Source organism: Syzygium oleosum, unplaced genomic scaffold (genome assembly GCF_021117445.2).
Source record: "Syzygium oleosum isolate NSW1041296 unplaced genomic scaffold, Sole_v2.1 Sole_v2.12, whole genome shotgun sequence".
NCBI classification, from domain to species: domain Eukaryota; kingdom Viridiplantae; phylum Streptophyta; class Magnoliopsida; order Myrtales; family Myrtaceae; genus Syzygium; species Syzygium oleosum.
The window spans coordinates 8,762,655-8,906,833 of NW_026607496.1; the positions used below are offsets into that span (position 1 = coordinate 8,762,655).

At 40.2% G+C, this 144,179-nt stretch overlaps 8 protein-coding genes, 2 long non-coding RNA genes and 1 pseudogene across 10 annotated transcripts; 4 read left to right on the top strand and 7 right to left on the bottom strand.

Annotated features, from left to right (window-relative positions):
- Nucleotides 1-14,458: 14,458 nt before the first annotated feature.
- Nucleotides 14,459-17,692, bottom strand: LOC115674163 (wall-associated receptor kinase-like 6). The gene is made up of 4 exons (XM_030596492.1): nucleotides 17,197-17,692; nucleotides 16,588-16,682; nucleotides 16,454-16,500; nucleotides 14,459-14,795 (listed from the first exon to the last, which is right to left on the bottom strand). The coding sequence occupies exons 1-4, from the start codon at nucleotides 17,690-17,692 to the stop codon at nucleotides 14,459-14,461; spliced, it is 975 nt and encodes a 324-aa protein (XP_030452352.1).
- Nucleotides 17,693-25,601: 7,909 nt separating this feature from the next.
- On the bottom strand, nucleotides 25,602-35,797 carry LOC115674162 (wall-associated receptor kinase-like 1). The gene is made up of 5 exons (XM_030596491.2): nucleotides 35,727-35,797; nucleotides 35,466-35,593; nucleotides 27,834-28,799; nucleotides 27,456-27,560; nucleotides 25,602-27,213 (listed from the first exon to the last, which is right to left on the bottom strand). Exons 1-5 carry the CDS (start codon nucleotides 35,795-35,797, stop codon nucleotides 26,009-26,011), a joined length of 2,475 nt encoding a protein of 824 aa, XP_030452351.2. The 3' UTR covers nucleotides 25,602-26,008.
- Nucleotides 35,798-36,994: 1,197 nt separating this feature from the next.
- On the bottom strand, nucleotides 36,995-85,818 carry LOC130139554 (uncharacterized). Its single transcript, XR_008817670.1, has 3 exons — nucleotides 85,728-85,818; nucleotides 85,181-85,317; nucleotides 36,995-37,156 (listed from the first exon to the last, which is right to left on the bottom strand). It is a non-coding gene; the product is annotated as an uncharacterized LOC130139554 (long non-coding RNA).
- Nucleotides 46,097-46,536, top strand: LOC130139552 (ubiquitin-like). The gene has a single exon (XM_056316764.1). The coding sequence runs from the start codon at nucleotides 46,125-46,127 to the stop codon at nucleotides 46,359-46,361; it is 237 nt and encodes a 78-aa protein (XP_056172739.1). The 5' UTR covers nucleotides 46,097-46,124; the 3' UTR covers nucleotides 46,362-46,536.
- On the bottom strand, nucleotides 68,128-71,087 carry LOC115674137 (wall-associated receptor kinase-like 8; annotated as a pseudogene).
- LOC115674138 (ubiquitin) lies at nucleotides 74,667-89,675 on the top strand. Its single transcript, XM_056316763.1, has 2 exons — nucleotides 74,667-74,675; nucleotides 89,258-89,675. The coding sequence occupies exon 2, from the start codon at nucleotides 89,261-89,263 to the stop codon at nucleotides 89,495-89,497; it is 237 nt and encodes a 78-aa protein (XP_056172738.1). The 5' UTR covers nucleotides 74,667-74,675; nucleotides 89,258-89,260; the 3' UTR covers nucleotides 89,498-89,675.
- On the bottom strand, nucleotides 77,100-78,442 carry LOC130139553 (uncharacterized). The gene is made up of 3 exons (XR_008817669.1): nucleotides 78,073-78,442; nucleotides 77,916-77,988; nucleotides 77,100-77,671 (listed from the first exon to the last, which is right to left on the bottom strand). It is a non-coding gene; the product is annotated as an uncharacterized LOC130139553 (long non-coding RNA).
- On the bottom strand, nucleotides 78,821-80,173 carry LOC130139551 (L10-interacting MYB domain-containing protein-like). The gene is made up of 2 exons (XM_056316762.1): nucleotides 79,564-80,173; nucleotides 78,821-79,465 (listed from the first exon to the last, which is right to left on the bottom strand). Exons 1-2 carry the CDS (start codon nucleotides 79,885-79,887, stop codon nucleotides 79,265-79,267), a joined length of 525 nt encoding a protein of 174 aa, XP_056172737.1. The 5' UTR covers nucleotides 79,888-80,173; the 3' UTR covers nucleotides 78,821-79,264.
- Nucleotides 89,676-94,717: 5,042 nt separating the features above from the next.
- Nucleotides 94,718-103,851, top strand: LOC115674136 (syntaxin-71-like). Its single transcript, XM_030596472.2, has 9 exons — nucleotides 94,718-95,010; nucleotides 95,408-95,533; nucleotides 100,855-101,014; nucleotides 101,143-101,228; nucleotides 101,355-101,423; nucleotides 101,496-101,540; nucleotides 101,628-101,690; nucleotides 101,806-101,882; nucleotides 103,616-103,851. Exons 1-9 carry the CDS (start codon nucleotides 94,855-94,857, stop codon nucleotides 103,629-103,631), a joined length of 798 nt encoding a protein of 265 aa, XP_030452332.1. The 5' UTR covers nucleotides 94,718-94,854; the 3' UTR covers nucleotides 103,632-103,851.
- Nucleotides 103,852-121,646: 17,795 nt separating this feature from the next.
- On the top strand, nucleotides 121,647-124,286 carry LOC115674225 (zinc finger protein JACKDAW-like). The gene is made up of 3 exons (XM_030596570.2): nucleotides 121,647-122,132; nucleotides 122,323-122,722; nucleotides 122,984-124,286. Exons 1-3 carry the CDS (start codon nucleotides 121,991-121,993, stop codon nucleotides 123,954-123,956), a joined length of 1,515 nt encoding a protein of 504 aa, XP_030452430.1. The 5' UTR covers nucleotides 121,647-121,990; the 3' UTR covers nucleotides 123,957-124,286.
- Nucleotides 124,287-128,798: 4,512 nt separating this feature from the next.
- LOC115674188 (fasciclin-like arabinogalactan protein 11) lies at nucleotides 128,799-129,842 on the bottom strand. The gene has a single exon (XM_030596531.2). The coding sequence runs from the start codon at nucleotides 129,684-129,686 to the stop codon at nucleotides 128,931-128,933; it is 756 nt and encodes a 251-aa protein (XP_030452391.1). The 5' UTR covers nucleotides 129,687-129,842; the 3' UTR covers nucleotides 128,799-128,930.
- Between the last annotated feature and the right edge of the window lie 14,337 nt (nucleotides 129,843-144,179).

The following is a 144,179-nucleotide window of genomic DNA, read 5'->3' on the forward strand; positions in this document are numbered from 1 at the left end:
TAAGGTCAGAGAGAGAGAGAGGCCCCCGGTCGGCCGAATTAGGAGAGAAACGGAGAGAGAGTCCGAGAGAGGCCGGAGAGAATCAGAGAGAAACCGAGAAGCCTCGGAGGGTCTTGCAGGTCCCAGCCGGCCTCGTCGTCACCAGCAAGCCGACCGGCAATCCCCGGAAGCAGCCCCGGTCGGCCGTTTTACAAAAAAAAAACAGAACAGAGAGATCGGGGGAGAGAAAGAGAGGATTGGAGAAAATTTTTTGTGATCTTTGGTTTGTAGGTGGAAGAATACAGCCGCAGGGGTTCCTCAAACGAGCCAGAGTCGCCGACGATCCACCGAACCGACGTCGCCGGCTGGTTGGTCATTCTCGGCCAAAACAGAGCACCGGAAGAGAGGGAGAGACAGAGAGAGAAATCAGAGAGAAAGAAGGCATACCGAGGTTCCGCCGGAGCAAAAGAAGAACCAGCAGCGTCGCCGTCGTCCCCCAATCAGTCGGAAACCTCCCAGACGCGCGCCGTCGATCGGTGAGTCGTCCCCCGGCCCGAATTGCTCTGTTCTCCCCTGTTTTTGCTCCCGGTTTGGCCGGGACCCGCGCCGGCCGTTTCGCGCGAGTCCCGGCCCATACCGCCGTCCCCCGCCGTCCGTGCATCATCGTTAAAGGTAAGAACAGGTTTTCCGAGGACGGCGGGGCCTCGAAACAGGTCGGAATCTCCTGTTTTTGGTCGCGCACGCCCGGTGTTCGACAAAATGCCTCAAAGAGGCCGGTTTTAATTCGGTCGCCGGCCGGCGCAGCGGTCAAACGGCGACCCAGGTGGACGAGCGAGGCTTGGCGGTGTTCCTAGAAGCCGATTTGGGGCGGCGCTGGCCTGGGTCGGCCGGCGGACGGCCAATTTTGGCCTCTCCGGCGCCCCCCTCCCCGCAGTACAGTGTGTTCGGGTCGGATTCGGACCCGAATCACGAATCCGGCCGATCAACGACCGGGTCGGATCCGTTGACTCGGGTCGGTTCCGAACGACCCGGGTCAACGCCCGGGTCGGATCCGTTGACCCGGGTCGGTTCCGACCCGATCCGGATTGACCGATCCGACCCGGGTCAATGCCCGGGTCGGATCCGTTGACCCGGGTCGGTTCCAACCCGGCCCGGATCCGCAACCCGACCCGGTTTAATATTATATTAATATTTTTATTTTATTTTATTTTATTTTAAAAAAAAAAAAAATTTAAAAAAAAATAAATTTTTTTTTCTCTTCTGTACTATTATTTATATATGTATATATATATATATATATATTTTTTTTTTTTCTCGAAAAAAAAAAAAAAATTCTTTTTAAAAAAAAAAAAGTTTTTTTTTAAATTATGTTATATCTAAGTGTTTTAATTTATTGTTGTATTATTATGCATGTTATTGTCTTGTTTAAATTAGACAATTCTGAGGTTGTGCGGTAGTATTTTGCATGTTAATTTTATTACTGTTATGCATGTTTTTAATACAATTCCATGAGCTGTTGTGTTTTTGAATGTCATCTGACTTAGTTAAGGTTAGAACCTTAGGCTGCATGAATTGTTGTGTTCCTGACTGCTAATCGTTTCTGATTATGCACTCGTTTGATCACCTCACATGTTAGGAGAAAGGTCCTAAAATCAATCCAAATTGCCTGACAAATGTTTTCAGAAATGAACAGGGTAAAATGGTACCGAAAGGGCATTAGTTATCCAACTAGTGTAACCAAGTCCCCAAACTCATTTAATCTCTGGTTCGTAGGAATAGGGTGATTCTCCCATCACCCTATTTGGGTTTCTAATCGACCCACCCCAAATCGATTAGTGGCGACTCCTTGATATAAACCACTTGCATGTTAAACACTTAAACCCTAAGTCGCGATATGGTATGGGCTTGGGAGAGCCCGAGTTAAGTCCCGAACCTAGACTTAGCACGTACCAGGCGAGCCCCCCTTTTTTGCATGTTGTTTAAAAAGGGCTCGGGAGTTCGGTCGCGACAGACTGGCGACTCCGCTGGGGACTTGTTTTTTTTTTAAAAGTGGACTTAGGCCAAAAAATTTTACCCTGTTCAAAATGATTTTTGTTTGGCAGCAAGGACTCCAGGTATGAACCTGGCATTAAGGTGTTATTTGTTCTTACAGGTTCAAATTGATTGTTTATAATTTGTTGTGCATGCTTTAATGATTTAGCACTACACCGTTGCACACACAACCACGCTGCCGGACCTGGGCCGCGATAGGGCATGTTAGGATGGTGTTAAGAAAGATACAACCTCGAACGCGAGCCCGCGATGTAGAGGTTGCCTTTCTTTTCCCCGAAATTTATTTCTAAAAATCGTAAAGAAGTATCTTTAGCCGCTATTCGCGTGACTATAAGATATTCCTTTCGATTTGGCCGAGGTTAAAAGGACTTGACACCAACGCGAGGCTGCGACGGTCAGGCACCCTTTTAATTTCATTTTGCTGAGCCAGTCTAGATAGAAATCGAACCTCACTCCTCATGTGCATGTTGTTGCGATTGCCATGGTTCAAGGAAAGGTATATATATTCTATCCCTTCTCATTTTTTATATATACGGTCTACTTATTCAATTGATTTGTTACTGTTAGGCCACCCGTTGATTGCAGTCTATATACCAGGGATGCGCTTATTGCGGAACTTGTCCGTAAAAATAAGCGCCTCCGAGAGACCGTGATTTCCCCATCGTTTATAAAATGAGTATCCGGGAAAGACACCCTTTTGTTAAAAACCCCGTCTTTTATATTTCCCTGTATTTATGTTCAGGGATTTTGGTTATCTCCTGTGAAAATGTTTTTGGGTTGTACTAATGTTAATATAACTCGGGCCATCTTTTATGCTTTAAATAAAATTTTTTGCCCCTTAATGACACCATCGCGGCCTTCGGCCCAGTGGTATCCGGGGATGTAGCGAAACGGTCCGAGGCGACCGGGGTTCGAACCCCGGGGACGCCGCCTGTAATGTTAATATTAATAAAAACCCTTTTTGCTTATTTTTTCTTTGCAAATAAAGAAAATATGCAATAATAATATGACTAAGTCATAGAATGATTCTTTATTGAGCATTATACTCATTCATATTAGCGTTTTCGCAGGTAGTTACAAAAAATGGCCGAAGAAAACGTCCGTCTCAACAACATGGAGGACGAGATGAAAATGGTCATCAATGCGATCCAAAATCTCACAAAGCAGGTGGAATCCATTCATGGCAAGCTCACACCTATGCCTGCAGCAGTTGAAGTGGTATTACCACCACCGTCTACTGGAAAAGACGAAGCCTCCGCCAGTGACAGTAAAATGCCCCTACTGGAGGACGATCCGCTTCCCCATCCTGTCAGGAAGCCTGAACTTGAAGCTGTGCCAATGACAGAACATGACAAACGCCTTGCAAAAGTCGAGGAGATGCTGAAACAGCTACAAGGCCCGCAGAATGCTGTCCCACTTGATCTGTCTATATACAAACGGGTCAAAGTACCAGAAAAATTCAAGATGCCGGAATTCGAGAAGTATGACGGTACCTCATGCCCCAGACATCATTTGCACATGTATCATGTGCGGATGACCCAGTACGTTGACAATGAACCCCTCATGATTCAGACCTTTCAAGCGAGTTTGATGGGGCCAGCCCTGACATGGTATATGTCGAAGGATGTGGATACTTTTAAGTCTTGGGATGATGCCGCTGATGCATTCCTCAAGCATTATCAATTCAACCTCGATGTCACCTTTACTCGTGACGATCTGGAACGCGCTGAGAAGAAGAAGAGTGAGTCCTTCAAAGAGTACGCCACTAGATGGAGAAACTTGGCCGCCCAGGTTACCCCACAACTCACTGATCATGAACAAGTGAAATTGTTCATAAAGTCTCTTCCATATGAATACAGACACCGCCTGGTTGGTGCCACTGCTGAATCCCTTAATCGTCTAGTTCCTGTGGGTGAACGAATCGAAATGGGATTGCGTGAGGGGTGGTTTACAGACCCCACTTCCACAAGCAAGAAACTCGATATGAAGAAGGAGAAAGAACCCCTGACAGATGCGGATGTTGCATACACCCAAACCGTTCGTCCTTTCCCAATGATTCAAATAAGCAGTGGACAGCAACCGGCCTCAGGCCGCAAGCCGCCCCAAAGGCGAAATAACAAAAAGCAGTTCACGCCACTCCCTTTGCCTATGTCTCAGATCCTGCCTATTCTCCTGGAAAAGAGGTTGCTTGCTAAAGAGCCAAAGCGTGAAAATCCTGAGCGTTTCCCCAACTACGACCCCTCCAAGGCATGTGACTATCATTTGGGCGAAATGGGACATTCCATCAATGACTGTGCTGTCTTGAAAAATAAGGTCCAGAAATTGCTGGATGCAAAGATGTTTTCATTCCGCAACGCACCACCCAATCAAGCAGGAGGCGCGGATGTCATCATTGAGTAAACTGAAGACTCAATTTTCCTCCTTTAGAATAGAGGCATATTTAATAGTTTGAATCCTCCTATGTAGGAGCTTTTCTTGCTTTCTAAAGTCTCAGCTGTTTTCTAGAATTCCCAGTTTTCTGAATTTGTAATTATGCTTGGAATTTTAGTATTGCAATTTCCATTCCAACAAATGTAATTCGCCTGAACTATTCAAAAGAATTACAAATGTTTTGTTTTGAGGGCCTGAGGAAGTATCCCAAACCGGCCCGTTGATGATATCCAGCCATGTAAAGGAAAGTGTTCTGAGGCCCGGGTTTCCTCATGCTCCCTCGTTTCTAAACTTTTGAAAATAAAACAAACGTTTTATCATTTTTCAAAAGGGCGAAAAAGAACGGTGGTGAAAAAGCATGCATGCTCATAGACCTGTCTGTCTTTCTAACTCGTTCACTTCGTTTCTCAGAGCATACTCCTTTTTGATTTATTATTACGAAAGGGACATTTGGAAATGACACAAACTGAAGAGCACATCAGCCCCTGGTAATGATCGCGGACCAACTCATCTGATAGGAGCAGTTCAAGCAAAGATCATCCAACCTTCAAATGAAACATGGGGCAAATTTCATTACTACCGGTGGGTGATATCAGCCCCAGAGAGTCAAAGAGAATGCTGAGCATTCCTTGACTCCATGATGAGCGGAACATCATTTCGTACAAAAGTCGGGGGCAGATCAAGAAAAGATTATCCCTTTTGAAAGAAAAGGTATGTCTTATTCCTTAACAAATTTTGGAAATGACATTCCATCCCTTTTCTTTTGCAGATAATGAACTGGGGAACATGCTTGACTCTGACGTGCTAGCGAGCCGGATAGAGCACCAATGTAGGGACCTCTCGAATGAAACATGACGAAGAAGTGCTTAATTGGAAGAGCAGACTAGGGGGCATGCAATCCCCCAGTCCATCAAAAAGAGTGTATTTCGTTCCTAAAGTCCATCCACTTTAGCATGGAAATGACATGTCTTTTCCTTTTACATAGGACAAAATTGAGTAAACAACACTCATGGTAGCAAGTCTAACCGGAAAGGGTTTCGCACATGACAAACTTGCGTCAAGGCCGATCCTGGCAACCACGGAAGTCTCAATGGTAGTTATGCCCATGTTCGTCAAAGACCTTTAGAGCAGAGATTAGCTTTGCTGCGAAGTTCTCCACGCAAGCAATTGCACATGTCTGTGCAGTCGAGAATCGGAGCATCCACAAGAAACTCCTCAACATGCTGGAACCGCATTGACACAGCATCCGCTGACAATAGAACCCTCTATTCGGGAGCACCCCTAATTATAGAGGATTTCATTCGAGCTTCGAGACCTAGAATATGGAAGAGCAGATTGAGACAAAGAAGGCTGAACAAAGTAAAGAGGAGAAAAGACTCTGCTAGCTTTGAAGGCAAAATGGAAGAAGGGTAATTTGTATCGTTCTCAATTTACCCTCAATCATCTCATTTCTAACATAAGCTCCTGTTTTTGTTAGGAGAGAATTATCGACATCCGAGGAAACTCAAGGAGTTGTCAATTTAATCTCAAATGAGGGGAATCACGAAGGGTAATGTTGTATCGTTCCCAATTCCTGTCCCTCAAAGAGCCGTTCATTAACACGGTCTTTTTTATTGCCTTACAGGTTTACCTCGTCGCTGCTGCAGCGTAGGTAAGTATCCCTTAAAACTTTAAGAGTTGAAAGAATCAAAAGAAAGAGGAAGCATGTTAAAGCAAATAAATGCTTAACCTTCCCCCAAGTGCATTACATATCTTTTGGAAAGAATTTCGCATGGTAATTTTACCTGTTTAATTCACCAATTCCCTGTGAAAATCTTGACAATTCGACGAATGGTGTCGAACTGCTCCGATGTATTGAACGAGGTGTCTCAGGATGATGAGAGGCAATCCTTAGTCTATACACATTCTCACGTACCAAACCCATGTAAGATGAGCGAAAAGATTCCACTTCTACAAGGTAAAGGGGTTTCTCGCATAAGGAACGGTAGCCAAAATGAAGAGAGGCAGTTCATTTCTCTGCCCCATACACTACCATTAATCCTTTGCTTGACCATTTGAGCCCATACACTTGGAGGTTCTTTTTAAATCACCCCTGTCAAGAACCACCCCACATTGGGGCAGCTTGAGGTAAATCAGCATCACAGGGAGAATTCAAATCCAGAGGGAGCAAGAAGAGCGTCCCTCCTTTTCGATCACCGCCCCTGTGACTTCGGCTTCGTCGTTTTCACGGATCCGGTGGTCCTCGACAGGGTCCTCCAAGACAAGCACACCATCGACGGCCGGACAGTCGAGGCTAAGAGGGCTTTGTCAAGAGAGGAGCAGCAAACTAAAGCCTGTCCAAAATGCCAATATCTTATTGATAACAGTGATGTTGTCACTGAGCAAGACAGGAAAGGATGAGGAGTTTGTAATATCTAAAATTTTCTATGATCATCAGCTGCAGTAGCTCTCACAAGGTGAAAAGATGAATAGAAATTTTCTTGCTCTCATTTGCATTAATCTTTGAGTGTTATTATTGCAGGTGAACTCTCACGATAATTTGAGTGCCCTAGGATGACGAAGAGCAGTTCTTCTTCTATCCCATACACTTATATCCCTTGCTAGCCCAATTGAGCCGGCGATTTCATTTCGTACCAACCCAGTTGGTGATCATCCCCTACACCGGGGCAAGGCAAAAGTCACTACAGCTTGAGCATCAGGGTCCAAAGTACCGAATCAAGATGAAGACTCCAAGAGCCTAATAACATTGTCTGCTCAAACTTGTTTAGGCTAGTCCTGACAACACCAAAAGAGCAGCAAAAAAAAAAAAAAAAAAAAAACAACAAATGCTGAAAACTTGGGGCATGAAAAAGCAGTGTGCCTGGTAAAAGCAAGGCCAATGCCCATGAATAAAAAACAAAGAAAAAGAAAAAGGAGAAGAAGAAAAACGATGAAAAGACGACCCTAAAGGGTTAAACTTGAGTTCTTCTTCGATACAAATTCCTACTTTAGGAACTCTGTCTTGACAAAGATCTGTCACAGAGATAGAATGGTATCCAGGAAAATGCTGGACGCAGAAGCTTCTCAAGAAAAAGTTGTCAAAGAAGCTAAAACAAGGGATTACCCAGGGAGTTTTCCAAAAGAGTCCCGACGGTGGAGAAAAAGGCTGGTGACAATGCCAAGATGATCACCAACTCTCACCCTTACACACATTTTTGAGCCTAACGATCCTTTCGTTTCTCAACCTGTGAACCGAGCCCACGTTACGTCCCTCAGGAAGTCTCTTCTGACTAGGACACTTGAATTAACGTGGAATTTCAAATGTTTATAAACAACGCTCGAGGAAATCCGAGCAAGACTATTTCTATCTCGTTTTGCAGGGTTCTTGACTTGTAAACCCGGAGATAATTGCAGAATATTTTCTTTCATGGCCTTGACTCGGACAGTCTCCTTTGTTAAGCCATTGACCAAGCCTACATTACGACCCTGAAGAAGACCTCTCAGATTGGCAGCGTCGTACCGCTTGCGAGAAAACTCAGACCCTTGTTGATGTGATAGTGGTCAGATTGAGTGCTTTCGATGCTCCCGCATTAATGGACGGGACAAACAACCCTTTTCAATGAGAGTGAGTGGAAAGTCCTTTCTGACCGAACATTCCTCGTTCAGCATCTCGAGAAGTCCACCTTGCGAGCGAATATTGTCTTGATTGATAATTACCCTCGGTGGATGATTGGTGATGCAAACATGGCAAAATCATCATGCATGAACTTTCAAATACACATTTTAGGATAGCCTAGCTTGTCTATCCTCGATGAATGCATGCATGTTTGTGCTAACCCTCTTTGACAGGTAAAATATCCTCAAAGACTCAAAGAACATATGACCTTTGGAGCGTCTCCAAAGATGTCACAGAAAATTTCTTCCGCTCCTCAAGTGGAATTGACACAGCATGCTTTTGCTGTTCAGAGTTCTAATCCCCAGTGATAGAACACGAAAATTCGGGCGCTGGAGAAGCCCTCATTATCATCACAGAAGAGATGCCCTGAAAAAGGTCGGGTATTCAGCAGATGATACATCAAACCTCCGGGTAAGAAATCCCAGGTATTTCATCAGATTTCTTTTCAAACTACCCAGAAGGTAAACGGGGTGTTTCTTTGAAAAAGAAAAGCATCTTGACTAGCTGGTCAAGATATTTCATACGATATTCAAGAATAGCCTCAGTTGTCTATCTCTCCAATGAATGCGTATATCTTTGCACAAGAAAACTTGTCTGACAGGAGACACGCCCTTAAGAGGCAGGAACGTGCCCAGGTAAGTACGTTTTACCCATGCCGGTTCCAAAAATCCAGGTACCTATAATTGTTATGGTACCCCCTCTGAACATCGGATTGACCCCGTTGTTCACTCTCTGAACATCGGATTGACCCCGTTGTTCACCCTCCTGAGCATGGGACTGACTCCCATGTTCACATCAAATCCTCGGGCGAGGACCCCTAGGTGCTCATCGTTTGAGCCTTTTCAAGCCCTGCTGGCGAGGACCCACCAGGCAAACCAACAAATCCTCGGGCGAGGACCCCCAGGTGCTCATCGTTTGAGCTTTTTCAAACCCTGCTGGCGAGGACCCACCAGGCAAACCAACAAATCCTCGGGTGAGGACCCCCAGGTGCTCATCGTTTGAGCTTTTTCAAGACCTGCTGGCGAGGACCCACCAGGCAAACAATCAAATCCTCGGGCGAGGACCCCCAGGTGCTCATCGTTTGAGCCTTTTCAAGACCTGCTGGCGAGGACCCACCAGGCAAACCATCAAATCCTCGGGCGAGGACCCCCAGGTACTTTGTCAAAACAAAATCCAGTCAGTCAAGGCGACCGAAGAAAGGTTCGGGTCCTAGACAGACAAAATCCAGTCAGTCAAGGCGACCGAAGAAAGGTTCGGGTCCTAGACAAAAGCAATCCCCGTCAAGGCGACCGAAGAAAGGTTCGGGTCCTAGACAAACCATTTTTCCCGTCAAGGCGACCGAAGACAGGTTCGGGTCCTCGACACACAATATCAATTATCTGGAATTACTCTACCCTTCGGCAAGGTAAGTAGCCCCAGGTATGTTTTTATTTGCTTTAGCATGCATCATCTTATTTTGCATCATAAAAATGGGACTCCGGTCTCGCCAAAAATAACATTCATTGAGCATGCATGGGCCAAATTTAGGTGTCATTTTATCTTTGAACGTAACCTCTGCGAGCTCAATCTCTGCGAGCTCACCTTCAAAGAGGGGCAGCTGTTGACACCTATTTTTAATTTGCCCAAAATTAACTACGCAAAATTTAGGAGTTAATTTCGTTAATTCCTAAAACAAAAAAATATTTCAATTTAAATACATTGCATATAGACATTAGGCATATGTGCATTAATAGGGCCTATTAGAGCATATTTTCTTAAATTTTAAACAAAAATTTAAAAAAAAAAAAAAAAACACCAAAAAAAAAAAAAATCGAGTCGGGCCGGGTTGGAGCTGGGCCGACCCGGCCCATTTCTTTTTTCCTTTTTTCCTTTTTTCCCCCGGGCCCCGGCCCTTTTTCTTTTCTTTTTTCCCTTCGCGCGGGCCCGGCCCGCTTTCCTTTCCTTCTTCTTTCCCCACGCCGCGCGGGCCCGGGCCCCGCCTGCCCTTCTTCCTTCCTTCCTTCCCCGCGCCGGCCGCTCTCTCCTCCCTCGTTCTCCCGCGTGCGCGACCGGGCGTGACGCACGGCGGCGCCGCTCCTTATCGTCGTCATCCGGCCGAGGAGGCCCAAAGGGCACGCCATGTGGACCGGCCATTAAGGCCGATCCCGTCTTCCTCATCTCCTGTGCTCTCTCTCCCTCTCTCGCACCTTCACCGAACCGGCCCCCTTTTGCTCGCTTCCGCACCGGCCGCAAATGGCCACGAAAGTCGTGGCGTGGCGTAGGCCGGTGCAGGCCGAGGTCACGCCGACGCAGAGAGGCAGAGAGACACGTCGATGCCGCCTTAAGGTCAGAGAGAGAGAGAGGCCCCCGGTCGGCCGAATTAGGAGAGAAACGGAGAGAGAGTCCGAGAGAGGCCGGAGAGAATCGGAGAGAAACCGAGAAGCCTCGGAGGGTCTTGCAGGTCCCAGCCGGCCTCGTCGTCACCAAGCAAGCCGACCGGCAATCCCCGGAAGCAGCCCCGGTCGGCCGTTTTACAAAAAAAAAACAGAACAGAGAGATCGGGGGAGAGAAAGAGAGGATTGGAGAAAATTTTTTGTGATCTTTGGTTTGTAGGTGGAAGAATACAGCCGCAGGGGTTCCTCAAACGAGCCAGAGTCGCCGACGATCCACCGAACCGACGTCGCCGGCTGGTTGGTCATTCTCGGCCAAAAACAGAGCACCGGAAGAGAGGGAGAGACAGAGAGAGAAATCAGAGAGAAAGAAGGCATACCGAGGTTCCGCCGGAGCAAAAGAAGAACCAGCAGCGTCGCCGTCGTCCCCCAATCAGTCGGAAACCTCCCAGACGCGCCGTCGACCGGTGAGTCGTCCCCCGGCCCGAACTGCTCTGTTCTCCCCTGTTTTTGCTCCCGGTTTGGCCGGGACCCGCGCCGGCCGTTTCGCGCGAGTCCCGGCCCATACCGCCGTCCCCCGCCGTCCGTGCATCATCGTTAAAGGTAAGAACAGGTTTTCCGAGGACGGCGGGGCCTCGAAACAGGTCGGAATCTCCTGTTTTTGGTCGCGCACGCCCGGTGTTCGACAAAATGCCTCAAAGAGGCCGGTTTTTAATTCGGTCGCCGGCCGGCGAGCGGCGGTCAAACGGCGACCCAGGTGGACGGCGAGGCTTGGCGGTGTTCCTAGAAGCCGATTTGGGGGATCGGCCGGGTCGGTCCGGCGGACGGCCAATTTTGGCCTCTCCGGCGCCCCTCCCCGCGGTCAGTGTGTTCGGGTCGGATTCGACCCGAATCAACAGATCCGACCCGGGTCAACGACCGGGTCGGATCCGTTGACTCGGGTCGGTTCCGAACGACCCGGGTCAACGCCCGGGTCGGATCCGTTGACCCGGGTCGGTTCCGACCCGATCCGGATTGACCGATCCGACCCGGGTCAACGCCCGGGTCGGATCCGTTGACCCGGGTCGGTTCCAACCCGGCCCGGATCCGCAACCCGACCCGGTTTAATATTATATTAATATTTTTATTTTATTTTATTTTATTTTTAAAAAAAAAAGAAAATTTTAAAAAAAATAAATTTTTTTTTCTCTTCTGTACTATTATTTATATATGTATATATATATATATATTTTTTTTTTCTCGAAAAAAAAAGAAATTTCTTTTAAAAAAAAAAAAAAGTTTTTTTTAAATTATGTTATATCTAAGTGTTTTAATTTATTGTTGTATTATTATGCATGTTATTGTCTTGTTTAAATTAGACAATTCTGAGGTTGTGCGGTAGTATTTTGCATGTTAATTTTATTACTGTTATGCATGTTTTTAATACAATTCCATGAGCTGTTGTGTTTTTGAATGTCATCTGACTTAGTTAAGGTTAGAACCTTAGGCTGCATGAATTGTTGTGTTCCTGACTGCTAATCGTTTCTGATTATGCACTCGTTTGATCACCTCACATGTTAGGAGAAAGGTCCTAAAATCAATCCAAATTGCCTGACAAATGTTTTCAGAAATGAACAGGGTAAAATGGTACCGAAAGGGCATTAGTTATCCAACTAGTGTAACCAAGTCCCCGAACTCATTTAATCTCTGGTTCGTAGGAATAGGGTGATTCTCCCATCACCCTATTTGGGTTTCTAATCGACCCACCCCAAATCGATTAGTGGCGACTCCTTGATATAAACCACTTGCATGTTAAACACTTAAACCCTAAGTCGCGATATGGTATGGGCTTGGGAGAGCCCGAGTTAAGTCCCGAACCTAGACTTAGCACGTACCAGGCGAGCCCCCCTTTTTTGCATGTTGTTTAAAAAGGGCTCGGGAGTTCGGTCGCGACACAAGTGTAGGGCTAGCTAAAGGGCCAACTCAAGGCCCAACTAAAGGAGATGTTGTAAGGCCAGGTGCAGGGCCAGCTTAAGGCCTATCTGAAGGGCCTGCTATAGCCCCAAGTGTAGGGCCAATCCCTGAGTCCACTGTTGCACAGATAAAGAGAAAATATCTAGTAAGTTGTGCAATTTGTGTTTGTGTTGTTTTGTGGGCTAATCTTGGCAAAGTTTAACTTTGTTATGTCTTTCTCAAGTGAAAATATCTAGTAAGTTGCTCAAGTTATTGAAAGTGGGGCACCATATCGAACAAGTGGGGCTCTTGGCAAAAGAATAAGACAATGGCCTTTATACAAACTTCAATATTAAAATGACTATTTTGAATGTAAGTTTTGTAGGTCTTGTGCATTTAATTTATGGTATTTGACATTGTTAACAATATGATTATGTTATTGTAGCCTGAGAGAAGTTCGGAAGTGCTCATCTCTCAAGATGACTGAAGTCAAGAGTCAACAGTTGCACCCAAAAGAAGAACCCAACCAAGGTCAAGTGGAGCACAATCTAGTAAGAATCAATCAAATGATGCTCCAAAACAGGCAACACAAGCGGCAGGTCCAAAGACAAGAGGGGTGGCTCCAAATAAGAGTGCTCCAAAATAGATGACATCGGGTGTAGCTCCAAAACAGCCTTGACAAAGAACCCATCACCAGGTTCATCTCAACCAAATGATGCTGGCAACTCCAAAACAACCACCAACTTCATTACCACAAAGTCAATATCATTTACGGAGCACTCTCATCAACCGTGTTCGAGTATATGAACGAAGATAGGACGTGAATGATGCCTTGTTCTTCTTGATAAGTCGCCAGAGTGATCTCCAGAACGTCCAAGCCCACATTAGCCAGGAAGTGGCCCTCAAAGTCGCATTCAATCTCAAACCATTTGTTGAGATAACAGTTTCTCCGATTCCAAAGGCGAAAGCAATTGCAACGCTTCTGCAGTATTGGGAGCAACCAGGCTTTGTTAGAGATGCCGTGGCTTGTGCCGATGCGTTGTGTAGTTGGGATGCCAGCAAGGGAATAGAGTGGAAAAGCAAATGGACCACCATTGCTAGAGGCACACACGAGTTAATTCTCCAGCACCATCATGTAGAAAGAAGGAACTCCATATAATACTTGCACAGTTATGAGCTCGAAGATGGGAGTCGGGCGGCAGGCGACAAAGTTACATTATGAGGTTGGGCTAATCAAATGGTTGTTTAACTTTCGCAGCTTGAGCCAAATGTTTCTTGCTGGACTGATGGAAGATTCACAAAGGAATTGCAAGTTGTGGCCGGACGCTGTAGAGTTTCCAGTAGCTGTTCTTCAATATATTATAAACTTCATGCTCCACTACAAGAGGAAGAGACTTGAATGGATGACTTCCATCGGGCAAGATATAAAATCACCGATATTCAAACTACTTAATTCTTTTCTAAAGAAATTTGAGAAAGTTCTAAGTAGATGAAGACTGTCGTTCTGTTAATGTATTTTATCTACTTAATGATGACAAAAAGAAAAAGGCTGAAGTGTTGGAAGAGTCAGAAGGAGAAGCCCATGAACTTCCATTTCAGATTCAATCTACTGTGTTATCGAAAACACCATGAATAACCCAGTGACAATGGCAATTGACCCCAAATTCTACCTTAAGAAGCTAGGGATAGAGTGCCATATCAGAGGGGAAAAACAAAAGACATGAGAAAACAGAAGTCCCGCAAGAAGGCAAATGCTAGGAATCAATTCTTAAAAATTTTAATTGACAAGAGGGAGAACTAAATAATTCCTCTGATCAAGTACAAGCTGGCCCTCACTTTACAGCACCTAAATTTCACCTTATTAGCCCCGTATAGGACATCCAACTAAAAGAAGATTCCGAATCAATGGAATACATGTGAATTTCTAATTTCGACCAATAATAGAACTTTATTTCTTCCTAAAGCTAACAATGACGACGTTAACGCTGGCAAAAGGACAATATAGGCACGCAGTCCGCGTGCACATTGGTGCGATGATTCCTCAACAAGATTCAATATCTGGAAGTGGATGAACGTCCGGAAATGATATTAGATCCACATCTAGATCTGACCTCATGGATGTCCAAACACCATCCCAACCGGTGTTGTTACTCGAAAAGTTAATGTCGCTGTAGACAGTTCCTTGACCACCTTGTCCAAGTATCCTCTTCTTACTAAAATTGTTGGTAGCCTTCTCTAATTCCTTAGAGTTGAACAGTTTTCCTTTTCCGACACGATTGCTGCCTTCACTGGAAGAAAGTTGCTGTTTCAGTAAAATACCACCATTTCGCTTGAAGAATCTTTCCTTTTGCTTTTGCCTCTTCCTCCTCTTCATCACTCTGCATAACCTCCATAGGAGAATGTTTCTCCGAAATTTAATCCGTAAGAAAACAAACACCGAAAATGGATCTTCGGCTTTTAATTGAAGGACGGGTTCTGTGGTGATTTGACAGAAAATATCCAAGCGATCATAAAAATCAACGTGGAATTGTACAAACCTAAACCAAACCGGAGTTTGACTCGACGGAAAAGTTTAGGAAGTACTATCGAAACAAACTTCGACGGAATTTGACTCGAGGACGAAGCTTGAAAGAGCGGCGGTACTACGCCGGGATTTGACTCGACGACGAAGCACCAAGGATGAAGATTCATATCGGAGGACGACTCGGCGACGTGAATCTGAGCATTAGAACTACTCCTAAAGAATTAAAGCTTGTAAATTGCAGGAAAATAATGGCCTTGGCCAAATGTAAAGGTACGAGTGCAGGAAATGTAAAGATAAAAGAAAGATAAACTGATAAAGAATGTGAGTTCTGTTGTTGATTTATTTTTTTTTGGGGGGGAGTCTTTTCAAAATACAAACTTGGGATATTTATAATCTGGTACAAGCGTTTACAACTTTTAAATTTTAAATAAAAAGTAACTTCCTAACGGTGGTTATTATCTTCCTATTTTCTAGGCACTCTCCACGTTCAAATAACCACCCTTGTCCATAAGCAGTTTTGTTATTGACACCTAACTATCGGTAAGTTGCTGATACCAATCCTCTGCTCACCCACTATCGGTAAGTTGCGAACTATCGGTAAGTTACTGACGCCAAAGCTCCCGATGCCTATTTCCATGATTTTTTTTTCACTTTTTTGTGTAAACAGAGAAAAAGCAAAGCTATCGCAACAAGGCCCACGCCAACGCCTTATTTTGGAGCAAAAAAACCGTTGGTCAGTCAAAGTCCTCACTCGCCCCAAATTTGGCGTGCATTCGCGATAGAAAAGCCTTCTACATTTCATTATTGTCAAAAGTTTCATGATTCACGGGAACGGTTCCTTTTGATCATTTTTTTTAGTGCTCAACTATTTTATCATTTTTAGTAATGCACGGAAATCACGAAAAATTTCATCTCTGTCTCAATTTAGTTAGGGTTGATACCACGAAAAACCTCAAACCGGTATACTTGTGACAAATTTGCCCAAAACTAATTTTTTGACCACCAAAAACTCCAAACCGGTACACCTGTGACAAATTTACCCTCAATTAGTTTTCTTTAAATTTTATCATCAAATTGCTAAGATGGATGACACGCGGTAATTAACGGGTGTATTAGTTTGGGGTTTTATCCTCCGTTTATCACATGTGTACCAATTTGTGGTTGTTTGTGGTATTAATCCAATTTAATTGAAACTAACGGAGGGTAAATTTGTCACAATTATACTAGTTTGGGGTTTTTGATGGTTAGAAACACTAATTTGTCATAGGTGTACCGGTTTGAGGTTTTTGATGGTCATAAATTAGTTTGGAGTAAATTTGTCACATGTATACCAATTTGAGATTTTTCGTGGTACTAACCTGTTTAGTTACAACTTGGAAAACTTTTTCCTATTATTTTTACATTTCTAGAATAACATTTCTTTATATTCTGAAGAGTAAACAATGAAAGAGCCCATGTTTTCCTTGATCTCCTGCTGTCCATTGCAGAGTGTCAGTACTATGTTCTATTTACATGACAAAATACAATGCACCTATTAAAGGACTACACAGAACATCCATCTGCATGATGCGCATGCTATTCATTCATCTAGCAGGATTTTAAAAGTTTGTAGTATGAGATGGAATACCGATAGCGACAAATCTAACCATCCAGTCGTGATCCACACATTCATAGGACCCTGGCCGATTCTCACATATCCAAGGGCAATTGTTCAGTGCTGGATCTTCACATTCGTCGACATCTGCACAGGAGACAATGAAAATTCTGGTCACTCATCGACATGCCTATCACTTAACAGGACGACATCATTTTTGCTACAAAAAGTTTACGCCGACAGAGGACCGTTTCTTCTTAAAGTTTAGTTGGCTTTAGCTTTTATTTCGATTCTCTGGCTGACTAATAATACCTTGTGCTGATAATCTATCCTTCTTGTTGTTTTAAGAATTAACGAAGATATCAACTCTTGAAAATGTGTATTGGTTGGGGCAAAAGGCTGACACAAAACATTAGTCAACACCATTCACACAGATTGTTGTTTGCACAACTTTTACACGGCAACCTCCATCCATTGTTTCCACCAGACCATCGAAAAGGACTAAGCTAATCGTTTTAGAAATCATGCAATATCATCACATGACAATTTGAATTTGCATATCTTCTATTTTCACTCGGTTGAAAGACTAAACTCTTCCGAATCCAAGCAAAATCAAAGTCTGGTGATGGAGTTATCGGTCAGATTGCGCGCCACCAGAGACATGTAGATTCAATGATGTGTGATGTATCAACAATCAAAGATGCTTTGCCTTGACAATCTGCAAGGTACGCATTCCCGACGTAACCAGACCTGCAATAACACCTGTATAATTTCGGCAACCGTTCATTCTCCAGTTTGCCATAATACTCGCAACCATACGAATCGCTTCCACTCAATCCGATCTCACTCGCCATCTCTTTCGGAAGCCCCCACTCCAGCACTCCAGGCAGGTGCTCCATCTCTCTCAGCACCCTCAGATCCTTCCATTCGTTAAACCCTAACCATTGCTTATCCGCCAGGAACGCGAACCTGCACTCCTCTCCAACGGCGACAACATTGTCATCGCTGATCCGTTTGAACTTGACATCGAACTCCCGGAGCCCCGACGGGATCGAGGTCCTGCAGCAGCCGACACCAGAGCAGTCGCTGGAGTTCCCAAGGACGCCTCCGTCACAGCGGGAGGTGCACCCAACGACGGCGGAGGCGGCCTCTGCCATCACAGCAAGGTTGTTGCATCCGACAACGGCAAAGAAGTTGCCGGGCTGGGAGAAGGAGTTCGGGGCTGAAGCGCAAGCTCACGTTAGGAGGAGATGACCCAGCGCCACTGCATTGGTGGCGGACGATCGGGAGGTTGACTTTGACCGTGCCTTGGTGTAGGCCGTAGGTGGTCTCCTACGCGGCCATGGAGTTGGCAGTGTAGGCTCTGTTTAGCGACGTTTATGTTCCTAGAAACAATTTCTGATCAGAAATAGTTTTTTCTATTTCTATTTCCTGGAACAATTTTTGAGCAAAAAAAACGCGTTTAGTAACTGTACAAAATTTCTGTTCCTGAAATAGAACAAGAATAGAAATGCGTTTAGGGCGCGAATAATCTATTTCTATTCCATGGACGAGTTTCTGAGTAAAAAAGCGCGTTTGATAACGACACAAAATTTCTATTTTCGAAATAGAAATTCGTTTGACAATGACATAAAATTTCTCCCTTCCAGACGACCGGCGGAGGACGGCGGGTGGCGGAGGACGGTGGCCGACGGTGGGAGGTGGCCGGCCGGCGGCAGCAGAGGATGGCAGCCGACGTCGGGCGGCGAAGCACGGCGGTTAGTGGCGGAGCACGGCGGCGGGAGGCGGCGGTCGGCGTCGGGCGGTAGAGCACGACAGTCAACGGCGGAGTACGGCAGCCAACGGCGGATCACGACCGCGTCGGGTGGCGGTGACCGGCAGTGGGGGACAACGGTGGGAGGTAGCCGGCGGCGGAGGGTGGCCAGCGTCGAGTAGTGGGGCACGGCGGCCGGCAGCGGAGGACGGGGGCCGGTGGTGGGTGGCCGGCGGTGGGAGGCGGCCGGTGCCAAGTGGCTCCCGGCGTTGGGCGATGGAGCACGGCAGTCGGCGACGGAGGACGGCAGCCGATGGAGGGCGGCGTCAGCGTCGGGCGGCGGAGGACAGCAGCCGGTGGTGGGTGGTGGCAGCGTTGGGTGGCGGAGGATAGTGGTCGGCGACAAGAGGTGGCCGACAGTGGACGGCGGTTGACAGGTAGGAGGCGGCTGACGGGCGGCGGCGGAAGTTGGCTGGTAGGTCGCGGCGAAGGACGGCGAGAGGCGGCAGTGGGTGGGTTGCGGCTGGCGGATTGTTTCTTGTTTTTGGAGAGTTCCAGAAAAAATTGTTTCTTGTTTTTTTTCCAGAAACAAAGAAGTAGATTTGTTTTACTTCTTGTTTTTGTTCCAAATCTATTCCAGGATCACCTTTTTTTTCCAGAAACAAAAAAAGTAAATTTTTTTTACTAACGGATTTCTGTTTTTTTTCTGTTCCGGGGAACAAAAGAACAAAAAAATAAAGAAACAGAAACGTTACTAAACAGGCCCGTAGTAGCCCGGGAGGGAAATGTTGAGGACCTACAAGTTGAGCTTCCCAAGGATCGGGACCGAGGCGTTCTGGCCGCAGATGATCTCGAACCACTCGCCTAGGAAGCAATGGGCCGGGCCGAGCCCAAAGGGGAAGGGTACGGTCACGTTGCGGCACTTGGGCTCGCATCCGGGCTTTGCGGTTTGAAATGTCGGCACGTCAATGGTAGATATCAAGGAGAGAAATAAACAAACGATGATGGGATGAATCCATCGACGACTCATGCTTTTTGTGTTCCTATGGAAACAAATGGTCAGCGAGTTATTCCTTCGTACACGAAACTTTGGATGTTGGTCGAAAGGTGAAAGTACTAGGTTTTAAGTTGGATTCCTACTTGGCGTATTCATCCGTGGTGATTTCATGAGTGTGTGCCTACGTTCGATCTGGTTTAGATTGATCAGTTTAATTTGATGCGCGAAACCTAACTTTAAATAATGCCATGCCCATGTCTAGAAGCTCAAGCCTAAGTAATTTCCACCATGAATAGGGATGTTCGTGGCAGGTGATTTTGCTTTTTTCTTTTTCTTTTTTCCCCTTCGGAGTGAATGGCAAGCTTGACGTTTAGACACAGATTGACAGAGACCCGATTGGAGTAATAATGGTCAGCATCTATTGAAGACCGCTACTCAATGGATTGATGTTGAAGACTTAAAAAATAATTATTATTAGCCATAGTCAAGCCAGCTTAGAATAGTCCTGCTCACTTCCAAAACTATTTGAGAAAAGGTGTTGAGAAAGAAAGTACCTAGCACTTGCATTCATATACGATGGATAGGCAGACAGATTGATAGATATATGTAAAGTAGAGGTTTCAATGAATCTTTTGTCGCGCCGACACGTGGCGAATCCTTGACCCGCCCGAGGGGCTTGGGTATGGTCCGTTGTTTCCGCACGTTTTGATCTTAATTTTTCAACACTACATGCCAATCTAGACATGTCTTCCTAGGGAAGTCGAGTTTTCCTGCGATCTACCTTGTCATTCTTGTTACATTTTGCACTTTAAAAAAAAAATTCATATGTGTCTGACTTGGAGATCTAATATGGAATTATAGTTCAAAAATTTTTAAAAAAAAGAACTTTTATCTGACACAATTTGCCCATGACGAGCTAATATGATAAGACAGATCGATTGTACTGCAAAGTGCGGACATTTTGCACTTAAATATTGTTGAGACCTAATATGAAACTTAAGTAGTCCAAAAATTTTGGAAGAAATTATCTTGGGGAAAATTGTCAAAAAAGTCATAAACCTATTGTACGGCGGCCTACTCAGTCCTAAACCTTTTAAGTTTGCCAATTCAGTCCTAAACCTTTTTAATTCTTGCCAATTGAGTCCTTCCGGCCAATTTTGGCCGACCGGCGCTGACGTGGCCGCCAGCCGGCGCCGGCCGTCCGGCTAACGCTGACATGGCAATTTTTAAATATTTTTTCTAATTTTTTAATCTTTTTTCCAATTTTTTAATCTTTTTTTTTTCTGATTTCTTCCCTCTGTCCGGTACGGCGACTAGCGGCCGGCCAAAGGGGAGGGTCGGCGAGGTCGACCTCACCGGCCTCTGGCGAAGCTCGCCCCGCTGGCCACCGGCGAGGCGACCTCACCCAGTAATGGCGAGGCCGACCTCGCCGTCGCCTAGGTCGCGACGGCGAGGTCGACCTCGCCGGATCTAGGCGAGGCTTGACCTCGCCGTCGCCTGGGTCGTGACGGCGAGGTCGACCTCGCCGGATCTGGGCGAGGCTTGACCTCGCCGTCGCCTGGGTCGCGACGGCAAGGTCGAGCCTCACTAGAGCAAAGGCGAGGCTGATCTCGCCGTCGCTTGGGTCGCGACTGCGAGGTCGAGCCTCGCCATTGCTGGGCGAGGTCGCCTCGCCCAACTAGGAACCGGCGAGGCTCGCCCTTGCCGGTGGCCGGTGGGGCAAGCTTCGCCAAAGGCTAGCGAGGTCGACCTCGCCGGCCCTCCCCTCTAGCCGGCTGCCAGACTGGCCAGAGGGAAGAAATCAGAAAAAAAAAAAGATTAAAAAATTGGAAAAAAGATTAAAAAATTAGAAAAAAATATTTAAAAATTGCCACGTCATCGTTGGCCGGACGGCCTGCGGCCACGTCAGCGCTGGCCGGCCAAAATTGGCCGGAAGGACTCAATTAACAAAAATTAAAAAGGTTTAGGACCGAATTGGCAAACTTAAAAGGTTTAGGACTGAATTGGCCGCTGTACAATAGATTTAGGACTTTTTTGACAATTTTCCCAATTATCTTGAATACAGTCTGTCCATGATGAATCTAATACGGATCAGGATTGATCTACTGTAATGCAAGGTACAAATACAATATTATGTCTCTTGGACTTGTATATAGTTCATGACCCAATATGAAGTAAGATAAATCATGAATGAGCCCATTAATATATATAGACACACACACACTTTGCCTTTTCTATGAACCCATTAAATATAACTGATATCTGATTGGCGTCTATAAAATTTAATCCCAAGCAAAAGAACTTAGGAAACCAATTCGATCTTATATCAGTGGGGGATAAAAAAAACTCGTAATAAACTTGTCTATTAATAAGCATAACATAATACATATTACAAGACGGATAGAATTGAGTTCGGGAGTGGCAAAATACAAGAAGTATACGAAAGAAATCAGTTGCACTAGTATGAAGTACAATTGTTCTAATAATCAAATTAATGTATTATTTTGTAAGAGCCGTATAAACAAATCTCATATGCTCATTGATTGTTATAGACCAGTAAAAGTGCACCCATTCGTTTATATGATAATCCACATTTAAAATAGTTTTTGTAAAACCTCCTTATTGCGAAAGATTTGGATTATTAATCAATGGAAAGTAATTATTGATATAAAGAAATTGCACAATGCAAACACGTATATGTGGAAAAGGAACAAAATTTCAAGATAGGAATTATTTTGGGTAAGGTTGTGTATACAAATTGGAAGAAAATTTCACTCGAAGCGATCTAATAAAATTTTACCACTTGTTATAAATTTTACCTGATGGACTTTAAAGGGCCAAAGCAGTTCTGTGAAGCGTTCCATCGCCTCGATAAGTATAACATAATGTGCAATAAAAAAGATCGGAACCGGAAAGTTAAGGTTTGTTTTGTAATGTTTCTGTTTTCGGAAATAATTTCTGTTCAGAAATAGTTTTTTCTATTTCTATTCCATGGACAAGTTTCTGAGCAGAAGAACGTGTTTGGTAACTGTACAGAAATGCGTTTAGTACGATCCTAAAAATTTCTACTCCCAATTTTTTCATTTAATTATAAAAATGTTAGTGGAGACTTAACAATTCATGTTTGGATAAAACTGGACTGGAAATAGAATCCGAATATATTACGATATAGAATCGAATGACCTTAATACAATCATAAAGAAAATTACTCCTTATAGACAAAACAAATACCGGATGGTGGTCGAGGAAATTACAGTATAGGGTTTAGGGTTAGGGTTTTAGGGTTTCGGGTTTGGGATTTAGGGTTTGGGGTTTTAGAGTTTTGGTTTTAGGATTTCGGGTTTGGGGTTTTAGGGATTCAAGTTTTGGGATTTGGGGTATAGGGTTTAGAGTTTAGGGTTTTAGGGTTTCGGGTTGGGGTTTATGGTTTAGGGTTTCGGGTTTTGCGGTTTAGGGTTTGATGTGGCATATGGAAAATTCCCATGTTTGTTAATATTATTTAGGACGAATTTCCGCGACCGAACTGCCACGAGTCTGAGGCGTTAGAATTAAGTTGATAGATTTCGATGTGCACGTTAGTGGTGTAGAATGATGATGCTTATTTTGCCGCCAATCTATTGGCAAAATAGGGCGATATGTTGTGAAAGTCATATTTGCTTTTCTTACTTTTGATATCTTTCATTTATAATTTTAGTTGGTTCAAAGTATTTTCAGACTTACCAAAGTTTAGAATCAAATGTTCAAAACGAAAATATTTTCAAATACACGAATGCTCAGAACCAGATGTTGAGAACAAAAATCAGCTTCTTAAATCTCTATTTCTCCTCAATTGACAAGCCACTTCTCTTTTCCTATCAAGATTTTTTTTTAAATCCATGCTTTAATGTGATACATTGAACTTGGGTGCTTGACATCATGCCTTACATCATATACTTTGGCTTAAGTTGTGATACATTTTACGGGTGATTAGTAGTACTCCTCGGGGTACAAGATTGTTCCTTTGGAGTTAAGGGAAAGTTTTACGTTTTGACATAGATTGACGGAGACCCGATTGGAGTACCAATGGTCAGCATCTTTCAAAGACCGGTACTCGATAGATTAATGCTGAAGACTTGTATTACTATAAGGCATAGTCAAGCCAGCTTAGAACAGTCCTAGGCACTTCAAAACCTATTTGAGGAAAGGTGCCGAGAAAGAAAGGACCTAACACTTGCATTCATATACGACAGGATAACCAGACAGATAGTTAAATTGACATGTAAATTAGAGGTTTCAATGTAGCTTTTGTCGAGCCGACACGTGACGAATCATTGACCCACCGAGGGATCGGTTATGGTCCGATCTTTCGACACGTTTTGATCTTTTTTTTCAACATAGTAAAATCTAGACAAGCCTTTTTGAGGGAAGTTGCGTTTTCCTGCAATCTACCTTTTTTCATTCTTGTTACATTTTGCACTTAAAAAAAATGCATACATATTTGTTTCGGAGATCTAATATGGAATTACAGTTTAAAATTTTTGAAAAACAAACTTTTATCGAACACAATCTGCCAATGACGAGCTAATATGATAACAATAGATCCGTTGTAATGCAAGGTACGGACATTTTGCACTTAAATAATGTTGAGACCTAATATGAAACAGTCCAGAATTTTTGAAAAAATTATGTTGAATACAATTTTTCCATGATGAATGTAATATGGATTAGGATCAATCTATTGCAATGCAGGGCAAAAATACAATATGTCTCTCAAACTTATTTATATAGTTCATGACCCAATATAAAGTAAGATAAATCATGAATGAGCCCATAAAGTATAATTAATATCTAATTGGCGTCTACAAAATTTAACCCCATGCAAAAGAATGTAGGAAACCAATTCGATCTTATACCAGCGGGGATCAGAAATTTGAAAGACACTTATGTGTTAATAAGCATAACATAATACATATTACAAGACCGATAGGATTGAGTTCGGCAGTGGAAAAATACAACAAGTATGCGAAAGAAATTAGTTGAAGTAGTATGAAGCACAAATTTTGTAATAATCAAATTAATGTATTTTTTCGTAAGAGCCATATAAACAAATCTCATATTGTCATTGATTTATATAGTCCAGTAATGCACACACTTTGTGATGCGAGAGCATCGGGTTTTGTCGATCGATTCAAGTTGAAGATGTCAATTATGCAAGAGAGTTGTCGATTCAGTAGATAAGTTGTCGATTTCATGATTGCCGATTGGTTACTGAAATATCGATATACAAGTTTATTGTCTATTTGGAGACTTCCTATCGACTACCTAATGACTAGAGTTTGTTCTCATCGATTTCTATCGCTGTTTGGAGATCTCCTACGATGACTATTCGGCTTCCATGGATGGTGCACGAATTTGAGAGAGTCAAGCTTCCATGTCTTTAAATGCATTTCTGGTTTCTAGGTGTTTTAATGCATTTCTGGTTTCTAGGTGTTTTAATGCATTTTCTATTTTATAGGACTTTATTGTGTTTTCTAGTTCCTATTACTTTAATTACTTAGGTAGTTCACATGTCTTTAATGTTTGTTTTAATTCCTATGTATTAGTTCCTCTATAAAGAGAGGTGAAATCTCAAATGTAAGACAGAAGATTTTGAATATTGAAAATATATGTGATTTGTCTCTATGTGATCAAATATCTATCCCCAATTTCTATATCCTTAGAAGGTGGATTCTTCCGTGGTGGTGAGCCAAGAAAAATTATATCCTCGGCTAGTGATTATCTATAGGCCTTGGTGATGAGTTTCTCCTTTGTCGAAGTCTTGAATCATTGGTGGGTGGTTCGTTATGTAAGCCTTAGTGGTGAACTTCCTAAAATCCCAATCTTGATCCTTGGTTGGTGGCTTGTCCTGTATGCTTTGGTTCTGATCGTAATCTATCCTCAAAACATATTGTATCCCCTTATCACTCAAAATGCATTCCCCCGCCCCCGCAACTGCATCACTTTGCGTTTATATAAAACTGACATTAAAAATATTCTTTTGTAAAACCGCCTTATTGCAAAAGACTTGGATTATTAATCAATGGAAAGTAATTATTGATACAATATAAAGAAAGTGCAAACGCATATGTGTGGAAAGGGTTTCAAGATTGGAATTTTTTCGGTAAAGTTGTTTGTACAAGTTGAAAAAAAAAATTACTCAAAGAGATATTTTAAAATTTTGCCACTCGTTATAACTTTTATCCAAGGGACTTTAATGGGCCAAAGCAACTCTGTGAAGCGTTCAGACACTTCGATAAGTATATCATAACATGAAATCAAAAAGATCGGAAATCGGAAAGTTACTTTTTCATCTCCTGTATGCGCAACAAAAGACAGGTAGTTGGCTAAAACTGATGAAATATCCCCAATAGTAAACCCCTGTGAAAAGCTAAAGCAGGCTAACAAGACCTCAAGAAGAGACACTATAGTCTTCAATGATACTCGACATACAAAGAGTATATCAACAGGGAGCGTGAATTTTTCTAAGCACTTCTTAGGGTTATCAACATTATTCTGCAACTGACGTGTAAAGGCACATAAAGAGATTGCGATGTCTCATATCACAGAAAGTTGGACAGAGAACCAAATGTATCTTCATCTCAGCAATAGGAGTGACTGATCCTCCTCCACACGTATAAAGGCAAATAAAGAGATTGCAATGTCTCATATCACAGAAAATTGGACAGAGACAACCAAAATGCATCTTCATCTCGGCAATAGGAGTGACTGATCCTCCTCCATTGAAGTCAGCTCCACTTCTGCTTCCAGTTGCATCAACGCAGGGATCGCACCCGAAGCACGAATAGATCCAGTTCTAATGCAATTGATCTCTTCATCATTTTTCCGGATGACCGTGAGATTTCGTAGTGATTGTACTCGCTCTAATTCCGTCGCCACTTCCTTCATCGTAGGCCTGTACCTCCCATTGAGGCTTAAGCATCTTTTCGCCAAACAAGACACCGCAATAGTTTCTTCTTTCTTGCCATGGTCTAATACCTCCTTATCAAGAACATCGAACAAGCGATCCTCCTCCATTGAAATGATGAAGTACGAGGCAAGATTTCTGCCCTCTTCTGCCCTTAGTTGAGAAATTGGCTTTTCTCCGGTTAGTAGCTCGACAAGGACAACCCCAAAACTATACACATCACTTTTGTCCGTGAATTGACTTGTTTGGTAATACTCCGGGTCCAAGTATCCAAAGGTTCCTTGCACTGTTGTGGTCAAGTGAGTTTGGTCTATGGTAATTGATCTAGAAGCTCCAAAATCTGCCACTTTGGCTTGATGTTTTTCGTCCAAAAGTATATTTGACGACTTGATATCCCGATGATAAACCGGTATGACTGCAGCAAAGTGCAAATACGAAAGAGCCCCAGCAACTTCATTGGCAATTCTTAACCGCGTCTCCCACGAGACAGGAAATTCTTTGTCTGGATCATGAAGATATTGGTAGAGAGTTCCATTGGCGATAAATTCATATACCAAAAGAGGGACTTCACTCTCCAGACAAAATCCTAATATCTTGACAACATTTCTGTGATTAATTTCAGAGAGAATAACGACTTCGTTGACGAACTGTTCGACTTGTCCTGCATCAACAACTTTTGATTTCTTGACCGCAATAATTGTTCCATCTATCAACATTCCTTTATAAACAGTGCCTTGACCACCTTGATCCAGTATTCGATTCTCGTTAAAGTGGTCTGTAGCCATGTCTAACTCCATGGAGGTAAACAACTTGCCTTTCTTCATGTGATTGTCTTCAATAGAAGATAGGCGTTGTTGCAACAGAAGTCCCCCATTACGTTTGAAGAATTTTTGCTTGAGCTTTGTCTCATGTCTTCTTTTGAAGAATTTATACAACCACCAAGATAGCAAAAGTAACAGTATGGCTCCGATACTCGTGCCCATACCTGTGTAAAAGAAAGTCAGACCACAATTGCTTTAGGAACAGAATACATATTTTTCTGAGAGTTTTTCTGCACTATTGGATTTAAGTTACAAGCATTGTTGAGTGCACTAATTACGAAAGTACATTTAAATTGAGCAGAAATGGTAGTTTTTTTTTTTTTAACTTCATGCAAATGAAATTGGTGTATTATATAGACGGTCACATTCTGTGATCACGGCAAAAAAGGAGCGGGGAGTAACGTACCTATCATGGCGATGATCTTATTGTCTACGCAGTCATATGATCCCGGTCGATTCACACACTTCCCTCTGCAGTTGAGGTTTGGATATTCTTTGCACTCATCGATATCTGATCGATATTAAATGATGAATGAGATAAAAGAAAGAATTAAAAAAGAAGAAGAAGCTGTTTCAATATATATGATATCAGATTGAATATTCAGCAGTCAAGTTCTCTTTGGATTCTCCTGTTTTACCAGTTTGGGAGCATCCATCTTCTTTATAATTGTTTCAGCTATATTTGCGGGCTTTTAATAGGTTTCTAGCTCGCATATTGTCTTACTTGGCTTTTAATAAAGAATAAGGGTAAGATACAAAATAAAAGTGGATGTTCTAATCTCACCTTGGCATCCATGAGGAAGATAAAAATTCCCTCTGTAACCGTTATTGCAAGAGCAATATGTTAGACTAGGAACCCCAGGCGTCGAGTACGTAGTGCAGGAGGCTGAGTTGTCATCCAGCAACTCATGCTCATAATTAGTGATCGCCCATTCGAGCACCACCGGAACATCTGGCGGTAAACTGTGCAAATTAGCTTGATACCAAGATGTTCTCTTGACCAAGAAGGCATACCTGCATTCTTCATCCCCTGGTGCTATGGTTTCACCATCGAGAGTTTTGAATTCCACATTGTATTCACTGATTCCATCGGGGATCGAAGTCATACAGCAACCACTACCACTAGAGCACTGGTTGAATCCGAGAGTCCCATTTTTGCGGCAGGAAGACTTGCATCCTACGACCGCCCATGGGGTATCGGAGCCAGCCATCAAGGCAAGGCTATCACAACCTCCGGCAACAAAAAAGTTATGAATCTGGGAGTACTTGAAAACGCTGTTACTGGCCCTTAAGTTCACTGGGGTGTCATTTTGTTGTGTACAATTAGGATGGGAGTACGATATCGGCTGCCTGACTGTAACGAGACCTGGAGTATTTGTATTACTTGGTAGAGAGATATCTAACACCACCACACTCAAATTCTTAAGTACCGGAGTAGAGATGCCGCGGGCTCTTTGGCAATCGATCTCGTACCGGGGATCCAAGAAGCAATTGTGTCCGATTCCGAAAGGATATGGAATGTCAGTGAGATCGCCACATGTATTTGGACAGCCTGGCCAGGCCAGACTCTGAGGAGATGATTCTGCTGCAGCTGCAAAAACAAACAAAAGAACAACGAAGGCCATATGAGATAACAGTGTCAGCATCGCCAGGATCATCTTCTCCCGATTCGTGGTCCGCAGTCTGCTACTCCAGTTTGCTATTGCTAGAAAAGAAGAGGCTGATGAATACGATTTGATGCGCGCCACCGCTATTTAATTGTCAAACACGTCTCCATGTAACGACAAACGATGACTTATGGTGGGACTTGGTAGAAGCCAAATTTTCCCTCTTCAACATTGGCAGCTCCCCCTTGAAGTTTGAGTCCAAGGTTCCCGAGTCTGCACTCTGCACGTGTTTTGAATGTAATATTTCTAATTGCAATACAAAGTTTTCTTCTGCCATCGATTATATTAAAAAACTGATTATATTTCATTTATTGATATATATACCCCGTGTATCCGGCCAAAATATATATACCATATGTGTGATTTTAGTCGACAAAGATATATTCAATTGCCATGTTTCTCTATAATTAATGACAAGCATGATTAATTTACTTACAATGACAAAGTTAATTAACTTATCAGAATATATATATAGTGTAAAGAAATGTTTCAAGCTCATAATCAACTTCCACGCACCAGTTGGGACTTATTTGATAGCCAATAAATAAACAACAAAGAGAATGAAAGGAATAAAAGAGAATCAACAGACAATGATAGTCTCTTCAAAACACAAAACTCAAATATAAATGGTCAAGAGGCATGTCCTTTCGCCAAAATAGAAATAATAAAAAGTTAACAGTTTATTACACTTATAAAATAATCCAACAAGTGATGTCTATATTGTAATTCACCAATCAAAATACTAGTTGAAGAAGTTTGCTCCAATCAAAATATTACATTCTAAATTGAAAATATTTAGGTACTTCCCTTCAAGACTTGGCTAGCATAACACCACCGTCAAAGGAAAGAAGGATCACGCATTCCAGGGCACACACATAAATCTTGTGGTGGGGCGCACATTCATGGGAAAATATGTGGTGCCGACTGCGGTGCATGCATCATGGGTCTTGAATTGACTTGACTGTGGATCAACCTGACTGGGTACATTTTATCCTAAAACTGAAATGATCAATGGTTCAAATGAATTTAATCTACCCGATTTATAAATTATGTAACAATTCTTGGTATAAGCCTAGCCACCTCTACATAGAAATTCCATATCACTCATCAAAATATTACCCCACTTAATTTTATTAGGAAAATTGGCCCAAAAGTCATAAACCTATTGCACTTTTTACTAATTCAATCTTAAACTTCTTAACTGTATTAATTGAGTGTTAAACATTTTCATGTTTCGCCAATTGAGTCTATTCGGCCAATTTTGGCCTGAAATCACTGGTGTGGATGCAAGCCATCTTACGTGACATGACGACGCTGACTTGAACAATTTTTAATATATTAAAAATAAAAAATTAATAAAAAAATTCGAAAAAATATTATTAAAAGTTATCCATGCAATCCAGAACCCATTGTAGCTATAGTTGTAGTTGTAGCTGTGGCTGTAATTGTAGTCGTTGCCATGGCAATGGCATCACAGCCCTCGAAGCTGCCATTGCGTGTCTGCCCACAACCCGCGTCTCTCTCTCTCTCTCTCTTTGATTAAAGCCCAAATCATCAATATATCAACTGAACTTGGTTTATATTAGTCTATAAATTATAAATATTATTGGTATGACTATTCCTTGCTAAATATGGTGGCAAATTTAGGTCATATTTTTCCATCGAACATACGTCAGGCATGAGATCATAGCCTATTTTACGAGTGATACAGATGAAATCATGGAAATTTCCCGATAACTTCATGAGCCCAAGAATAATTGCCGCCAAGATGTTTCTGGAAAGTCATCATCCTAAAAATGCCAAAGCTCTTGTATTATTGTACTTGTATCGATAAAATAATATCAAATCAGTTAAAAGTGATTGGACATATGGATGAATCACAATGTATTGGCCATTATGGGTGCGTTTGGTAATATTTTTGTTCCCGAAAATAACCTTTTTTTTCAAAAATAGTTTTTTCTATTTATATTCCTTAGATGATTTTTGAGCAGGAGAACGCGTTTGGTAACCGCATAAAATTTCTATTTTCGAAATAAAAAAAGAACATAAAAGCTTTTGATACGACCCTAATTTTTTTTATGACGAGAATTATTTTTTTTAGTTTTTAAGTAATTTTCTGAGATTTTTCTATTTTTTTTCTTTTCTTTTTTTCGTCCCTTCTTCTTCCTCCTCTAGCTGGTCACCGGGCCTCGGCGATGGCTAGCAACCAACTAGAGACAAGGGCCAGCGAGGCTCAACCTTGCCCAGCCACCGCAAGGTCGGCCTTGCCATGGCCAAGCGAGGCCGGCCTAGCCACCATGAGGCCGAGCCTCGCCGAGCCTTGTCTCTAGCCAGTCGTCGGTCATCGCCGAGGCCCGGCGACTGGCTAGAGGAGGAAGAAGAAGGAAGGAAAAAAAGAAAAGAAAATGATTTGTTTAAAAAATTGTTCCCTAGAATAAAGAAGTAGGTTTTTTTTTACTTCTTGATTCCTTTCCAAATCTATTCCCTTATCATTTTTCTATTCCGGGGAATATAAAAATTAGTTGACGTTATCAAATGGATTTCTGTTTTTTTTTTTCTGTTCCGAAGAACAAAAGAACAGAAAAATAGAGAAACATGATAGTTACCAAACGTGCCATAAATATTACTTGTTCTTCATGAATCATTGAATTTCAGGTTGCCTCTTGACTTAACTTTTATTATCCCTCTCAAAGAATTTCCATTGATTTTCTAATTTCAAAATATTAAAATTACCCCACCACTGTACAAAAAATATTAAGAAAACAAGAAGAAAAAATTACCCATTAACTTTGCTTTAGTTTATTTCAAGAATCTTGTGTTGGTCCATTGTTATAGAGAAACAAATAGTTTAGCGGACTAGATTGTAAAAGCCACTAGGTGTAAGGCCCTTCCATAATACTGGGTTTATAACCCCTCTGCTACCCTTTGGGAGATTTTGTGTTTTGATGCCTCTTACTCTTGTAATTGAGCTTGAATTTAATTAACTGCAAGTATCTTTTCAAACTAAAAGAAAAGAGAAAAGAAAAGAAGATATGCTTGATACAATAATCAGCACAAATTAGTTCTTCCATTGAATATATTGATCTTCTTCTATGTCATATATAATTTAAATGTGAAGAACGAGTCACACTTATAGGACCACACAACAATAACTTTATTATATATGATTAAGCGCATGATAGAGATAAAGATGCTACCCTTTTTCATGGAAGTGCCAGATTATTTCTTTCTCAATTTAAATGTGTTCGATTAAATTTATTATGAATTTTACTCGGTCTTCCATTTTTCTTTTCATTTTCCGTTATCATTCTATTTTATCCGTACATTCTCTTTATGCCAATAGTTTTTATTGTCTTTTCGGATCCTTTTTTACTATAGAATTAAACATTTTATTTTTATTTTCTTCTTTTCCCATCGATCATTAGGAATTTTTTTGCGTTCCTACTTTCCATTTTACTTTAATTTTTATATGATTGTTCATTTAAATTGAATACAAAATAGAATTGAATCATGGATTTTTCCCCATATTGAATTATTTTTAGAAATTTAAATTTAGGCTACAATTTTCGCATGCTTTGCCTAATTATTTTCAAATGTTATATTAAAATTAAAAATTATAATATGGAGTATTAGCCAGTGAACACAAACTAAATTGATCTCATAATACGTAAGGGAGGATATATATTGTTTTTCCCAACTCTCAAAGCCTAAATTTTCAATACAAACCTTTCTCTTCTTAAAAAGAACCCATAATATGAACGGATGTAATTTATCCATGTTATATGTAAAGAGTTCATAAATAATTACTCGATTATATCTTATGCCACGTCCTTAAAAATAAATGTACTGTGAACAATCCTCTGCATTATTTAATTCGGAAACAACTTGATATAAGAGACAATAACAAGCTAAATTCCCTATTGAGTCGTTTTTTTTAATATATTTCATTTATTAGTCATGTAAAGAGATAGATCAGATAAATATTTTTTTTATCAATTACCGAATAACCCAGTGACAATGAGAAAACAAATGTCCTGCAAAATGGCAAATACTAGTAATCAATTCATAAAAGGGTTAATATAACCAAAAACCCCAAACTGATACATTTGTGACAAATTTACTTCAAACTAATTTTTTGATCACCAAAAACCCAAAACTAGTACACATGTGATAAATTTACCCTCCGTTTGTTTCCGTTAAATTTTACCGTCAAATATCTAAGTTGGATAACATGTGGCAGTTGATGGGTGTACCGGTTTGAAGTTTTACCCCTCCATATGTCACAAGTCTACCAATCTGTGATTTTTCATGGTATTAATCTAAATTTAAAGGGGGTAAATTTGTCACAAGTGTACCAATTTTGGATTTTTGGTGGTTAAAAAATTAATTTTGGGTAAATTTATCACAGATATAGCAGTTTTGGATTTTTTATGGTCAAAAAATTAATTTTGGATAAATTTATTACATATATACCAGTTTGGAATTTTTCGTAGTATTAACCCTTTTTAAAAATCTTCATTGACAAGAGGGAGATCTAAATAATTGCTTTGAACAAGTACAAGGTGGCCCTCACTTTTCAGCACCTAAATTTCACCTAAATTGCTTTGATCAACCACCGCTAGAGAGGGAGCTTCCCCGATTGAGCGTATAATGACCAAGTTGGAGAAAAGAACATTAGAAGTGCCAAAAGTTATGTACAACGCTCACTTTAATGCAATAATTTTTTTTCGGAACACTTAGCGCCCGTTTGGCAAGTTGTCAAACAGTGATAATTTCTGTTATTTTGTTCCCAGAATAAGTTTTGTACAGAAATCCGTTTGGTAAATTTTTTGTTCCTGAGCACAAATTTGCAAAAATTTATTCCCAGAATCAGTTTTGGAACATAATCAAAAAGCAAAAAAAAGTAGCTTCTTGATTTTGGGAATAATTTTTTTCATTTCTGATTCTTCTTGGTTTTTTTCTTCCTTCTTGGTTTGTTATTGTTCTTCTTCTTCCTGGCTTGCCGCCAGTTGCCAGCCGCCGGCAATCGGCCACAGGCTAATTCTGGCGAGGGCGGCTCGCGGCCGCAATGGCAAGGGCGGCGGCGAGGGTCCTAGCCATGGGCCAAGAAGGGGAAGAAGAAGAAAAAAAAGGAAAAATAAAAAATTGAAATATTAAAAAATTGAAAATATTATTAATAAAAAGAAATTTTGGGCAGTTATCAAACGCATTTCTGTTCTTTTTCTATTCCAAGAATAGAAATTTTGGACAGTTATCAAGTGCCTTCAAATGCTTAGAAATTGTTCCCGGGCACAGAATGGTTGCCAAACGCACCCTTAAGTGCCAAATCGGAGAAAAAACGATCACTTAAGTGTCAATTCCGGCCAAATTGATTAGATGACCTTTATAATTAAAAATTTTAATATGACTTGGCATATTTTTTAAACAATCCAGTCCATGTGGACGTCAAAATAACGTCGCACAATCTAACTGGCATTGAAGTGATCATTTTTTAACAATGACTAGCATTGAAGTGATTACTTTAAACAAACTTTTGGCACTCAAACAATCACTATTTATAACTTTTAGACGATGTTGTTTAAGGGTTATATGCTAACTGGGTACATCGGCGTGCCGCATAGGACTGAGAAATTAATAAAATATGATCACGTCGGATTTCCGACGACCTAGATCAGAGTTGACACTTAAGTTATTATTATTATTTTTAAAGTAGCACTTAAGTGATCCGAAAAAAACTTTTGGTACTAAAGTGAATACCGTACACAACTTTTAGCACTTCGGGTGCATTCGTTTGGCTAAAAATAAGTGATTTGGAAAACATTCTCCAAAAAATAATCGCTTATATTGTTTAGAAAAATAAATGAATAGAAATTTTTTTCATCGCCCACGAAAATAGTTAGGCATGAATTGTTATCGATGATGAAAATATTTTCCGTTGACTAATGTCTAAACGATATAAGCAATCATCTTTCGGAAAATATTTTCCAGATTACTCATTTTTCACAAAACAAACGCATCCTTCTAGTGTCCTTCTCCCCTTTGTGCGGACTTCCTTAGAGGAAGCCAGTGAAATGTTAGAGATGTATATATACACACAATGGGTGATCGATCGTAGGCCCATGCCCCAATCTCAACATTTTGGCCCATTAAGCTCGAACGAAATTAGCCCATATTAATTTGCGGAAAGAAAAACCCAAGTGAGCCTAGCAAGAATAAAAAGCCCAGTCAGAGCACAAATCAAATGAACCCAAGAAGGAATCCCTCCGTTCCGTTTTAGCTCCCGTGTCGATAGTGAATGGCTCGCCCGATTCCTTCTCTAGAAGTTGCTGAGGTGGGATTGTGCATAACGTTTTTCATCGGCACGCAGCAGAACCGACGGCGAAATTCTCTCTAGGAGTAGGAAGGGAGCGATTCTCTTGGGATTTTCTGTTTCTGGCGTATCTGTTCACCGCCGCTATTTATTCATTTCTAACGCCGTGCATCGGAGAGCTCGGCTCTGCTTTGTTACTCTGGCCGGGAACGCGGAAGTGGCTCTGCTCCTGCTCGAGATTCCTTCGCCGGCGCCCATCTTCATTGCCGGCGCGCTGTACCTGCGAGTCGTAAAGTTTTCGTCGGCCAGCGTCCATCATCAACCTCAAGAGGGGGCGCAGAACTGAAGGAAGGGAGTTATTTTTGTTCCAGTTCACGGCGGAGAGAGAGAGAGAGCACGAGAGAGGAACGCTCCAACGCAAAATTTTCTCTCGTCGAACCAAGTGCGAGAGGCTTCGAGAACACGCTGTTCGACGCTGAAATCCGCCATTTACGGTCACTAGCATTCGCCGACGATCGCATTCCACCAGTCGCCGCCGGAGTTACTGGGAAGACGTTTCGTACACATCTGTCATAGAAGCGAGAGCCGAAAATCTTCTGGATTGAAAATTTCCTTCGTCATTTAAGCTTTCTCCATCGTTTCTGAAGGCTGTCCGAGGCACTGAAGACGCAGTTGCAATGCTCTGTTTTGGCTCTGTTACCGCAGCCAAAAAGCCTTGAAGTAATTGGACTTTGCTTGATCTTCTGCAGCATCAACCACCGGCGAAGACATCTTGGAAATTCTAGTACTCAGTTCAATCGGTGTTCCTGGTCGTTGGATCTACAGGTAAGAATATTCTTAATCTAATGTGGCTAATCGAGTATGAGAAATGTGGTTGAGGCTCATGGGAAATTCGTCTATGGTAAAAGCTTTATCAATGTTTTATATGTGTATTGATGCTGTAGTGATGCTGATAGTGATTCTTTGCCTTATTGTGAGTAGAAGTTCATTAATCAAAGTGCATGCCACCTATTCGAGGAAATATTTGAGTGAAATCAGAATGCATGTTCTCTAAAGGAAACAAGTTCCATTAGCCAATTCGTTCAGTGTTTTACTTCTCGCCATATGATTGTAGCATCCTCATGTATGTATATGTCCTTTTTCATCATTAAACCGAGAGCCATATGTTGTCAACCCATATTCCTTTCTATCATGCATGAATCGATTCATGTTGTTTGTCGATTTAAGGATTTACGTGGAAACTGTATTTCATAGCTCTCAAATTACCATGAACAGGATCGACCAATCGAGTTGTTGCTCATATGGTTCATTCTGAACATCCTTTATAAAAGGGTTGAGCACTCGTTGATGCAATACAATCGATCCCCCCTGATTCAACTGGGAAAAACAGCTTGCTAAAAAACAAGCCTTGAAATTCGGAATGGAACAATCGAGTCACTCATTAAACGTTAGGGAGTACATCGATGATGTCGTTTGGCTGTTAGATATGAGGGAAAGGGAGGAAATTATACACTATGTACAAGCGCCAGACCAACCACTCATAGTAAATGAAAGTAACAACAATGATGAGATTCAAAAAGCTTCCGAGCTTGTTTTTCTCGTCCTCTTTTATAGCTAGATTTTAACGCGGGTTTCTCTTGCAGCTATACAACCACTAATTGAATGCCAATTGACTTATTTTGCATGTATTATTTAAAAACACATGCAATGATCCTGAGGTCGACCTCGGGCGGCGTGTCATGCTTAGCGCGGAGCAATCTCCTTGGTCCTGCTCGTCATCGGGTACTCGTCATGCTGGAATTTCCCGGGGCTCATCATGCAGGGCCATCTAGGCGACGCGAAGCGTATCCTTGCCAGGACCTCTGACTCATTGCCGAGGTCGATGTTGGAAGCCATAGCGGAAGGATTTGCGATGAGCAGCAATGTCACGGTGGTCCTCTGTTAGATGAAACCAGGCAAGCATCTCTCCAGACACAGAACACTTCCTTGCGGGAGAGAGATAGAGCAAGGAGGAGATCATATGGGGATTCTATGAATTAGCAAAAGAACTCTTCTCATCAAACAATTATATCACACGAATCCTTCGGCAATTTTTTTGACATATTCCTCTTTTGTCCCTTGATTCTCAACCTCGGGTGGCGCGTCATGCTTAGTGTGGAGCAATCTCCTTGGTCCTGCTCATCATTGGCTCATCATGCAGGGCCGTCTAGGCAACGCGAAGCGCATCCTCGCCAGGACCTCTGACTCCAAGGAGGAGGCCGTGCCGACATTAAGGAGGCTGCCGATATCCCTAAGAAGTGCAATGAGGACTTTGTCAAGATCACCAAGCAAAGCACTGGAGAGGGCATGTGGTGGGATCTCCTCTTCCACCTGATCCCGTCCGCCTGTCACAGGCTCATCGGAGAGCATTTGTGAGGATTAATCGACTTAAAGATATTATATTTGATTTATAGTATATATCAATATATAATTTTTGTAAGGTACTTTTTATTTTTCTTTATTGTTCGTCTATCTCATATTTAGAATTTCACAATGATTGTCATTAGTATAATTTCAAGAAAATAAAATATTTTCGTACAAGCCGAACACACAAAATTAGGATAGGAACCTAGTCAATACGAATCTACTAAAATTTTAAAAGATAAAATTCATGCAAAGCATGGCTTACACAATACATTCCATAGGCATGTGATGGCATTTTCATAATCCATGAATTATCAAAAGGTCCTTCATTTTAAAATAGACAACGCGTAATAGAAGTTCTTGCATTTCAATTAGTAAGGTAAGCTTTGCATTGTCGATAGAATATGAATCCTCTAAAGTAAAGGGATCATATGCATAACAAACTTGCAGCCCCGTGTTGGCTGCTTCCTGCCATCATCATATCCTCTTTGGCCTCTCTCTCTCAACAAAAATTAGGGGACGTGATCTCATGTTGTCAAAAAAATAAGGATGGATGCTTAATGAACGACAAATAAAGAGGGATACCCAATAATCGACAAATAAGGAGTCTCACCCTTATTTGATTCACTAGAGATTACCCGATTCAAATCAAATGACCAAAATTGCTCTATCTAGAGTTTCTTTTGTTCGTGAAATAAAAAAAAAACCAGAGGAGGGTTTCTCTTGTCCAACAAGACAACCCTGTACGCAACGACTAGCTCCGCCGACGCTGCGATGATGGAGAACCTGCCTTTGTGGGAGCAACTTTGGCAAAAGCAATGGTACACAAACTCGGACGATCTATCTTCTTGCTTCTTTCTCATTTGTTGGCCAAGCTCCAATCCTTTTTCTTTCTTTTGTCCTTTATGGCTTTTTTTTGTGCTTGACTTTTCACTGCTAATTTCTTGTAAAGGTTCATATGTCATTGCTGTTTTTCATAAGAACCGTGAGTTTGTTTTCCTTGCTGTGAGAATATTCAATTCACTAGTGCAACCAAAGGAATATCTGCTCATCTAACTAATAATTTTTTATCGCTTTTAATGTGATTGGGGTTATAGATGGTTTCAAATAAATTTATCCCTGAAATTACAATTGTATCAAATAATAAAAACAAAAGAGATATAATTAGACCCACCTGCGCATGACCGAGTTGGTGGGCGCTTTTCTTCCCTCCTTAGAGGTTCTGGGTTCGAATCCCGCTCGGTTCCGTAATTTAAGTGGGGGGCCCTGGCGGTGGGTTGCTGGGCTAGTCTCCCCCGAGGTATAGGCGCCCCGATTACCTGTGCGGGCTCGTCCCCGGGGAATAGTGTCGGATCCTCGGTTACCAAAAGAAAAAAAAGAAGAAGATATAATTAGAACAAACCTTATAACTTTCCATTTCATTCACTTCCTTACGAAACTATCCATTTTCTTCCTTTTCTTTCCATAGCCAACCACTAAACTTTACGCCTATGCGCATCGCTTGCACAGACATAAAAAATATATAAATTTATAAGCTCTCTATAGTGTTTAGCAAATTGATCATCACTTTCAGCCTCAAATTCTGTTCTAACAAATTTCAATAATATGAAAGTTGCTATCCGAAGAATAATAACCACCAAACACATGGTAATTTAAAAGTACCCACCTAGCAGTCACATATCAAATACTTTTTCATAGAATTTAAACTTGATTAAATCATCCCCATTCTCAACAATCGCTGTTTATTTCTTAAATTAAGTCGAATCACTATTTTTTCTTGGGGTTAATACTACGAAAATCCCAAACTGATACATTACCCCACATTAATTTTTTTATCACCAAAAATCTTAAACTGGTACATTTGTGACAACATCCTCCGTTTAATTAGATTAATACCACAAAATATTATAAATTGATACATCTATGACAAACGGAGGGTAAAACCCCAAACTGGTATACCTGTGAACTGCCACGTGTCATCCAACTCAGAAATTTGAAGTTAAAATTAAACGGAAACTAACTAAGGGTAAAATTGTCACATGTGTATCAGTTTGGGATTTTTGGTGGTGAAAAAATTAGTTTAAAATAAATTTATCACAGGTGTACCAATTTTGGATTTTTCGTGGTATTAATCATTTTTGCTTGCCATTCATCTATTAGTTTTTGGCCCAGTTTGCATTGACATACATGAGGAATTTTCTTTTTCCTATATAATTTGATAAATTTGACTTATCATTTGCCAATGTCAATTTTTAGCTTTATATGTCAATGTGGAACAGGAAAAAACAAAATGAGGTTTTGAATTAACGTTGTTGGCATATTAAGACAAATAATTTTAAGTACTATACTCAATTTGAGAAGTTGATGATGAAAACAGATCTTTCCATTGTATTTATTAAATTATATTATGAGGGAATTATCCAAAATAAATTGTATCATTTCGCATTTAGAAGGCTTCAAGTAGTGCCGGCATCATTAGAGATTAATTTGTCAGTCCTCATTCTCTTTCCTTAAGTGTCACAAAAACCTGATGTGTCACTAGAGAATATCTTTATGGTTCCAATGAACCTACATATGTCTTATCTTATTGTTAACATTACTTTATGTGTAATAAGACATATCCTTAAGGCTAATAATTGAATGCCTATAGCCTTTACTCAAGGTTTACACAGTACCTTAAGATTTTCACCTTATATGTATATTTAACAGGACAATAATGCATTCAGAAACACCTTATTGAATGCAAATGAGTTGATACACATCCAAAATGTTACAAAGAGTAACAAAACACAGATGTAAACTTTATTAGAGCATAAATAAAAGCAGCTCCCACTAAACAACAGTATCCCATGATACTCCTAAGCCCATGCTAACGACATGTCGTTCAAAAATACAGGGGCGAAGGCCTTTAGTTAGTGGATCTGCTACCATATCATCAGTGGAAATGTGCTCTACTGTAATGTCACCATCCCTGACTTTTTCCTTTATGGTCAAGTACTTGACCTCCATATGCTTAGACCCCTTGAGACCTCTGTTGTTGTTAACAAACAACACTGTAGAGTTATTGTCACAATACAACTGTATAGGCCGATCCACAAAATCAAATACGGTCAACTCCCTAATGAGGTTCCGGAGCCAAATTGCCTGAGTAGCGGCCGAAAAGCATGCTACAAACTCCGCTTGCATGGTAGAGGATGTCATTGATTTATATTTCTCACTTTTCCATGATACTGCACCCCCTGCTAACTTAAAGATGTAACCCATTGTCGACTTCCTTTCATCCTGACAGCCAGCAAAGTCTGAATCCGAATACCCTATCAACTGAAGGTCTTGAACATGTCTGTAGATCAGCATATAGTCTTTTGTCCTCTTTAAGTACCTCAAAACCTTCTTGGCTGCAACCCAGTGATCGTGTCCTGGATTTGACTTATATCTGCCTAGAAGTCCTGTTGCAAAAGCAATGTCTGGCCTAGTGCAAACTTGAGCATACATGATACTTCCAAGTGCACTAGCATAAGGTACATCCTTCATTTGGGTTTTCTCAATATCCGAATGAGAACACTATGACAGACTCAGTTTATCACCCTTTATGACAGGAGCAATTCCTGGCTTGCAGTCCTGCATACTGAATCTTTCCAGAATACGATTACCATATGTTCTTTGAGACAAACCCAATGCCTAGGACAAAAGACGCCTTATCAAGGTCCTTCATGTCAAAATCCTTCGACAACATTCGCTTCGTCTCATGTAGTAATCCAATATCACTACTCGCAAGCAAGATGTCATCTACATAGAGTATGAGAAAAATAAATTTCCTCCCACTGACCTTGCTGTATATATACTGATCCAACTTGTTCTCAACAAAACCTAATGAAGTGACAACACTATGAAACTTCAAATACCATTTTCTAGAAGCTTGCTTAAGGCCATAAATAGATTTCTTCAATCTACACACAAGCTCACCTGAATCATCAGCTGCAAAACCTTTGGGTTGCACCATATAGACTTCCTCATCAAGGTCTCCATTTAAAAAGGCAGTCTTAACATCCATCTGGTGTAAGTCCATATCAAAATGAGCTACCAATGCCATAATCACTCTGAAAGAATCTTTAGAAGAGACTGGAGAAAAAGTTGCCTCGTAGTCTACTCTTTCTTTCTGAGTGAAACCTTTGGCTACCAGTCTGGCTTTGAACTTCTCAATCTTTCCTTTGGAGTCTCTTTTAGTCTTGTATACCCATTTGCAACCGATGGGCTTGTAACCTTTAGGCAATTCAACAAGCTCCCAAATACCATTATGTTTCATAGACTGAATCTCGTCTTTCATTGCATCCACCCACATATCTGATTGAGGACAAGAAATTGCATCTGAATGAGTTACTGGATCAACCACGCAGCCTATATCGTAGTCATGCTCTTCCAGATAGACCATATAATCTGGTGGTATAGCCGATCGTCTCTGCTTGATAGATCTCCTTAGTGGAGCTATTACAACCTCATTCTGCACTTGAAGGGCTTGAAGTACTTCATCAGGAGCTGTTTCAATAACAGGATCCTAGACTACAACAGGCTCAATCTGTGGTGTAGGGGTCTCCATTATCGTCTGTACAGGTAGAGAAATCGACATTGTAGTACCTACCATATTATTATCCTCAATGGTCTGAGAACAACTACCTCCTTCGGCCACATCAAATTCCAGAAACTTCGCTGTTTGAGATTCCACAATTCTTGTGCCTCCATGGGGATTATAAAACCGATACCCCTTCGAATGATCTGGGTAGGATATAAAGTAACATCGAGTGGTTCCGGATTCTAACTTGCTCAATGTTGGATTATATATCCTTACTTCTGTAGGACACCCCCAAACTTTAAGATGATTTAGGCTAGGTTTACGTCCAGTCCATAATTCAAAAGGAGTCTTTGGAACAGCCTTGGTAGGAATACGATTTAGAATGTAGAGAGCTGTCCTCAAAGCTTCACCCCACAGAAAATCAGGTAAGTTCGTCCTGCTAATCATACTCCTCATCATGTCCATAAGGGTGCGATTCCGTCTTTCGGCCACACCGTTTTGTTCAGAACTCCCGGGCATAGTAAATTGAGCCATTATTCCTGAATCTTCCAAGTATTTGGCAAATGGCCCTTTCAGCTGTCCAGCATCGCCATGCCTGCCATAATGCTCACCACCTCGGTCAGACCTGACAACCTTTATGACTTTTCCCAGCTGTTTCTCGACTTCAGTCCGAAAAATCTTGAACTTGTCAAGAGACTCAGACTTCTCCTTAATCAAGAACAGATAATCATATCGGGAATAGTCATCTGTAAATATGATGAAATAGAAATTTCTATACAATGTTGCCGTATAGGGTCCACTGATGTCAGTGTGAATGACTTCCAACAGGTCAGAACTACGGACTGCGGTTTTCTTCTTTATCTTGGTCATCTTACCCCTACAACAGTCTACGCAAGTATCTAGGTCACTTTCAAGAGTAGGCATGATGTTTTTCTTTATCAGCCTTTCCACTCTTTCCTTAGAAATGTGACTAAGTCGTTTATGCCACAATGCATAAGACTGTTCCTTAGGTAGAGGTCTTTTGGAAACAACCCTTTCAGCTGTATAAGCAACGTATATATCATTGGGAGATAAACACAATCTATACAATCTATTCGATATGTCGCAGCACCCAACCTTATTTGAATCAAAGAACATAGAAATCATATTGTTCTTTATTTCAAAAGAGTAGCCACAAACATCCAAACTTGATACGGAAACTAAGTTCCATATGAAGGAAGGCACATAAAAGGTGTTTCTTAACATCATATTAAAACCAGAATCCAAAATTAATATGACATCTCCCACGAACTCGATGTCGACTCTCTTGTTGTTTCCTACAGTGAGCTTTAATTCATCCTGATTTGGCTTCCTTCTGTTTATGAATCCATGTATGGTATACGCAACATGATTAGTTGCACCGCTATCTAGCCACCAATAACTGGATGGAGCTTTTAATAGGTTGGATTCACAAACAAGTGCCAAAGAATTAATACCTGACTGCTCACGCTTGGACAACCAAGCTTTATATCTATTGCAGTCTTTCTTCATGTGATCCTTCGTCTTGCAAAAGTAGCAGTGAACATCATTCTTCTTCAAGGGTGTTTTCTCAGGACCCAGATGGTCTAAATGACCGATGGTTTCAGGAGTTCCTTTCTGAGTACGATTCTTGAACTTACTACTATTCCTGCTACTGGAACTAGAGGCATAGAAAGCATGATTCCCTTTATCTTTCTTCAGTTTCTCTTCCTCTGTCACTACCCTAACTATCAGGTCATTGACCGACCACTTTTCATCTTGGGAATTATAGTTAGTCTTTATAATTCCAAACTCAGTAGGAAGGGTGTTCAGGGCTTGATGCACAATGAAGGCATCATAAAGGATAATCTCATGAACCTTTAGTTTTGTCTGGAGGTCTACCATTCTAAGGACGTAATTCCTAACCCCACTTGAACCATCATACCTCATATTATTGAGTAACCGCATGTATGTCCCCTCAAAGATTAGACGAGTCACGGTTCCTTGCTTGCAAGGTTTCCATCATTTCTTTAGGGGCGTCGGCGCAAACTACTTTTCAAATGGTCCTTAATGGATCGCTTCATCAGTAACAAGCAAATCCTATTGCTCTTTTCCCAGGCGGCACTCAGTGCCTTTTCCATGTCCGTACTTTCAGCAGTGACATCTGCTGGCTTATCCTGAGTAAGAGCAATATGAATATCTGCCAGCTCTATACCAAACTGAAAATCCTCTTTCCATTTCTTAAAGTTTGAACCAGTAAGAACCTCAATACTTATGGAGTTGCCGTTCAGGGAGAAGGTGACTATTAAAAACAAGCAATATCTATAAGCAGCATCATGTGAGTACTTTCCTGAGAGTTACACACATCATCATATAATCACCTTTGGGCAGAATACATGATATACAATTATATACCCTCTACATTACAACGGCCATGAGAATATATTCCAATATTTTATGAATTCATCACCTTTGGGCGTATGAATCATTAGGATCAGTCATTTCTCACGCATGCTGTATATGCATCCTCCATGAACCAATACATAATCACCTCCTTTGGGAGTATAATAACACATTAGAACAGGAGACATCCTAACAATACGAGACTGATATTTCTCAAACTCAATCAAGTGTGCCACTTTGGCGGTCACTACCAAATTGAATCATTGAAACTCTCTCATACTAAGGATATAAACTTTATGTCTCATATATACTATATAGATATAATTCTAAACTGGAAAACATGGGCAATGTCTCTAAAATTACATACCATGCTAATTACATTGCTCTATACATTGATATATGTTGAATCTTATACATACTATCAATGAAACATGATCTACACGTCCTTAAGTCATCATATACATGTAAGATTTAATCTGTATCTCTTAAACCATAGAGAAATACAGGAAAATACGAAAATATACCCTAAAAATACGTGTATATAGGGTTCCATATGTATTTTCACATCCTTAAAAGTATCAAACATGTAAAATAAATATACCACAGTGTAGATAATCCTTATACGAGCACGCCGGTACCTTGCACGCTCCAAACGGAGGCCGGACGCGCCCTCACGCGCCTCCTGAAGGTGCGGCGCGTGGGCCTCACGCGCCGGCGCCTAAGCCGGCCAAAAGGGCTGGTTCGACCGGTCTGACCACCGACCGGTCGACCGCTTATCGGTCGGACCGGTTGATCGGTTCGGTCAACGGGTCAGGTCAACGGGTCGGACCCTGGGTCGGGTCAACGGGTTGGACCCTGGGTCGGGTCAACGGGTCGGGTCTGGGTCGGGGGAGTCGGGTCAGGTCAGCCGGATCGACCCGGCTCGCGGAAACCCTAGCGCGTGTGTTGCACGCGCCTGGGAACACCCGCGCGTGGCCGCGCGTGTGCCGTCGGGGCTCTCTGACGCCCCGGCGCATGGCGGCGCATGCGGCCACTCCCGGCGGCCCCTGGTGGCCGGCGACCACTCATTTTTCTCGTCTCGCGACGATCTATCCATCTATGTGATTTATTCTAACATTCAATGGATGAAAAAATCAAAACCATATACGAACAGTACCGGCCCGTTTCTCGACTATGGCGGCTCTGATACCACATGTTAGCCGGCCCGTATGGCTCGGCCGAGCGCCCTAGGATCACCATAGCGAGATATTAATGGTACGGTAAAAGGATGGATAGAATTTGTGCACCTGTTTTGGATTCCATCGTCTTGGATGCGGAAATGACGATGAACCGGTGTCGTAGGTCTTCTCCCCTGTTACCCCCGAAGTCCCGGCGCTATGAGACCGCCTCAGCCAACTCACGGAAGTCTTAGGTGGATTTGAGAGCGTTTGAGAGAGATTGGAGAGAGTTAGGTGTAGAGGAGGGACCTGCAGCTCTATTTATAGAGTTTCCAGCCAGGTCCTCTCATAACGGGCCGGGCCGAACTCGGCCCATACAAGCCGGGCCCATATCTGACCAATTAAGAAACCTTATATCCGAACTTATTAGACCAGACCCGTAAGCGGGTAATAACAATCTCAATTAATGTAACCCACATTAAGAAAACGTTACATCAAATTCCTCTGTTTTTCCAAGTCTCTCTCTCGGTTCGTCATCGTCGTCGTTGTCGTCAAGCCACTGAAGAAGAAGATGCAGATCTTCGTGAAGACCCTGACCAGGAAGACAATCACGCTGGAGGTGGAGAGCTTCGACACCATCGACAACGTCAAGGCCAAGATCCAGGACAAGGAGGGGATCCCGCCCAACCAGCAGCGGCTCATCTTCGCCGGGAAGCAGCTGGAGGACGGCCGCACCCTCGCCGACTACAATATCCAGAAGGAGTCCACCCTGCACCTTGTTCTCTGCCTCCGTGGTGGCAATTTCTGAAGAGACGGGCATGTTCTATTTATGATAAAAGTTAGGGACTTCTCATGCGATTTCATCTTGGTTTCATGGAGCTTGAAAGTAGCCATCTTTAGGCAGGATAAGCCTGTAGGTCATTGCTGGTTCTGGTGTAGTTTTTCTTTTACGTGAATAAATGAATGAGTGAACTTTTGAATAAGTACAACTTGATTTATTTTTTCTCTTGTGCGTTCTATATCACGAGAATAATATTTCATAAAACATGTTCTATACCTTCACATGATGTAAAAATTTGCTTTTTTCTGGCTTCAATCCTGCTCCTAAACAATTCCAGTAAGCGCCAGAGTTTTCTAACGCTCCTAAACAATTCTTGTCTTGTGCTGCTGGAACGCTTTAAGATCTCTCGGGGTTTCCTGTTGTGAGATAGTGCAATTTTACGGGTTAGTTGTTTTCTTGATAATGTCTTTGTCCGTGAGTAAATGATTATGAAGTATCTGTCTGTTCATCTCATGGATTGGTCGGATAGAATGTAAGATGGCGGGGTGGGATAGAAGAGGAGGAAAATGATACAGTGAGAATTCGTGCTTGTCTCCTGTCTCCTGCTGTGGAATTATTAGACAACTTGATTAAGCTGTGTGCTCCCTTTAGTCTGGAATTGATAACCAATGGCTAAGATTTCTCAAGTTGCCGGGATATCAAAATTGACGGACAGAATAAGTCGGGGTTTAAGTCAGCTTTTGCCTTTTGCATGCAGCGAGTGCATCTTGTTGCTAGATTCTAACAATGAAACCACTGCTTTAAGGCTTCATTGTGATTTCGCCATATATATGTTGACTGTGGGGGTGAGCAAAGAACCAGAACTGTGATTTTTTGCTTGTACAAGTGGTTTTGTGGTAAGTAAGTTGTCTGCCTGGATTTGTTGGATTCATAGTTAAGTTGCTGAGTAATGTGGCATGACCAATGACATCCTAAACTTACAAATTCTGAACATTCTGCAATTTGACAGCAGGGCTCCTGCGATGCATTGGTGTTTTATTGATTGAGGACTCTGAAAGTTTAAAATGCCAATGAAGATGATACCGTGAAACCCAGAGGTCTGTGAATCGGGATCCAAACCAAATGCATCATATAGATACAAATAAGAGGATCGAAACATTTCTCTCTTTTTCAAATTCTATAGATGTGGGTTGATCGTATATTTTATTATGGTTGTATGATTGAGAGTATCATTTCCTATCCTTTTATATTCCATATTCGAAGTTGCGATCTGATCTATTCATTGAAAAAAATCGATTCCATACATTTCTTATGTACCCATAGGTGATACTGGAGTTGAGTCAGATTTCAGATCCATCTATATTAGTTGACATCCATATTTTGGTTGCTGCACTTTGTTCTCCTCTGCCTCCGCAGCGGCAATTTCCGAAGACACAAAGTTACCAGGTTTCATGCTGTTTCATCTGGTTTCGTGTTGCCTGAAAGCAGTAAGCTCCATCATAGCAGTAAAAAACCTTTTGCACAAAGTTTGTGAAGCTTTGTTGGTTTTCTGTACGGAGAAACGGACCTTATTGCCTTATGGCTTTGTCTTTTACGTGCTTCCCTGCATTTGCATGAAGTCACCTCACTTTCCTAACATTATGACTTATGAGGATTAAAATCTGCTGCTTGACTACTGCTGCGAGTTGCTCTATTAAACCAGAAAAATTCCTTTAAATTCTCCCAAACAATTTGTTTTACTGCTTGAGAGATCTCAGAAGTCTCCTGTAATTAAGAGATAATGCAATTTAGTGGAAATTAAATATGTTGTTGCCATTTGATGTTTATTATTAACATTGAAAAACAGAATGGATGCGTATCCAGCTCCATGCAGGCAGCCAATATCTTGTTTCAAGACAAAAAATAGTAGAAAATAGAAAGGCAGCTCCAGTTATGCAGCTTATTGAGAGTGTCCAGGTAAGCGGCCATTCTGGTGTTGACGTGGTTTTGCTCGTAAACAGCTCGACCTGGATTGATCATCTGTTGCATTTCCAGAAACGTGTCTGTGATCTTTATTCGTTGCTGATATCTGGTTCTAGCATATCGAGTGTTGGCATTTTGGATTTGCACTTAAAACCTGTTGCTTTAGATGTTTCAAGATGCTGATTCCGAATCGCAATTTTCAGTAATGGTACTGAGAATGCTCAAAATAGCTGATTAGTGAAGCATTTGCTTGTAGTTAACTCTGGTATGACCGGCATATCTTAAACAGTCAAGACTGATTTTTGCGGAAGTAAGGTTCCTGACATGTGTCAGCTGTCTCTTAAGCAAAGAAGAAAGTATAAAGTGACGGAACTCCATAGTTTGAGTTTGCGAGCTCGTACTTGAGATTTGGGAGTGAGTTAATTCTGGTGTAGAACATGACTTCAAGTTAACATGTCTGCTGGACAGATACAGACTTACAGAGTATTTTCATCTCTGGAATTGGTTCATAAATAACCAGGTTAATTTGTTCCTATTCATGCATTGTTCCCTTAAAGTCTATGTAGGGTTTTCTGATGGAGATTTCCTCTTTTACTGTAGATTGGCCATAAAACAAGTTGAAGAATTTGTGATGTCTCTTCTTGTTTGTGTTCTCACAGGGTTGCCACTTCTCTATGGCCTTGCTGTTATCATTGCAATCTGTTCAGACAAGTTAAAGGGACTTCTTTTTTATTTTTTTATTAAAAAAATAAAAATCCTTCATGGGCTCCAATAAGCCAAATCTGGTGCCAACGGCCATTGCCTGAGGTCAAACAACCTTAGGCGGCCTAGTTGAGGGTTGCTTGGGGTCATACGACCTAGGGGTGAGCAGTTCCCGGTCCTATCCAGTTCAACCCAAGAACCGGTAATCGGACCAGGAGGACCAGTTCCCAGTTTTTAGGACCGGGGATCGGACCGACTAGTCTTGGGACTGTGGACCAGTTCCAATGGTCCGGTCCGGTTGCATAGGAAGATGATGGAAGCGTGTAAGCCAGCTTTAAAGCTGGCCAATATACATTGCTTCCATTATCATCCTATGCAACAATGGCCATAAGAGAGCTGCTGAAACAAAGGACTTTGTCAATGGTTCAGTCCGCATCCATCATCTTCCTATGCAACATTAGTTTTTAACCGGTTCCAATGGTTCGGTCCGATTAGTCCGGTTCGATCCAGTTCCCACCCTAGAACCAGGAACCGGACCGCCCGGAAACCGGTTCCACTTTTAAGAACCGAGAACCGGACCGATTTTCCCGAGAACCGGACCAAACCGGTTGGTCTGGTTTGGGCGGTCCATCTTGCTCACCCCTAATACGACCCCCCCGACGGTCGTCGCCTGAGGTCATGCAACCCCGGCGAGGGTTGCTTAGGTCGTGCGACCCTTGTGATCCTTCAACCCCAGGCAACCCCTCACCAAGGTCGTCGGTGATCGTTGGCTAGCCTCCGCAACTCTCGACGGAGCCTCACCATGTGGAGAAGATGAATGGTTACTTACAAGGGCAAAATTGGAAAAAGAAAAAATTGGTGACGGTAGTTTTGGAATAATTTTCAAACTCCCGAACTTCTTTGTAGTGGCTTCGTTCCATGCCTCATTTCGTGGAGAACCTCAAAGTGGCTCTATGACCTACCGAAAATAGTGAAAAACCCAAAGCAAACGGGGACTTACCTTGGACTTTCAGTTTTGCCGACACTAGCATTTGTCCAGAGAGGTCCAAAACAATTTGGCCAAAGCTCAACCCAGCTTAGGATGTCGATCAATTTTTCTCAAGGTAACTAACTAACTAAAAATTAAAATTATTGAAAATGATATAAAATAAATAATTTAGTTCTACAATTATGCAAAGCGCAAGATTTAAACTAGTTTTTTTTTGTGGGGTCAAAACATGATTTTAAACTAGTTTAGGAAGTGGTTAGCCGAGGGGGGTAAAAATTGCAATTTCATTTTCTAAGGGGGCCTAAATATAATAATTAAAAAAAGGGCGTTTGGTTTTGCACAGTGTACAGGCTGGTCTCAGCTTTCCTCTTCCCGAAACCGCTCTCGCCCTCCGCAGTCTTCTCTCCGTGCTCGCTCTCTCCACCGTCGTCTTCTTCCCGACGTCGTCAAATCTCTCTCTCTTTCTCTGCAACTTCTCGCTTCTGCTCTTCACTGAAGAACTTATTTATAGTTCGTGACCCAATATAGAGTAAGATAAATCATGAATGAGCTCAAAAAATAAAATCAATATCTAATTGGCGTCTACAAAATGTAACCCCATGCAAAAGAATGTAGGAAACCAATTCGATCTTATATCAGCGGGGATAAAAAATTTGAAATAAACTTATCTGTTAATAAAACATAATACATATTACATGACCGATAGGAATGAGTTCGACAGTGGCAATATACAACAAGTATACGAAAGAAATCAGTTGAAGTGGTATGAAGCACAAATTTTGTAATAATCTGTTTACACCAAAATCGACATGGATGTCAAGTCGGTTTAATGTCAAAATCCGACGGACAATGGAGCTCAGTCGTCTGCCGAAGTACGTTTAGATAAAATTCGGGAATGTAGTAAGCGTGAATGGCACCATGTCCCGAATTCTGTGATTGGAGAGAATCGGTAATTTTATCGAAACATGAAAAGTTTACATTTCGGGAAATGTTGAAGCTACCAAAAATCGGCAAGATCACAACCCAGCCACGTGAATCGTGACAACAGGAAGTTATGAGCAAAAAGCGGAGATAGTGAGCACGAGCAGATCGTGGGAGATTATTTATCCAAATTGGAAGTCATCCCGGTGGTTGAAATCAAGTTTTGGTGGACAATGAAATTGGAAAACGTGGGTAGATAAGGCAGTTATTGAAAGCGCCAAGATTCAAAGTTCGAAAACAAAGAAGTAACCGACAAGCAGTTACAGGATAGGAGGAGATATAAATACTCAGAAGAAAGAAGAAAAGAGGGATCAACAACAATGCAAAAACACTCAAGCTTATATGTACTTTAGTTTCCTCTGCACTTTTACTTCCTACGTTTACAGCTTCCTGCCTTCAAGTCCTTTACAGCTTTCATAGGAGTATTGTAACATAGTTAGAAACTTTGTTGATCTCAGATCCATTTTCAATCCACTCAATTTCTACCCGCTTCCATATAACCCTGCACTACACTCTATTTTTCGCCACGATATTCCTAGAAATCAAGCCACAGAACCTACTTTAATAAAAACCGAAAATTGAAGTTTCGGTGAAGGATATTCCTCGTCGTAAAACGAGCGAACATCTTTTTGGCACGCCCGGTGGGACACGCGTGGTAAGATTTGGAGAAATGGTGAGAACTAGGCAATCTGAAGGAATACCGGTCGGCAACGTCAACAATCCAGTTGATGAAGCACGTTCTGAACACTCTGCGGTGAATCAAGTAGAGGATAATGCCGACATTCCTCGGCAATTAACTGAAGAACAAGCCCGTGTGTTGGCACCAGATAACACCTTGGTAGCCACGATAAAAAGGATGTTTGAGGAACAGCAGAACGATCTTACCAATCATATGGTGCGACATGTAACTGATATGATAAAGCCCATGGTGATCAATGCTATAAATGAGGTAATATCGCGTCCCAGTTCATCTTCTCAAGTTCCACCCTTTTATGCAAATCCTCCTGGACAACATCATTCCCACCAACATCGAGACCTCTTCATGTTGGATATAATGGTAATAGGGGATCAAATTCTCAACCTCCTGTTAGAATTATACCAAGGCCAGAGAATCCTACCCCTATAAACCTTGTGAATGGTGTGAGTGCTTATAATTTCCCTCAAAATGTCTCAAATGAGGTTAATTTGATTAATTCCATGGCCACAAATGCATCATCAGTGATGAATGTACCTCTACCAGTGAATATGCCTAATGTTGACCATATCAGACCACTTGCACCTCAACCATATCCTCATGTGATAGAAAATCCTCTTTATAGACCACCACTACCCGTTAATTTCAACGTGGAGCAGCAAGGGGTGAATCGACCTCAACAGTTCGATCCTAGAGGTCAAGATCCTTGGTTAGGCCAGCAAAATTTAAGGCCATGGAACCCAGATAGAGTTGCAGAATTGGTAATGCAACAATTGGGAGCAGAAAGAGGAATGCCAATGCCAGTATATGGGAAACCACATCCCGATTGGGTTGACAATATACCATATCCGAGGGGTTTCAAGATGCCAGATTTTGCTGTATTTACAGGAGAAGAAGATCAGTCAACTGTGGAACATGTGGGTCGATTCTTAGCACAATATGGAGAAGCTAGAACTAATGAGTATTTAAGGTTAATGTTGTTCCCACTGTCTTTATCAAAAACAGCATTCACTTGGTATACGAATTTGCATGCGAATTCTATTCAGACATGGACGGAGATGGAAAGGCAGTTCCATTCTCAATTTTACCGAACGGTACCAGAGGTAACGGTAGCCGATTTGGCCAGGATGTATCAATATGGTACCGAAACGGTAGATCAGTTTATTGCACGTTTCAAGAAATCCAGAAACCGATGTTTAACATCACTTACTGAAAAGGAGTTCACGGATTTGGCTTTTAATGGCTTGAGATTCAACCTTAAAGAAAGATTTGAAGGACAAGCATTTGACGATCTCTTTCGATTGAACGCACGGGTTTCCAAGTACGAACACTTGTTGAAGGAGAAAGATAAGAAGCCGAATAAGGACAATCGGCATACAGTGGCATTTGCTGAAAATACCGAACAAGGTGATATAGCCGAAGAGGAGAATGAAATAGCCGTAGCAACTATGGTGCTTGAAAAACCATATGTGTGCCCAGCACTAAAGCCAGCCAGGATGAGAGATGCATCCAAGTTCAAGACTAAGGAGACAAATAACTACTCCTTCGATATTTACAAGTTGGATGAAATATTTGACCTGTTGTTGAAGGATGGAGTGATCAAGTTATCTGAAGGGCAAATAATTCCGCCAAAGAAGGAAATGATAGATAAGAGGTATTGCAAGTGGCATCACTCTTCAACTCATGATACGGTGAATTGCATTGTATTTAGGAAGACTATTCAAGAGGCAATTCGCCAAGGCAAAATTAAGTTTGCTGAAGACAAAGGCAAGGCCCCAATGGAAGTGGACACAGACCCTTTCCCGAACATGATTAGTATGGTTAACATACGAGATATGACAGGCGACGATAACAAGCAACTTTGCACTTGTTGTCACCAAGAGCTAATTCACCAGGATCGGGAAATACCCAAGTTCCAATACATGAGAGGAACAAGGGGGAGATATCGATCGGAATCGTTTGTCCGCAGAATAGGTAGACCACAGGTAAAATTTGAGCTTGTTGCTATCGAAAATTGTACAGTACAAGCTAGAGATCAGGAAGTTCAATCAAGACAAACAGCACATGTTCCCGAAAGAAAAGATGTTAGTCGTAGATATGAGAGGAAGGAATATCACCATGATTCGTCACAACCAGCTTTCCCACTTCAGGAATCGACCACTCAGGTTCATGAAGAAAAAGAAACATTACCCAAGCCTGCAAAGAAAAAGAATTTATGGCAACGATATAAAGAAGGTGATCCTAAAGTCAGATTGCTTGGAGAACCTAGTGGGAAGTTTGACTATGTGGTCTATTACGGAGATACGGATGACTATACACCTCCGTCATTACCAATTGTGCCGACTGGCTGGGGAGATGAGTTTGATGATCCACCACCATCAAATTCCCAGGAAATCCACAAGCGAAAAACAGTTAAGGTGCCACACAATCCTCCCGAAGAAAAATGGTCAATAGTTAAATCGCCAGGACAAGCATCTTACAGAACCATCAAGAGGCGTTTTCAGCGGATGAAAAGCAGGCAAAGGAATTTCCAAAATAGCCGAGCTAAAAGTACAGCAAAGCAGGATTTACTTTTCACATCTGTCAGTAAGAAAGGTAATTGGGTCTGGAAGAGAAACCCTGATCAAAAAGATCAGATTAAATCAGAGCTAGGAAATTCGGGAAATAGCTCTCGAGTTGAAATGAGAAAAGAAGAAGTTTCACAAGCTCCTCAGACAGTTAATTTTGGGCAGTTCACTGTAGCCCTCAATCCAAGACATCAAGGAAAGGTAGGGCAGAAGAACTTGGGTCCTAAATGGTCACGAGAAAATGACAGGAGTTACCGAATTGGCTACCCCAAAATGTCAAAGAAATATGATCATCCATTACGGATAAACATGATCCATGCTAAACTTCCAGCGGAGTATGGAACTAATTTGATAGTGGAAGAAGATACCGAACACATTTTGGAAAAGGAGATAGCCATGGCAGAATTCTAGTTTCCCGACAAGGAAACCATTAAGTTTGATAAGGTACCTTCTGAAAAAGCAAAGCATCTAAGATCCTTGGTTATTTCAGGAAAGGTCAATGGTAGGTCTGTCGGTAAAATTTTCGTAGATGCCGGAGCCACTTTGAACCTCGTATCTTACAAGTACTTCAAGAAATTAGGGAAGGACGATGATGACATTATCCCTTCCAATGTTCAGTTGGCTGATTTTCTTGGGGAAGTTACCGAAGTCAAGGGGGCAATAGTGCTGGACTTGATTATAGGGTCCAAGTCGTCCAAAACAACTTTCTTTGTGATAGAGTCTGATGGTTCATATAATCTACTGCTCGGAAGATATTGGATACACTCTAATCAGTGCGTACCTTCAACTTTGCATCAAGTCTTGGCATTTTGGAATGGCGAGAAAGTGAAATATGTTGAGGCAGATTCGGGATATGCTTCAATCGGGTGGACTGACATTTGCCGAAAGTATCGAGACTGTGCACATGAAGGTTATGCTGTTGAAACACCAGGGACAGATCCACAGTCCCTTGCTTATTGCCGCTTCGGGGATGTGAAAGCCGAATGGATCCCTAAGTCAAGCTTGGCATTGGAAGAATTACATATTCTATATGGAAAGCGAGTCAGTATTGCAAGAAGTTTGTGAAAGGTATTTTACATATTTGGCGGAAATGGCGCATCAAAAGGTTGAAGCCTCAGATTGTATAGATGAATGGGAAGATCCACTGGTCAAATAAGACAGGACAATGGAGGCTCAAGATCCATTGTTAGAAGTTGATATAGGGGAGCCTGGTTGTTTCCGCCCGATATATGTGAGTGCTTTTTTACAAGGGGGCATGAGAGAAAAGTTGGTTAATCTAATCAAAGAATATAAGGATTGTTTTGCATGGGACTATAATGAAATGCCTGGTTTGTCAAGAGATATTGTAGAACATCGCCTTCCAATCAAGAAACGATTTCGTCCGCATAAGCAGCTAGCAAGGAGGTTTGCTCAGATGTGGTGGATAAAGTCCAGGAGGAAATAGAAAGGCTGCTGAAAGCAAGATTTATTGAAATAACCAGGTATGTAGAGTGGCTTTCAAATATTGTCCCTGTGAAAAAGAAGAATGGGAAGCTGAGAGTTTGTATTGACTTTCGGGATCTGAATAATGCCACTCCAAAGGATGAATACCAAATGCCTATGGCATATATGTTAGTAGACTCAGCATCGGGAAATGAGATGTTATCCCTGATGGATGGTCATTCGGGTTATAACCAAATATTTATAGCTAAGGAAGATGTCCCGAAGACAACATTTAGATGTCCTGGTGCAATCGAGACTTTTCAGTGGGTGGTTATGCCTTTTGGACTAAAGAATGCAGGAGCTACGTACCAGCGGGCAATGAATTTGATTTTTCATGATATGATTGGTAAATTCTTAGAAGTTTATATTGATTACGTGGTGGTTAAATCAGCCCAAGAAGATCATCTAGATTATCTCGAGCGAGCGTTTATTAGGACGAGGAAATACAAATTGAAGATGAATCCAGCCAAGTGTGCCTTCGGAATACAAGCAGGAAATTTCTTGGGATTTTTAGTCAATCAGAGGGGAATCGAAGTTGACAAGAACAAAACAAAAGCTATCATTGAGCTTTCTCATCCTACGTCAAAGAAATAATTGCAGATAGTGATCGGGAAAATAAACTTTCTAAGAAGATTCATTGCCAATTTGTCTGATAAAATGGAGCCGATGACACAGCTGCTGCGTCTCAAAAAGCAAGATGAATTTATATGGGAAGAAAAACAACAGAAGGCGTTTGATTCAATCAAAACTTATCTAATGAATCCGCCTGTATTAATGCCGCCAAAAGCAGGCAAACCATTGAAATTGTACTTATCAGCTACCGATATAACTATCGGGAGTATGTTGGCTCAAGAAAATGAGAATGGGAAAGAACAAGCGGTATATTATTTAAGCAGGGTGTTAACTGATGTTGAAAAAAGATATACCGCAATTGAAAAATTATGTCTATCTTTATATTTTGCTTGTATGAAGTTAAGGCATTATTTGCTGCCAACTACAGTACATGTGATCGATAAGACTGATATAATAAAATATATGCTATCCCGACCTGTTATAAAAGGGCGTATAGCAAAGTGGGCCTTTATCTTGTCCGAGTTTGATTTGATATATGTGCCGATCAAAGCAGTAAAAGGCCAAGCCATTGTTGATTTTCTTACCGAATATCCATGTTTACAAATGGAAGAAGGTGAGCAAAGTCTCAGTCAAGTACTACCATGGACTATGTATTTTGATGGATCGCGTGCTAAGAGCATGGCTGGAGCTGGATTGGTAATAATTTCTCCCGATGGGAAACTTACAAGGTGCGTCTATAAGTTAAATTTTGTATGTTCAAATAATCAAGCCGAATATGAAGCATTGATTATCGGACTGGGAATATTGATTGAGTTGAAAGCACAGTTTATCAAAGTATTCGGTGATTCACAATTAGTGGTGAAGCAATTAAGGGGAGAATACCAGTGTTTGAATGAGAATTTGATAGGTTATTACTATCTAGCTAAGAAGCAATTAGAGCAATTCAGGGAGTACGGCATAGTCCATGTTAAAAGAGATACAAATTTTGAGGCTAACGAGTTGGCTCAAGTAGCTTCTGGATACCGAATATCAAACGAGCTAGCTGACATCACAACCACCATAACACTGTCGGTACCTTCTATTGAACAAAGAAAGATACCGATAGCAGTTAGCGAGGTAGTCCAAAAAGAGGATTGGAAGCAAAGTATCATCGAGTATTTGAAGAATCCAGATTCAAGAGATCGAAAGCTGAGAAGACAAGCCCAGAAATATGTCGTATTAGGAGAAGAATTATACCGAAAATCCTCAAATGGATTGCTCTTGCGTTGTCTTGATGAAGATAATGCAAAATTGGTTATGGCAGAAACACATGAAGGCGTATGTGGAGCTCATCAAGCAGGAATCAAGATGAGATGGCTGTTAAAAAGGTATGGATATTTTTTGCCAGCAATGATGCAGGATTGTATCAATTATGCCAAAGCATGTCTTTCATGTCAAAAACATGGACCATTGCAACATGTACCTGCTATGGAGCTCCATTCTGTTATAAAGCCGTGGCCATTTAAAGGATGGGCAATGGATATAATTGATAAGATCTACCCACCCTTTTCTCATAAGCACAGTTATATTTTGTTAGCCACAGATTATTTTACGAAGTGGGTGGAGGCCATTCCATACAAGAGTATAACACAAAAGACCGTGATCAAATTTATGGAGGAAAATATAATTCATCGATTCGGCTTGCCTGAATCAATTACTGCCGATCAAGGTACAGTGTTCACTGGAAGTGAAGTAAAGGAATTTGCACGATCAAGAGGAATCAAAATGATTTATTCCACACCGTACTATCCTCGGGCAAATGGACAAGCTGAGGCTACTAACAAGGTTGTTATTGGTCTTATCAAGAAACATCTAGAAGAAAATCCAAGGGAATGGGATACTTTATTGTCAACAGTATTGTGGGCATACCGAACGTCACGAAGATCAAGTACAGGTATCAGCCCTTATATGCTTACATATGGACAAGAGGCAGTTTTACCGATGGAAATAACAGTGCAATCTTTAAGAGTCCAATTACAGAGTGAAATGTTGCCTGAAGATTATAAAGATTGGATGCATATAAATCTGGATGAACTAGATGAGGTTCGTGCGGCTTCTTTGGATCAATTGATTGCACAAAAGAGAAGAGTAGCCAGAGCTTTTAACAAAAGAGTTAAAGTTAAGCAGTTTGTGGTGGGGGATCTAGTATGGAAAGCGATACTGCCTTTTAATCTCCAAAATAGAGAATTCGGTAAATGGTGATCAAATTGGGAAGGACCCTATTTAGTTACCGAAGTGCTGAGTGGGAATGCATACAAGTTGATGGACGTCAATGGAAAAGAACTGTCACGTTCTATAAATGGGAAATTCCTAAAGAAATATCATCCATCAATCTGGGAAACATAAGGAGATTTATTCATCCACTAGAAGTCAAAATACATTCTGATCTTGGTTACAAAGATTTGCAGATCCTTAACAAGTTTGAGATTTTGGGCTACAAGATTAGAATGTAAGGCAAGATTCGGGTGAAGTTCAGAAAGTTGTTCTTCAAGATACTTCATGTGACGAGAATGGAAGCGGACAACTTCAAACTTTTCCCAAGCTTCTCGAAGCAACTGCCTGTACCTGTTTGAAGAAACTTCAACCATGGATCTAACTCGAGAGATTTCATCTCTGATCACTCTCTGTTCTACACAACGATGATTCAAAAAGAAAGTAAGGAGTTGACGTGCCATCTCAACGTCAACTTTAGCCTGAGTACAAGACTCCTGGGTTTGAGCATATTCAGCCTTAGAATCTTGCAATCGGGAAAACTCCTTTTCAATATGAAGTTGAAGAGCATCAGCTTCCACAACAACAGGTTCCAAATTCCAAATCTCCCTCACATTATGTTTGAATGCATCAAAGTTATCAGGGAATAAAGAACATAGCTCCCAGACCAGATCCAGAAAGGTAGAATCTGCAGACAGAAATACTTTGGATCTGAAGAAGTCTGTCAGGTTGGTAACTTCTACCTTATGATTGTTGTTCAATAATAAAGCATGGTGTCCTTGGGACAGCAGTTCGTGTAATCGCCTCCATAAGGATCGATCACCTATAGAGAATGAAGCAAGTTGTCATGTTAAAGGGAATGAAGAATGGTCGTCAAAGGTTAGGTAGAAAGTTTACCTTCATAAGTATTACGACTATTCTGTGATCGAGACCAAAGAAGCAGCCGAAATGAAGAACCATGTGAAGACATCATGTACAGGATTGTGAGTTTGCAGGGAATCTGTGGCAAGCTTAAACAGTTATAAAGGGAGCAGATCGTGGAGGATGATGTGTCAGAGTTTTCTCGGAGAGATGGGATGGAGATGGAATTTGATTCATGCGTGTGGATAAGCAGTTATTAAGTTGGTAACCAATAAGTTCAGAGAGAATGAATAATAGGAAAGGTAAGCATTTGATCTTTCAGTTACGCAAGTTGCAGTGGAACAGTTATCTTTGAGTTGATTCAGATATCCAAAAGAACCAGACAGAGATAAAGAGCGACATTTGGGTAGAACGTTTGAGTTACCGATTGCTAAAATATATAGCGTCGGGAATTTGCTTTATCAGGATATCCTACATTTGAATATACAGCGTCGGGAATTTGCTTTATCGGGATATCCTACATTTGAATATACAGCATCGGGAATTTGCTCTGTCGGGATATTTTACAATTAAGCAAATGCAAGGTAGACCAAGAATGGAATCCAACAAATGATTTCGACATTTTATCTCCAATTAGCCAATAGGATCTTGGCTTCAGTTACAAAGTCTCTTAATCTAATCTCTAGCCTGTAGTTTTCATCCATAATCTCTGCCCTTTTCTTCTCATGAACCCTAACTAACCCAATAGTATTATCAAACTCTCTCTCCAATTCCCTACATTTCTGCATCTTGCGTCTAAGTGTGGGAGAAAAGTTTGAGACTGTGAATTTCTGATCTATAATTTGAGCATCCACCATCCTCAGCTCTGCTTCAAGTTCTGCTTTTCTGGCCTCCAAGCTTTGAAGTTTGCTTGCCTCAACTTTAAAATGATTATAGAAGAGACGAGCATCTTCACGCTTGTGGGCTAACTCATCCTGGATTGCCAGTCCTCGGCTTTCTCCAAAGAGAAGATGGGGGAGATGATCAAGATTGACTCTGATTGTAGTCACAGCATCTACAAAGTCAACAGCGAAGAGATCAATCTTGTCTTGAAAAGAATCCGACAAGATAAAGGATGGATGGCCAGAGCATATTTCCTGGAAAAGATTCCTCGCTTGGCGTTCTTTGTTAGAGTCAATGATCAACTTCCCATAACCAGGCTCTAATAGGTTTAAGAGCTGTTCCCATTTAGCTTTAGCCACTTCTCTAGGAACTTCGGCAAGCATTGACAAAGTTGAAGGCCTTGAGGAGTCATCAGTCATTGAAGAACTGGGATGAGTACCTGCCAATATTCTTTCCAACTCCTCCCGTTCTGCTAAAGAGAAAATTTCTATCTGAGCAGATGGATTGGGCACAGCAGAGGATGTTGAGGGAGGTAAACCAGTGACAATCTGAGAAGTTGGTGGCACTTGCACACTTAAAGGTTCCCGAATCGTCGTTTCTTCGGCGTTGGAATCTCTTGAGGTGCGAAGCGGGTATGTCGAAGTCGGTGTAACATATGTATATCAGATAACTGAATAGAAATTTCGAGTCAAATACAGGGCAATGACATTTACCAGTAAAAGTTAGAGGTAGATTTTCTTCAGGTTCTATGACATTGGTAGAAGTATCCTGCGTTGGTATACCTTCTTGGGAATCTGAAATAGGAGGTTGATCTTGAATCAACTCAGCAGTAACTTCTATCAAAGAAGCAGGAATTACTGGTGAAAGATTTGGGGCTGATATGATAAGAGCCTTGCTAGGAGAAGGAACAGGAGAAGCAACACTGGATGGATCAGTCTTGGGAGTATCTGGATTAATCAAAAGATATACAGGTTAGTGCTAATATGCACATTGCTAGTCTCCATGAATAGAGCAAGAGAAGTACCTTTTGGTGGGCGCGGTTTCATCATAGCTCGAAGCGTGAGCTCTGAAGATTGATCAGATGTTGGAGGATTCTCTGGAGATTCTGAGGAACGAATAGTTACTTTTCTAAAGCCACGTTTTGCTGGTGCTTTCTTTGGGACAATAGAGTCTGAAGTCTTTCTTTTCTTGTTCACTGCGAGAGTATGATGTTAAATGGGAGGCTGAAAATCAAGCAAAACATATATTGAAAATCAGAATCAAATTACCTTTGGAGGGTTCTATTGACTTGGTTGGAGACATATTCACAGCCTCAATTGCTTTTGGTGCTATAGGAGGAGCAGCATCTCTTATTTTTGAAAGAATCAGGTCCAGAGGATCTGAAAACACAGTCTTTTGATAATCCTTCCACCAAAGGTCAAAATCGGCTAAAGAATAATCAGAGTAGCCAGTGAATTCGATGACACGGGACAATCGGTAGATACTCTGTATCAACGTGGTCAGCTCATTAAAAGGCTGATCATCCTTCAGCTTGCAAGTTAATTTATCAAAAGAAGCAACAGAGAAAGTGTAAAGAGCAGGACCAGGAACTCCTTGAATTAACCCAAGTTGCCTGGCACAGTATTGGGGAGAATAGATTTCAAAGCCAGCAGCAAACCTGCCTTTTGTCGAAAATCTCACAAGGAGATCAACAGAAGTCAAGACAGATTGCCAAAAGTCACTTTTGTTCTTCTGAAAGGCAGGAAGGCAAGATTTGAATTGAGGGGTAAAGAAAGGAGAGAAAGAATGTGGATTCTCCTTAATGGAATAAATTTGAGAAATAAAGTACCGAAAACAAGAGGATGGTGTTTTAGGAACAGAGACCAGTTTCCTGCTCAAAGTTTGGTAGACTAGTTGGTCAGGAATAGAAACCGAGAGAGGCTGGATAACTTGATCCTTGGAAAACCAAGCAGGGAAATAGAAGGTTGCCCATGCTTGAAGAAGCCAAAGGGGACCACAAAAAACGCCACTAACTTCATCTGAAGCAGTGGAGGAAGAAGCATGGGCTAAACCCCGATAGAGTAAGGCCAACATTGTCTTGCCTAAAGAAAGCCGGGTCCCTGAAGCTAAAGCAGAAGCAACAGCAACAAAATCGTTCGAGACCCTAACTATAGGGTGGCAGAAAAGGAATTTACAGAGCCAGTATAAAAGAAAAGCAGTGTGCTCCTCATCGGTAACTGCATTTTCCTTTTTAAAGTAGTTTTTCATGAATGTCCCGTAGGCCATTTCAGAATCAGATAATTTGCCGAGCGGCAAATGAGAGTCTAGAGACAGGGTAGATGGGTCTGTACCTAAAAGAGAGAGCCCAGTAAGGCAATGTACATCAAGCAAAGTTACCGATATAGGAGAAAAAGGGAAAAAGAAGCAGTTGGTCGAAGATGACCAAAAACAGTACAATGCACCAATTAGTTCCCGATTCACATGGTAGTCGAAACAAATAAGACGCAAAGCATCGTGGATGGAAAGGGTATTCCAAAGAGAACCCTTAGAAGGAAGAAGACGAAGGTACCATTGATAGAACTCAGAATCAAAATCAGAGAAAGCCCTAAGGCGAGAAGGACGAGAATACCACTGGTACGCCAAAATAGATGACTCATGGATGGGAAGTACCTCAATCCGATGACGAGGGAAGCGGTTTGATAGGCATAGTGGAACGAAAAAGTGATTGTGAGCAGCAGGGCCAAGGATATAAGAATCTTCAAAATCATTCTGTACAGAGAACAGATGAGATCCTTCTTTGAAATTATCAGAATCCCGGAATAGATAATATCGGTCGAGGGCATCTGATGCAGAAAAGGAGAAAGTTTGGTCCTTGGAAGCTTTGGAAGCCATGGATTTTAGTAGAGTGTCAGAAAAGATTGCAGAGATTCAAAAAGGTGAAGATGAAGAAGAACGAAAAAAGGAACGATTTTTATAGAAAGTGTTTTGGAGACGAAAGGGTAGGCGCGCGAAGCAAGGTGACGAAGCGACGTCAAGAATAGGTACTATTTCTTTGACATTTAAAAGAATTAAAAGTTCTTTTAATTCTTTTAAAAGGGGGCATTTGTTTACACCAAAATCGGCATGGATATCAAGTCGGTTTAATGTCAAAATCCGACGGACAATGGAGCTCAGTCGTCTGCCGAAGTACGTTTGGATAAAATTCGGGAATGTAGTAAGCGTGAATGACACCATGTCCCGAATTCTGTGATTGGAGAGAATCGGTAATTTTACCGAAACATGAAAAGTTTACATTTCGGGAAATGTTGAAGCTACCGAAAATCGGCAAGATCACAACCCAGCCACGTGAATCGTGACAAGAGGAAGTTATGAGCAAAAAGCGGAAATAGTGAGCACGAGCAGATCGTGGGAGATTATTTATCCAAATTGGAAGTCATCCCAGCGGTTGAGATCAAGTTTTGGTGGACAATGAAATTGGAAAACGTGGATAGATAAGGCAGTTATTGAAAGCGCCAAGATTCAAAGTTCGAAAACAAAAAAATAACCGACAAGCAGTTATAGGATAGGAGGAGATATAAATACTCAGAAGAAAGAAGAAAAGAGGGATCAACAACAATGCAAAAACACTCAAGCTTATATGCACTTTAGTTTCCTCTGCACTTTTACTTCCTGCGTTTACAGCTTCCTGTAGCTTTAGTTAATCTTCAAGTCCTTTACAGCTTTCATAGGAGTATTGTAACATAGTTAGAAACTTTGTTGATCTCAGATCCATTTTCAATCCACTCAATTTCTACCCGCTTCCATATAACCCTGCACTACACTCTGTTTTTCGCCACGATATTCCTAGAAATCAAGCCACAGAACCTACTTTAATAAAAACCAAAAATCGAAGTTTCGGTGAAGGATATTCCTCGTCGTAAAACGAGCGAACATAATCAAATTAATGTATTTTATTCGTGAGAGCCATATAAACAAATCTCATATGCTCATTGATTTATATAGACCAGTAATGCACACACTTTGTGATACGAGAGCATCGGGCTTTGTTGATCAATTCAAGTTGAAGATGTCAATTATGCAAGAGAGTTATCCATTCAGTGGACAAATTATCGATTTCATGGTTGCCGATTGGTTACTGAAATATCGATATACGAGTTTATTATCGATTTGGAGACTTCCTATCGACTACCTAATGACTGGAGGTTGTTCTCATCGATTTCTATCACTGTTTGGAGATCCCCTACGATGACTATTCGGCTTCCAAGGATGGCGCACGAATTTGAGAGAGTCAAAGATCAAGTTTCTATGTCTTTAAATGCATTTCTGGTTTCTAGGTGTTTTAATGCATTTTCTATTTTATAGGACTTTATTGTGTTTTTTAGTTCCTATTACTTTAAATACTAAGGTAGTTCACATGTCTTTAATGTTTGTTTATTTCCTATGTAGTTTTTTTTTGCTTTGAATTTAAGTATTATAAATCAGATGAAGTACAACAGCTTAGGGGCATCCCCAACATTACAAATAGTGCTAATAATTCAAAAAGATAGAGATAGGAAGTCTCTATATATTAGCCAATACAATATTTGACTAGGAAGGTCTAATTTTTTGATAGAGCAAAGCTCTACCTCTGACATTTTTATGTACCTTAGCCAAAAGAATATGGAAGTCAGTTGACTTTTTTTGAAACCGTTTACTGTTGCGTTCCATCCAAATGCAATATATGGTTGCTAGGAAGGACAACTTGAGGAGTCTTGCCGCCAAGTCTTTGCCCTTTGTTGCCCTAATCATCCATTGAAGTTCTTCATTCCATCCTTCTAAAGGGCGCCTAATTCCATGTTGTGCTACAATACAATGCCATATGCTGCTCGTCCACTCACATTGGAAGAACAAATGTGTTCTGTCTTCGATACCAGCTCTACAAAAATTACACTGGATATCAACTAAAGGCATCCATTGTGCGACGATCCCTGTTGTAGGTAGCCTATCTCTACAAACTAGCTAGCCAATAAAATTGTGTTTGCTAATGCCCCTGGTCCAAATTAGGTTATACCACTCCACAGCTAGTCCCACATGTCTGAGTTCATCATATATATCTTGGCAGCAGTACATTGAGGTCGAGATAATCAACGTTAGAACAGGTTGCAGTTTAAAGAGACATCTCCTGCTCCAAGCCATACTGCCCTTAATGTCGAGCTGCATAATTAAAGGGAAGAGGATGGACGATTGATGAGGTTCCATAGCATGCGGCCTAGCAATACTTTATTCCATATGTAACATCCTCGATTTCAGTCCTTGAGAAATGGCTATGGTTTAAGTTTGGTGGTTTTCCAATCGGAGCCAATTTTATTCTTATTCTAGAAAACCCATATTCGGATACTCTGTACCCCTTTCATTTTGTTATTTTTGTGGAGACTTTTATGATCCGAATTTTCAAACACTTCTCCTTAAAAGTTTCTCAAAATATCTTGAAGTTTTACATACTTTAATTTCAGAATTTTTGGACTTGATATGAGTAGTACGATAGCCTAATTTCGGACAGTGTAAAATCGCCCAGAATGAGTATTTTTGTGATGTTCACACTTTCTCGATTTTCTACAAACTATTCTAGGCCGATTTTGAACAAACTTCCTTCACAAAATTTGTTGAGAACTTCTTTTTCTATAATATATATAAATTTGGGAATTTTTTGAGATGATTTGGATTCTGAAAAGAGCATACTTTGAGAAGCAAAGATTATGTTCCGACAAACCGATTTTAGTCTGTCTTTGAGCTACTAAAAGCTGTGTTTACAAAACGATTCAGATTTTATGTTCTTCATGGAAAATGTTTGTTAAGGTCTTTTTTATGACATGTTCAAATTTGAGAATTTCAGAGTTCATTTACTATGCTTTTAAGCCCGATTTCTAGAAAAGTACAAAACCTGCTGGTTTTGTCAGATTTCAAAGATTCATTATTTTCTATATTAGAACGTTGGAATCTCGACTTGATATCTTCTGGTGATTTAATATGCTCATTCTGAGTTTTCAAATGAGCTATGCTAAGCTTTGATTGGAGGTCACACGAAGGGAAAAGATATGAAAACGAAATTGGCCAAGTCGAGGGCCAATTCTTCTTGTTGAAGCCACTATTTATTGAGTCATGTTTAGGTGTCTCCCTCCATAATTGCTCAATAGCTGAATTGTCCACCCTCATTATTGGAGCATGGTGACTCATTGTCATCAATAATGAGCTAAAAACAAATAAGAAAGTCGGCCAAGAAGGGGCAAAACCGAGAGGGAGCCGAGAGAGAGGAGGGAAAGAGAGAGAGCTATTAATTCTTAAGATTTGTTAGATTATTTCATTATTTCATTTTGGCTTTCCCTCATTAATGTCATTAATGATCAAGATTTTCGAGATCATAGTCATGATGGCACTTGACTTTTTGGTTCTCCTCCATTAATGTCATTAATGATCAAGATTTTCTAGATCATAGTCATGATGGCACTTTGCTATTGATTTGCCATTGACATAAGGCGGGGAAAATATTTGTATGCGTTAGTACAATGGCGAGGCATCATCTTGCACGAGTTTTAGTGAATTTGCTCGTTGAATCTCCCCGACTCATCCCCTGTTGTTTTTCTTTTCAGGTCCGTAAGATGGAGGATGACATAGAGGAGCTAGGATTAACCTCGGCCTTCGCTTATGATATGATTTGTACGTGGAACGGCCCGTGGAAAAAGGGCATGTAAAATATGTTTAAGTAAAATGGCAATAATGTGTCTTGCCTGTTATGCTTTTCCTGATTTCCAGCTGTTATTATGTTTGGGAATTTGTTTATACACGTTTCCGCATGTGCTTAATAATCAGATGAAAGAAACGGGACGGCGACAAGCCTGTAATGTCAATCCCCAAGGTAAGATAAGGACGTTACACCATATGTTCAGATTAGGCAATCCTAATCCTCCTTCCCTCTTCTGCTTAATGTAAGACAGAAGATTTTGAATATTGAAAATATATGAGATCTGTCTCTATGTGATCAAATATCTATCCCCGATTTATGTATCCTTGGAAGATGGATTCTTCCTTGGTGATGAGCCAAGAAGCATTATATCCTGAGCTAATGATTAACTATAGGCTTTGGTGGTGAGTTTCTCCTTTGTCAAAGTCTTGTATTATTGGCTGGTGCTTCGTCCTGTAAACCTTAGTGGTGAACTTCGTAACATCCCGATCTTGATCCTTTGTTGGTGGCGCGTCATGTATGCCTTGGTTCCGATCGTAATCTATCCTCATAACATATTCTATCCCCTTATCACTCAAAATGCATTCGCCCTCCCATATAAAACTGACATTAAAAATATTCTTTTGTAAAACTGCCTTATTGCAAAAGACTTGGATTATTAGTCAATGGAAAGTAATTATTGATACGATATAAAGAAAGTGCAAACACATATATGTGTAAAGGGTTTCAAGATTGGAATTTTTTCCGTAAGGTTGTTTATACAAGTTGAAAAAAAAATTTTACTCAAAGCGATCTAATAAAATTTTACCACTCGTTAGAACTTTTATCTATGGGACTTTGAAGTGCCAAAGCAACTCTATGAAGCGTTCAAACACTTTGATAAGTATAACATAACGTGAAATAAAAAAGATCGAAACCAAAAAGTTACTTTTTCATCTTTGGTATGTGCAACAAAAGACAGGTAGTTGGCTAAAACTAATTAAACATCCACAATAGTAAACCTCAGTGAAAAGCTAAAGCAGACTAACAAGAACCCAAGAAGAGACGATATATAGTCTTCATTGATACTTGACATACAAAGAGTATATCAACAGGGAGCGTGAATGTTTCTAAGCACTTCTTTGTGTTATCAACATAATTCTACAACTCATGTGTAAAGGCAAATAAAGAGATTGCGATGTCTCATATCACAGAAAATTGGACAGAGACAACCAAATGTATCTTCATCTCCGCAATAGGAGTGACTGATCCTCCTCCATTGAAGTCAGCTCCACTTCTGCTTCCGATCGCATCAACGTAGGGATCTCACCCGAAGCGCGGATAGATCCAGTTCTAATGCAATTGATCTCTTCATCATTTTTCCGGACAGCCGTAGCGCAGATAAATCCATTTCTAATGCAATTGATCTCTTCATCATTTTTCCGGACAGCCGTAGCGCAGATAGATCCAGTTCTAATGCAATTGATCTCTTCTTCATTTTTCCGAACAACCGTGAGATTTCGTAGTGATCGTACTCGCTCTAATTCCGTCGCCACTTCCTTCATTGTAGGCCTGTACCTCCCATTGAGGCTTAAGCATCTTTTCGCCAAGCTAGACACCGCAATAATTTCTTCTTTCTCGCCATGGTCTAATACCTCCTTATCAAGAACATCAAACAAGCGATCCTCCTCCATTGAAATGATGAAGTATGAGGCGAGATTTCTGCCCTCTTCTGCCTTTAGTTGAGAAATTGGCTTTTCTCCGGTTAGTAGCTCGACAAGGACAACCCAAAAACTATACACATCGCTCTTGTTCGTAAATTGATTGGTTTGGTAGTACTCCGTGTCCAAGTATCCGAAAGTTCCTTGTACTGTTGTGGTCAAGTGAGTTTGGTCTATGGTAATGGATCCGGAAGCTCCAAAATCAGCTACTTTGGCTCCATGTTTTTCATCCAAAAGTATATTTGACGACTTGATATCCCGATGATAAACCGGTATGGCTGTAGCAAAATATAAATACGAAAAAGCCCCAGCAACTTCATTGGCAATTCTTAACCGCGTCTCCAACGAGACAGGAAATTCTTCGTCTGGATCATGAAGATTTTGGTAGGGAGTTCCATTGCGGATAAATTCATATACCAAAAAAGGGACTTTACTCTCCAGACAAAATTCTAATATCTTGACAACATTTCTGTGATTAATTTCAGAGAGAATAACGACTTCGTTGATGAACTATTTGACTGGTCCTGCATCGACACCTTTTGATTTCTTGACCACAATGATTGTTCCATCTATCAACATTCCTTTATAAATTGTTACTTCACCACCCTGACCTAGTGTTCGATTCACGTTAAAGTGGTACGTAGCCGTGTCTAACTCCATGGAGGCGAACAACCTGCCTCTCTCCATGTGATTGTTTTCAATAGAAGATAGGCGTTGTTGCAACAGAAGTTCCCCGTTACGTTTGAAGAATTTTTGCTTGAGCTTTGCCTCACGTCTTCTTTTGAAGAATTTATACAACCACCAAGATAGCAAAAGTAACAGTATGGCTCCGATACTCATGTCCATACCTATGTAAAAGAAAGTCGACCACAACTACTTTAGGAATAGAATAAATATTTTTCTTGAGAGTTTTTCTTCACTCTTGGATTTATGTTACATGCATTGTTGAGTGCACTAATTACGAAAGTACTTTTAAATTGAGCATAAATGGTAGTTTTTTTTTTACTTCATGCAAATGAAATTGGTGTATTATATAGACGGTCACATTCCGTGACAATGGCGGTCAGTTATGTACCTATCACGGCGCTGATCTTAGTGTCTACGCAGTCATATGACCCTAGTCGATTCACACACTTCCCTCTGCAATTGAGGTTTGGATATTCTTTGCACTCATCGATATCTGATCGATATTAAATGATGAATGAGATAGAAGAAGGAATTAAAAAAAAAAGCTATTTCAATATATATGATATCAGATTTCGACCATATATATGAATCAGATTGAATATTCAGCAGTCAAGTTCGCTTTTGGATTCTCCTATTTTTCCAACTTGGGAGCATCCATCTTCTGATTCGAACATTATAATTATTTCAGCTATATTTGCGGGCTTTTAATAGGCTTCTAGCTCGCATATGGTCCTACCTGGCTTTTAATAAAGAATAAGGCAAAGATACAAAATAAAAGTGGATGTTCTAATCTCACCTTGGCATCCATGAGGAAGATAATAATTCCCTTTGTAACCATCACTGCAATAGCAATATGTTAGACTGGGAACCCCAGGCATCGAGTACATAGTGCAGGAGGCGGAGTTGCCATCCAGCAGCTCATCGTCATAATTAGTGATCGCCCATTCGAGCACCACCAGAACGTCTGGCGGTAAACTGTGCAAACTAGCTTGATACCGATATGTTCTCTTGATCAAGAAGGCATACCTGCATTCTTCATCCCCTGGTGCTATGGTTTCACCATCGAGAGTCTTGAATTTCACGTTGTATTCGTCAATTTCATTGGGGATCGAAGTTACACAGCAACCACTACCACTAGAGCACTGGTTGAATCCGAGAGTCCCATTGTTCTGGCAGGAAGACTTGCATCCTACGACCGCCCATGGGGTATCGGAGCCAGCCATCAAGGCAAGGCTATCACAACCTCCGGCGACAAAAAAGTTATGAATCTGGGAGTATCTGAAAACGCTGTTACTTGTCCTCAAGTCCACCAGGGTGTCGTTTTGCTGTGTACAATTAGGATGGGAGTACGATATTGGTTGCCTAACTGTAACGAGACCTTGAGTATTTGTATTACTTTGTAGCAAGATATGGAACACCACGATGCTCAAATTCTTAAGTACTGGAGTGGAGATGCCACGGGTTCGCTGGCAATCGATCTCGTACCAGGGATCCATGAAACAATCGTGTCCGATTCCGAAAGGATATGGAATGTCAGTGAGATCGCCACATGTGTCTGGACAGCCTGGCCAGGCCAAATTCTAAGGAGATGATTGTGATACGGCTGCGAAAACGAATAAAAGAATAACGAAGGCCATTTGAGATGCCAGTGTCAGCATCGCCAGGATTATCTTCTCCCGATTCATGGTCCGCAGTCTGCTCCTCCAGTTTGCTATTGCTAGGAAAGAAGAGGCTGATGCATACCATTTGATGCGCGCCACCGCTGCTATTTGATTATCAAACACGTCACCATGTAACGACAGACGATGACTTATGGTGGACTTGATGGAAGCCAAATTTTCCTTCTTCAACAGTGGCAGCTCCCCCTTGAAGTTTGAGTCCAAGAATCGAGAGTCTGCACTTTGCACATGTTTAGAATGTAATATTTCTAATTGTAATACAAAGTTTTCTTTTGCCATCGATTATGCTAAAATATTGATTATATTTCATTTATTGATATATACCCCATGTATCCGGCCAAAATTTATATACCCCATGTGTGATTTTAGTTGACAAAAAATATATTCAGTTGCTGTTACAACCTATGTTATATAGCAATTGCCATGTTTCTCTATAATAAATGACAAGCATGATTAATTTACTTACAATGACACTTATCAGAATATATATATATATATATATATATATGTGTGTGTGTGTGTGTGTGTGTGTGTGTGTGTGTGTGTGTGTGTGTGTGTAAAGAAATGTTTCGACCTCATAACCAACTTCCACGCACCAGTTGGGACTTATTTGATAGCCAATAAATAAACAACAAAGAGAATGAAAGGAATAAAAAGAGAATCAACAGACAATGATAGTCTCTTCAAAACACAAAAGTCAAATATAAAATGGTCAAGAGGCATGTCCATTAAAGGGACACGACCTTTAGCCAAATAGAAATAATACAGAGCTAACAGTTTATTACACTTATAAAACAATCCAACAAGTCATGTCTATCTTGTAATTCACCAATCAAAATACAGGTTGAAAAAGTTCGCTCCAATCAAAATATTACATTCTAAATTGAAAATATTTAGGTACTTTCCTTCGAGACTTGGCTAGCATAACACCATCGTCAAAGGAAAGAAGGATCAAGCATTCCAGGGCGGACACATAAATCTTGCGGTGGGGCGCACATTGTTGGGAAAATATGTGGTGCCAATTGCGGTGCATGCATCATGGGTCTTGAATTGACTTGATTGCGGATCAACGTGATGGCGTACATTTTATCCTAAAACCTAAATAATCAATGGTTCAAATGAATTTAATCTACCAATTTATAAATTATATAACAATTCTTGATATGAGCTTACCCAACTCTACATAGAAATTCCATATCACTCATCAAAAAATCACCCCACTTAATTTTATTAGGAAAATTGTCTAAAAAGTCCTACACCTATAGTTTTAAACTTTTTAACTGTGTCAATTGAGTCCTAAACATTTTCACGTTTCGCCAATTGAGTCCATCCAGCCAATTTTGGCTGGAAATCGCTAGTGTGGATGCCGGCCGTCCCACGGGGCACGGCCAGTACTGAATTGGATAATTTTTAATATATTAAAAAAAATTAACAAAAAATTTCAAAAAAATTATTATTAAAAATTGTCAATGTCAGCACCGACCGTACCATGTAGGAGGGCCAATGTCCACATCAGCGATTGTCCAACCAAAATTGGCCGGATAAACTCAATTGACAAAACGTGAAAATGTTTAAGATTCAATTGGCATAATTAAAAGGTTTAAGATTGAATCGTTAAAAGTGCAACAAGTTCAAGACTTTTGGAACAATTTTCCCTAATTTTATTATACTGCATACCATGCCCAATGTCACCAAACCTTAAACTACCTCTCTTTTTCCCATTCTCTCCTTCACCGTGCAATCCAGAAACCATTGTTGCTGTAGCTATAGCTGCAGTTGTAGTTGTTGCCATGGCGATGGCATCACAGCCCTCGAAGCTACCATTGCATGTATGCCCGCAACCTACGTCTCTCTCTCTCTCTCTCTCTCTGATTAAAGCCCAAATCATCAATATATCAACTAAACTTGGTTTATGTAGTCTATAAATTATAAATATTATTGGTATGACTATTCCTTGCTAAATATGGTGGCAAATTTAGGTCATATTTTTCCATCGAACATACGTCAGGCTTGAGATCATAGCCTATTTTACAAGTGACGCAGATGAAATCATGAAAATTTCCCAATACCTTCATGAGCCCAAGAAAAATTGCCGTCAAGATGTTTCTGGAAAGTCGTCATCCTAAAAATGCCAAAGCTCTCGTATTATTGTATTAGTATCGATAAAATAAATATCAAATCAGTTAAAGTGATTGGACATATGGATGAATCACAATGTATTGGCCATTAATGACGCGGATGAGAATTATTTTGTTTCAAAAAATAATTTTTGGTATTTTTTTATTTTTATTTCTTGGACGAGTTTTTCAAAAAAAAAAATACACGTTTGATAACGATACAGAATTTCTCCCTCCCAGGCGGCCGTGGGTGGACGGCAAGCGGCAGCGAAGGATGGCGGACGGCGGCGGGAGGCGGGCGACAGGCAGTGGTCGATGGCGGGAGGCAGCCAGCTAGTAACGAGGGCGAGCAATGAAAATATTTTTTATTTCTCATTTCTGTTTCGGAAATAGAAAGGTAGAAAATTTTTACTCCTCACTTATGTTCCAAATCTATTTCTGAAATCAAAATTTGTTCCAAAAATTGAAAAATGAAATTACGTTACCAAATAGATTTCTATTCCAAACATGTTTTCGGGAATAGAAAAATAGAAAAACAGAGAAACAAAATGGTTATCGTGCGCGCCTAATGCATTTGGTAACATTTCTATTCCCGGAAATTTTTTTTTTCGAAAAGGTTTTTCAATTTATATTCGTGGACGAGTTTCTGAGCAGAAGAACACGTTTGGTAACTATACAAAATTTCTATTTTTAGAATAGAAAAAGAACATAAACGCGTTTGATATGACCCTAAATTTTTTCTATGATGTGGAATTTTTTTAGTTTTTAATAATTTTCTAAGATTTTTCTTTTTTTTCCTCCCTTCTTCCTCCTCTAGCCGATCGTTGGGCCACGGCAATGGCCAGCAACCAGCCAGAGACAAGGGCCAACGAGGCTCGACCTTGCCATGTCCGAGCGAGACTCGCCTAGCCACCATGAGGCCGAACGTCATCGACCCTCATCTTTGGCCAGTCACCAACCATCGGCGAGGCCCGACGACTAGCTAGAGGAGGAAGAAAAAGGAAGGAAAAAAAGAAAAGAAAAAAAAAAGAATATGACTTGTTTTCAGAAATTGTTCCCAGGAACAAAGAAGTAGGTTTTTTTTTTTACTTCTTTTTTCTGTTCCAAATATATTTCTTAGCCACTTTTCTATTCCGGAGAATAGAAAAATTAGCTGACGTTACTAATTAGATTTCTGTTCTTTTTTTATTCTGAGAAACAAAAAACCAAAAAATAGAGAAACGGGATGATTATCAAACATGCCATAAATATTACTTGTTCTTCATGAAATCACTGAATTTTCATGTTGCCTCTCAACTCAACTTTTATTATTACTCTAAAGAATTTCCATTGATTTTTTAATTTCAAAATATTAAAATTACCCCACTACCTCTAGCATTAATGTACAAAAAATATTAAGAAAACAAGAAGAAAAATTACCCATTAACTCTTGCTTTAGTTTCGACAAAAAAAAAAACTCTTGCTAAATCTTGAGTTCATCCATTGTTCTAGAGAAACAAATAGTTTAGCGAACTCGGTTGTAAAAGCCTCTAAATGTAAGGCCCTTCCACAATACTGGGTTTTTAAAGAAGAAGAAGAAGAAGAAGAAGAAGATATGCTTGATTTTCTTGTATGTCATATAATCAGCACAAATCAGTTCTTCCATATTGAATATATTGATTTTCTTGTATGTCATATATAATTTAAATATAAGAACGAGCCACACACGTATAGGACCACACAACAATAACTTTATCATATATGATTAAGCACATGATAGAGATAAAGAAGCTACCGTTTATCATGGAAGTGCCAGATTCCGATTTTCTTGTATGTCATATATAATTTAAATATAAGAACGAGCCACACACGTATAGGACCACACAACAATAACTTTATCATATATGATTAAGCGCATGATAGAGATAAAGAAGCTACCGTTTATCATGGAAGTGCCAGATTCCAGTTGCGCCTCCACAGTTTAAATTTTTCTTTCTCAATTTTCCATCTTTGTATTCGATTAAATTTATTAGGCCTTTTTACTCAGTCTTCCATTTTTTTTTTCTTTTTCCCCGTTATCATATTATTTTATCCGTACATTATCTTTATGCCAATATTCTTTTTATTGCCTTTTCTACCCTTTTTTATCATAGAATTAAACATTTTATATTTTATTTTCTTCTTTTCCCATCGATCATTAGGAATTTTTTTGGGTTCCTACTTTCCATCTTACTTTAATTTTTATATGATCGTTCATTTAAATTTAATACAAAATAGAATTCAATCACGGATTTTTTTCCCATATCGAATTATTTTTAGAAATTTAAATTTAGGCTGCAATTTTCGCATGCTTTGACTAATTATTTTCAAATGTCGTATTGAAATTATGGAGTATTAGCCTGTTAACACGAACTAAATTGACCTCATATATACACACAATGGGTGATCGATCGTACGCCCATGCCCCAATCTCAACATTTTGGCCCATTAAGCTTGAACGAAATTAGCCCATATTAATTCGAGGAAATAAAAAATCCAAGTGAACCCAAGATGGAATCCCTTTGTTCCTTTTAGAGTGTAATGGTAACCATTCTGCTCCAGAAATCAAATTCTTTTCAGAAATTGATTTCTGGAATTATTGCCAGAAATTGATTTCTGGATGAGAAATCTGTTTGGTAAAACATGATTAATTCTGCTCCAGAAATTGATTTCTGAAAGAGAAATCTGTTTGGTAAAACTTGAGGAAATTTTTGCTTATGGATGAGAAATACATTTGATAACGGCGTGTCAATTCTATTTCCGTAACAAAGATAGTCCGAACTCAATTTTTGAAAAAAAAAATTCAAAAAATCAAAAAATAAAAAATTTCAAAACTTCACAGAATGGCTAGAATACTTGTGGCCGCACACTTTGAGTGAAATTTTAATTTTTTTATGTACCCAAAAAAAATAAAAAATAAAAAATTTCAAAACTTATCAGAATGGTTTAGAATAGCTGTGGCCACCCACTTTTAGCGAAATTTAAATTTTTTTAGGTGCCAAAAAATTCAAAAAAATCAAAAAATCAAAAATTTCAAAACTTCACAGAATGGCTTAGAATACCTGTGGCCACACACTTTGAGTGAAATTTAAATTTTTTTAGGTGCTCAAAAAAATTTAAAAAATCAAAAATTTCAAAATTGATCATAATGGCTTAGAATAGCTGTGACCACCCACTTTGAGTGAAATTTAAATTTTTTTAGGTGCCCAAAAAAATAAAAATTTGAAAAATTTCAAAACTTCACAAAATGGCTTAGAATACCTGTGGCCACCCAATTTGAGTGAAATTTAATTTGTAATAGGTGCCCAAAAAAATCAAAAAATCAAAAAATCAAAAATTTCAAAACTTCACAAAATGGCTTAAAATACCTGTGGCCGCCCACTTTGAGTGAAATTTAATTTTTTTAGGTGCCCAAAAAAATAAAAAATTCAAAAATTTCAAACTTCACAAAATGGCTTAGAATACCTATGGCCATCCACTTTGAGTAAAAATTTAAATTTTTGGAGGTGCGCATAGGTATTCTAAGCCTTTCTGTGAAGTTTTGAAATTTTTTATTTTTTGTGGGCACCTAAAAAAATTTAAATTTCACTCAAACTGGGTGGCCACATGTATTCTAAGCCATTCTGTGAAGTTTTGAAATTTTTTATTTTTTGAATTTTTTTTTGACACCTAAAAAAATTGAAATTTCACTCAAACTGGGTGGCCACAGGTATTCTAAGCCAAAAATGCATTCGATAACAGCGCGCCAATTCTATTTCCACAACAAAGATAGTCCGAGCTCAATTGCAAAATGTTATTTATCTTAACCTACAATGCATGATATTCGAGGCAAAATCTAGTACATTTTTTTAAATCCTTAAATAGAAAGAACAGAAATTCCAAAATAACATGTCATTACAAGAAGACCTGGTACCAAATCCTCAATTACACATAATACGAATCCTACAATACAACATTATATTACAAAAGGAAAAAAAAGCAAATAATCCTCAAATAATAATAATGGAAGTACAATACAATAGTGGAAAATCGAATTTCATGGAATCTCCGGTATATGATTATCCCTAGCCATTTTATTGGCAATACGTTTCCTGATAATGTTCATCTCGTTTCCCTCTTCGGTCGTCACTATATCATCTGTACCCTGTTCAGTAGCTTCATACACATAATCTGGATCTCCATATATGGACAAATGCTTATCCATCCTGTCTTGCTCAATGATGTAGTTATGAATCACACAGCATGCAATTACAATCTATGTTTGTTTTTCAAATTTAAATGGAGGCAAATGTCTCAAAACAAAAAAATGATTCTTCAAAGCCGCAAAGGATCTCTCAATGATATTCCTTAATGACGAATGCCTGTGGTTGAACAATTCCTTTGCTGTTGTTGGTCCCCCACTTCGTCGAAATTCTGGTATATGATATCGTTCGCCTTTAAATGGTGTTAAAAATCCTGGACTTGAAGCATAACCAGAATCGACGGCGTAGTATTTGCCTGCAACAAAGTATTCATGGATTGATCATGAAATGCAATCCTAGCAAACTCATAAACACAAATACTCGTTATATATCAAAGTAGCACCTGCGGGTGATCGAGGAAACTGTAGGTGATGTGTGTCAAGTGCGGCCGATAACACCCGGCAATTGTTCGCTGATCCTTCCCAACCAGCATACACAAAAGTAAATCGCATATCAAAGGAACACACACAGCACGTTCTGAGTAGTTGTGCCTTTTCTACCTCTAAATCATGTTTGCATACGTTCAGGTATGGTAGCATGAGTATGGGTGCCATCCATAGCGCCTATGCACCCCTGTCATTTAATTAAATACATACATTAGACAAGATTGTGAGCAAAACTAGCCAAATGGTGCAAGGAAATGTACGAAAAAAGTACATTGAAGTAACGATTAAATTTTGGCTAAATCCGAATTTCTTCTGGGACAACATCAAACGAAGGAGGTACAATAATCTCCTTCGCCAATTCCAAAACAGCTTTCAACACCGCACCAAAGTACTTGCTGACAGTCTCTCCTGAACGTTGGAATTTCTCACATACAGCTCTGTTGGAGTTCTTGTGACAAATTATTAATAAAAACATGGCAACCTGTTCATCTACCCTAACATATCGACTGTCTGTCAACCAACCTCTTGACTTGAGCAAACCACAAAGGTTAAGAAAAACATGTCTCTCCATTCTAAATGCTTCGTATACTCTATCCGAATGTCGATGAAGAAGCTCGCTAACCCATTCGGGTCCTGTTAATACGCTATCCCTAATACGTTCTGTCCTGTGCATGGACCTACGCAACCAAGTAGTAGACAACCATACCAACAATATATTCAACTCATCCTCATCAAAGTCTTGTTCACCTGATAGAATTGTTTCACTTGATGCTACTTGATCATTAGACCAGCTACTTTGATCCCCTTCCATATTACCTAGGCCGTCATGCGAAAGAAGAAGACAAACTCAACATGTCAGTTGGGAAGCCAATCCATTTGAACTGATATGTTGGGAATTTAATACCACTCGACAGATAATTATGGAATTCAATCACATTAAAGCAAAGTCTCAACATCATCACAAATGCATAGGAATAAAGACAAGTCAATGTCTGAAATACATAAGTGAAAAGCCGAAATGAACTCAAACATAAAACTGCATACTATAGCCGAACAACTACTCAACAGCCCAACTACTCATCCATAGACTCAATAAAGGCAACTCTCATTTCGGGAAGACATGTCAGGAAGCCCTCTCTTCAAGAGGCATTAATGACAGCACGGTTCATAGCTTTGATGTAAAGAACCTTGTCCAAGTCATGTATGGCATTTAGGACGGCAGCCACGGCTGCTACAGAGTAAGGGTCCACGGGTGTTGAGGACTGTGAGGTAACGGAGGCACTTGATGTTTGAACCGTCTTAGCTTTGATTATCTCTTGAATGGCTTTGCAGGTCGCGTCAAATGAATGTGAACTGCTCTTTCTCCTTCTCTTGGCATTTGGAGTCCTATCCAACCTATGGCTTTTTGGAGGTGGGCTCGCCGACACGTTAAATTGTTCCACATTAGCTTGAGTTTCGAAAAACTATTCTGATTTGCTTAGGTCGACATGAACATCATTGTCACCACCACCACCACCACTATCACCTGTACCCTCCGACGGCGCCACGCCTTGCGCATTTCCTATTGCAAACTCCCCAGTGGCGTATGTATCCCCAAACACAACACAAAGCTGTGAATACAAAGGAAATCCGTCCTTCCTGAACTTGGCCCATTCAGTATTAGCCTGCGCCATTTTCAAAATAATATCATGCAGTACTCAACCTTTTATAAATCTTACATTTGAGGTTTCAGCAATAAGAGGACCTAAGTAAGTAACATCACCTTGATGTGATTTGCCCAGACAGTTTCATCGTCCACGACAACCCTCTTGCTCTCATCGTCCCATCTAAATCCCGTTGTTGAAAACAGCTTCTTGAAACTACCATATTGTCTCTTCAGTTTCTGTGCCTTGTTCTTGAACTGTGGTAGACTAAAGCGAAGTCCTGTTTGTTTATTAAATTCTCCCTCAATGTTAATCCACCCTACTCTGTTGTAGGTACATGATGTGCGATTTCCCTTTTTTACCTTATTCACCATCAGACTTACAAATAATTCGATCAACGACTCAGTCCACTTTGCCATGTACATGTCTTTAGAGGATTCCATTTATGTAAAATCGATGAAATTTCAAGGGCAAATGCTGGTAATGGCGATTCAACAAACAAACAATAATTAAACAGAGGAGCACATCTACAAAAGACAACATAAATTGTACCTGAGCAAAGAATTTCACACCCTAAAGTAGCCTTGTTATAGCAAGAAGAGTCTTAATCCACGGGTTCTTCCTCAATTGCGTTGATGGGACTTAGTATGTGAATGTAAGTAAAACTGCTATTGCAAATGGTCCAGAGCTCCAGAAATAGTCATTACCTTGAGAGATGCGGGAATAGTCAGTATAGATGAACTAAGGCACATATCAAAGCAAGAGCACAACAAATCTTGAGGGCTAACAGGAGAAGAAACTTGATACTTAAACAGCCTATTATGAGCTGCCGTACAATCTCTAGTATCTAAGCTCATGTGCATAAGAATGTCAGAAACATATTATAAGCAAAGATAAGAAAGTGCCTCAAGGAACAATTTTTTACTCTACAAAACCATAAATAAGCAATGACCGAATGAATGGAGCAGTTAAACTGTGATAAGAACCAAAATCTTCTTGTGGTGTGATAGCTATTTTAACTATTCTCAGTGCAACAAAGAGATCAGAATTCCAATGTATTAAATCCAAAAGGCAATGCATGGAGCGGCGAGGCACTTGGACTTTCAAATTCAAATTATGCTTGGAACAAGTGTGGCTCAGATATAGACTAGGGAAAAATAGAATACCATGAAAGACACTTGTTAAGATCTGTTGTAACATAGGACATGGAATAATATCATGTAAATTCAAAGAATTTAACATATGAATAGCTGATGCTCAGGTAAAGATATAGAAGGGAAGAACTATGCCTCTTTCAAGACATAAATTACATGAAAAGTACACATGTAAATAGACCGGGGATCAATTTTGTAAGGGACTAAGCTGGTAGACAAATACCACAGAATCAGACAAGCAAGGAAGCAGAGGAAGGCAGCTTCTTAGAAGAGTGTAGTCCCTGGCAAGAATGTATTGCTCCTAAGAAGTCAGTTCCATTAGATAAACCAATAAGCTGTAGCATCATTGACTAGATTTCTGTTCTTCCATTTTTTAAATCAGAAGAGCTGGAACAAGACAGATGAATCATCCTTAGTCAGTCAAAAAACAATAAAAAGGAAATTCTTTTGTATTGTCGTAGTAAATAATGCAAATAGATACATAAAATTTCAATTAAAAAGAAGAATCAAACATAAAAAGCAACTCAGAGTGATCTCTTCATAATAGAGCCACATTGCTCTTAGATAGTCACCCATAAAAGAGACAGTGACACTATAATGAATCCCCATCCCAAAAGTGAGATGACTCGGACCAGAACATCTAAATGAGTTAACCTAAAAAGACTAAACTTAGTCTACCGGCCACAAAGAAAAAGAAAAGAATAATGCTTTCCCCATTGCCATAACAAGCAATCTATAATAGGCAGACGATACATAATCAAAACGAACTAATTTAACCAATCCATAGAAGAACTTCCCTAAGAATGACCAAAATGTGAAGAAATGTAAAAGCAACGGAGATGATTGTGAGACCCAGGCCTAAGACCGAGAGTTTTCAACATGGGGATCTTAATTCTAGCCTCAAGAGCATAAGGTCAACCAGACCGAACACCAGAAATTCTCATTCCCAGAGAGAGAGAGCTTCATACGAATTACCTTTTGCATAAGACTGAAGAGTAGCCAGAGTCGGAGATGGACATGATTCTGAGCTTATGTCGTTCTTTCTGCTCTGTGTTCATGTTAAGGCGGAGTGATACTTGGGTGGGAAGATCCGCTGCAAGTCAAAGAAGAGCGCTACGTTAGGAATGAAGAGTTCTCGCCAGACCGCTCCGCAGCGTCTCGTTCCTTCGATTTCGACTCGATCGAGCGAGATTCGCGCAGGCCGCGTGCCCTAAACAGACAGCCGCGTTGCGCACCGCTGATTGCACCGAAGGAAAAAGCTAACGAGAGAAGGAATCGAAGACTCACGAGCCCCTTTGAAAAAACGGAGACGGCAAAGATGGAGGGCCAAATTGATCGCCGCCCTGTGTGGTGGCTATTTCGGTGCTGTCGCGAGGAGGGAAGGGCGCGGCGGCGGTTCCGGTGCAGTCGCAAGGAGGGAAGGACGCAGCGGCGGTTCCGGGGAAGGATGCGGCGACGATTCCGGTGCAGTTGCAAGGAGGGAAGGAGGGCATGAAGAGCGGAACGAAACTGAAGAGTTGAAGGAGAAGCTAGAATACATCCCGGAAGCAAAGAAGCTACTTTTTGTAGCTTATTTTTTTCGGTGAAAAACGCATTCTGAATGCGAGAATGCATTCCGGAACTAAAAAAAGAATGTGTTTTTACCAAACGAATTTTTTGTCCAGAATGCAAAAATTATTCCAAAATGCATTCCGGAAATTTTTTAACAAACGTTATTCTGTTCCGAAATGCATTCCGGAGCAAAAATTTTGCTCCGGAATGCATTCCATGCGCACGCTTAGGGCGTGAATAGTAACCATTCTGCTTCAGAAATCAAATTCTTGCTAGAAATTGATTGCTGGAATTCTTGCTAGAAATTGATTTCTGGAGGAGAAATCTGTTGGATAAAATATGACTAATTCTGCTCCAGAAATTGATTTCTGAAACAGAAATCTATTTTGATTTGTTGATTTTTTTGGGCACCTCAAAAAAATTAAATTTCACTCAAAGTGGGTGCCCAAATGTATTCTAAGCCATTTTGTGAAATTTTGAAATTTTTTATTTTTTGATTTTTTTGGGCACCTCAAAAAAATTAAATTTCACTCAAAGTTGGTGCTCAAAAGTATTCTAAGCCATTTTGTGAAGTTTTAATTTATTTTTTATTTTTTAAATATTTTTGGGCACCTCAAAAAAATTAAATTTCACTCAAAGTGGGTGCCTAAAGGTATTCTAAGCCATTTTGTGAAGTTTTGAAATTTTTTATTTTTTGATTTTTTGGGCACCTCAAAAAAATTAAATTTCACTCAAAGTGGGTGCCCAAAGGTATTCTACCATTTTGTGAAGTTTTGAAATTTTTGATTTTTTGATTTTTTTGGGCACCTCATAAAAATTAAATTTCACTCAAAGTGGGTGTCCAAAGGTATTCTAAGCCATTCTGTAAAGTTTTGAAAATTTTGGTTTTTTTTATATTTTTTGAAAAAAATTCACCAAATTTCCTATTTTCCCGAAATCTGACTTTTTTTATTTTCTGGAAATTTTATGAATTTTTCTGGAATTTTTCAATTTTTATGCATTTTCTGAAAAAAAATTAGTGAGATCTCAAAATGTGTTGTAAAGGCCACAAAAAAGAGAGAAAATAGGGAGAATGCATTCTGGAATCAAGAAGCTACAAAAAGTAGCTTCTCTTTTTCTTGCCCAAAACTCATTTTGGAATTAAAAATGCATTCCGGAATCAAGAATGCATTCAGGAATCAAGTATTTTTAATAAGCGCATTTTTATTCCAGAATGCAAAAATTGCTCCAGAATGCATTCCGGAAATTTTTTAACAAACGCATTTCTGTTTCGAAATGCATTCTGGAGCAGAATTTCTGCTCCAGAATGGATTTCATGCGCACCCTTAAGCTCCCGCGTCAATAGTGCATAGCTCGCCCGATTCCTTCGCTAGAAGTTGCTGAGCTGGGATTGTGCATATCGTTTTCGATCCGCACGCAGCAGAACCGACGGAGAAATTCTCTCTCTAGGGAGCGATTCTCTTGGGCATTTTCTGTTTCTGACCGTCTCCAGACGCTGTTCATCGCCGCTATTTACTCGTTTCTGACGCCGTGCATCGGAGAGCTCGGCTCTGCTTTGTTACTCTGGCCACGAACGTGGAAGTGGCTCTGCTCCTGCTCGAGATTCCTTTGCCGGCACCGATTTTCATCGCTGGTGCGCTGAGGCCAAGAGTTGTAGAGTTTTCGCCGGTCAGCGTCAATCTCAAGAGGGTGCAGAACTGAAGGAAGGAAATTACTTTTGTTCCGGTTCGTGGCTGAGAGAGAGAGAGAATACGAGAGAGGAACAGCTCGAAGGCAAAATTTCTCTAGTCGAACCAAGTGCGAGAGGCTTGGAGAACACGATGCTGAAATCCGCCATTTACGGTCACTAGCATTCGCCGACGATCGCCTTCCCCTGGTTGCCGCCGGAGTTACGGATTTGGGAAGACGTTTCGTGCACATCTGTCATACAAGCGAGAGCCAAAAATCCAGTGGAATGAAAATTTGCTTCGTCTTTAAGCTTTCTCCATCGTTTCTGAACGCTGTCCGAGGCACTGAAGACGCAGTTGCAATGCTCTGTTTTGGCTCTGTTACCGCAGCCAAAAAGCCTTGAAGTAATTGGACTTTGCTTGATCCTACTTCTGCAGCATCAACCACCAGCGAAGACATCTTGGAAATTCTAGTTCTCATTCTCAGTTCAATCGGTGTTCCTGGCCATTGGATCTACAGGTAAGAATATTCTTAATCTAATGTGGCTAATCGAGTATGAGAAATGTGGTTGAGGCTCATGGAAATTCGTCCCTGGTAAAAGCTTTATCAATGTTTTAAATGTGTATTGACGCTGTAGTGATGCTGATAGTGATTCTTTGCCTTATTGTGTGTAGAAGTTCATTAATCAAAGCGCATGCCACCTATTCGAGGAAATATTTGAGTGAAATCAGAATGCATGTTCTCTAAAGGAAACAAGTTCCATTAGCCATTTCGTTCAGTGTTTTACTTCTCGCCATCTAATCATAGCATCCTCATGTATGTATATGTCCTTTTTCATAATTAAACCGAGAGCCATATCTTGTCAACCCATATTCCTTTTTATCATGCATGAATTGATTCATGTTGTTTGTCGATTTAAGGATTTACGTGGAAACTGTATTTCATAGCTCTCAAATTACCATGAACAAGATCGATCAATTGAGTTGTTGCTCATATGGTTCATTCTGAACATCCTTTATAAAAGGGCTGAGCACATACAATCGAGCCTTGGAATTTGGAATGGAACAACCGAGTCGCTCATTAACCGTAAGGGAGTACATCAATGATGTTGTTTGGCTGTCGAATATGAGGGAAAGGGAGGAAATTCCTGAGTATCTAGAAGCGCCGAACCAACCACTCATAGTAAATGAAAGTAACACCAATGATGAGATTCAAAAAGCTTCCGAGTTTGTTTTTCTCGTCCTCTTTTATAGCTAGATTTTAACATGGTTTTCTCTTGCAGCTATACAACCACTAATTGAATGCCAATTGACTTACTTTATAGGTATTATTTAAAAACACATGCAATGATCCTGAGGTCGACCTCGAGTGGCGCATCATGCTTAGCGTGGAGCAATCTCCTTGGTCGTGCTCATCATCGGGGTACTCGTCATGCTGGAATTTCCCGGGGCTCATCATGCAGGGCTGTCTAGGCAACGCGAAGCGTATCCTTGCCAAGAACTCTAACTCATTGCTGAGGTCAATATTGGAAGCCATAGCGGAAGGATCTGCGATGAGCAGCAATGTCACAGTGGTCCTCTGTTAGATGAACCCAGGCAAGCGTTCTCTCTCCAGACACAGAACACTTCCTTGTGGGAGAGAGATGGAGCAAGGAGGAGATCATATGGGATGCTCTATGAATTAGCAAAAGAACTCTTCTCATCAAACAATTATATCACACGAATCCTTCGGCAATTTTTTTGACATCTTCCTCTTTTGTCCCTTGATTCTCAACCTCGGGTGGCGCGGCATGCTTAGCGTGGAGCAATCTCCTTGGTCCTGCTCATCATCAGGGTACTCGTCATGCTAGAATTTCCCGGGCTCATCATGTAGGGCCGTCTAGGCAACGCGAAGCGCATTCTCGCCAGGACCTCTGACTCCAAGGAGGAGGCCGTGCCGACATTAAGGAGGCTGCCGGTATCCCTAAGAAGTGCAATGAGGACTTTGTCAAGATCACCAAGCAAAGCACCGGAGAGGGCATGTGGTGGCATCTCCTCCTCCACCTGATCCCGTCCGCCCGCCATAGGCTCACCGGAGAGCATTTGTGAGGATTAATCTACTTAAAGATATTACAATCGATTTATAGTATATATCAATATATAGTTTTTGTAAAGTACTTTTTATTTTTCTTTATTGTTCGTCTATCTCATATTTAGAATTTCACAATGATTGTCATTAGTATAATTTCAAGAAAATAAAATATTTTTGTACAAGCCGAACACACAAAATTAGGATAGGAACCTAGTCAATACGAATCTACTAAAATTTTAAAAGATAAAATTCATGCAAAGCATGGCTTACACAATACATTCCACAGGCATGTGATGGCATTTTCATAATCCATGAATTATCAAAAGGTCCATCATTTTAAAATAGACAACGCGTAATAGAAGTTCTTGCATTTCAATTAGTAAGGTAAGCTTAGCAACAACCCATAATGGAGTTTCAAGTGGATCAACAGATCTAGTAATGTTGCTGCTCATGAGCTTGCAAAATGGGCTTTTTATCATTTAGGAAATGCTTCGTCTTTCTTTTTTAATGATCTCCCACCTAGAGTCAAATACTTAGTGTTAGCGGAGTCTTCCTTAATTTATTGTGTTGATGTAGGCTATAACTCTTCTGTGTAATATTGTACTTTTCTGATGCAATGGAAGGTTCGATTTAGCAAAAAAAGGTAAGCTATGCATTGTCGATAGAATATGAGTCCGCTAAAGTAAAGGGATGATATGCATAACAAACTTGCAGCCCCATGTTGGCTGCTTCCCGCCATCATCATATCCTCTTTGGCCTCTCTCTCTCTCAACAAAAATTAGGGGACGTGATCTCATGTCGTCAAAAAATAAGGATGGATGCTTAATGAATGACAAATAAAGAGGGATGCCCAATAATCGACAAATAAGGAGTCTCACCCTTATTTGATTCACTAGAGATTACCCGATTCAAATCAAATGACCAAAATTGTTCTATCTAGAGTTTCTTTTGTTCGTGAAATAAAAAAAAAACCAGAGGAGGGTTTCTCTTGTCCAACAAGACAACCCTGTACGCGATGACTACCTCCGCCGATTCTGCGATGATGGAGAACCTGCCTTTGTGGGAGCAACTTTGGCAAAAGGAATGGTACACAAACTCGGACGGTCTCTCTTCTTGCTTCTTTCTCATTTGTTGGCCAAGCTGCAATCCTTTTTCTTTCTTTTTTCCTTTATGGCTTTTTTTGTGCTTGACTTTTCACCGCTAATTTCTTGTAAAGGTTCATATGTCATCGCTGTTTTTCACAAGAACCGTGAGTTTGTTTTCCTTGCTGTTAGAATATTCAATCCACTAGTGCAACCAAAAGAATATCTGTTCATCTAACTAATATTTTTTTATTGCTTTTAATGTGATTGGGGTTACAGATGGCATCAAATAAAGTTTATCCCTAAAATTACAATTGTATCGAATAATAAAAACAAAAGAGATATAATTAGAACATACCTTATAACTTTCCATTTCGTTCACTTCATTACGAAACTATCCATTTTCTTTCCTTTTCTTTCCATAGACAACCACTAAACTTTGCGCCTATGCGCATCACTTGCACCGACATAAAAAATATATAAATTTATAAGCTCTCTATAGAGTTTAGCAAATTGATCATCACTTTCAACCTCAAATTCTATTCTAACAAATTTCAATAATATGAAAGTTGCCATCCGAAGAATAATAACCACCAAACACATGGTAATTTAAAAGAACCCACCTAGCAATCACATATCAAATACTTTTTCATAGAATTTAAACTTCATTAATTCATCCCCATTCTCAACAATCACTGTTTATTTCTTAAATTAAGTCAAATCACTATTTTTTCTTGGGGTTAATTCTAGGAAAATCCCAAACTAGTACATTTGTAACAAATTTACCCAAAATTAATTTTTTGACCACCAAAAGCCTTAAACTGGTATATTTGGGACAATATTTTCCGTTAAATTGGATTAATACCATGAAATATCACAAACTGATATATTTATGATAAACGGAGGGTAAAACCCAAAACTGGTATACCCGTGAACTGCCACGTGTCATCCAACTCAGAAATTTGAGGGTAAAATTAAACGGAAATTAACAGAGGGTAAAATTGTCATATGCATATCAGTTTGGGGTTTTTGGTGGTCAAAACATTAGTTTGGAATAAATTTATCACAGGTGTATCAATTTTGGGTTTTTCGTGGTATTAGTCTTTTTTTCTTGCCATTCATCTATTAGTTTTTGGCCCAGTTTGCACTGACATACATGAGGAATTTTCTTTTTCCTATATGATTTGATAAATTTGACTTATCATGTGCCAATGTCAATTTTTAACTTTATATGTCAATGTGGAACATTAAAAAACAAATTGAGGTTTTGAATTAACGTTGTTGGTACATTAAGACAAATAATTTTAAGTACTATACTCAATTTGAGAAGTTGATGATGTAAACAGATCTTTCCATTGTATTTATTAAATTATATTATGAGGGAATTATCCAAAATTAATTGTATCATTTCGCATTTGGCAGGCTTCAAGTAGTGCCGGCCTTATTAGAGATTAATTTGAATTTTTATCTCTCTATATCTATTTTCTATGTATACATTTAAGTCAAAAGTGAGTTTGGTGTCACTGTTAAATTTTCCATCGAGCCTGAATTTGCAGATTGTTTTTAATATTGCAATACGATTTTGTTTCAAATAAAAAAGAAAAGATAATATCAAGTTTTATCTCTCTATATTTGTCTTCTTCGTCATTGAAAGAATAACAAAATGTCCGTCTAAAATTTACTTTTCAAATAAGATTTCGTATAGCGGTATGAAAATGAACATACTATTAAGTACTTTATGTCTCCATCTGATGAAAAATAACCGTGAGCGCGTGTATGAAAACCAATAGATTAATAACAGTAACTCATTCTAAGACTTTGCGGAACAATTCCGTTATAATCTCAATACCATCGTAATTTCAACTTCTCATCAGAAACTCATAATATCAATCTTACTTTTATTTTGATCTAACGTATGGATAATAATTATTCTCGATATGCTCGTCACCCGATGCTCAAACTCTTATCTTTTTATTTCTAATTGATTAGTAAAAATTTTATCTAATATTCAAATTTCCCATACTTGTCATTTAATGTTGATGGTGCCTTTTTTTTTTCCTTGAGTGCTATCCTGATTTTTCTGGATCTTTTCCTTCCGACGATCCAACGGATGACGTCACCATGACCCTTTCTTCCCTCCCGATGACGTCACCGCGACCTTGAGTCGGCGCCTCTTCTCCTATTTAAACACTCCCTCCTCGTCATAGGCTTCAGAAATCAATCCCCTCTGTTTGTCCAAGTCTCTCTCTCGGTTCATCATCATCATCGTCAAGCCCCGGAAGAAGAAGAAGATGCAGATCTTCGTGAAGACCCTGACCGGCAAGACCATCACCCTCGAGGTCGAGAGCTCCGACACCATCGACAACGTCAAGGCGAAGATCCAGGACAAGGAGGGGATCCCGCCCGACCAGCAGCGCCTCATCTTCGCCGGGAAGCAGCTGGAGGACGGCCGCACCCTCGCCGACTACAACATCCAGAAGGAGTCGACCCTCCACCTTGTTCTCCGCCTCCGCGGTGGCGATTTCTGAAGAGACGGGCATGTTCTCTTTATGATAAAAGTTAGGGAGTTCTCACGCGATTTCATCTTGGTTTCGTGGAGCTTGAAAGTAGCCATCTTTAGGCAGGATAAGCTTGTAGGTCATTGCCGGTTCTGGTGTAGTTTTTCTTTTTACGTGAATAATGAATGAGCGAACCTTTGAATAAGTATTTGACCAAAAAAAGAAAAAAACCTTTGAAAGAGTACGACTTGATCCTTTTTTTCTCTTGTGCGTTCTATATCTTCGAGAATGTTATTTCATAAAACATGTTCTGTATCACCTTCACATGATGTAATGACCAAGTTTTTTCCTGCATCAATCCTGCCCCTTAAGAATTCCGCTAAGCGCGAGAGTTTTCTAATGCTCCTAAAGAATTCTTGTCTTGGTGCTGCTGGAATGCTTTAAGATCTCTGGGGGTTTCCTGTTGTCAGATGGTGCAATGATGCAATTTTATGGGGTACTAAAGACGTTTTCTTGATAATGTCTTTGTTCATGAGTAAATTGATCATGAAGTATCTCTCTGTTCATCTCATGGATTGGTAGGATAGATTGTAAGATGGTGGGGTGGGGAAGAAGAGGAGGAAAATGATACAGTGAGAATTCGTGTCTGTCTCCTGCTGTGGAAATATTAGACAACTTGATTAAGCTATGTGCTCCCTTTAGTCTGGATCAGAGAACCAATGGCTAAGATTTCTCAAATTGTTGGGATATCGAAATTAATGGACAGAATAAGTTGGGTTTTAAGTCAGTTTTTGCTTTTTGCGTGCAGCGAGTGCATCCTGTTGCTAGATTCTAACAATGAATCCGCTGCTTAAGGCTTCGTTGTGATTTCGCCATAAATATGTTGGCTGTGGGGTGAGCAAAGAACCAGAACTGTGATTTTTTCTTGTACAAGTGGTTTTGTGGTAAGTAAGTTGTCTGCCTGAATTTGTTGGATTCATAGTTAGGTTGCTGAGTAAAGTGACATGACCAGCACATCCTAAACTTACAAATTCTGAACATTCAGCAATTTGCCGACGAGGCTTCTGCGATGCATTGGTGTTCTATTGATTGAGGACTCTGAAAGTTTAAAATGCCAATGAAGGCGATACTGTGAAACCGAAAGATCTCTGAATCTGGATCCAAATGCATCATATACATACAACTAAGTTGTCTGCCTGGATTTGTTGGATTCATAGTTAAGTTGCTGAGTAATGTGGCATGACCAGCGCATCTCAAACTTACAAATTCTGAACATTCTACAATTTGCTGACAAGGCTCCTGCGATGCATTGGTGTTTTAGTGATTGAGGACTCTGAAGGTTTAAAATGTCAGTGAAGGTGATACCGTGAAACCAAGAGATCTGTGAATCGGGATCCAAATGGATCATATAGATACAAATAAGAGGATCGAAACGTTTCTTCCGACTCTTTTTCAAATTCTATAAACGTTGGTTGATTGTATATTTTATTAGGGTTGGATGATTTAAAATATCATTTCCTATATGATCCTTTTTAAATTCCATATTCGAAGTCGTGATCTGATCTATTAATTGAAAAGAATCAATTCCATACATTTCTTATGTACCCATAGGTGCTATACTGGAATTGAATCAGATTTCAGATCCATATATTAGTTGACATCCATTTTTTGGTTGCTGCGCTTTGTTCTCCTATGCCTCCACGGTGGCAATTTCCGAAGAGGCAAAGTTACCAGTTTGCATGCTGTTTCATCTGGTTTCGGGGTGCTTGAAAGCAGTAAGCTCCATCACAGCAGTAAGAAAACCTTTCGAACAAAGTCTGTGTAGTTTTGTTGGTTTTCTATATGGATAAACGGACCTTATTTCATTACGGCTTTATCTTTTACGTGCTTCTCTGCATTTGCATGAAGTCACCTCGCTTTCCTAACATTATGAGGATTAAAATCCTCTGCTTGACGACTGCTGTGAGTTGCTCTATTGAACTCGAAAAATTCCTTTAAATTCTCCAAAACAAATTGTTTTACTGATCGAGAGATCTCAGAAGTCTCCTGTAGTTAAGAGATAATGCAATTTAGTGGAAATTGGATATGTTGTTGCCATTTGATGTTTATTATTGACATCGAAAAACAGAATGGATGCGTATCCAGCTCTACGCAGGCAGCCAGTATCTCGTTCCAAGACAAAAAAAATAGAAAGGCAGCTGCAGGTATGCAGCTTATTGAGAGTGTCCAGGTAAGCGGCCATTCTGTTGTTGATGTGGTTAGCTCATAAACGGCTCAACCTGGTTTGATCATCTGTTGCATGTCAAGAAATGAGTATGTGATTTTTATTCGTTGCTAATATCTGGTTCTAGCATATTGATTGTTGGCATTTTGGAATTGCAGTTAAACCTGTTGCTTTAGATGTTTTAAGGTGCTGATTCCGTATCGTAACTTTCCCAACACTGAGAATGCACGAAATGGTTGATTAGCAAAGCATTTGCTGGTAGTTAACTCTGGAATGACCGGCATATCTTAATCAGACAAACCGATTTTTGGGGAAGTAAGGTTCCTGACATGTGTCAGGTGTTCTTTTAAGCAAAGAATAGAAGTGATAAGTGACGGAACTCCACAGTTTGAGTTTGCGAGCTTCATACTTGAGATTTGGGAGTGAGTTAAGTCTGGTGTAGAGCATGACTTCAAGTTAACATGTCTGTACATGCTGAATAAATAGGGAGTATTCTCTCATCTCTGGAATCGGTTCATAACCAGGTTACTTTTTTCCTATTTATGCATTGTTCCCTTAAAATTTATGTACGGCTTTCTGATGGAAATTTCTCTTTTACTGTAGATTGGCCATAAAACAAGTTGAAGAATTTGTGATGTCTCTTCTTGTTTGTGTTCTCACAGGGTTGCCACTTCTCTATGGCCTTGCTGTGATCATTGCAATCTGTTCAGTAAGCATGCGGGGGCGTGATTATGAATTATAGCTTTTGGCTGGTTAAGTAATCTCTGAAAAGGAGTGATAGGGCTATAAGCCTTTTGACGGTTAATCTGGTGGTGTGGTGGTTGAGCTTGAGGTTAGGGCTATTCTCAAGCATACTGGGTAAATTGGGAAGACAACCTGGGAAATTAAGAATTTTCTGAGCCCAACAAATGGTTTATTCACCTTTTGACAAACATTATAAATACGGAAAGTTCTGATCTGAAATGTGATGAAATGGCTAGAACTCAGGATACTCGGAATACGACCTCACTAAATTGTGCTATAATTCATTTTTCTGCAACTGTGGGATTGTTGTGTAGTTACTGATGGAAACAAGGGAAGTAGCAAGTATGAAAAGCTAGGGCTACAGCTAGAAAGATGTTGGTTCTTCAGGGCAGGTTCTTTCACTTTCCAATTTATATAAATTTCAATGGAAATGCAAGATACGCATTTAAGTTTCTTGGTTAGTTTTTCACTTTGCATTTGCATTCAAACTTCTTGCAATCTCGGTTAGTCTATGCTTAGCATAAAAGGAAGGTTGCAAACGGATAGCATTGATAAACGTAGTCGAGCAGTGGCATTTTTTGGTATCGAATGAGGCAAAATTTTTGAGTAATAAAGTGTCGAGATTGCGAAGCTACTGGTAATCCATGGTTTCTTATTTATGAGTTCTATTTTCTTTGATCTCTCACCCCAGGGACCACAAGAACAAGAAGTTTTCTCTGGGAATAAAAAGAAGATAATGCAGCTCGGGATGTATGCCTTCAGATTTTGCAGCTTTGATGAATGAAGATGCTATCATCTAATTAAGAATGTTGCAGGAGCGCCAACACTATATTGTCGCGTAAGGGAGGACTGTTGCACTCTTGTTGATAGCAATTTTCAGAAACAGTGTACCTTGCACGTTGTTTTTTTCTTTCGCTTGAAGAGATGGGCCTGCTTTAGAGATGACAGAGCTAGGAGTTGTCATGAGAGTAGTTCGGTTTCGTGGTTGCGCTTGCTGGCTCCATCCTTTCGGCAGTACTAGATTTATCGGTCCCATACAGGCTTTGATGGTTCTCTATATGAATGAAAGAACCTAATGTTCTATCAGGATAAAAGCTTTGTTTCCTGCTTCTGATATCTCTGCATTTGCATGAAGTCTCCTGCTTTCAAACTGTAAAAATTCTCAGTGTTTCTCCCAAACGTGCCGTGTTCAGGCGACTAATCGAGGATGTGATGGAATGGAACCTCTGTTATTCCGTCGTAATGTGATGCGCAGATGACGTACATTGGCTGTTCGGGCAAGTGGCGATTTCGATTTTTTTTAAACTAATTTAGGAAGTACCGTAGACTTGACAAAATGAGCAATTTCTCAACTTATATTTGATGGGATACGTCGTTACACAAATTAATTATATTTAGTAAATTAGTTGACAACTTTCTTAGACCCGACCCGTCTTTATGACTATTTCTTTACTCTCTTTCTCGCTTTCGTTTAATCTCACACTCACTCATTTCGTGCTCTTACTTCAGTTTGAGTATATATGAGTATAGCTTTTTCTAGAAGGTTAATACTTCGAAAAACCTCAAATTGATACACCTGTGGCAAATTTTCCCTATACTAAGGACCCATTCGGTAAGTTGCCAAATAGCTGTTCTTTTGTTTCCAGAATCAGTTTTGGAACATAAATGCGTTTGGTAAACTTTTTGTTTCCAGAATCAGTTTTGAAACAGAATCAAGAAGTAAAAAAAAGTAGCTTCTTGATTCTTGAACAAAAATGATAATCTAAACTGGTACACCCATCAACTATCACGTGTCTTTCGATTCAGAAATTTAACGGTAAAATTGAACGGAAACTAGTGGAGGGTAAAATTGTCACAAATGTACCAGTTTGGGATTTTATCTTCTGTTTGTCGCGGGTGTATTAGTTTGTGATTTTCCGTGGTACTAATCCAATTTAATAGAGGGTAAATTTGTCACAAATATATAAATTTGAGATTTTTGGTGGTATTAATCCTTTTCTAAGTTGGATTAAATATGGGATTCGGGTCGAGTACGAGTTATATTATATGAAAATGGATCAAAACGAATTGAACGAATCAATTTGGGTCGGATCAACCCGGGAAGTAAAATTAGCCGAGGGGGGGTTTTGAAAAATTCAATTTCATCTTACAAGGGGCAACAAAAAATAATGATAAAAAAAAGAAGGGGCGTTTGGTTTCGCAGTTGTACAGGCTGGTTTTCAGCTCTTTCCTCTTCCCGAAACCGCTCTCGCCCTCCGCAGTCTTCTTCTCTCCGCGCTCGCTCGCTCGCTCCACCACCGTCGTCGTCACGACGTCGTCAAATCTCTCTCTCTCTCTCTCTTTCCTCTGCGTCTTCTCGCTCCTGCTCTTCACTGACGCACTCGGCATCTCCGGGAGGGACACACCGGGGAAAAAAAGGATGAGCGTGATCGACATCTTGACTCGAGTGGACTCGATCTGCAAGAAGTACGACAAGTACGACGTCGAGAAGCTCAAGGACTCCAATGTCTCCGGCGAGGACCCCTTCGCCCGCCTCTACGCCGCCGTCGCCTCCGACATCGACGCCGCCGAGCAGGTCCCCCTCCCTTCCTTCTCTCTCCAGATCTGAATCCCTCCCCCTCCTTCGCTGCCCCCCCCCCCCCCCTTTTGACTTTCGCTCGTCTCGTGAAATTGGAGCGAATCGGAAGGAGTCGAAACACTACGTCTCGGCTTTCGTTGAAAATGCGGTTTGCTTTATTGGAGCCCAATAGCCTAATAGTAGGGGAAATTTAGTCGGGTGGATGGAATGGAGGAGCTGATTGCGATGTGGTTTTTCCTTTTCTCTCTCGATTGCTTGCGTTACCGCTACTAGCTGATGGCGGTGGTTTTGCATTTTCCTTCTTGAGGAAATGGGTGTCGTCCTTGTTAATCTACTGACTGCTGCTGTTTGTTACGATCGTCTGTTATATCTGCATTGTTTTGTTTCGTACTAGAAAGTGGAGGCCGCTTCCAACGAGAAAAACAGGGCGTCCGCGGTTGCTCTGAATGCGGAGATACGGCGAACCAAGGCCCGGTTGCTCGAGGAAGTGCCTAAGCTGCAGAGATTGGCTATGAAGAAGGTACAATTCTTGGGTTTCTACTAATATGGAGATTGGATCTAGTTTTTGCTCTTTCAAACTCCGCTTGTTTGTTACTTTTCGGAGCACATGTCTTGCGAAATGCATAAATTAACTTAACTTTGGTTCTTAGACGAATGGGTCTTATTACTCTTTTATGTTTATGCTTACTCTCATTTTCGTTGTCTTTCTTTTTGTACTGAGCGACTGGTATGCATAGGATGCATTACATGCAATTTGGGAAAGTTCTTAGTGCATTACGAGCTTGGAGTCTAAACGTAGATGGTATTCCATAGCTTATGGCAACCGTCGGCCTTGTGACCACCGGGAAAGCTCCCTACTCAGTTGGGCTGACTACAACTAGATATGTTTAAACTCGTCAATTGCTTTTAAACATATTGTTTAAGTTCTGTGGTTTAATTGGGGTAAAAGATGGAGATACACTTGTGAGTCATGGGATTGGCAAGATGGACAAAGAATTCTAGACCTGTCCGTGTTGATCTACTTAGGTATGAAGTCTATGCACGCAACATGTGGTGCATACCTGCTAACTCATATTAGATTTCGAAGTTGAACTTCTTGCCCAGGATCATATCAATTTCCTCTGTAGACTCTTTAAATAAGGATTTCTCTGTATAACCTCTAATTGGCTGTTGATTATACTGGTATTTATCATCTAGGTTTTAGGAGGGTGGCGTATCTTTTATGCCTGCGTATCTCTTAACGATGAAACACGAACTTCAATAACGATACATTAAGAAATTAAAGTATTTCTATTCTTCCTGCTGGTCCATGATCTCTTGGTCAAAAGGGGAAGTTTCTGGTGTGGGAAACCAAATTTTTGTGAATCCAATAGCACTATCATATACTCTTGCGATGACAGGAGTGGCAGTTTTAGCTTGATGTAATAGGAGTGGTGAAGGGTCTTTTATGTTGTTGGGGATGTCAAAGACAGAAAAAAGAACAAAAATCAAGGGCTAAATGGAGAAGAGTTCGAGCTGCGATAGAAAATAGATCTTCTTGGATTTTGAGAAACGAATAATGTTTATCATGAAGAAGGAAAATTGATGACAAAGTCACTCAAAGACATAGTTATATTATTCATCTAGCTAGATCTCAACTTTTGATTAGACTTCAATAACTTCAAATCTCAACCTTCCAATCTCATTAAAAGTGGCATAATTAGTAGATGCGACTTGTTAGTGATAATAACATAAGAAAAGACTAATTAAAGAAGAAAAACACTATAAAGTACTCAGAATAATATTGCTCTTTTGCATCATTGTTCTGAGGTTAGAAAGACAAGCTCGGCGGTGAAGACTTCAGCATATTTTTATCCTCCTTGGCTCATCCTCTGCTATCCAAATGCTTCCACTTGCTGGTTTGCTTAGACATTTAACAAAAACCGTGTGATGGTGGTGACTTGGGTGAATTTCATGTCTTTGACATCTAAGTCTTCTTGAATGACATCTTTTTTGCACCTTTAGTAGATAGCTAACTTGATCTTGAACTGGAGGGACTTATTTGTCAAACCCCTCAAAAGCATATAAGTCGAAGACATTGAGAAATGGGCTGATCTTATAGTTCATATGGTAGCTTTATAACATAAGCATTAGTGTTAATTTCTTGAACACCCTGCAATGCCCAAACTTCCTTGACTTGAACATTTATCACCTCAAGTGGACAAGTTTTAGGTCTTCCTCCTAAAAATCCTTCACCTCGCGATGTTGATTTGTAGTAGCGTAATATGCTTCATTTCTATCCTCCAATGTTGCTCTTACCTTTTCCTGACCCAATTCGCACATTTTTTGCAAACACCTTGCCTTTTTCGTCGGTTTCTCTAGTCTTTACACCTGTGGAAGTGAAACCTAGATCAAGCATATGCAATGTTTTCAACACTTATTGCAGCTTGTACTAGGGTCTTCGTTATGCTTGTATTCACATAATTGTTGGAAATCTCAGCTTGTTGTGGGAAATCTGAGCTTGAGGAATGACAAAATCCTTGTTTGTTATGTATTTCGGCAAGACATTATAGCCTATTACACAACTTCTATACGCCACTTTATGTCTGACCTTCCGGCCGGGGATGGTAAGTACTATAATAATTCAATTGAGTCTCGAATATCCTATACAAAGTCCTCAAAAATGGCTCGTCAGCTTGACATCTCTATAAGATGTAATAGAAATTGGAATATCATTGACCTTACCTCTCCAAAGAACAACTCAATAATATTTGTTGTAACCTGTGCTAGATGATTTCGAATAGGGAATAAGGGGGCCATTTTTTGAAGTTGGTCCACAACAACAAGAATGGAATAATATCTTTTGTTGTTTCGGAAGTCCTAGGACGAAACGTATGCTCAAATGTAACCAAAATGCTTCTCACAGTGGTAAAGGCGTGTATAGATCTGTGTTTGGTGAATTCATCTTGCCACAATCTGAACACCTCACCAATTTGTGCATGTCATTGTAAACTAAATAGACACCGTTGCCATAATCTTAAAATAAATGTTGTTGCAAGCCACTACCATAAAGCTCTTTACTAACTTGTTCATTAAAGAACCTTCCAGAATGCACTGTTGGTTCCCTTCAAATAAGTAACCATCATGCGACTTGCAAGGCAGAGGTTCTAAATTTTCTTCTTCTTATAACTCAGTTAGGATATGGCTGAAGTAAGGATCAGTTGATAATGATTTTTGAGATCCTCAAAGCTCGTAATTTGGCTTCTCAATACACTTAAAAGTAGGATTCTCATTTTTAATGCATTTGCTGCTAGTTTAGATTCTTCAAACTTGTATAATCGTGCTTCAACCAAAAAATTGAATTGAATTACTCCCAAGCCTATTTAGTTAAAAAGCCTAGCCTAGCCCACTTGAGCCAACTCGGGACCAATGGCGATCACCTCTACAGTGAACAATTAAATTACTCCCATCTTATATCTTAATCAATTGATTCAATCCCGTTAGATTGCGAGAAGTCATATGTTCATGAGTCTCGGAAACCTACCCTTGTAGAAACGTGGGTGAACTCTAATTCATATCCTTTACCGACAAATGTTGCTTTAGCTAGTGGAATTACTCTCGCGATTTATTCTTTCTGTACTTCCGAATGCTGATTTTTGGCTTGCCTTGTTGTGCACATTGCTTCTTAAATCTCTTTCGCCGTTGAAGTTCAATGCCTGTCAATTTAAGCTTGATAAGCTATACCTTCCACTGATTTGCCATATGCTCCAAGCTTGCTTCGCTATACAGAATTTAAAAATATTGACATACAAATCACCATGTAAATCAGTAACTTTTACTTTGGTTCAACCATTATTGAGCATAAAGTAATAGCTCTTCCAACCCACCTCCTTTTGCATTATTTCATGGGCCTGGCATCACGAAAGGGATTTTATCTAATCCATTGCTATCATCCTGGACCATCTTCTTGCATGTCCAATGGATAGTGGTTGCCTTTCGAAATTTCCATTTGAGCTTTAACATGCTTCTGCCGCTGCAAATGTTGAATAGATTGTGGTGAATCTACAGTCTATCATTGTCGCTTGTGCTAATTGCCTCTTCCACAACTTCAGCCACACTCAACCATTTTGTCGAAATCAAATCCTAAATGCAAATGCGACCTTTTTCGGTCTAATTCCACTTGACGTCATTGGAGATATAAAAGTCTGTAAAAGGAGCCAATGCAAGAGCTGAACTTGAGAAGAATTGAAATAGGAACGAAAACTAGATATATTGGGTTTTAGAGAACCCGATTATGTTTATTGTGAAGAAAAAGCTACTAATTAAGTGACTTAAAACACCTGTCTTTTTTATGGTTAGAGACATATCTAGTTCTCAACCCTTGATTAGACTTTGGGTCTATCTAGATTGACTTTTACTTTTTGTTTTTTTTTAATCTAAATTTTGCGCCATACGCATTTTGTTCTTTTCTTTTAATCCGAAACCCGTGCAACTTTATCAACGCTCATATGTTGACAAATAGATTCATATATAATTTTTTCATAATTTATTGAAGTTTGAAATGTATTTTATATTTTGGCGGGAAAGCAAAATAGTACTTTTTACTTTTACTTATGTAACAAACAGGCCCTTAAACAAATTATAATCTCAACCACCAAATCTCATGTAAAGTGTTATGATTTTTACATGACCACTTTGTCCTAGGAACATAATAAACGGCTAATTAATAAAGAAAAAACCTAAAATAGTATAAATTAGTATAATGCTCCTCCATTAATCTTCTCGATCGGTCTTTCTCTGTTTATTTTGGCAATTTTTCTTCTATGATGGTTAATTTGTTACCACGTATTTCAACTGAAGGTGGAACTTTGACAACTTTTGGGTTCTTTTGTTCTCTATATGGTCTTTCTTTGGCCTGGCAACATGGGTCTGAAGTTAACCTGGAAATCTATGGTGTGAATGATGGACTTTACTGCCATATATATAGCTTAGCTCATAATCATCTTCTGTGGACTAATAATTAACCTGAAGCCCCGACCAGCTTTTGGGGCCTTAATTTAAATCTCAGACAAACTGGCTCACTAAACTCTGCAAACTTAGGAGAGATCCTCACTTTTTTGCCCCATTTCCAGTTCTAGCCTTATTATGGTAAGCTTTGCCACTGTGTATGTCAGACCCTCAAAATCTTCATCAATCGAAGTCAAATCCATACTTACAGGAACATGGGCACCAAATCAGTCGAGGAAGTTCCATTTCATCCGATAGTGGCCCCATGAATCCTGTTTAGTGGATGTAAGCATAAAATGCTTGGTTGAGTTGGGAATTTCAATCTTTGAGTTGTCTATGTTCACTCGTTAGTTGGGCATGAGTGGCAGGCTTGCTGTAAGATAACAGTATATCTTGGCCAACCTATCCATTGTTTGGAGCCTATTGGATGATTTCTGCCTTGCCATTCTGGCAATTTGCTCCCAATTGAATAAAGCTAAATCTATACATCTTTTCAATGAAGTTGTTGCACTTGGACATGAACCCTGTTTGGAGGATGTAAGCATAAAGTGCTTGGTCAGGTTGGGAATTCCAGTCTTTGAGTTTTCTACTTTCACTTGTTAGTTGGGCATGAGTGGCAGGCATGCTGTAAGATAACAGTATTTCTTGGCTAACCTACCATTGTTTGGAGCCTATTGGATGATTTCTGCCTTGCCATTCTGGCAATTTTCTCCCAATTGAATAAAGCTAAATCTATAGATCTTTCAAATGAGTTGTTGCACTTGGACATGCTATTTCCCTTCTTCACTCCAAGGTTTGGTAGAAAAAAGAGCCTACTAGTCATGTATTCAGTTTCATACTCTAACTCAATTACAGGTTAAAGGACTTTCATCTGAAGAATTTGCTGCTCGTAATGATTTAGTCCTTGCACTACCGGATAGAATTCAGAGCATACCAGATGGAACTGCACCTGCACCTAAAAAAGCTGGAGGTTGGACACCTTCTGCATCACGTGCGGAAATAAAGTTTGATTCAGGTTGCTGGTCAGATCTAGATGTTTGTTCTTTATATATTTCAACTTTTTAGAAAATGATTTCGGTTGGTGGAATGGGGGCTGTTCATCTGATTACTTAATACACGTTAATATGTTTTGTTTGCATTCAGATGGAAGAATGGACAGTGACTATTTCCAACAATCCGAAGAGTCAAGTCAATTTAGGCAAGAGTATGAAATGCGGAAACTGAAGCAGGCAAGTAACATTCTCAGATTGGTATTTTGCAGGGTTCACTGATCTTTGTGCTTGAGGAAGTTCTCTTCGTGCCTGGAATTGTTTGGGCCCACATTTCTTGGTGGCTCTAACTTGTTGTCCTTACAGGATCAAGGTCTGGATGTGATAGCTGAGGGTTTGGATACATTGAAAAATATGGCTCATGATATGAATGAGGTTTGTGCTGTTCTTGTGATCTTTTTTCTGCTGTTCCAGATGATTGCTTAACTTTCTGTGCCATGCGTGTAGGAATTGGACAGGCAGGTTCCTTTGATGGATGAGATTGACTCCAAGGTGACAAAATAGAACTCCTGATTTATTTTCTTCCTGGCATCACTTACCCAACTCATGTATTGATTCCTCCTTTCCACAATTTACTAGGTGGACAAGGCAGCTTCAGACTTAAAAAATACAAACGTCAGGCTTAAGGATACTGTTAATCAGGTATTTTGAAGTACAGTAATACCAAATATTAAGTTCTGCTAGAGTACTTACAGTCATGTACGGTCTTTTCTCATTGATAGTGAATTGTCTGATGAAGTTTTTGTTCTTCTTCCAGCTGAGGTCTAGCCGGAATTTCTGTATCGATATAGTTCTTTTGTGTATAATTCTGGGTATTGCTGCCTATTTGTACAAGTAAGCTCCATCTCTTCAAGTTACTTTTTACGAATCTATTTCTTACTATGTATCTCCAGTCAAATGTTTTAATTCTCCATCTTATCTGTGTATGTGTGTTAACTGTGTGTACTGTGTTTTCTGTGTTACAAGTTGTGACTTTTTTTTCTTCTTCATTTGTGGGATATTCATTATCATTTGTTCATGGTTTTTTAGTATCATTATCTCCTTTTTACTCGGTGCTGAGGCCGTACAAATTTTTTTTTAAATCCAACTGAAACGAATGGCCTTGGATAGAGTTTGATTGTCAGCTTCTTATATGAAATTATCATATTCTGTTTTGAAACGGCTCATAGTCTCTCTCTCTCTCTTTCTCTGTCTCTCACACAGACACTATTAGGCTAAAATAATTATAGAAAAAGCTATTAGGCTAATTTATAACTTCGTGTAACCACATTATCTTGTACTGTTTCCCGTTTCGAGAATGTCTAGTGACCTCATTGGCTTCCATTGGTGTAGATCTCTTGTGAACATTGATATTTTTGGATAGCCATGTGCAATTACCTTGCTCTTAACTTTGTCTCGATTGAGTTGGTGATTGACTATATGTGTCTTGTCAATATCGAGGTTCGGTCTGTCCCTTTATGTTCCCAAATTAACGTTGGGGTATTGTTAGATGATGAATCCAAATGACTGTCTAACTTCATAGAGAACTTGAATATAAATCACAATGAATGATGACTCAAAATGAGTAAAGTTCGTTTGGGCATCTCACCTAAAGCTTCCTAAACACCACAGTTGGGATTTCTTAAAACTCACAATTAAGAGAAGAATTGCATCACACCAGTCCGAAACAAACAATTGCTAGAACTCATAATCTCATGGACTTTTTTAAAGAAAAAGAATTACAACCAATATAAAGACACTACTGAAATCCTACTCCAACCTAAATAAGAAATATAAATTGAAATAGGAAATCTCTAAACAAGAATGTAATGTCCTGATAACAAGAAATAAAAATTGAATTCCTATTGGTACTCAAATTTTAATAAATAGAATTTTTATACGATTATAAGTTTTTAAGCTGAGAGAATCGATGGAACAACCCATCTAAAGGAGCTTTTGAGCCACCCTTCAAACTTCATTCGGTAGAGATGAAGGGAGATTTTTAACCAGTGCAGGAGAGATCACCAAATCTTCATGCAACGTCAGTTCAACAAATGTCAACTTGTTTGATCTTGTAGGCCACATCAAGGGGAAGTTCTATTGCGATTAGTATCAATAGCCAAACTAAGAAGTATTTTTTCCAGCAACCGGATTTCATAGTTATACCATGGCATAGGAACCAACTAACTGTGAACGTTTTATCGTGAACTTTATTAGTCATGGTCTAACCCTATGTTGTTTGCAATCCTGAATAGAGTGGTTAACTCTTACTGCATTATATCATTTGGACGTAGATATTATCCTGATTAACTCGGACTATGGTACTTTTGAGGACTTTCGTTACGTGGAGGTCAAAATAATATGTTGTCAGACATTTTCACTTCACTTGAAGTTAATAAATTGTTCTATGCCATCAACATTATGGTTGTTATCGCAACATGGTTAATTTTCGATGACTAGCTTTGATACTCCTGCCCTCATCTTGCTCGGTTTGGGTTAAACTGCAGCAAAGTTTGCTTATTTTTCTCTGCTTACTTATCTATAACTCCACACCTGCGCCTTCTGCTCATATTGTGCTTTCCTTGCAGTGTATTGAAAAACTGAAAGCGGCACCTTCCTAAAGAGTTGGGTTTTCTGCTTGTTTGGTACTTTGAGGACTTCTTGTGGTGCTTGTATTGATTCTTTTCTCATTGTATATCTGTGGTGCTCTCCCCCCTGACTCAGCAAAGGAATTGCTATTTCATGAGACAAAATTGTAGAAGCTATCGAAATTATTTTCTGTCGTGTATACCTTTTCATTTTATGGCTCGCCGATGTTTTAACAGTTTCCTGGATATGTTCATGAGTATCATTCATCCACTTGACAAATAATTGCATGTGATTCAAGGATAGATTCCATGGCAGTCATCTTCAGAGTATGAAGGATGAACTACGGTGCGGCTTTTATGGTTTGTTTTTTCATTTGGTTGTCTAAAGTGAAATATAAGGTTCGTTTTCGGAATTTTTTGACTTTCTTATATTTGGAAATGGAAAATTAATCGATTTACGGAAAACATTTTCCATAGACTGATAGTAATAAGTTTAGATTGGGGCAAATCAACTTTCCTTTCCAGGAAGAAGGAAATCACTTTCCCGAAATCACTAAACAAATGAAAATGAATAATTTTCTTTTATTCTGATATTTTCAGTGAAACAAAATCAGTCTTGATCAGCTAGTGAATATGCGTGTCCTAGTGCTGTCAAGCTTGGAGACGTTTCGATTTCGCGCAAACGTTGCGTTTAATGATTTTACCAGCATTTCACCCCATCAATTTAGAAGAGTGTTGATAGAAATTAGATTTTGAAGTGTTAGCTCCTTTAAAGGGGAAATGGAAGCTCGTAAGCTAAGGGTGAGTAATGACCTTATGTTCTGGCCGGAAAGGAAAACAATTCATCAAATACATGTTCCATTGATTTTTGGATCGCCCTCTTCGGCGATACCACATGGCTTTGTCTTCTTCCTCACCTCTATCTCCATCTCAAGAGATAGAAAAGAAGAAATAAAGAAGCTGGACCACATACCCCTCTTTGCATTTTGCTTGGATCTATTGGCAATGTTGGTTACCGGATTAGTGCACTCAATGATTGCGCTTAATATCAACCATGTGGAATGAGTCGACTCAAATTGTTTTTCTTGAAATCGACGTGGTCTCAAAGTCTCGTGAACCATGGCACACTATACACCTTCTATAAAAGGGCTCTTAGGCCAATTCATTTGGAACAGATCGACTCTCCCATTCACTACAGTCCAAGAACATGGAACATGACGAGAACCGCGAGGGGGACACGATAAAGCCAAGTTGATGCTCAAAAGATTCGATTGGCATGTTGTTTTCTCCTTGGAATCTCATCATCATCCGACATTCGAGTTTTCTATATAACTCTAATGTGATGTTTTTATTTATATGTTCTTTCGTCCCTCTCCCATATAATTGATCCTATCGAACAACTATGCGTATATTTCGTTTCACTTCCGAGATGCATTTTCTAGTGTATACTTGTTCGCCCTTTTCTTCGCGTTTTATTGCCGTTTCCCGATCCGATTCTGAACTAAAGCTCAACAGTCAGGACTCGCGAGAGCAAAAATCAACCTGGAGTCATGTAAGTGATCGCATGTTCAAACTTTTTGAAACGAGAGAGCTCTTGGAAGGTGATTTGGAGGGGTTTCTTCTTTACCATTCAATGCAATTTCCAATATGTTCTTAGTACTATGTCATGAATTGGTTCCACTTTCGACCACCCAAATGAATGTAGCATCAACGAGAAGTCTACACATTTATGTGTGCATATCAGTGGGTGTCTGTACATATTTGTACACATTGATGTATTACTCGGACAGTCAAGGCGAATACACATTTCTATATACCAATCATACTAAACAGCTTTCAACTTTCGTTATGCTAGTCCGCTTGAAAGGTACTTAGGATTTTTATTAGGTGTAATATTTGAGGTATACATTCATCGTTGTATAATTGGCATGGGGAAGAATTCGCTTGCATTATTATTTTCGAGTATACGTGTTAATCATCTAATGCTGAATGTGTAGAAAGTTCGTTACACTGACGGTGGACCTAAAAATTATCCATTCTTATTTGGCCATAACTTATGAGCTAACTCGTGTGATTTTAGCAAATGCCATCATTTCTTCAATAAATTATAGGCATAGGATAATTTTTCGGTCTCGTATAGGGCAATAGAGGACCTGTCCCATTCAAACTGAGCCATTATGTAAAGATAGAATAAATTTTGACCGTCGAGTGATTGTAGATAGATAGTAACTTGCGCACATTTAAGAAAAATAGATTGTCAATTTTACTATTGATTAAGGAAAACTACACGAAGATAATTACTCATTGATAGGGCTCTTAAATTTGGGAACTATAAAGCAATGTGATGATCATTGAGGTAAAATAGTAAGAATAGCGGAAGAAGAATTTACTGTAAATTCAGGTTGTTTGCCATGGAAAGAGAAGCCAGAAAGTTGAGATAAATTACGATATTAAAAGGATAATCATTAACTTGTCATTTACAATGACTTAAAAGAAAATCACAGTTGTTGAGAAAAATTACTAAGTATAGGTAACGTCGTGTGCGGGGATTAGTGGTGTTTAACTGTGCTATTGGTTAATTATTAAGTGTTAACATTTTCACGTTACAAACGGTGACTACATATTAGTTACGACCCGTAAAGTTAAATTACTATATATACATTCGACTAATGTTCCGAAAATTTTAGCTAAATTATGATATATCTCAGGAAAATTACCTAACTTGTACAACCGGTCCACTCTTTTTTTCTTTTCCACGGGACCCTAGTAAATAACTTTTGGGCTCCGTTTGTTTCATGGAAATGAATGATTTGGAAAAACATTTTCGTAACAACGATTACTTGTATCGCTTGAAATAACTAATCAATGGAAAATATTTTGATTATTAACAATAATTTATGTCTAAATATTTTTATGGACGATAAAATTATTTTTCATTTATTCATTTCTGTAAATGATATAAGTGAACGTTTTTAAGAAAATTTTTTTCAAATTATTTATTTTTCGCGAAACAAACGGAGCTTCAATTCACTGTTTTATTTTTCTATCAACTTTATTATGTTATAGGACCAGAGAAACTCCAAAGTTTCATAAGTTCCGGAGCAATCACTAGAAGACACTTTTTTTTTTTCCATAAATTAAGAATACTATATATCAAACGACGATGATCACTTGTATGCATTCAAAGAGTCAAAATACTAAATCAGAAATTAAAAAGAAAAGTTGAACTCTTTCTACGACAAATAAGTACACAGGTATTTTTAACATTCCGACAGCACCAAGCCAAAGTGGAGGTTCAACCAACGTGTCAGTAAATACTAAAAATAATTACGAGAGAACAAAATAGCAATAATAAAAGAAATTATATAAATATACAAGCTCCTGCTGAAACCGGGACTCTAACGCTAATATCTGAACTTTCTTGCGGCATGTTGGGCTTTATATATTTTATCGAAAGCTGTGTTAAATTAAAATGGATGATTAATTTAATTTCTACAGATTGCAGCAGCCAAAAATTATAAAAGAAATTAGACTTGAGCTGCTTGCGCTTACTCTCTCTGTTGCCAAGAATTTTTAGACGAAATTGAAAATTAAAGTTTCAAATTGGTCCCCGTCGCGAAATTTGATTGCTGTTCTTGATCAACTATGTAACTACGCAGATCTATGCAAATAAAATAGATACTCGATTTTCGTGATTAATTGAGTTTTTGGTAAACTCATTAATGTTTCTATTTTCGTTTAAAGAGGATCTAAAAGGAATTATAAGTTTTAATAGTAATATCTTGATTCCACCTTGGATTTTGATCAATGTCCAATTGTCAAATGCATAATATTAAGGGTTAATACCACGAAAACCCCAAACTGGCATACCTCTGATAAATTTACCAAAAACTATTTTTTTTGGCACAAAACACCCCAAACTGGTACACCTGTAATAATTTTACCCAAAACTATTTTTTTGACTACCAAAAACCCCGCATTGGTGCACTTGTGATAATTTTACCCCGAACTAATTTTTGACCACTAAAAACTCCAAACTGGTACACCTGTGACAAATTTACCCTCCGTTAGTTTCCGATAAATTTTACTGTTAAATTGTTAAGTTTGATGTCATGTGGTAGTTGACGGGTATAGCAGTTTGGGATTTTACTCCTCTGTTTGTCATGAATTTACCAATTTGTGGTTTTTCGCTATATTAATATAAATTTACAGTAAATTTATCACAAATGTACTAGTTTGAGGTTTTTAGTGGTCAAAAAATTATTTTGGGGTAAAATTATCACAGGTGTACTAATCTGGGGTTTTTGGTGGTCAAAAAATTAATTTGGGATAAAATTATCACAAGTGTACCAGTGTGGGGTTTTTGGTGGTAAAAAAAAATAGTTCGAGCTAAAATTGTCACGGATGTGCCAGTTTGGGATTTTTGGTGGTCAAAAAATTAGTTTGGGATAAAATTGTCATAGGTGTACCAGTTTAGGGTTTTTCGTGGTATTAACCCTAATATTAATCTAATTTCACATTTGAGAAAAATTTTACTGTCCATGCGATGTTTTCAGTATAAATTTAAATTTAAATAAATAGAATTTACATCTTCTAATATTTAATAAATAAAAGGTATAGAAACATGAAAAAGGGGAACAAACCCATGTAGCTTCGATCCTGGTACCTAATGTAAAAAAAGTGAAGGCCCAACATGCTAAATTAGAAGTTTTGCAACTATAATATGAAAAATTAAATTTAGTTGGTTTAAAGGTCCGATGAACTACGTACGCATTACATGCTCCAGAGTAGCCGACCCATTTTACTAACGTTTTAGTGTATTGAACTGTAAGAAGGGTTTTAGATCCTCAGGTTATGTTGGCCTGAAATTTTTTTTAAAAATAAATTGCCAAAATGTCCCTTATTTGTGTTCCATTTGCTTCCTAGATGTGACAAACTCATGACTAAATGTAGAGGTGATCGGTTCCCAGTCCAGTCCAATTCCACTTAGGAATCGAGAATCGGCTCATGAGAATCGGTTCCCAGTTTCTAGGATCGGAGACCGAACTAACAAGTCTTGGAACCGAAAGCCAGACTGTATCGACGGTCCAGTCCAATGGAACATATCAATGTAGAAAGAAGACGTAACTTTCGACGAAGAAATGGTCAAGATGTAGAGAATGAAGCTAACATGACCTCACAAAACAATGGGGACAAAATATGGGATGAAAATAATTATATCAACATTCCTTTGAGACCGGTAGAATCTTACAAACTGGTCAAGCATGAATGGGAAAATTCCTCCGGCTGCTTTGCTGACATACGTGTCACCAACGTGCAGAGCAAAGAAGATTATGAACATTATTTAGAGTTGATAAGTGTAGAAGAAGGGCTCAAAAAATCTCTTTTTTATAGAAGGTGCAGGCGAGAGGCATGAGGCGAGAGGGAAGAGAAAGGCAGGCGAGCGTGAGGGAAGGGAAAGGTGAGTAGATTAGGATTTTCTAAGAAACTAAAATATATATATAGTTGGTCCGGTCCGGTCGGTCATATTCCTACCTTGGAATCGGGAACCGGAATGACCAGACATTGGTTCCAAAAATAGGATCCGGAAAGCGGACCGACACCCCCTGATACCGCCAGAACCAGCCAGTCTGGTCCGGGCGGTTCCCAATTCGATTGGTCCGTCTTGCACACCCCTAACTAAATGCAAAGTGCTTATTTTGAAACAATTAAGTTTGTGATATCAATTCGTTGGGTAGGCAATTGGTGCGTAGTAGAAATACGATATTTGCACCTAAGGATGAAGAGATCATTGAGCAAAATCTCAAACTAAGCTCATTAATATATCCAGTTGGATAATATGAGTCAACTACAATATATTGGTTACTCCACCTTACGTTCCTTATTTGATTTGGGGCTTTTTTTGCCTGAGACCCTTATACGTGCACCTCAACACAAACAATAATGAGGGAAAATTGTTCAAAAAGTCCTAACCTGTTATATAGTGGCCAATTAGTCCCGAACCTTTAAATTATACCAATTTAATTCTGAACATTTTCACGATTTGCCAATATAGTTATGTCGACCAATTTTGGCTGAAAATCACTAACGTGGACGCCGGCCGTTATATTTGATAGGGCCGGTGCTAATTTGGACAATTTTTGCAAATTTTTTTATTAAAATTTTAATCTTATATTTTATATTTTATTTTATTTTACTTTTAAGGGCTGAAAAATAAAATAAAAGATAAAAAATTAATAAAAATCAGAAACTTAAAAAAAATAAAAAATTGCAAAAATTGTCCATATCAGTTCCAGCCGTGCCACGTATGATTGATGGCATCCATGTTAGTGATTTCTAGTAAATTTAATTATATTGGCAAATCGTCAAAATGTTTTTAACCAAATTGGCACAATTAAAAAGGTTTGAATTGGTTACCTTATAATATGTTTAAGACTTTTTGGACAATTTTCCCTCAACAATGAATACCTTTTATCTTGCACGTATAATTACTTATCTACCAAGGACCATCTTGCAAGAAAAACATATGTGTATAGTCTTTACATTTTTCTATATATGCGATTTTATTTTTGTATTGATCGAATTTATATTCCCAGGAATTCTCCATATACTTTCACAAGAATCCAATATGAAGTTGCAGAGCTATCTCATAAGATTTCGCTGATGTAAAATCCTCCAAACTAAGCTCACATGCAATGCTCTAATATGCCTCATAGGTGTATTATATCATAACCGCATTATGAATACACGTTCCTCATTTTATGGTAGTTCGGACTTTCTGATCTCTTTTGTTTTGTCTTTTTTGTGCATTCGAGTCTTTTCATTGAGCGTCCTTTTATTGGCCTTGAGGAACATATTGAATTGTCTCCATCTAATGGCCAATTTGCATAGCCAGTGAAGAGCTATATGGGGCATTCAATGCTTCCCTTTGAAGTTCAATGGACGGTAAGAAAGAGAGATAATTGTTGTTAGTCACATTTATAATAATTACCATTATAAGTCAAAGGAACATTTTACTTTAAATGAGTTTGCATAAAGAGCGACAATTTACGGTTATTCTTGAGGTAATAAATTGTAGCGTGGGACCTTTTGGGAACAAAAATTCTCTAATCAGTTCTAAACTTATTGTACGGATGCCAATTCAGTCATAAATTTTTCAATTTGGTCAATTTAATCTTAAAGCTTTGTGTGAATTTCAACGCATTCCTTCCAAAAAAATTTCATCCAAAATCTTTGACGTGGTAGTGTGTTACATAGGACAGCCGGTGATGACTGAACTGTCATGGTGAAAATTGGTCGGAAGGACAACATTGAAATTTCACGCAAATGTTTGGACTAAATTGAAAAGTTTAGGACTGTATCGGTATCTATACAAAAGGTTTAGGATTAAGTGGGTAAATTTGCCCCTTTTAGTCACTTATCTTGACAATATGCAATTATGTGCTCCAATGAATTGCAATTTCACCCAAAGATTTAGAAATTAGGAATGAGATACCCAATAGCAAATTTATTTATACATGTCCTTCCATCTTTCAACATTTCATATATACTAGAGATGGACTATCATATAATTCTCTCTAGGTAATTGAGTTTGTATGTGCATCTCTATTTCTCTAAACCATTACACAATATAGAACAATCATAAATATTTTAATATTGTCTAAAATAATCTTCAAAGACCGGCAGGGTTTTGGTTCAATCAAGAAATGGAATCTCGAAAATTCTTTCTACCACTAGAAGTGATCGATCCCTTATTAGATACTAAATACTCTTCACATAATATGAATATGACCCAACATGTCCAGACTTATCATGTATTTAGGCATGACCGATTGACGTATAAAAGTCACAGGAATAAATGTACAAGAGTAAACAAGAACTTCAAGCCAAATGACACTTATAACAAGCCCAAGAGATTTTTTTAGTTGGTCCAGCTCAACATTTGTCCTCCACAAAATGCTTGTATATTCACTAATATCTTCTATACCAGTGCAATATACAACAACTTTTTTTAAGTGTTATGCCCATTTATACTTTTAAGTTTTGAGCAATTCTATGTTATAAGGAAATTGGAATATCAATCTCTCATAGTGACCTCCATCATTATAATGATCTCTAAACACTCTGACCATGAGCAATTTATATAAATATAATACCCAAATATGCATGTGTGTAAAGCACAAAATTCTTTCACCGAAGGCAAAGTTCCTCAATATTTTATCATTTATTTAATTTTGCAAATAACTTGTGCAGAAAAATTTGTTTTCACAACTCATTAGAAACATGAGGTGTGGTGTGTAATGCACGGTGTGATGTGCCTAATCATGCCTTAATAAGTTTACCGAAAAAAAAAATGGTCAATTTTGTACTCCTCGTTTATTATTATGTTTTTCATGTGGATAATTATTTCTTTCCTTCTTCTATTTTTGAATGGTTGGTGACGAAGGCAATATGGTCGTGCTAGTCTACATCGGGAGGCATGTGGCCACAGCTAATGGTGATGGATCTTTTTGGACTGATTTCAACATTTGACTTCAATAAATGAATATTGGCACATAGAATCAAATATAAATACCTACTAACTTCATAAAACTTAAAACATACTTTTTGGAATAAGTACCAAAAAAATCCTAAAACTTTTTGCATTTGGACAAATTCAGTATTAAATCTTTCAATTGGACCAATTTAGTCCTAAACCTTTTCATATCGGTACAAATTCAGTCTATCCGGCCAATTTAGGCCATAAATTACTAACGTAAACACCGGCCTTCCTACGTGGCATGGCCGACGCTGACGTGGACATTTTTAATAATATTTTAAAAAAATCCTCTTTTTTCTTTTTTTCTTCCCTTCTCTTTCCTTTGGCCTGTGGCCAGTACTCGGCCATGGCCAGAGGCTGGCCATTGGCGAGGGCGCCCTCGCCGGATTTGGTGAGGGCTCGGCCCTCGCCAAATCTAGGGGGCAAACCTCGCCCAGACCGTGGGGTCAAGCCCTCGCTGGCCCTCACCTGTGGCTGGCCATCGGCCATTGCCGAGTACCGACCACAAGCCAAAGGAAATAGAAAGGGAAAAAAAAGGTAAAAAAGGAAAAAGAAAAAAAGGAAATTTTTAAAAAAAAGTAATGAAAAATTCAAAAAATTATTAAAATATTGTTAAAAATGTTTGTGTTAGTGCCGGCTATCCGCCGGCCCTGCCACGTAGGATAACTGGCTCTTGGCCGGCGTCTACGTCGGCGATTTCCAATCTAAATTGACAGGATGGATTGAATTGTACCAATGTGAAAATGTTTATGATTAAATTGGTCCAATTGAACGGTTTATGACTGAATTGCACCAATACAATAGGTTTAGGACTTTTTTGGTACTTTTCTCCATACTTTTTTGCCCATTTCTAAATTTTAAAGGAACAATTACAATTACAAATCGGAAGTAATTCTTCCACGTCTCCATCATCCCCCAAACCGCGGTGACTGAGGCACTAAGATTCAACTCAAGCAGTTCGAGTTCAGAAATCCAAAACATATATTGAAATAAAACTAGGGGAAAAAATGACAAAAGCACATCACCCGCCAAACCATCAATTCTCCCATGTCTCCATCATCCCCCAAACACGTTAGGCGGGAATGTTCAGAGATGAGCGTTGAGTTGGAGTCGAATCGTCAGCAGAAGAATACATAATACATTTTCAATTTCATAATGAGCTCAGATTAGCTTGCTTTCATGATCGGGGAAGTTTTCAGGGGCTAATTCCTTAAAAAATCGCCAACTTTAAGTTTTTTTTTTTTTTGTGGTAACCGAGGATCCGCTACCATTCCCCGGGGACGAGCCCGCATAGGTAATCGGAACGCCTATACCTCGGGGGAGACTAACCCAGCAACCCACCGCCAGGGTCCCCCACTTAAATTACGTACGGAATCGAGCGGGGATTCGAACTCAGAACCTCTGAGGAGGGAAGGAAAGCGCCCACCAACTCGGCCATGCGCAGGTGGGTGCCAACTTTAAGTTCAATTCCAATTATGTTTCGAATTTTTATTTTTGTCTAAAAATAATATCCAAATTTCGCTCTCGTCCCAAATTTGCCCACGCGTCCAAAAATCGCCACTGCTTTCTTCAATATTTTCCGTATCAGGAGGTTGCTGTATCAGGAGGTTGCTATTGTTCCAAAAGAAGGTAAGGTTGTTGATGAAACGCAAGTTCTGAATGAACCTCTAGCTAGCCGTACAATAGTTTTTAAGACTTTTTGGACAATTTTCCCTTCACTTTTCTTCTATATATATGGAAGACACGAGCCCTTTTGCAGGGCCGTATTTCCTTCCATCTTCGGTTTGAGGATATATATTGATTTGTGAGTGCTTCATTTTGTGAATCGGGTCCAATTGATCGTATCAAACATTGTCCTCTCTACCATTATCTATAGCGGAACTGTCTTGTAGGGGAGCAATTGGCCGAACCACGCATATTGTTCTCCAAATTACATCCTCCTTTTAATTTCATGTTGCAAAAAGTTTAGTTTGTTTAGATTTATGCAAGCAAGCGCAGACAATAGAGACGTTATGAGCATCTGAATATTTCATCTACATTCCAAGTTCATCGAAACTAAATTACCTAAATAAAGCTTAACACATATGTATTATGTATCAAGAAATACATCTATGCATGTGTCTTGTAATAATCAAATTTATGATTCTTACAAATGTCTTAACGACAGGCTCATCAGTGGTATTCTACATCGTATTAGAAATTTCAACCCTAAACCAATCTGAAACCGGTTTGATCTAGACCCCATCTTTTGCTCACTTAGAAACGAAGACAGCAATCTTTTCCCTCACCATCACGATAGATCCTCAAGCACCCACTAGCCAAAAAATATATAAAACAAATCACAAGTAGAATTAAAGTACATCGGGAAAATAATGCATATCCAAGCTGCTTCGCCCAATAAAACATGTCATGTGCACACTCACCCAAGATCGAATTCCCCAATCCTAGGGTTCTAGACAGGCCCTTTGAAAACCCAACACAAACCACGCGTTTTCTGGTGCAAATTTCTCCCCCCACATTAAACAACTAATCTCGTGATTAATTACAATAATCGCTTAAATTTATATGCGTTTTCTGCCCAACAAGACCCGGCAGTGAAGGGAACTTCAAAGAACAGGGAATTAAATAAGCACTCGGGTCTAATGCCTGCGTTTGCATTGGAATGCAGATACGAGAATCTGTTTTCATGGATTGGTATGAAAGATGACTATTTGTGGTCGGACTTCGGATTAATAATAAGAGCAATTACTTTATAAGCTCATTGATCAATCCCCCCCTCTTTCTTTAATCGTTACCCAACCTGGGTATTAGGGTTTCCAACGTGTGAAGCTGATGTGTAGGCTTTTTGGGTGTGTTCACTCGTACACGTGTGCGTGTGTTAGAGATAGAGAGAGAGAGAGAGCTAAAGCTTTGGATGCTGAGTGAAAAGAGGAGAGGGACGGAAGGGGAAGCATCAGTTGTTAGAAAGTGTCGCCAAACGCAAACAGCCAAAGCAGAGCAGTTGGAAGTATCTTGTGCATTCATGCAATTAATAATATTCTCTCCTTCATTTTGTTCTTTTTTAATTCTTTGCATGGATGAAAATTCTCTCAGAATGTGACCCGTGGGTCCCCTGCTCAAGCCCTCAAAGTCAGTTTGATGTGGACAATGGTATAACAATTTGTGAAATATGGTGTGGAATATAATTCATTTGCAGTCATATATGATTGCATGAACTTTTTTGCTCCAAACATGCATTTGAGTGGAGCATTCACACATATTTCTTCCTTTGGAATTCAAATTACAGAAACTATAGTTTGCTTTTTCTTTTGTTTTTATTTATTTTGAAATGTATGCATCAAAAAGAGAAAAGAAAGAGTCGAGAGAGCAGACCACGTCGCCTGCAAAATATCAATCGAAATTTTAAACCATGAAATTAGTACAATCAACCACTTGAATTTTTCCCTTTCGTAGAACCCACCTACACCACCAGAAGAATTTTTTCTTTCTTGCAAAGTATGACAATTATTGAGAGCTGATCTGTGTATATGTGAGGGGCTAAGGTTTATTCACGAAAGCCCTAACTAACAAGTGCTTTTAGAGTATTCCTTAAAAATATTTAAAAAGAAAATGTTTCGATTTCAATGCACTAACATTACATATCGTATGAGAGAGACGGTGCATTAGAAATTACAATTTTTTTCTATTTGAGCGTTTACGAGTGCCCTTAGGCACTTTTCATCAAAAGCCATTAATGAAATAGTCATTTTATTGTTATCATACCTAATTGCAACAGGAATTCTATTCCCCTTGTAACCAAATGAGAGGAAAAGATCCAGAGCAAATGTCACGATCAAAAACCTTTTTTGAGAAGAATTATTGTCGACCCACGGTTTGAATCACCCAATAGGAGGTGGCGGTTGGGGTTTTGAGAATTGAATCGACATATGATTTTTTATTCCGGAAAGGATTTGCCAAATCGCAAATCAAGGAGTGGTTGCGTGGTCGAAATCTCCGGTCTAGTTGTTTAGTTGGCAAATGGGACAACGAATCTTCATTACTTGCATGGACTAATTAGAAAAGATCCACTTGCGTAAATTTTTCCGTATGAATCATGCCGCAAATCCTCTATCGTTTGTTTCTCTCAAAGCAAAATTGAACAGCCAAACCCAAGCTGTAACATGGAAGAAATGCTGGGTCTAGTTGTGGCAATTGGAAAATTGCTACTGACATTTCGCGCAGTTTGTTTTATGGAAAATAAGGTTTACTGGAATATATACTCAAAAAACTTATTAATGACGGAAATGATTCAATTTTCCTATATTTGGCTTATTTTTCCAAATAATATATGGAAGTCATTTTCTGAAGTTTGTGAGAGGAACGATTACGAAAACACACATATGAGAAAAAGTTTCGAGTATGACACTAGGTAGTGGGTTAGGGTGCCGGGGTCGCATGCCTGGCATTGGGAGATCCATAACCAACCAGTAGGGATCGGGCTCAACTAGCAGGGTCCCTAGCCCGGTTGTCCAGGTCCCGAACTTGGCATTGCGAATCCGAGTTAGATCGTGGGGGATCGTGGCATGAGCACTAGAGTCTTAGGCATGGCCAGCTGGGGACTTGGACCAAGCCTCGAGAATGTAGGCCCAATTGCTAGGGACCCGGGCACAAGCGCTAGGATCCCAGTGTCGACGTCACGAGACCCCGACCTAACCAATAGGGATCGGGCTCGACTTGCAAGGTCCTTGGACCGGTTACCAAGGTCTCGGACTTGGGCACTAGGGACCCATGCCAGACCGTGGGCGACCATAGTACTAGTATCGAGGTCCCCAGCACATCTGCCGGGGACTTGGGCCTGGCCTTGAGTTCCTAGTCCTGGCCTCCAGGGACCCGAGCACAAGCGCTAGGATCCTAGTCGATCCCTGGCCGCTGAGGTCCCAGGCATAGATTTTAGGGTCTCGAGCTTCACCTCAAGGACCTAGGTGCAAGTATCAAGGTCCTAGGCCCGGCCACTGGGATCCCTAGCCCGATCTTGGGGACTTGGATTATGATACAACTGTATTTTGAAAAATGAGTTCCGATTTTCAAAAGTGAAAATAGTTTTACTGAACTTAAGAATAAGTTTTTATTGACTACGAAATTTTTTTCTATCGACTCATATTCCTGAGTAAATTTCCATGAAATAAACAAACCAAACTTAATAGGTAAAATATTAGCCAAAGACATAGTATACTGTTTTAATTCTATAAACTCCATCCAAGGGCCGCATGTAAAGGTTAAAAATCAGCTTGATTGATAACTGTTGAACTTAGTTAAAACTTGGAGGGCAAATGAAGGGTTTAAAAGAGACTCGAGCATAGGAAATGCTGCTCCAGTCATAGTAAAGCTTTATGACCACAACCAACTTATGCATTTAAATTGTTAGAGAAAATCCGTTTTTTTGGCTTTTCATGGGCTCGAAATTTATCAACTTGAAGATGGTTTTTTTTTTTTGGTCATAAAACGGGACAACTTTTTTTCCAAAAAAACTTAAATTATCACGGAAACGAGTCAACCAATGTAGATGCATAAGGCATATTTTTAACACAAATACTCTAAAATTGGCATGACAGATGCTGATCAATGTGTAGAGTGGTGATAGATCACTCAACCTAGCTTGGGGCCATGAGGGCTTGTTGCCAAAATTATAATGGGACTAGGTAGCTTTAGGAGGTGTGCAACAGATGTAGTATGAAATGTCCTACTTCATACAACCACACCAGCATCATTAATTAATGTTCACTTTTAGATGACTTGTTAGCTTTCATCGGGTTGAAATGGAGTTATGCTAAGCTTGCAAGAATAGAGTCATGGAAACGATGAGTCACCAACTGACATAGATCTGTCTTAGATAATTGGACGCTAGTAAAACGATCTTAAACTGTCTCAAAAACCAATGACCTTAATTGTGTTTTGCATGTTTAATAGTTATGCTTAGTCGATATGGTTAATACCACAAAAAATCTCAAGCTGGTATACTGTGATAAATTTATATCAAACTAATTTTTTGATAACCAAAAACCCCAAATGGATACACTTGTAGCAAATTTACTCTCTATTAAATTAGATTAATACCACGAAAAATCACAAATTGGTAAACTTGTGACAAACGGAGGGATAAAACTCCAAACTGGTACACTTGTCAATTACTACCACGTGTCATCCAACTCAGCAATTTGATAAATTTAACGGAAACTAACGAATAGTAAATTTTTCACAAATGTACCAGTTTTGGGGTTTTTTGTGATATTAGTCTTAGTCGGGATGATAGTAGCTCTTTGGTGAAAGAGGCGATTGCATGTATCCTTCTATGCCTCTCTTAACGCATTCTACACGAGATTCTCTCCATCGTGAGTACATCATTCGGATCTTAGCACCAAAAAAACCAAAAGAAAAAGAAAAGAGGTACATCGGACAACGGAAATGCTAGACGAACTAAGAAATTTTATCAAAATTGACTTACAGAGTGATGTTGCTCGTGAATTGAATAATTCACTTATTTAAATACGCAACAAGGAATTGCCGTATTATTTAGTTGGCAAGTTTTGTTAAGATGATAATGAAGGGGAAAGAAAAGAAAGAAAATGGAGTCAACGAAGAGATCTTAATTTCCTTTTTCTTGTTTGGATATGAGGAGAGATGGTGTGGAGGAAATGGAGTCAGTGATTGACAAAAAGGTCCTTTGTCCTATCCCATAATTTAAATCAGAGTGAAGGGTAAAACTGGAAAAAATACCAAAACAATATTGGTCCTCTTACAGGAGGTACAAAAGGAAAATGCTTACTTTCGAAACCCAAACAAGGGAAATGATTCCCTAGGTAATTGCTTCCTCTCACTTCCTCCCGTTTTCCTCAAGCCAATCAAGTATGCCTAACATTGCTCGTGACAATTATATAGATCTTCATCTTAGATTTTGACTCATGATACATTCATTATGCTACTCAAGTACTTTCATTGATCTCATAATCTTATCCAAGCTAGTGGCCATAGTCTCTTTCTCAATACGATCAAACTCGACATGTATTTCAATTAGACAATGCCAAAAAAAATTTCAGTTGGATAGAGATCCTCTCCGGTTAAACTATTAGCCCTGATTTACCAAAGTGATCCCACTACTTATGAGAACTTATACAAAAGTTCCAAAAATCGTAACTTTCTCCCCCGCTCTCTCCCCTCCCATGCCTTCACCTCCGTTGCCTCACTCCTTGTCAACAAGCCTTGCACCATTGTCGATGCTTATTGCTCTCAGAGTAGTCACAACAACCACTTCTAGATCAGAGATAACCTGAGACGAAGACCACAGGTTTGAGTTGATAAGGTGGCAATGTCGTGCGATGGCAATGGCAATGGCGTGCGAATTGACAGGCAGCAGCGCATGGTGGTGGGTGATGGTAACGTTGCTTGATCTTTAAAGCGTAAATAAAAAAATGTTAAGTACATCTAAATTGGGAGGATCCCAACCTTTGGATCGATATGTTCAATTGAACTTAGGTCTTGGGTTGATATTGTTCACACTCAGATGGAGCTAGGGAAAACATTGTACTAGTTTTAACCGAATCTGCATCATTAACCTTAATTACCTATAGCCACACCAAAAAAGGGTAAATGCCAAAAAAAATCTCAAATTATACCAATTTTGACATAAATACTCCAAACATTTTTTTGTACCATCAATTTAGTTTCATCCATAGTATATTTGTCACACTTGTATAAGATTGGGATTTTTTATGATACAAAAAAATTTTGGGATATTTGTACTACAATGAACAAGTTTATGATTTTTAGTGACACAAAAAAAGTTCGAGAAATTTGTGCCACAGATAACATAATTTAGGATTTTTTTTTGTAGTATTATCCCAAAAAAACACCTAAACCATGCCGATGAAAAGTCAGTAGCGGGTGATGACTGCATCACTCTGATCATCATGTGGCTAACAGTCTCTCTCTGCAACCACCCCAAACCCATTTTAGGTTGATGGACGGTGGGGAACGACTGTCCAAGCCGGGCCCCACCCCCTCCAAATTTCACTGATGAGTGAGACAGGGGGAGGTATCACGGACGGTCCTATCACTTGCCTCGGGCAGCGCAAGCTCCAGCCAATTACCCCTTTTTGAATTTTCTCATATGAACTCCTGCTTTGCCCTTGTATGCTGCGAAAAGGGGTCAATTTCTACTCATAATGACCCAATCATTCTCCTTACGCCCCCGATCGAAGGGCCACAAAAGCAAGTCAACTTTCTTCCATCACCTTTTTGATTTCGAACCCCAACATCTCTTCCCACATCTCAAAACAATCCCATCGCTTCGCCTTTCACGAAGAGAAGCCTTAAAAAATTGGAACAACTTTTCACCTTTCTTTGCATACTTTCGATTGTTCCTAGTTTCTATCTACAGCGGAAGTTCTTAGTTCTTTCGAATATTACATGCTGCTACATCGTCGAACTTATTGATGTTCATCGCCTTTCTATTTATGGGTAGTGGAGATGATGAATGTTAAAAGCGATGTTGCATTAATGGGAATGATTCCACAGAAGTAGCACGAGTGTTGCTGTACTTTTCCAAGGTCAATTAGACAGACTATTTTCTACATTGCTTTTCAAGAGTAGATGTTGCAAAATGAACTGTTTAGGAAATGTCAAACAACATGATAAGAGGTTATTTGATTGATTGGAACATGTTTTCAGTGGTACATCTCCACGTGCTTGGTAGTCAACTCATGACGAAATACCCTCCATCTAATTGAGTCATAACTGCTCTCTCAAACAATGTTACTTGATAAATTTTTCCAACAAATAAAGAATCGACTCCTCTTATTGGACGATGTGATAATAAATATTTATGGTGATCTTCAATTGATAGGATGTGGATCTCAAAATAGGGTAGTTCAATACGTTAAATATGGACTTAGAAATATTATGATATGGTGGTACTTATGTAATGGATGAGTGAAATTTTTTTTCCTAACCATTCACTTTAAGTGTGCGCCACATGTATAATTGTAAATCAGTCATAGTAATTTTTTTTATCTGTCTTATCTCTAACTCTCGTCACTCTCTGACTTTTGCCTCGACTCTTGCGGAGGGTGGGAGTCGAACCCCGCACCTATGATATTAGTGTCCTATTGGCAGTCATAGTAATTCAATCATACAATATTTGATGAGTGAAAGAAAAAACCTACGAAATGCACCTAATAGTATTGATCTCAAATCTAATGGACCGGTAACCACATCATAAATAATAGAACATTTCTCTCTCCGGACTGTATATAAAGCTAGACTAGAGAGACACTCCAAAGACTAGAGACACAGGTACTCTAGAATATCTAGTAGACACGGCAGCTCACAGCTCTTCAGAGAGTGACAGCCAAAATAGTGTTGTGTGTGGTGGTGGCCCTACCAAGACTGTGGCTGAAGTTGAGAGAGAGAGAGAGAGAGAGAGAGAGAGAGAGAGAGAGACAACTGGTAAGACCAAGAGATTGTAGAAGGAGCTCGGTGGCTACAAAACAAAGAGAAAATTATTCTCTTCCTCTGCACCTTCTAGCTATTTTTTTTGGGTCTTTGCTCTCTTTTGAAACCAAACAAGGGTCACCCAGATCTCTGTGAACAAACAGGAGATCACTCCAACATCAGTAGAGTTATATATTTCCTTGGGGTGTTGCTAAGCTCCAAGCTTAAGTTTTGGGCTTTTCCTGTCTTTTGGCAGGAGCTGAGAGAGTTTGCGGGTTTCTTGAATATTTCCAAACACTTTTTATCTGCTTGTTTTTGCAGTGTCTCTCTCTGAGCCAAAAGATCTTGCTGTGTTTTGGTGATATTAGAATATGCAAATGATGTCTGGTGATCCTTTTTGCCTACCAACCTTAGGAGGCGTTTTCGATGAAGCTCACAACCCAAACCCTAACCCTAATAAACCTGCCACCAACCATGGAGCCAAGAAGAAGAGAAATTTGCCAGGAACACCAGGCAAGCAAAAATTTCACCTCAATTGATGCATGCTGAAAGTACCCATGATTTTTATTTTCTTTTTTGTTTTCTTTTTATCTCAATTTAACTCTACTTTGGTTTCCATAGCATTCAATGTTTTCTTTTCACCACGTGTATGTACGTGCTGTTTCCTTACTGAATTGATTCATATGTGATACGGATACGACAGATCCAGATGCAGAGGTCATCGCACTATCGCCAAAGACGCTCATGGCGACTAACAGGTTCGTCTGCGAGATATGCAACAAGGGCTTCCAAAGGGACCAGAATCTGCAGCTCCACCGGAGAGGCCACAACCTGCCGTGGAAGCTCCGGCAGAGGAGCAACAAGGAGGTCGTCAAGAAGAAGGTGTATATATGCCCTGAGAAGACGTGCGTGCACCACGACCCATCGAGGGCACTTGGCGACCTCACCGGGATCAAGAAGCACTTCAGCCGGAAGCATGGCGAGAAGAAGTGGAAGTGTGAGAAGTGCTCGAAGAAGTATGCAGTCCAGTCAGATTGGAAGGCCCACTCCAAGACCTGCGGGACTCGAGAGTACAAGTGCGATTGTGGAACCCTCTTTTCCAGGTACCAATTCAAAGATATATGCACGATGAATCGAGAAAATTTCACAGGAGATGATTTCGATTCTTGGTCATGTTTTTACGCCTTATAGAAAAACTTGGTATATTTCTTTATGGGGAAGGAAGTTTGTAATAACTATTCATGGGTATGAGGCATGAATTGAATGCCTTGAAGATGTATGCATGATTAGGTCATTAATATATGCCTTTGTCTTGTTTGATTGTCTCATGTTTTTTTTTCCTTTTCCCTTTTTATGCGCATCAGGAAAGACAGTTTCATCACCCACAGGGCTTTCTGTGACGCCTTAGCCGAAGAGAGTGCAAGATTCTCTTCAGTTTCATCCACAAATCTGAGCTTCACGAACAACACCGTAAACGAGACGACCATCAGTGCTCACTCTAACTTACCACCGCATGGGTTCGGTAACAACCGAGGAGTTCAAGATATCGCCGGAGTTTCTCTCACTGCACTTCAGCAGAAATCAAGAATGTCTCAGTGGATCAACCCGGCGAATCCCCTGCTGAACCCCAGCGACATCTTATCGAGTAATCCCAATCTCACATGTCTGAGTGAGATGGTGCAAATTGGAAATGCGAGCGGTAATAACCTCTTCGGCTCATCTCCCATGGCCAACTTCGGAAGCAACAAGCAATTCTCGGCTTTCGAAAAGACCAACTTGACCCTATCGGCGTTTCGGCAAGGACTGAAAGATCAAGCTGGGAGCAACAAAGGGAACTTATTTGGGGCGCCGCCATCGCTTTACTCCGATTCCCAGACAAAACCCTCAGCTGCCCTTATGTCCGCCACAGCACTCCTACAGAAGGCGGCCCAAATGGGGTCCACTCGGAGCAACCCGGGGTCACTCTTCAACGAGAGTTTTGGCGTGATGAACTCGTCGTCCTCGTCGAACACAACCGCGTTCAACGTCCTTGGCCAGAGCCGAAACGACCTGTCATCTCAGTTCATCAACCAGAGCATGATAAGTAAGCAGCAGGAGAGTTTCGGCGCATCGGTCGGTGGGATGAATAATCTGAGCGACTCCATTTCCAATTTGAGCCCGTCGATGACGAGGTCGACAACAACCACCACAACGAAAAGCTTAGAGCTCAACACGACGAGGGATTTTCTCGGGATGAGCGGAGGCGCGGGCGGTCCTCCGTTCTCGCCGCAAGAGCTCGCCAAGTTCGCGTCGATGAGCTCGGCCATGGGCTTTAGCCAATTCGTCGGGAACAACTGAAAGCACATCACCGACCTTTGATTTGGGAAGGGCCACACAGTCCAATCCGGGTCGTGCCGAGGCAAGGCCGGCGGCCGTTCGACTACGAAATTCAGAGGGTCGTGCAAATTCAGAGGTCACATACCCGATCCGTCCAATAATAACGAGAAAAAATAATTTTTGAGAAAGATAATGGAGGGAGACAAGGAGAGCCCGTGAGTGGCCAGTGTATGCGGGTGGGGGCCCAGTGCATGTCTGAACTGACGACGAGTGTTTCTCTCTCCCGACCTTTTTCTCGTTGCATGTTCTCGTTTGTTTTATGTGATGTCTTCAACTCCTTTTAGCCCTTTCTACTTGTTTCCATCCTTCTCGCTCTTTTTCTTTATTTCTTCCCTTCTTAAAAATTTGATCGAGAGCTGCACGGAAAAATACGTGCGGCCATTGACCGGCCGTCAAGGAAGTGGTCGTCGGGGTAACTTTTCAAAATCGTCAACGATCGTGCAAGGGATTTGTTGCTAAGATATTGATAACGCGTTGCCGTGTGTTTTGGGGCTTCTACGATTAATATTGTTTAATTATATTTGGAGGAAGCAGATCAAGAGCTATGTAGCTATAGGGAAGATACCAAGTGGAGTGGAGGGGTTGATCGTTTAGGTAGGCAGAATCTAGGTTCTTGTTGGACTCCAATGCCGATCCATAAGGATGATCATATGGTTTTGGTACATTAGGGCCGAAAAGAGCGTTGATATCAGAGACATATTCACGGGTTACACGTATTCTAAAGTGTATTGGCAAAGGTTGCGAGTTTGATTCTTCACTTGAGATATGCATAGGCATTTTACATAAAATGTTCATCGGTACTTGCCTTTGAATTGTAAGCGAGACGAGTTTATGCCTCATGTAGCTCGGTCCTAAGACTGAGGGAAGTTTAGGAGAGATGGGGAAAGATAAATGCCAGTCCGGGCGGGGACAAGCTTGGTCCTCCACTAGCTTATCCCTTTCAAAACGGAGGAACCTACCTTTCCATGAAAGGAAGTGAAAATTCAATATTTCTACTTGCATTTTATCGTACAGCTGATCTCTTCAGCACTCGCTTTCTCTCTACTGGCCCGAGAGATGTGTAAATAACTCAAGATGACATCTCATTGAACTCCCTCTTATATGGCATTAACACCTCAACAAAGGTACTGGGCTCTTGAGATTTGCTTAGATAATAAAGCATAAATCTTATGGCAATCACAAATATCGTAAAGACTTATCTAATTCTCTTTCAAATTGCTTGGAAATATATTATAATTTTTTGAATTTCAAAAAATGTGGAGGAAAATGCCGTACATAGAAGTTATAAATAGTTTTGAATCTGCCCTAGACGGACCCTTACTATTCATTCCACGCGAATGACAAGATGACAATGATAAGGTTGATTTCCAATCGCAACCTGAGGCTCCAATCACTCGACCTAATGGAGCCATGGGCTAGGTCGGAAGCGCAACTAGATCGGAAACGGAGCATTAAATGATGACATCAAGACCAACATTAACGAACATGGGTGGCACTTAGTCTTTGGATGGCACTTCCATCAACAACTATGGATTATATGTGCAGAAGTTATACAAGAAGAGACCCCAGCAGTCAGCACCCATGTATGCTAGTGAATAATTTTGATAAAAGATGATAAGATTACTGGTGCCTTACTGATTTATTTTGGCCACGTGCATTGCTGCTTCCGTAGCTTAAATGAACTAGGGCGATACATAGCTTATAAATAAGTCATGCTTCTATAGAGTATTTCGGGAGTTCCCATAGGATGCGTCCTAAAGTTCACACTTTTCCATGAAAATATCATCACGAGCGTAGAACCTTTCAAAACGAAAAACCTTTTTACAGCTGCCCTTTTTTCTGTTCCACAGAAAGCAAGAAGTTGACTTTTCAGTGGACTTCGTTAGGCATTGGAGCCCCCTATATTGTGGCTATAAGAAGGTGGAAGTTACGGAAGGATTTTACGTTTTTCCTTTTTAAATTGAGGTCGTATGTTTTCCAATTGTTTATTGAATCTAAATGGAGTAGAAGGCATTGAGAAGTTCAACCTGTTTTGCCAAGGGACAGTGCCTCGGATGCTTGGCCTAGCAAGCTACATTAAAATGCTCAATGGGAGCAAACAACATCGATCGTAATGACTGTTTGCCTTTTTCATTGGGACTTGTCCTTTTGGCCAACCTTTCGAGACTTTGATGGCTTGAAGTTTGAACCTCCTTTTTTTCTTTTTTTAAGATATTGAAAAACTATCTTCATTTACAATTTGATCGTGACCTGGGAAGAAAAGTGGAAGTACAAGTACAGTCGTCAAGGGTTTTGTTAAAATATATTTCCGAAATACTTGTTAAACAACAAAATTAAGGAAATTTTGTAATTCATAATGCATTGATTGTCCTGGTGATGGTATAACGATTGTTTTGAAATTGAATATTTTCTTATCAAGTATGTTTAACAAGTGTCCAAGAGCACTCATTAACAACACCATTTTTGAAATTTATAGAATAGAACATGACATAAGCACAAGAACGAGTCTATCAACCCAATTGCTTAATTGTTTTAATCTCACAACGCATTATAATTGTTAGATGGTGTATATGAATGGTAACGATAGATCAAAAGCTTTAAGTAGGGACAAAAATATGGGCTATGGATTTAATTTCTTCAAATCCTAAAGGATTGAAGGAAAAGAAAAACAAAAGGGGATAGAGGCCACTTGAAAAGTCTAATTAAGGGTTTTCTTTTGAACTATTCCAGAGTTACTTAACCTGAGTTATGAGTCCTTTTAATAAAGAAAAATAAAATTAAAAGAGTACCAAAGAAAAAAAGAATCGGTCTCGAGAAATATCAAAATTTGAAGAAGATATGTTTATGCTAGCAAAATAGGAGAAAATTGTCCAAAAAGTCCTAAATCTATTACACTTTTGCCAATTTAATCCTAAATCTTTCGATTTTGTCAATTGAGTTATAAACTTTTCGCATTTTGCCAATTGAGTCTATCCGGCTAATTTTGGCTGAAATTTGCTAACATGAATGTTGATCGTCCTGCAAGATACGGCCAATGTTGATACGGACAATTTTTAATAATATTTTAATAATATTTTATTTTTCTTTTCTTTTTTTCCTTTCTTCGTCCTTCTTTTGCCGGTGATCAACCGCCGGCCATAAGTGATGGCCGAGCGAGCCGGCCTCGCCTAGGCGAGGGTTGCTGTCGCTACCACAAGCGAGGCTTGGCCAGGCAAGGGTGAAGTCGCCCTAGCCTAGGCGAGGTCGGCCTTGCCTCACCAGGGTTCACCCTCAGCCATGCGAGACTTGGCTTTTCCCAGGCCAAATCTAGCTAGGGGAGCCCTTGACGAGGCTCTCTCTCGCTCTGCCGGGCCTCGCCTGTGGCCGGTGACGGCGACCCTCTCCCAAGCAAGGCCAGCCCGCCAGGCCATGGCTAGTGGCTGGTTACCGGCAAAAGGAAGAAGAGAGGAAAAAAAATAAAAAAATTATTAAAAGCTATTTACGTCAGCGCCAGCTATGCCATATAAGACAGTTAGTGTCCACATCAGCAAATTCTGACAAAAATTGGCCGGATAGACTCAATTGGTAAATTGGCAAAATGTTTAGGACTCAATTGGCAAAATTGAAAGGTTTAGGACTCAATTAGCAAAAGTGCAATAGATTTAGGACTTTTTGGTCAATTTTCCGGCAAAAGAGCACAAGCTAGGCATGTGAAAATAAAAGAAAATAGAAATAGTTAGAAAAGAAATAAGTTTTTAAAGAATGGGTCTATTTTTTGAGTATAGTTAAATTCTTATGAAATGAGAAAATTTTAACGTACCAAAGATAAGCAAGATTTAAATTTAAGTTTGGAAATTTTTGGGGATCTAAGGAATCATAATTTGAATTGTTGGAAATTTAGATTACTTATGAATTACGATGTTTGTCCCTTCTCTAATATTACACTATTACAATTTAACATGGGCTTTTCATGAAAAGTACCACGATGAAATCATCTCTTAGGTGATATTTGATATGAACTAGCTCAAAAGGCATAAACACATTTGGGGGCAAGAATGTATAGGGAATCAATTAAAAATGAAATGTTATTTATCCTATTTCAGGAAATAATGACATTGTCGGTCAGGTTGAAGAATTATATTTGGAATTTGATTTTTATGGTTAAGTGATTGCAATGAAAACACTTTTAAATGACCTTTTTGTCTATAGTATAAGAAATATGAAGTTAATAATTAATATGGGCAAAGTTTGAGGTTGGAAGGAATGTTGAGTTTGCACTCAGATACAAAGGTCTAGACAAGATCGGTTAGGGGACTACCTTGGGCTTAGGCTTTACTTTGAAAAGCTCCAAGTCCTGATGACGGGACTCTAGGGCTTGGATTGAGCCCTGGATCCAGAAGAGCCAGACTCGTGCAAAGTTCATCACATCAAAATCCTAAAGAAATCCAGATCATGCATGAAAGTGACAGGCCCAGATGAGAAGTTTTTGAATCTGATCCAAACCAGCGATCGCGAAAGAATGTTACAGGTATCGAAGAGTCGTCGATTCGCATCGGTCACGGTGAATCACTTTCAATGGTTCTGGTTTACGTCAATTATCGCGGAGAGAGCACTGAGTCCGTGGATGTAGATCAAATCAATCGAATCTTCTCTGTTCTCGACTTTCTTTGTTGCTTTGGCAAAACACATTGAACTTTAACTAATACCGTGCATGTGGGATTTTGATCGTAAATGCTCGGACAATGCATCTGGTTGCCCTTGTTACGCAATTATGTTCATGTTGTTTCATGTCCCTGGAATGAGTAGGAAAATGGTTCTTTAGGAAAGCATGATTTTGCATTAGGAATAAACTCAATGAATGACATAGCTCAGTGTAAAAGACATTGAGACGGATGATGCCAAAGAAAACAAAATCATAGGACTGACCATCCTCATGTATCGTACAAAAATTTGGTTTTAAAACAGAAGCACTCCACCCAAAGTAGCGGCAACAACATGCGAAGCCAATGTCCTTGAGTTAAAACTATTGGCAACTGCATTGGAGGAATCGACAGAGGCATTGTCTGATCCAGATGGGGCACGCGATGGAACCGGCACTTCCTTCTTGGGTGTCTCCGGTGCTGGAGCTGGTGCTGGTGACCCGAACATGGCCAACGGAAGCAGCACCTGATCGACCTGATAAATCGCCAAGTTGCCCTTACTAGATATTGTGTTGTCGACTCTTGCGGCCACAACCCCTGTCGTTACATTTACTTGATTCCCCGATGTGGTAATATTGAGTGGAAACTGGCCGTTGTCACTGTTGCCGGCTTGGGTCCGTAGTGGGTTGCTGATGGTCTGGAACTGCGAGAGCGAGATGACGGAAGGGATGATGTGGAATTGCACCAGTTGGATCTTCTCTTGATCGGAGAGCATGTTCAGCGTGCCCGATTTGAGACTAGCGAAGGCATTGTCGGTCGGTGCAAATATAGTGAAGCCCTGGTTCGACTTCTGATCGCTCAACTGAGAGCTGAGTTGGTCGCCTACCAGCGTGCTCTTGAGCAGCCTAATGAAGATGGTGAACTGACCCGCCTTCTCGAGGATTGCAGTGACGTTGGTCGGGCTGGTGGAAGCAGATGGAGCCCCCGCCGGAGCTTGGCCGGTGATGGGGGCGAGATGGAGGAGGAATATTATCGCAACGCAGGAAAATGAAAGTAGCAGTTGATGCTTCATCTTAGGAAAATGATGATTTCTTACTAGTTTCTCAAGAAACAAAGGCGCCGAAATAAAGAACAACAGAAGAAATTCTGGTGTAGAGAATTTGGTGATTGTTGCTTCAGTTAGAGAGGAGAAAAGGTTTTTGGTTCGAGCTCTGAGTATATTGTGTTGGAGGGAGTTTGAGGGTTTATATTGATGTGGGTCGACAGTACACTGTACATAAAATTAGGTGAAAGGGGTATATTGTTTATAGTTAGGAGAGGATTTTCATGGTAACCAACTTCTTTGGCAAAGGTGGAAGAGTCAAGAGCTAGAGGTTGCTTGGCGGGGCAGGAACCAGCTGGGGTGTGGGACTGAGCGACAGAAAATGGAAATGAGAGGGAATGATGACTGAGTCAAGCGCACAAGTTAGAAAACCTTTCGAGGAAGCTTGCGACTCAAGTTCTGACCGCAACCTTTTACTTCAAATCGATGATGATGGTGACCACCGACTGGTAAGTCACTGTGGTTCCTTTGAACAGCATTTCTTGCTTCTTCTGCAATGGCGTTTATCACTAGTCACATTAAGCAAACCAACTTGGAATACACATCAGCGGTAGGTGCGAGCGTGTTCAAAGAAGCTTTTTGAGCGTGATGATTTCATCAGTCAATATGTTAAAGTTTAGAGTTTGGATTTTGTCATGGAAAAAGATGATGGTTTGAACTGGAAGCGACCCCATCTTGTAGCATAATATTGGCTGCATTATAGAAAGCGCCGCGATGTGATTTATACGTTGCAACTCATTTCCGAATGTCCATGAGAACATATGGCTTTATGCGTGAGTTACACTCTAAGTAATATGTAAGGCATTTTGGATGGCCAGGGAGAGGCATCAATAGGCGGACCCTCTCTACGGTAGCTTCACATGTAACTTATTTCCGAAAAGAGAATTTAATTGGTGACGTTTTAGGGTGGGTCACTACCTTTGAATTCTACGTATGAATTAAGGAATAAGTCTCTTTCTCTTGCATTCAGTGTCGCACCCATACTCCTACGGCGTAGCTCTGTGTGTTGCACAACACTCAAGTAACACCATAGTTGTGTGTTCGGATAGATTTTTATCTCATTTTTTTTGCTTAGTTCTAAATCTTGCGGTGGCCATATTTCGACTTTTTCTTAACCCAAAACACCTGAAACGCTCACACTATATAAATCTTGACGCCTAAATTGTACACATAATATCTTGAAATTTGGATAAGATTATCAACTTTGGCAAAACAAAAGGTTGCTTTTTGTTTTTAAAAATGTATAGACAGATAGGTTCGCACTAGGGTGAGCAAGTCGACTTGGTAATTGAATTGATCTAGCCTTAACCAACCAGTTCTAGGCTGGTTTAGGGAAGAATTGGTCCTCTTCTCAGTTTCGAACCTTAGAACTGAAAAAATACAAACAAATAGGGTCCCATAGGTGTGAGCAACTGGGCCGGTTCAATCTGATCCTAGGTTGAACCGGCCTTACCCAACCGGTTTCTTTCGGAAAGAACTGGTCTTGCTTTTAGTTTCAAACCCTAGAATTGGCCTTTAACTGGGTCAGTTCTAAGGTCGAACCGATTTAGAACCGGTCTTTTACAGCTTATATTAAAAAATAGTAATGAGATCTAACTAGGAAGAATGGAACCCACGACCTTCTGCTTGAAGTAGCCACACAAAACCACTCAATAATGGGACTTTACTAGTCATAAGTTAAGAAAATAATATATAATGTCAATTATGATATTTTTACAAAACCAACCTGGTTGTAGAACCATAAATTGCCCGATTTGATTCCCAAATAAGTTCTAAGTATAGCTGATTCGGTCCTCCATGCCAATTTTTCGATGTGCAGTACCTATCGAGTAGGTTCTAGATTCTACTCTCGGAATTGACCCATCCTAAACCGATCACCCCTAGTTCCCATGCTTTCAGCTAGCTCATTGCTTTCGATAAGAGTCGTAACTATTGGTAGAATAGTTTGTTACATGAAAAAAAGCGATTGTTTGACATGAAAAAGGATGACTGTTGGATATGAAAAGAAGTGATTGTTGACATGAAGAGAAGTAATGGTTGATCATGAAAAGTGTTGATGGTTGATCCTGAAAAATGGTGATGATGGGGATAAGGTATTTATTCCTAGAAAATGTGTTGATTGGTTATATGTAAATTGGACCAAATCATACATTGTTCATCACGATTATTCATAACATAATAACTCTTTCTTCTTCACAACCTTCTCTCTTCTTCTCTTTTCACACATAAGTTTGATAACATATTCAAGGTGAATTTTCAAAAGAGAAATTAAGTAATTGTTATACTCATTTCTCTGTGACTTTGGTTTATATCCTAAAGGTATATTTATTATAAACCAGGTGATAACAATAATGGGGGAAAATAATACGTACCTTAAGGACAATTATCATCATCATGCATCAAAGATCTATAATTACTGCCCTATTTTCATCAGCAAGCAAATTTCCCCATTAACTATTATATTGTTTTACATAAACAAAACCCTAAAAAAGGAGTATTCAAGTGGTGATCTTAGCTTGGATATGAGTCCCTAATTTTAGTTCTTCAGCCAGCCCTCTCCATTGTTTTTTTTTTCTTTTTTTTTCAATTTTTAATCTAATTAAACTAAAATTTGTGTTAAAATATTTTCGGACGAAAATGCCCTCGACCATCCAAAAAGTTTGGCTTGCCAGTGAGCCGGCGAGGTGAGACCTTTATTTGAAATTGTTGTAATCACTTCAGGCCCCTATTTGGCACAATGTCCACTTCAAGCCTTTATTTGAGAAAATAAAAACACTTCAGGTCCTTATTTGGAATTTTTCCTGAAAAGAAATATAGTATATCTTCAGTATTATCAAGTCAACTTGTTACTTTTGTTATCGATTGGGCCATTTTGAGCCCATTTGATATTTTTCCCGAAATTTACTAGAGTTGGGTCAAAACATGGGTGGATCTTGGATGGTTGGGTTTGATTTAATTAATTGATATTAAGTGGGCCATAATTATGGAAAGTGGTCTAAATTAAAGTTGAAGCGGGCATCCTAAACTTTAATTGGCCACTAAAATTTCTAAAAAAGGAGTTCATTAAGGCCCACGATTGGATTAAAACTTAATGGGTCAGAATATAGGGAAAAACAGTAGAGTTACCCTTTTGAGAGACAAATTGATTTCTTGTTTTCTAAGGCTTAGTAGCCTAATTGCATACTTGATTGACCTTGCCCATGATTGAATTGATGATTGATTGACTTTAATTTCAATTAGCAATGCATGATTTGGTGGCAAGTAGCTTAGGAATGGGAATTAGAGCTTAATTTGGTGCTAGAGACTTAGCCTACCCACTTTTTGAAATGCAAGTCGGGGTTAATTATCACTTAGCATTAATTAATCAACCCCTAGCTTTACGAGGTGGATGGGTAATCAAATTGCATGATTAACATCAAATTACCGAACCGAATCCAAAATTCATGATTGATGATTGACTGGGTGAACTTGCTAATTTCTTCAATTGACTAATTGAATGGTTGAAGGTTTGAATAGACCGACATTGGGAACCAGCGGCCGGTGGCTGAGAACTTGGGAGCGGCGGTAGATAGTTTTAGCCTTATTAGCTTAGAATTGATTAGGATGGTCTAGCCAATAAACTTAGAAATTAATAATCAATATAATTTAGGCTTCTAGTTGATATAGCCTAGCTAGGAAATAAAAAGCAATTTGGACTTAAGATCATTCTTTAATAAATGATTAGTTCAGTTTAGGTTAGCATCATCGCCTTTAATAAATTGAGTAGAATTTTAGGTTCACCTTAATATAGGATTAAGAGTAGCCTCTAACCTCAAGCCTATGGGGGGTTCATGTCCCAAGGTTTATAACAAGGTCATGCAATATTTTTGCCCAACTTAGTATCGGGTCAAGCTTATGGGAGTTCATGTCCCGAGGCTTATAAAAAGTCAATGTAATATTTTTTGCTCAACAAACATCAGGTTTTCATTTCTGCACTTTACTTTAAGCTTCAATAATTTGGTGTTTAATTCTTGCAATTTCAATACATTGTTTGTTTCTTTTTTAGAATGGTAGGTCATAATAAACCCTTAAAAAACAATGGCATGAGCACGTAGTGACTCAAAGACCTTTAGGTCTCATAATAAATAAAAAGTTGTTTGATCGCTTAGATGAACAATCCCACTAAGTTATAGGTACCGAAAGGGTGCTAATTAAATGATTAATGTAATCAAATCCTCGAACCTAGTTATTCTTTGGTTGCGTGGAAAACAAGAAAAAATTCCTGTGTCTTGTTTGGTTTCTAGCCAACTTCGAAAGGCTAGTGGCGACTCCTAGAATCCCTTAGGCTAAATCATAATTGAAAATGAATTCAACGTCGGCGAGGTATGGGTTTGGGAGAGCCTATGCCTGATTGAGGGTCGTTGACCCACCTTTGGGTAATACCTCTAAACCCTACCTTTTCCCCCGACCGCGTCAGAAAATTTTGGGTTGTGTGACATCTAAATTTTCTTGACAAAGTTCGTTTTCACATATTTTCAATTAAAACCGACTTAGATCGTTTAGGCATAGAGTTTTTATTAAAAAGGGACTAGATTTCTTGATATTTATTCCTAAAAAAAATTAGAATAATTGTTTTCACCTCATATAGAGGTTTTTAGTAGTCATGGCCACGGGCCGGTTTCGGCCCGGAACCGGACCGGAACCGGCCCGGTCAAACCAAACCCGCCCCGTTGACCGGGCCCGCGGTTTGGAACCGGAACCGGCCTGTGCCCTACGGGCCCGGTTCCGATTCCAGAAATTTTTGAACCGGCCCGGAACCGCCGGTTCCGGGCTCGGTTCCAAAAAAAAAAAAAAAACTGCAGCACAGCCTGCAGGTGCAGGCCATGCTGTTGCTGATGCGGCCCGTTGCCAAGGCAACCCCTGGCAACGGGCAAAATTTTTAAAAAAAAAAAAAAAAATCCCCCCGCAGCGGGGCGCACGTCTGCGAGCCTGCTGCAGCAAATTTTTTTAAAAAAAAAAAAACCCCGCAGCAAGGCGCACGTGCCGGCTACTGCGGGCAAATTTTTTTTTAAAAAAAAAAACCCCCGCAGCAGGGCCTGCACGTCTGCAGGCCCTGCTGCGGGCAGCGGGCTTGCGCCTTGCGGCCGTTGCCAGGGCAGCCTAAAGGCTGCCCTGGCAACGGCTAAGGCCAACGCCCAAACGGGCAAAAAAAAAAAAAAAAAAAAAAGATAACCGTTGCAAAATTGCAACGGTTATCTTTTCTTTTTTTTTAATCCTAAATTTTCTTCTCATTTTTTTCTTATAAATTCTCTCAAATTCTCTCAATACTCACAATTCTCTCAAATTCTCTCAAATTCTCTTCTCTCAAGTCTCAAATTTTCTCAATACTCGAAATTCTCTCAAATTCTCTTAAATTCTCTCAATTTTCTCAATCCACGCAATTCTTTCTTAATTCTCTCAATTAATCCGCTCAATTCTCTCAATCCACTCAAAAAATGGCAAGTGGAAGTCGAGTGCCAACTGGCAAAGGTAAGAATATCATGACGGAATCCAATCATTCTTTTGATCCTCGTGAATATGCAGATTTTCAAGATGATGAAATCAACATTTTTCTCGATGTGGAGCACGTCCCGACGCAAGAAAGTTTTCATCCTCCTGCCGAAATATCTACAACAAAGGAAGCGGAATGGGAATTTACGTCTGACATTTGGAATCACTTCACGAAAATGGAAAGGTTTGATATTGGTAAAAAAAGGTATGATATAATTTGTAAATATTGTGGGAAAATATATAAATATACAGGTGGACAAGGATATGGAACATTTAGACGACATCTTAGGAGCAAACATCCAACCGAAACGGGAATCGATATCGGGCAACAACAAATTTCCGAGTACGTCAATCCTAACACTTCCCTTTTATTTCGTTTTAATAAAAAAACTTATAAGGAAGAATTAGGCAAATTTATTTCCGTTGAGCATTTAGCATTTAATTTTGGAGAAAGATTTGGTTTTAATGAATTTGTACAAAAAGCATGTGCTCCACAAGCAAAACGTGTTCCTAGAAATTCAACTAAACGAGTAATTAAAGATCTTTACAAAAATGGAAAAAAAGATTTACAAAACTTTTTTATGCAATTTAATGGATGCGTGCATATAGGTAGTGATATTTGGAGTGATCATTGGCAAAATCATTCTTACATGGGCATAACATGTCATTGGATAGATGACGAGTGGAGTATTCAAAAAAGAGTTATTACATTTAGAGTTTTCGATGATAAGCATACGGCAAATAATATTTATAGAATAATTAGGCAAGTTTTAGAAGAATATTATATGCTTAACAAAATTTTTTCAATTGGTTTTGATAATGCCGCAGCAAATACCGCTTCAATTGCCGATTTAGAAAATATTTGTAAATCCGCTTTTGTAGGAAAATTTTTTCACGTTAGATGTGCTTGTCATGTTTTAAATTTATGTGTACAAGATGGTTTGAAAACTCTTGATATTTTTCTTCAACCAATAAAAACGGCGATTCAATTTTTATGGAAACATCCCCAAAAAATGAAAGAATGGGGTAGATTTTGTAGAGAAAATGGCAAAAAGCCAAAAAGATTTCCAAGAGATGTTCCAACTCGCTGGAATTCTACTTTCCACTTACTTAGTGAATCTTTAGCATATAAAGATTTATTATGTGCATTCATTTCTAATAATATACCTCAGATTAATTTATACCCACAAAAGTGGGATATTTGCCAAAATTTTTTAGATGTTTTAAAGGTTTTTAATGATGCAACTTATACTTTGTCCGGTGTTTATTATCCTACTACACATTTATTTTTAGTAGAGCGTACTAATATTGTCAGAATTTTTGATGAATATGAAAATGATGTTGAATTACAACATACTATAGTTGCAATGAAAATGAAGTGGCTACATTATTATAGCGAAATTCCCATTATTTATTTAGTTGCTTGTGTTTTTTATCCGCGTTGCAAATTGGATGGCTTAAATGATTTTTTGCGTATGTCACGCCCCGGACCCCAACGGGCTCGCGACACCCCTTCAACGGTCGTATTGAACGCGACGTCCCAGGACGCGTCGCCGACCCAAACGAAACACCCAACGATAAAGGCAAGCGGAAGCGAATTTAAAACAACCCAAACAATAAAATATGACAAAGGGATAGCACAAAACAATAATTCCAAATACACAACATCAAAAGGGAATAGTGGTGGGGTATCCTACTTCGCTATACAAAAGAGGGGCACACAAAATATGGGGTAACTTGACCCGTCCTCCATCGCCGAGATACCCTGGTGGCGTCTCCAATCAATCACGATCGCAGATCTGAAAATGGTTATATAATAACCGTGAGAACGAGTCTCAATAAGCAACCCCCTATACCCCACATAGGCCAATGCGTACCCAGACAAGTTCAGCATGCAATCTACCCGATTACATATATATAATTCACATAAATGGACTTACCTCGCCATCCAATCACATGCCCACACTGCACATTAGTCAAATCATAATAATGCAATAATAGTCAATGAACACATCAAAATCATTCGAGCGCCATACACACGTACGTTCATCCAATTCAACCCAAACACATTTCACATGCGCATCCATCCAACTTTCACACGACCCGGGTCAACACCCCACAGGTCAGCCCTCCGATCAATCCGGGCTCTGTCCCGGGTCAACACCCCAGGGACCTTTCAAAAACAAACTTTCACACGACCCGGGTCAACACCCCACAGGTCAGCCCTCCGATCAATCCGGGCTCTGTCCCGGGTCAACACCCCACAGGACCTTTCAAACACAAACTTTCACACGACCCGGGTCAACACCCCACAGGTCAGCCCTCCGATCAATCCGGGCTCTGTCCCGGGTCAACACCCCACAGGACCTTTCAAAAACAAACTTTCACACGACCCGGTCAACACCCCACAGTCGGCCCTCCGATCAATCCGGCTCGTCCCGGTCAACACCCCACAGGACCTTTCAAAAATAAACTTTCACACGACCCGGGTCAACACCCCACAGGTCCTTTCTCACAACCCGGGTCAACACCCCTCAGGTTGGCAGCCCTCCGATCGATCCGGGCTTGTCAAGCATACACGCCACATAATTCAATCAATTTCATGGCATTCACACGTTCAAATATCACCCAAGTGTGTCCAGACAACCACAATACAAAATTCACCATGCTCTTAGTCATATAAATCATTTTCAATCACCACCCTTTCACCAATGTCAATCTAGCACGCCACATCAGTCAACTCAATTCATGCTCCCCACATCGGCCCACCGACCCAACATTCAAGTCAACACATTCAATTGATTTCCAATTCACCCACGAGCGCCACGACAATTCAGTCATGCTATTTACCTCAGTCAATCACTAAATTAGCCACACAATTATCACCACAATAATTCATAAATTGGGCACACTCAATCTATTTAGCCCACGCCTAAATTAATTCATAACCCGATATTAATCATATCCTAAACAAGTCTAAAAATACACAAAGTACTAGGTAGGGTTTAGGAAGTCACTTACCTAAGTTTGGCCCGGGAAAAGTCGGCTCGGGCCCAAAATAGCCCGGGTGAACAGTACCGGACTGGGCGCGGGCGCGGGCCAACAGGCGCGGTGGCCGGCCAAAGTGGGCACAATGGCCGATCGTCGTGCCTGGCGCGCGGGCGCGGCGGACGTGCAGCGTGCCGGCGCACGAGCGAGCGGATGGGCGACGCGCCGGGCGACGCGCCGGGCGGCGCGCCCGGGCGACGGGCCCGGCTGAACGGGCAACGCGCCTGGGCGACGGGCACGGGCGCGGGCACGGGCGCGGGCAACGGGCACGGGCGTGGGCGCGGGCACGGTGACGGGCGCGCGGCTTGGTCGCGTGGGCGACGAGCCGGCCACGGCCTGGGCTGGCCTGGCCGGGCGCGTGCCGGTGGCGGTGGCGACGCGGCGGTGGACGACGGCGACGGCGACGCGGCGGCGGCGAGTTGGACGGGGAGAAAAAGAGTGAACCGGGGGGTGAGGTTGAGGGAGAGAGAGAGGATCGAGGCGAGGGGAGAGATGGCGGACCGGCGGCGACGAGGCAAGCACACGGCGGCGAGCCGGAGCGGAGCGGACCGCCAGCGGCGGCAATGCGGGACACTGGGCCCGCGGCGATCGGCAGGGCGAGCTCACGGCTCGTGCGAACGTGGGGAGGGACGGGACGGCCGGTCGGGGCGATGGCTAATGGACGGCGGCGGCCCAGGACGACGGCGGCGATGGCCAGCGGGCTGGACAGCGCACAGCGCGACGGGCGATGGCGTGAGTTCGCGCTGCGCGCGAGGAGGAGAAGAGGAAGGTCGGGGCGGCGGGCGGGCGGACAGCGCGGCGCGGCGGTCGAGCTGGCGCGCGAGCGGCGCGGTCTGCGGCGCAACGCGGGACGGCGTCGGGCGGAGCGGAGTCCGGACGCGGCTCGTCGGGGAGGAAGAAGACCGAAGCAGAAAAAGAAAGGAAGAAGAAAGAGAAGAAGAAGGAAGAAGAAGAGAGAGAGGAGAGAAGGTGTCAGAGGAGGGGGGGAGGAATGGGCGTGAGTGGACTTCTGCATGGGGGTTGCGTGCGGTCAGAGAGGAGAGAAGAGAAAGGAGAGAGAGAGAGAGAGAGAGAGAGAGAGAGAGAGAGAGAGAGAGAGAGAGAGAACGTGCGCGCGGAGGAGAGAGGAGAGAGAGAGAACGTGCGCGCGGAGGAGAGAGGAGAGAGGAGAGAGAAAAATAATAAAAAAATTAACTTCAATCAAATATTAAATGCGATCCGATGACCCAAATTCAAAATCGAAAGCGATCTACCGGTCCAAAATAAGCCTCGCATATAAAAAGGGACAAAAGCCGAATTAATTAAATCAAACTATAGCGATGGAGGTCTACTAGTCCAAATTCGCACCCGATCAAAAACTCCCCTTTTTCCATTATTCCTGACAATCTCAACGCTGACTACGATAATATTGACACCGTCCAATTTATTTCGTCTTGAAACTCCCAAAAATCGACTGCCAAGTTCGGGGTCTAAATAACGGCCAGATTTGATCGAGTGCGATTCTAGCGAAATCTCTAATTTAAAATGATAATCGGGAGTGATCAGTTCCGCGGCGAGATTTTACTATAAGCACACTGACAAATTACGCGTTTTATAAAACCCAAAAATGGGCCGAAATTCGGGATGTCACAGCGTACGTATTATCAATGTTTACATTATGATGCGATAAATGTTACAACCATAGTACGTGAGGTTAAAAACGTAGTAATAGAAATATATAATGAATTTTATACTAAATATAATTTAGGTGATATTGGATCTTCTCAATCTACGGAGATACAAAATGACAGTACAGGTAAAATTAGTAGAGGGTACCAACTTTTATTACATAGACAAAAAAAACAAAAGGGAGTAATAGGAAATATTTCTGAATTAGAGATTTATCTAACCGTTTCATTTGAGTTTACTGAATCCGAAGGTGGTACAGATTTTTTAATTTTGGATTGGTGGAAGAGGCACGCAAGCCAATACCCAATCCTTTCTCTTATTGCAAAACAGATTTTGTCAATCCCTTGTTCCACAGTTGCGGTCGAACAAGCATTCAGTGCCGGAGGTAATATTTTGGACGAACATCGTTCAAGATTAGCTCCAGAATCAGTGGAGATTCAAGCTTGTGTTGCTGATTGGACGAAGGCTCAATACCGACAACAAGAGATAGATCGGAATAATGAATCCGAATTCTTTAACGACGGAGATACTACCGGTACCGGTACCGGTACTGGAATGGGTAGTGACGATTGAGGGTAAAAGAACTATTGGAGTTGGCAAATATTTCGGGAACCCTTGTTTCTCATACCGGGTACGCCCACGTGAGCTTAGGGAAACCGAAGTATAATCCGACGACATGTGACCTCTGGTCCCCTGCGCACGGAATACTTAGGTTTTGGGATCATTTTAGGGCATATATAGGGATAATGACACAAATAGTCCTTGAACTTTGACCCAATATGCAATTTGGTCCCTGAACTTTTAATTTGTTCAATGTAGTCCCTGAACTTTAACATAATGTTCAATTTGGTCCCTGAACTTTTAATTTGTTCAATGTGGTCCCTGAATTTTTAATATGTGTTCAATTTAGTCCCTGAACTATATGAAAATATTCAATATAGTCCATGCACTTGAATTAATGGAAAGACTATATTGAACATTTTCAAATAGTTCAAGGACTAAATTGAACACATATTAAAACTTCAGGGACCACATTGAACAAATCAAAAGTTCAGGGACCAAATTGAACATTAGGTTAAAGTTCAGGAACTACATTGAACAAATTAAAAGTTCAGGGACCAAATTGCACATTGGGTCAAAGTTCAGGGACTATTTGTGTCATTTTCCCGCATATATATTGTGCTCCTTTTTTTTATAGATTGTTGTAACGAATTGTAATGTGCTTAATGATAATTTATTAGGTTCAAGCCCTCTCTTTCTCTCTTGTCTTTTTGTCCCCAAATTTGATTACAATTTACATTTTAATTACAATTTATATTGAATAATGTTCCGTCACCGGAACAGTAATTTTTTAATTTTTTTATTATTTTCTTTTCTGTTTTTCCTTTTCTGTTTTTTTTCTTTTCCTTTTCCTTTTCTTTTTTTTTTCTTTTCTTCCTCCGCCGGCCATAGCCGGGCCGGCGGAGGTCGCCGGCGTCGGGCGAGGGCCGCCTCGCCGGGCCGGGCGAGGCCGGCCTCGCCAGATCGGGCGAGGGCCGCCCTCGCCGGGCTGGGCGAGGCCGGCCTCGCCAGACGGGCGAGGGCTCGACCTTGCTAGGAATCGGCGAGGTCGAGCCTCGCCCGGATCTCGGCGAGGGTTCAACCTCGCCGGCGTCGGGCGAGGCCGGACTCGCGCCGGTTGCAGGCGAGGTCGAGCCTCGCGGCGCCGGGCGAGGCCGGCCTCGCCGGTTGCGAGCGAGGTCGGCCTCGCCCGACGCCGGCGAGGTCGAGCCTCGGCAGATCCGGCGCAGGGTTCGACCTCGTCGGCCTCAGGGGAGGCCGGCCTCGCAGTTGCCGGTGAGGTGGAGCCCTCGCCCAGCCTAGGCGAGGGCGGCCCTCGCCCGACGCCGGCGAGGGCGGCCTCGCCTGAGGCCGGCGGAGGGGCTATGGCCGGCGGAGGAAGAAAAGAAAAAAAAAAGAAAAGGAAAAGAAAAATAAAAAAAACAGAAAAGAAAAATTATGAACCGGCCCGGAACCGGTTCCGAACCGACCGGTTCCGAACCTGAACCGGAACCGGAACCGGTTCTGAACCGACCGGTTCCGAACCTGAACCGGAACCGGAACCGGAACCGGTTCATAATTGGCCACGAACCGGAACCGCCGGTTCAGAACCGGACGGTTCCGAACCGTGGCCATGACTAGTTTTTAGGTCATTTTATATTGTTCGTGCATTTCTTAAAAAAAGTTTAATTTCATTTTGGGTCCTTCCAAAATACCAATAATATTAATAGAATAGAAATGTCATTAATGTTTTATATAAAACAATTCAACCATTTATTAATTTTTTTTTGTATGTCATACTCTATCTCTCAACTCACTCTCATACTATTGCCCTGTCTCTTTACAGAACGTGGGAGTCGAAATCTACATCTAAAACTAAATGTCCTCACCCTTAGCTCTCCTTGAGAATGAGGGGAATCGAACTCCTCACCTCCCCCTTTCCAAGTAGAAACCATTTCTCAATTAAGAAGTAGTTCCTTCGCATACCCAAGTTGTGGAATCATCTGAACTATTTTTTTTTTTTTGATAATCGAGGTGTCCGCGCGGCCGGCGAGCTAGGGCTCAAACCAGCGGTGATGCCCGACTAGTCCTCGAGGGGGGCTAGCGAATCATCTGAACTATTTAATGCTTTCTTACTGCTCTTTCATTACTTCAAACTCGATTTCTTTCCTATTTAAATTCGGCATTCTTGAGTAGCAATATAACATTACTACATTGTTTAGAAAATCCAATACACCAGGTTTAACACGGCAACTCCATTATGTAGTCAATAAAATTACTACCTGGTTTAGAAAATCTGGTACCTATAAATAGGCAGTACTAGAGGAAGTGCTCACAAAAACAAGCACGATGGAGAAACCTAGTGGAAAGTGCATGTGTATGATCTTCATGTTTGTTTTTAGCTTTGAGCTTGACTTCTCATCCGATGATATGGGCAAGAAGACTTTGTTGCTGCAAACCAAGTGAAAGCTGAAGGGACAACTTTCCATCATCATGTGTTGCCTGGGGAACCCGTTCCGCCATCCAGCCCTGGTCGTGGGACTGAAAAGATGCCAGCCCCCCCCCCCCCCCCCCCAGCATTCAAGGGTCAAGTCCACCTTCATTGAAGTGTGTAAGTCACTGGTGACTTTTTCCCTATCATAACTTGCGTCTTCTTAATGATGTATGCACAAGGCATAAATAAATTTTGCTTGATGGTGCTTTTATCGCTGGCTATCGCAGTGTATTCTCCGTTCATCTTATTTAATCTAACATACAATAGCGAAAGTGGGCATAGAGAAATTCGCTTAATTTTAAACTAATAAAAAATGGAACAAACACAATATAATATGCTAATAATAAATTGAGTTATGAAGATATAACTGACTAGTTAAATTCGGCAGACCCTCACTTCCATTTTGAATCAAAAAATATAACTAGATTTTAATACATTAGCCTTTCTAAACTCAGTTCATTGTATTTCTTATATTTAATAATACGAAATTGAGCAGAATATAAATTACTTTCGTTGAAGATTACATAAAAACTGGTATTTATCTTCAACTTGTGTCTTTAGAAAAAAAATCAAGACAATAATTTATCTAAAGCATAACTTAGTTGCGTTATATTTAGCATAATTTTTCTGCTTTCCAAATGCAATTGATTGTTACTATATCTTTTGTGATACAAATTGCAACATGTCCACTTATTTTAGAATAATAATTACAGCGATTTAATTTAAAAGTTCAGTTTATTCAATTTGATAAGTGCAAAACACGAGCCTGCTAACTCGTTATGCAAGAATCGCGGGTGTGGAGCTTTTTGGTGAGGTGGGTCAAGCACAAAACTCCTTTATGCCCATTTTCATTTGGTATATTAGACTTAATTAGGCGAGCCGAGAATACATAATGATGTCAATAAACAATAATCTCTGATTAATGCGATTGCCAGCTATACATTCTCCGTCTCAAAGGGATAGAACTATATTCACCAAAGGGAAACAAAGCACAATCAAGCACTGCATAATTATTTATCCCTTGTGGTACATCATTAAGAAGATACAAGTTACGGGAGGAAAAAGTCACTAGTGACTTCAACACTTCAATGGAGGTGTTTACTGATGGTGGCGGTGGGCATCTTTTATCAGTCCCACAGCCTGGGCTAGATTGCGGAACGGGTCCCCAGGGCAACACGTGATGA

Coding starts and splice junctions, on each gene's coding strand:
- LOC115674163 (XM_030596492.1), bottom strand. CDS start 17,692: ATGGCAGAGGCCGCCTCCGCCGTCGTTGGGTGCACCTCCCGCTGTGAC. Junction 16,501..16,587: donor GTGTGGATCACGACTGGATG/GTTAGATTTGTC, acceptor CGCATCATGCAG/ATGGATGTTCTGTGTAGTCC. Junction 14,796..16,453: donor GGTGCATTGTATTTTGTCAT/GTAAATAGAACA, acceptor GAGGTTATGCAG/AGTGATGAAGAGGAGGAAGA.
- LOC130139552 (XM_056316764.1), top strand. CDS start 46,125: ATGCAGATCTTCGTGAAGACCCTGACCAGGAAGACAATCACGCTGGAG.
- LOC130139551 (XM_056316762.1), bottom strand. CDS start 79,887: ATGGAATCCTCTAAAGACATGTACATGGCAAAGTGGACTGAGTCGTTG. Junction 79,466..79,563: donor TCTGGGCAAATCACATCAAG/GTGATGTTACTT, acceptor AAAATGGCGCAG/GCTAATACTGAATGGGCCAA.
- LOC115674138 (XM_056316763.1), top strand. CDS start 89,261: ATGCAGATCTTCGTGAAGACCCTGACCGGCAAGACCATCACCCTCGAG.
- LOC115674188 (XM_030596531.2), bottom strand. CDS start 129,686: ATGAAGCATCAACTGCTACTTTCATTTTCCTGCGTTGCGATAATATTC.
- LOC115674225 (XM_030596570.2), top strand. CDS start 121,991: ATGCAAATGATGTCTGGTGATCCTTTTTGCCTACCAACCTTAGGAGGC. Junction 122,133..122,322: donor AAATTTGCCAGGAACACCAG/GCAAGCAAAAAT, acceptor CGGATACGACAG/ATCCAGATGCAGAGGTCATC. Junction 122,723..122,983: donor TGTGGAACCCTCTTTTCCAG/GTACCAATTCAA, acceptor TATGCGCATCAG/GAAAGACAGTTTCATCACCC.
- LOC115674162 (XM_030596491.2), bottom strand. CDS start 35,797: ATGTCTTCGCCGGTGGTTGATGCTGCAGAAGATCAAGCAAAGTCCAAT. Junction 35,594..35,726: donor TTCAAGGCTTTTTGGCTGCG/GTAACAGAGCCA, acceptor CTTCTATGACAG/ATGTGTACGAAACGTCTTCC. Junction 27,214..27,455: donor TAAGATCATCGCCATGATAG/GTACGTTACTCC, acceptor TCTTTTACACAG/GTATGGGCACGAGTATCGGA.
- LOC115674136 (XM_030596472.2), top strand. CDS start 94,855: ATGAGCGTGATCGACATCTTGACTCGAGTGGACTCGATCTGCAAGAAG. Junction 101,229..101,354: donor AAATGCGGAAACTGAAGCAG/GCAAGTAACATT, acceptor TTGTCCTTACAG/GATCAAGGTCTGGATGTGAT. Junction 101,691..101,805: donor TTAAGGATACTGTTAATCAG/GTATTTTGAAGT, acceptor TTCTTCTTCCAG/CTGAGGTCTAGCCGGAATTT.